This window comes from Grus americana, chromosome 14 (assembly GCF_028858705.1).
Source record: "Grus americana isolate bGruAme1 chromosome 14, bGruAme1.mat, whole genome shotgun sequence".
Taxonomy (NCBI): Eukaryota; Metazoa; Chordata; class Aves; order Gruiformes; family Gruidae; genus Grus; species Grus americana.
The window spans coordinates 4413998-4558176 of record NC_072865.1 but is presented as its reverse complement, the minus strand read 5'-3'; the positions used below and the strand labels follow the sequence as shown (position 1 = coordinate 4558176).

At 41.5% G+C, this 144179-nt stretch overlaps 2 protein-coding genes and 1 long non-coding RNA gene across 3 annotated transcripts; 1 reads left to right on the top strand and 2 right to left on the bottom strand.

Annotated features, from left to right (window-relative positions):
- The first annotated feature begins 35686 nt into the window (after positions 1-35686).
- Positions 35687-113782, top strand: TRPC7 (transient receptor potential cation channel subfamily C member 7). Its single transcript, XM_054841660.1, has 13 exons — positions 35687-35913; positions 43321-44098; positions 66939-67121; positions 82471-82635; positions 88512-88728; positions 94100-94333; positions 96237-96501; positions 102534-102729; positions 105512-105733; positions 108365-108445; positions 111187-111240; positions 112562-112637; positions 113384-113782. Coding segments are annotated over exons 1-13 (2616 nt in total). The 5' UTR covers positions 35687-35911; the 3' UTR covers positions 113527-113782.
- A 355-nt stretch (positions 113783-114137) lies between these two features.
- On the bottom strand, positions 114138-119690 carry LOC129212700 (uncharacterized). The gene is made up of 4 exons (XR_008579264.1): positions 119069-119690; positions 115573-115722; positions 115065-115102; positions 114138-114551 (listed from the first exon to the last, which is right to left on the bottom strand). It is a non-coding gene; the product is annotated as an uncharacterized LOC129212700 (long non-coding RNA).
- Positions 119691-133227: 13537 nt separating this feature from the next.
- LOC129212698 (uncharacterized) lies at positions 133228-135171 on the bottom strand. The gene is made up of 2 exons (XM_054841661.1): positions 134784-135171; positions 133228-133860 (listed from the first exon to the last, which is right to left on the bottom strand). Exons 1-2 carry the CDS (start codon positions 135131-135133, stop codon positions 133563-133565), a joined length of 648 nt encoding a protein of 215 aa, XP_054697636.1. The 5' UTR covers positions 135134-135171; the 3' UTR covers positions 133228-133562.
- Between the last annotated feature and the right edge of the window lie 9008 nt (positions 135172-144179).

Sequence of the window (144179 nt, the reverse complement as noted above, 5' to 3'; positions counted from 1 at the left end):
CGTTGAAGTACATTCCCATACAATATTAATATTATTTTTTTTATACTGTGGGTGAAGTAAAACAAAAGTAGAATTACTTAATTAAGCATTAATAGAATTAACTCGTAAAGCTGTATTTATCTCCTTGTAGAAGTGGAGGTATTTCCAGTGCCCATGATCTGTTCAATAACAGTTGCAAAATTCAGATTAATATTCAGGTTGTATTCACACGTTCATGCAGATCAAGACTGTTTGGAGTAGATGCCGTTTCAGGGCTGTTTGTTACATCTGGTACGGAGTTTAACACCACCTAAGTGAAACGCCTTATTACCTTTTCTTACACGAACAGTCCCCATCGGTCTCACTGGGATTGCTTACAAAACCCCCAGTATCCCTGGCATTGCACACCCAGCCCATCCCTACAAGGGACTTTGATACACATCCGACCCGTACGCAGGCAATTCTCAAAATTTAATTTGTATTGTATTTGTCTTTGTTTATTGGTGCTGATACAACCGAAGCCAAATTAAAATTTGAAGCGGAATTTCCATGAATGGAATGTGCTCGATTGGTTCACAGGAAGGGGAAGAGAAGTGCAAGTAGAAAACCTGTAAAAGAGAATCAGAAAAACAATACTGAACATCCAGTGTAACGATGGGGCAACGTGGTCAACTGGAGGGTGTCCCTGCTCGCAGCAGGGGGTTGGAACGAGATGATCTGTAAGGTCCCTTCCAACCCAACCCATTCTATGATTCTGTGATGTCAAATGAGCACTGGCTATTAAACACCGTAATACAAAATCCCACTTCGTTCATACAAAAAGTAGAGCTGAATGGGGAAAGATAATAAAAAGGTAAAATATAAAGCATTCTTTTCTTGCATAGTTTTGCTACACACTGTGAACACTCATTCTCAGTCTATCTATATTTATTGATTTAATTCAAATAGTAAAAATCTCACAGATTATGGACAATATTATTGCATTTATGCAGTGTTATGTCGTCTGGGGTTAGATGCCTAAATTTATTAGGATGTGAAGCAATTCGTTCTGCTATACTAGGGAAAGTAATTTATACAAGCAGTGCCTAAACCTCCTCTCATACAAATTGGAGACAATATTCTCCTTGGCTTCAATGCCGGAAGGAACAAACCTTTACAATGTTATGCCTCTGGAGAGCATAGACATTTCTGGAAAACCTTTCATTTTTCTATGCAAGGGGGTAAATGAGGAACAGAAAGACTATGTTCAAGCTTAAATGAAAAACCAGTAGAGAAATATCAATTCAGTTGTCTAACTAGCGGATAGTATTTCTTCCAAACAATCGGTAAGCAGAACAAATGGAATAAAAGCTGAATAAATAAAGTTTGTATAGAAAAAAAATCTCTATGACTGCATCATACAATATTGAAGATTCACTTTGAAAAGCAGCTCTGTGGGGAAATAAATGTATACTAAAGTAAGCCAGTGAAAGTTTGACTGAATACAAAGTACTGTTTATCTTATGCCATTACAGACTAAAGAGAGCGTCCGTAGCCCCCTCCCTGTCCTTACTTCACATGCCCGTGTTGCATCTTGAGAGCATTAACACCAGAGGTGTCAGCTCACCTGGACTGGAACTGGACAAGCCTCACCTGGGGAAAACCTCTGCCATGGTGTTTCCCACCAGGAAATGTGCAGCTTATGAGTGACCGGGCTGTGATTTATCAGCGGCTTGCATCTTTCGGTAAAAATCCTAAAAAGCAAACCAACTTCAAGGGAGGGATGTACAAGCCTTGAGTAAGAGCCCAGGATCATTGCACTGAGCACAGGTTAGTCTCTTCTGAACCTGCCTGGTGTTACAACCATTGTGAAAACGGATGGTGTTTCTATTTTCGTTCCTTTGTTGCAGTTTGGTAAATCTATTAGTCTTGGCTGTGTTCAGCGTTAGCATAAAATTCCAGAGGAAATACTTGTTTTAATGCTAGACCTTTCCCTACAGCTGTCCATTTTTGGTCTATCTGGACTGTGAAAATGGCTTGCCTCCTTCAAAAGCTCAGGAGATACATTTCAGGTCTTAAGGGCTTTGCTGGAATGGACCTGGAGGGAATGAGCTTTATAGTGGCAAACCTTAACCAAACAACTAAAGAAGGTCTTTCCTGCAAACGACGTTATTTGTCCAGTAACAGACAAAACCAGTTTCACTACATTATTTGCTTGTTGCCTGAATTTAGATGAGGAAAAAAAGTTGCTTTCCAGCATTGTGGAATTACAATAACTTAATATATTCCTTCACCAGAATGGCATATATTCTCTCATCCTGCAATTAATCTTGTAAAAGAGCAAACAATGACATAGAATTAATCAACCACTGTGACAAAAAGATTGTGATGGAAAGATGAACCCAGCTAAAATTAATTTTTTGAGCGACAGCTTGAAGCTTAAACAAGTGGAAAACATGGTGCAAATTGTACCTAGCTTCAAGAAAAGGATTTAATGAGAAATGCAATGGCACGGCAATACTAATCAGTTATAAAAACATGATCCACCTTGAACCACTGAGTGAACATCCTTTCCCATTCCTGCCTTTTCCCTTTTCTTGTACAACACACCGGAGGGAAGCAGAGACTGTGCTGCGACAGTCACCCAGAGCAAGCTGCAGAGCTGAAGCGCCGGTGCGTTTGAGGGAGCAGATGTGTGGATTTGTGCTCACGTGCAAATGACTGAGGCAATGGCCTTTGGCAAAGGCTGTATGATTACTGAAAATAGAAAGCAATTGAACTTTCCATGTATGCTCTGTTCCTTACTAGACGTAAGATAAATGGAAAGTGTGCTGTGAGCTACCTTTATGTCTCTCGTGCACTGACGCCTGTCAGGTAAGGAGAGAAGTCCTGGGATCCTCGCGCAGGCATCATTCTGCAGCTGCAGACAGGACAAGCATCAGGGAAATCACATGAATGTCAGCTGGCGTTCAGACCCTTAAGTCTTAGTTCCTGGCTGTAACACAGCAGACACCATCACCTCCTTATATTTAGGGATGTTCAGCTTTGTATCTTTTGTTTCTTTGGGGGTTTTTTGGTTTTTTAGGCTTGGGGGTTTTTTGAGAGCTGAGAATTCTTCTGTGTTCCTTATTTCCTTGAACTTTCAGAGATAATCAGGTAACCTTTCCCAAAAAATGCATGCTTTCCAGTCTTGCCAGAGTTGATGGAAGTCAAGAGCGGCCTGATTACTCCTCCCACAGATTGCTGGCTGAAGGGAAATTAACCCTCCCCTGTTGCAGCTGAATTTCATCTCGAATAACAAAAGGGGTGGGTAGATCCCAGCTATTTCTCATGTTCTGCACGACTATTGCTTAGCTCTTCTTACCTCTGCTAGTACTTTCTCAGTAACTGAGAAACTGCTGGTTTCATAGTGATAAAATTGTATTCTTACTTTTCTTTGCAACTGTTTTGAAAATATCAGTGTGAGGTTTTTTTCTTCCCAAGTTAAACAGCTTGATGGAGGTGTACAAGTATGCAGTTTTGTTCAAGGTAACTTCCTAACTTTCCGTTTTTAAGGTTAAAAAGGCTAATTCACTTAGTCTTCCTTTTGTTGCTTCTGTTTTTCACAAGTGAAAATGTAAACCTACTAGATGATTATGTAGTTGTAGTGATGATAACAACAGGATTTCTCTTGGTTTTCAAGCCTATGTCAGGATTTGCAACATCTTGTTTTTAAACAACAAAAACAGTCCCACAAACTTCCTGGCAGTAAACTGTCGTCTTTATCTAAGTTTTGTGTATGGTAGATTTATTCTTTGAAAGAATCCTTGGAAATAGTACTATGAAACAGAATAGTCTTAAAACTCTGTAGGAATAATGAAGTACTTTACTGTGAAATATGATTGATTGGCTCAAAGAAGGCTTGCTGTCTGTCTTGCTGGCTCAGATGGAAGGTGTATCCTTAGCTGATTAATGGTTGTGTATTTTTCTATGATTCCTCAGAATGGCTAAAAATGGACCTTTGTATGGAGGTGAGGATGATGCTTGAGATGTGAGATACATATTAACAGTGAATGTATTGAAACTCAGTCTCTCTTTTTTTTTTTCTTTCCTGTTCCAAGTCTGATGGGCTGTAAAAAATGGAGATTATTTAGTAGGTAACAATCCAAAATGTGACTTAGAGTGATAGGGCTGACTCGCCTGCAATGCCATACTTAAGCTATTGAGATTTTACTGACCTCAAAAGAGGTCCCTCTGGGGTACTGTTAGCAGAACAGGGTTTGTAATCAGCTCTGTGCCTCCGCAGCTTACTGCCTTCACTTCCTGACATATTCTTGCTTCTACCGCATCTTTGCAGCCTTTTTGAGTGATGCTTCATATCTACAATTAAGTGACAAAATCTATCCCTTACCCACCTAAGGTGAGATGAGCCATTACAAGATAATTTCTAAACATATGTGTCATCATTGTGCTATATTCAGCTTTTGATTATTAAATCCAGAAATTTGGGAGAAAATGAGATATAGCTAATCACTGTCCTCCTCCCTTCCCTCCCAAATGTTAGTTTCTTTATTTTAATAAAAGCTATTGTAATCATATGGAAAAAATGTTTGTCATAACAACACATATACTATGGCTGTGGAGCATGTCATGTAAGACTTCCTTTCTCTATCTGACAGCTATTATTGTTTCACTTCAGGTCTCCTCTACCCCAAGCTAGTTCATTCCAATTACCTCAAATGTTGACTGTAGGTCATGTTTTCTACGCCTACGGTCATCCACCATTTTCACTTTAAAGAATTGAGAGAGATGAAACAGTAAGTTGCAATCAACTGAGACTCATACTCTAACTCCTAGTTAAAGCTGGTAAAATGAAATGGTTCCTTCTTGTGTTTGCCAAGGAATATTCTAGTTAATACATCGGAATATGCTGTTATTCTTTTTCTACGCTGGCATGTGTATGATATGAGCCAGATTCTTACCTTATCTGTTACTTCAGAAATTTCACAAAATGGGTATCTTCTCCCGTTCTTCTCTATTCCCAGAGTTCATGTACCGAAACTCTGAGAAGAGCGTGACCTCAATCTAACATACATAAGTTTGCTTATATTTTGACAGAATTAAAATGCTTTTTTATTTTCACTCTTATTTTGTTTTTATATATATTCTGTTAGTATTCTTATTTTAGTTGTACTGCTTAGACTATGACAGCATAAGGAAAGCATTTTTATTAAGACACAGGAACCTTCTTTTTTTTTTTTAATTGATTGTAATTGCAGAAAAATGCACTCGATTGGATGCGGTTCTTCATAATCAAGGCTGCTTCTAGACTCTCTCACCATAAATAACCTGGTCTGCGAGCTGCAGTAACTCATCTTTCTCCCCCATGTCTCTCCCAGGTTGAACAGCTGTACAGTGACATCTGCAGCTAAGCTCATCACAATTTGCACCAAGGTTGAACAGTAGCAAAGTTGGGAGAAAGCTGAACTTTTCAGTCTCTATCATATACTGTAAACCATAATTCAGGAGAGCCTGTGGGATGACAATAAGAAATATCTATGAAATTAAAATTACGGTGAGGATAGTTGTAAAGATTTCAGCTTAAAAACAAAAAAAATCCAGCAGAAGTAATTTAAAGAACTTCTGGAATTGAGAAGAAATTTTAGGGTGACTAAAATTTGAGTTGAATTTCCACATTCAAGCTTCTCTCTTGTTTGCAAAATCACTTTGCAGCACAAAAGATCAAGAGATGTGATTATGATCTTCCTGTTGATTCTACCTCTTGTCTATCTCTTCCTTCTACTGAATTTTGCTCCCATGATTTATTTTTGTAAGTAAAAAGATGTCATCAATTAAAAATTCTTATCTTTGTTGGTCATTTCTGCAGGCACCTCACAGAATTATACTTCACATTTACTTAGAAGCTTTAATTTTTCAGACCTTTCTAGAATTCATCAATAGGCAGATGGAAGCGTGAACGCAGTGTTTGGGCTCCCAGCTCAGGACAGCCATTGTAAAGGTATCCCATTCTTCTGAAAATGCTGAGGGTTACCAGCTGGCTCAGGAATGACTGCTGTCTTCTAGATAGTCCTCACAGTGCCAGCTCTGGTAGCACCCTTGGCAGTAAGCAGCTGGAGGAAAGGATGATCAGAACAAGATGACAAGCTGACTTTGGAGAAAAAACTTTTATCAGTGTTGACTGACCATAATCCACAAAACCTCAGGAAAACATGCAGCTGTAGATCCCCTGTCACTTCAGCAGTGTCAGTAGGTTGGAAGGAAGGAGAGGGAGAAAGGAGGACTGGAAAACCCCCGAGGAGCATGAGAAACATCTGCGGCTCTTGTCCCTTGTGGCCCTGGCATATGGACTCTCCTGAGCACTGGACTTTCTGGTCTGCATTTCAACACGTGTTTGAGACCTCTGGGGGCTCCCTTACTTCGATGTGCTGCAGACACCCAGCTGCACGTGTCTTCCACAACAGATGTGCTCTCCAGATGTCCCCAAACTTAAATAGAAGTATATGTGGAGCAGCAGCCAGCTACACTCAGCTCCAGAGGAAGAGGATGTTGATAAAAAGAAGACAGTGCTCCAGGAGCTTGTCCAGATATTGGCTTCAACTCACTGTTCTCCTGCTGTCATTGAGGCAGGCTGGAAGGTCCTGCACTGACAGAGGGGAGACTTTTCCCCACAGTGTCCATGAGATCCTAAACACACCCTGTACGTTGGTCACCACTGAGATACATTAGTGCAACAGAGCGTTGGAGGTCTCACATCTGACAGGTAGGTTGACAGGACAGTGATTGAACACCACATAATGCTGTTCTTCAGTCCTTTTTGATTCCCCCCAAAAACTATTTTTTGAGGAAAACTTTCTGGGGGTTAATTATATATGGAATGGAAAGAAAAATCCAAGGTAGTTTTACCTCCTAAAATAAAGAAACTCCATGGCAAGCTTTGTTCTGAATCTGTCGTGAAGCCAGCCAAACACAAGTTTATTATTAAAAAGCAAACACAGCTTGTACAGCAGTCAGTGCAAGGGTCAGCAAACCAGCGAAGCAGCTCCCCAGGCAGCCTACGGCAGGCCCTTCGTTGTGTGTGCGATGTGAGTGTGCTGCTGCTGCACCGCACCCAAAGTCGTCTTAAGTGACATTTCCAGAGTCCCTTACCCAGCCCGTCAGTAGCGATGCCTCCTGACCAAGGCTCACTTCTCTGGGCTACTTTTCACCTCTTTCTTGTCTCCTTCACTCAGTACCTCTCCGCCCACCCTAGTCTAGGAGGGTATGGTAATGGCTTCTGTGTGTAGGATAGAAACATTTTGTGGATGAGAGTAGGTGAGTAGAGGAACCAGAATGATAATTAATGGAGTTCTCAGTTGTCTTTCAAATGCCTTACTTCTGTATAATTAAGAACTTTATCTGGCTGCCTTTTTTCATATCTGTATTATTGTTGAGATTGATATGACTACTGATATGAGTAAGAATAAAAACATTATAATACCTTTCAGGAGCACATTTTGGTGCTACTGGAGGTCTGTAGTGTATAGCTGTAGAACTCTGCTGAGTGGTGCTGGCTGCATATTTAGTGTGTTTGGTGGGGTTTGGAGATTTTGGGTAACAATATGTTCATAGTTGGTGAACAATACTGCAGAATAATTTTAAAAAAAAAAAAAAAAAAAACCAGCCAACACCCTCAGCCCACCAAAAGCTCCAAAACCACACCAACCAAAACCCAAAGAGCTGGCATACGTTCTTTCTCTTAAGGCAAGGAACGCAGTTGTGCATAACTTTTTTATATTTGCCATGCGATCGTAGGTGCTGACATTTTGGAGTAGTTAGCTATTTTTCTCTGTGTAGACTTCACTAATTAGCTGAGTATGAAAGTATCCCTTGGCAAAACCCCATATGAATCTAATACATCACTTAAATTTCACCAATACCTGATTTTGTGAACTTACCTGTTTTTTATGTGTGTGCTGGCCTTTGTATTAGGGGGGAGGAGCAGAAAATTTCTCATGGGCCTAGAAATTGTTCTTGGTGTTAGACCAACAAATTCCTGTATCTATTACTGAATAAATAAGGCAGCATTCTAGAAATAATAGATGCTAGTTCTAGTCATATATTTATTTTTGTTGTCCTTTTCTCTCTCCCCCCCCCCCCTTTTTTTTCGTAAGAACAAGTAAACTTGATTGTATTCACAGTAATAGAAGAAAGAGAAGAGAAAAAACACCGCACAACTGGCACAGCTTGCACTCCCACAATTCAGAATGTCAGCACTACAAACTGAGGATGGTGAAGCAAGGAGCTGGGCGATTTTTTTATTTTTTTTTAGTATTTTTTTTAGGATGTAATTTTGTGTGAGATGACCTACATTCCTGCTGTGTCTAAATGCATCAATAGTTAAAACAAAAATACAAAGAAAATATGGTTCTAGCCTAGAAATAGTTTAGTGGAGTCACTTTGGCTTATGATTGCTGCTTTATTTTTCATTGTTGCAAGTCCCCATCAGCCAATCTGGCCATTCCTTCTGCTGGACTGTTTTTCATGTCAATCATCTGCCAGCAGTAGCAGACTCTCATTTTAAACAGAGGGTCTTTTGTTATCAGAAATCAACTTTATCTTCAAAACAGTTATCTTTTAAATTACCATCATGGAAAGGATGGGGAGGAGAAGGTTTATTTTCCAATTTTTCTCCAAGAGCTTGCCTTTTATGCACAAAGCCTCTGGAAGGAAAGGCATCGTTAACGCAGCATCAAAGAATCCAAAGAAAGAATAACCTTTTCTCAAAGCGAGGGTAGCTATTTAATGAGCAATTCGCTTAATTTTTTAGCCACCTTCTCCTTTCAGATGAAAAGCAATAGAAATACGTGTCAGAGAAACCAATCTGGCGAAATCTCTGTCCAATAGGCAGAGTCTGATAGAAAGAGATGGCAGTACAAAGGGCTGAGAAAAGCAGCTCTTCTTTCTTTTTCTCTCTTTTGTTGCGAGCACAAAGATAAGTGCATGGCAATCAGATGATTTTAATGAACAATCCAGTTGTTTGGCCCGGATGGTATAATTCCAGATGCAATCTGTAGAAGCTGTTGGAATATGAACTGGTTCCTCTCTAAATTTCCCCTCCTCTCGCAGGAGCAGACTGCCAGCTGCAAGGCAGCCCTATTGCAGCGGATCTGGCTTCTTGAGAGGGTGCAGGCAAACGTGCGAGAGACCAGTTGCAAGAAAAAATGTTTTTGAGTGCTTTTGCCTCCATGCACCTTGCAGGGGTTCAGTTTTATAACAGTGTACAGGACCTGTCTGGTTTTGAGTGAGAAGTTCTGTCTTCACTGACTATAACATCTGTGGAGATCATAAAAATCCCCAAGCTTTGGAGCTAAAAACTCTGTGTGCAATCAAAATCATATATGAATACAGAGGCATAAAGTAATCTTTTTTTGTTACACTTATTAGCTTGTTTTGCAAATGTCTGTGTGGCAGACATGCTGTAGAAGTGGGAGACAGATAGAAGTCCACTGGTAGGACTAATTGAGCATGATGCTACAAAGAGATTCAGGTGATAAGTACACAGAAAATCTTCAGTTCAAGGAAACTCTCTAGTAGTAAAATGGTCGGAGAAGTCATGTGAAAAGCCTGTGTTTACCAAACACATTAAAAGACCTCTTAAAATTCCAGGCAAGTTTTGAGCAAGCCAGGATTTGTGGACAGCATTTGCCACTAATCACTGTCCTCTTTCTCCCAACTTCTCCTTGTTACTAAAACCTTTTTTATGATATATTTGAAAAATCAGGCCTCAAGCTGTATTTTGCCCCAAGAGTGGCTGCCTTTCTCTTCTTTCCATCTCTTTAAAATCCAAACAAGCATGTGCAAAACCTGAACATTACATTTATGTAATCAATATTTTCTCAAAAGCAAAGTATGAAAAATAAGTCTCTGTATGTAGAGAAGTTGAGAGGACTTCAGCGTATGAAGAACATCTATTTTGTTGACAGTAATTATAATGTTCCTTTTTTTTCTCCTAATGGTCCTATTACTTGTATTATTACTTCTTCTCTTATGAAATGAATTATGTCCCTGGAGCTTGTGAAGAAATTCAGACCTACTAACTAGACCTGGGGAGGTGAAGCAAGAATCTTATTCATCTCTTGAAACAGCTCATAGCAAAGTATGGAAATAATAACTAGTTGGAAAATTAAAGTGATTTCCACAGTTAGTATTTTGTGTGTACCTTTGACTGTAACTACTAAGGGCTTATCTTGGGCTCTAATGGGAAATTTATAGTTGTATTCCTGAATCCAAAAGATTAAATATAGGCATTAGAAGTTGCCTGGATGATTGTGCTTAATGCACTTCTACTGAAAAAGCCGTGTTTTCAGCGCTCAGTTTCAGTAACTTAGTACTGAGGGAGTCTTTGGACCTTCCTATGAAGAGCGCTCTAAACTTTTTAAGGTGCTGGGCTTCTCAGCCTCACAGCTGGATGTACTGAGCTATTGGATTTCGAAAGAATTGGCATCTCTGTGTATGTGTGCTACCTACAACTGCAATGCCATGACTTAGCTCTGCAGCCTGTACCTGCTGGTGACAAGAGCATCCCATGGGTCTGCAGAGATGGGAAATCTGAGGAGGTTTTAGGAAGGGACTCCTAGGATATTGTTTCTTATCCTTATTCTTAAGTTCAGCTTATTCTTTTGGGGATACCTATTTGCCTGTCTCTTTTCAGCCAGAGTTCTTGTTTGACTGTTTTTCTTCACTGTGAATCTTAAACACAGCATAGGACAGCATATGTGGATTTCAGTTCTTTGCCTTTAAAGATACACCCTTAGACTTCCAGCTCGTAAACTCTAGGAATAGATGTGTTACATTTTATTGATACAGCAATCAGATGTAATTAAAAAATACAAGTCATGAATAAAAACGTAACTTGAGCAAAATCTAGAATTAAAATACATATTTTATCTATTTTTCAGCTAGCATTCTTATCTAAATGATAATGCTTTGTCTGATTTGAAATGTTAATTGTGTACTATAGGTAAAGGATCAAGGGAAACTGTATGTGCATGAAATTGTTGCTTTGCCGATGATGCATGACCTGCATTTCCCAGCTGTGTGACAAAGCAGCCCATGGATTTGAGACGAGACCTCCTTGTACAAGAGCAATTCTTACCCCTCATCTCTGAACTAGACCGTGTTCTCCCACCCTCCATCTCTTCTGTTTTCAACCCAAGCAAATGCATTTTTCTTTCCGATGATAAAACCCAGCCATATGTAATATAAATTATTTCGCAATTTCTCTTGTGTTTTTCTTATCCTGCTTCTGTAGATAGAAATAAGAAATGGTGTCTGGATGTGTTAGTGTCAGAGAACAGAAAAGGGACCAGGGTAGGGCTGTCTTTGCCTTCCTGGAAGAAGCGCAGAAGGGTTCCCAGAAGGTGCAGTCAGACACAAGTAAACCCCTCTGAAAGGCACCGATTTGCTGATTTGCTGCTAACTGTAGCCTGACTGGGGTACTTCTGCAGAGTTTTCCTATGCTCTGTTAGGAAAGAAAAAGAGCAATTAACCAGCTTAATTTTCCCATTCTTGGGTACGGGTCAACTTTCTGTCTACCAGTGTACTAGTTCAAACGTGCAGTGTGTTGCTTTGATCAGGAAAATACATTTCTAGTCAGTGTTTCAGGAACCTAACCTAGAATTTATTTTCAATTTCTGTTATTTTTAATTTACAGAAGCTGACTTTAGTTTGTATACATAAAAACCAAACGTATGGTTAACTTCTGTTTTCTTGTTCTTTCATTGTCCCATTCTCCTGTTCTCTCCTCTCCAGTTCCGTGGTCCTTTCTCCCTACTTACGCAGGGAATTTTGCAAAACTATTCGAACTATCTAGGACATATAACACTATCGCCTACAAGCCATTCCAATGATGTCCTTCTCTTAATGTAAAACAATGTGTGTGTGTGTCTGTCCCAAAAAAACCTCACCAAGCTTTGCAGCGAGGATCTCATGGTGTGAGAGAAGTGATAAGAAATGGAGAGTAACTTCTTCACAGCTTTTTTCTTTTCTTTTTTTTTTTTTTTACTATGAACTCTTTGCCTCTGGCTTAAGAAGAGTTTCTGTGTCTACCTTAGCACGCAGCGAGGTCTACAAGGGCAGATCAGTATAGTGAAGCAGTTCTTGCTGAGGACTCATGCCAGGCATTTCAAGATGTTCAGTAGCTGAAAGCTTTGGTGTCCTTGAGAAGAACCAGCCCGGTTGGCTATGAAAAACTCTGCTAACGTGCAGGTTGTGTGTAAAGTTTGAGTCTTACTTCTGCCTTTGCCAGAGTCGGGTTGTGACTTTGAGAGTGTCTTTTTGTCCTGTTAGTCAAGCATCAAAAATACTTCAGGTAGTATGTTCTACTAATACAATAATTATTCCTTAAAGAGAGAGGGATGCGCGTGACATCTTCAACACTCAGAAGCGCATTTAAAGGTGAGGGCTGCATGATGCTGTGGTGTTCTCGCATTTGTCATATAGAGCTGTTCTAATATATACATTTATGAAATAGTTTGGATGAGTCAGTCTTACATTTGTCTCACAGGGACTTGGATTTTTTTTTTTTTGGATCTTGACACTGTCACTCAGCAATATATTTTTATAGTGAGGGTTTCAATTTCTATTTTAAGCCAGATTTAATTTCCTTCTTGGCTATATTTAAAGGGAATCTATTACTACAGTCCATTTCCCCAGAGTAACTTGATGGATATAGCTTTTGTAACATTGCATAATTTAGAAATATTTTCTCTTTATTACTTGGTGTAGCTCTTTTATTTATTAATTTGTGTTGAGGAGAATAAAAACTTTGGATCTGATTCACTTGCAAGTAATTTACTGTGAGATGTTTTGCTTTATTGGATTCAGAGTTAGCTTCCAACTGGCAAGGGAGAGAATTAACAATTTAAGGAGAAACATGTGTTTTGGCTTTGCATAAATATATTTATGTTTTTACTTGGCTCCTAATTTCAGCTTCAGCTCTCGCTGTTTCTTTTGTATGACAACTAGAGCAGTCTTATCAGAATTTCTTCTGTATTAAAGGGGTAAGCAAATGTTGGTGTATTTCTAAAACTTAAAGGCTCCCTAAAAAGGGCAATCGGGCTAGCTTTAATCCAAATACAAGCAATAGCCTTGTAGCAGATCTCTGAGGTCATCTGAGACACCTCGAGAGAATTTGAGACATTGCCTTTGCTGCTTCTGATTCCCAGCATTACAGCAGAACAGAGACAAGACACAGCCCCGCACTTTACATTAGGTCAACTAACTTTGCACAGAGACCAAGTCCTTCTGAAAGTAAGAGCTATAATGCTGATATTGTTTATCCTATTCAAATATCTTTAAATATCTGGATGTCTAAGTGATCCTGTTTCTTCCTGCCTGGAGTCCCAGCAGTGGGCTGGCAGAGGTAGCCAGCAGCAGCTCTTGTCTTTCATCCCTCTACCAGAGATTCCATCAGGGCTTGGCTCTTGCACTGACAACTGTTCCTCCTGAGCACTTTGCAAGACATTTTACTGAGCCAAATGTTGAGGATAGATACTTGGAACAGGATCCCCTGGATTACCAAGGTCTGGAGCCACAAGTCCCTTAATTTTCCACAGTCTTAACCAAGTACATTGCTTTGGCCAAAGTCCTCAGGCTCCTGCTGCCAAACAGGTGCCCCTCTTCCCATGGTACGAGGATTTGGGCAGGTGTGTGGTGCCAGCTCTGCAAGGCACCATCACTGCCCTCATCCCAAAGAGGAACGGGGCTCCAGACTCCTCTGCTCTCTGGTCAAGAGCTGTAGGACCTGCCGGTTGACTCCGTGTTGCTGCTCCCCTGGGCAGCAGATAGTGCTTGTGGGAGGCACGGATCCTTGCTGCCACCTGCTTCTTCAACCTTCCTGCAGTGATGGACCCTGAACTGAAGTTCAAAGTGAAGCCTGACTTTAAGTCAAGAGGAGTCTGTTGCTGACTTGATTAGAACTTGGACTTAGTTCTTTTTTATGGAGCCAATGGATAGCTGACCAACACATGCTAACAAGTTTAAGTCTTTTTTTTCTTTGGAAAAACTGGTGCAGGGATGGTTAACTTCCAGTTTGAGAGCGCTGGGTTGCAAAGTCAAGCAGTGTTTAGTAAATGCCTTAAGGCAGTGCCATATTCTGTGCAAGCCCTGAAATCCAGCCTTTGAACAAGGTCCCTGCCTCCGTTCGTATACAGCTTGAATAGTAATTAAGGCAGAAAGTTTTAAAAAAAAGGTTTTCTCTCAGGGTTCGGTGATTGGGAGTGGAGCCCCAAAAGGGTGTTTCTGTCGCTGGCTGTGTCGGTGTCTCTGATGCTGGGAGGAGTGAGGAAACGTCTGGGCCTGGCGAGGCTGAAGTGAGATTGCCGGAACAGCTTCATTTAAACTCTTTTGTGTGTCTGTCTTTATATATAGTTTTTCTGTATGCAATTTCCTATATTGGTTTATAATAAGGAACAGTTTTCATGTCTGCTGCACTACAAACTCCTCCATCTATCAGTGACTCATCTGGCAGTGCAGCACAAAGAAAGAGCCTGGATTAAAAATGCTTTCATGTATGGAGCCGACAGAGATGTGTCAATGTTTGAAACTTTCCCCCCAGGAGAGACTCTTTCTCTGGCTGCCACTGGCTTACATTGTCATTCCTAATCTTTTAAGACTCAGAAAAAACTAAAGAAAATTAAAGCTTTTTTAGCATAACAGGAATGAAGCAAAGTTTACTGGGTTGGGTTTTTTGTTTGGGTTTTTTTTTTTTCCAAAACCTGTCGCATAGCCTGTTCCCACGTGGCTGCTGGGTTCTCCTGCTCTCCGTAAACAATGTGGACTGCACTTGTAGTTTGATTCATTTCCACAACCTCACTTGTGGCTGTTATCTGTCTCACAAGGAAAAGCCATCAATTCTGACGTGTTTAATTTACTTTTATTGGACTGCAATAGTAGAAATGGATGCTTATGTGTGGATTTGATTATACAGAAAATTAATCTTTTTTTTTACGCTTTCGATAAATATGAATGGTTGCCCAATACTTCTCATCTTATTGCTGCTTCTTTCAGGCTCAGTCAGGATCCCTTTGAAATTAGTTTAATTTTGCTATTTATCTCAAGGTGACAGGTAAGCATGAAAGTCCTTCTATTTTTTTTAATTTATTTTTTTATTAGTCTGCTTAAGGACGGTGAGTATCAGGCGTGTATCTAGCACAAAACCCACAATCTCACAAATAATTTCTTACATAGTAAAATCCTATTGTGTACATCTGATTACCATGAAAATCAAAACTCTGCTGTTAGAACCTTTCACAGTTCACTTTTCAGCTTAAAATAATATACTTGGTGTGTACGAACGCTTGCTCCTTAAGTATTATTAAATTGTCTCTTGAAAACTTCTTTCCGCTGATGGCCAGGTTAAGACACACATAAATAATAGCAAAAGATCAGTAAATAATATTATTAAAGTAGAAGGTAACTGGTTGCTCTGCAAACAAACCTTTTACACTTCCTGCTAAGTGACAGTAATTATAGAGCATGTCTTACAGAATCTCACCCGCTGCGTACAACAGGACAATTCTTAATACCCTGTATCAGATGCGGACATTTCTATTTGCAAGGGGACGGCTGCCACTCAGCTCTAGTCTAGTGAAACCATGACCAGAAAAAACTAAATTGCAAAGTGGGTAATGCATTTAAAAGGGGGAAAAAAAAAAAGCATAGAGGCCATAAACATTTGTGGTTTTTCCTTTTTTTCCTGTAGTTGCTCTGTAAAGGATAGCCAAGGTTACACAAAGACTTTCTAGAAACTTTGTTTTAGCGCAGGAAATACCACTGGTTTTGCATTGTAATTTATTCTGGTTATTGTGACAGCGTGAGGATCCTGTAGTTCCACTGCATGGCAGCGTACCTCTGGCAAGCATTAAATGCCGCTGTTGCAGCCTCTAAATCTACAGGGTGCTTTTCTTGGTGTATTTATCTCCATGACTAGACTGACACACGCCAGACGCTGTGTTTGGGGCATTCTCCTGCTGTCACTGAAGTGAACAGCGAAATGAATATTCCCCACGTTTTGCAGAGAACGGGTGGGAGGCAAGAATAGCATAAATGACACATTGGGTCTATTAAAGCAGAGGCTGATGTCGGTGGCAAACTGTAGTTAAATGCTGTCAGGGAGAAGCTTTGGAAATTACTGTCAGATGTTGGTCTCGTTTGCCATGCTGAGAAGTCCTGTGGATGGTGAATTTTGGGCTAGGATTCAGCAGGAATTGGGCTGCTTGATTTTTTAATGTCTTCAGAGAGACACCCAGTAATCAGGAAAGTACCGTAATGATCACGTAGCCTTGTGACACAAAGGTGTCATCTTCTGTCTGCCATCCGGCCAGAGCCTGGAGGATCTCAGCTCACAGAAGAAGGGGGAAGCTGTGAGAGAACCTCTTACTAAACGCCAAACTTCTTATGGAGATCCATCAGTTTTGACATGACTTCCCTTGGAAAGCTTCTCAAAGCAAGGAGATGTGGCTAAAAGTTGCCTGCAATAGTCCATTTAAGGTGTGAGAGGTTCAGATGCTTGGGGCTGGATTTGTGACCTGATGGACTACTGGCCTTCACCCCTTTCCTCAGCAGCCCACGCAAATACCAGCCGGGCATGGGTCTAACAGGAGATTCCTCTCCTCAGAAGCTCACGGGGACAGTGATTGGGGATGCTGTATGTCTGCAGCAAGGAGCCGGGGGTGACGGGAAATTATCCTTGGTCATTTGTGCAAAAGCCGGGGAGATTCCTGATCTTTCTATCCTGTTTTTCACTTCCCTTCTGCAAGAAAAGTTTTAATAAGGTAACTTTTTAAGTCTGTGAGAGAAATTAAATAACACTAGAAAAGATGTAGAAGTCAGCCCTTCCTAAAGCTTTAGATATGCTACCTGCTATTAACTTGGTAAAACATCACTGTACCAAAAAAACCCCAACTCCAAAACCCAAAAAACCCCCAAACAATAAACCCCCCCCCAAAACAACAAAAAAACCCCCACACCAAAAATGTTAGTTCAAAAATTGCTATGGTCTTTTTTTTTTTTTTTTTTTTTAAAAAAGGCATAAAACTGCAGTGGAGCATTCTTTTGAACATTCCCGTTGCCCTAGTGGTGCTCAACGTGATGGGGAAATTGGTTGAAAGGAAATGAAATGCTAATTACTCCTAAAAATGGCAGTGTCTGTGCCATCTGCATAACCTAACCTGTATGGCTGTCAATAAAATGTCAAACCTCTACACGGGCAAGTCTAGTATTAATGAAAATAAACTTGCCTTAAAATTGTAAATAGAGAAAAAGTCTTTTAGTTCTGAACAGTAATGACATCTTGGAGCAGCTGATACGTTTGCTCCAGTGGGGCAGGCACTGCTTAAATAAGATTGGGAAAGAAAAAAACTTTATTAGTCGCTAAGAAGCAGGTATTGCACTGAAAACTGTTCTGGACTTGTCTAATTTCCTCTTACATAAAGGGTATTGTCAATTGTAGGTAATCCTTGGTAAATACGTATTTATCTCGTTTGCTTCTTATGTATGGCAGCAGGGAAATCCCCGTCCCCCCGCAGCGGCTCCTGCTCGGTGTGTCATTTCCACAGGCGCAGTCCTTCTGTGTCGGTAGGTTAGCTGTGACTGCCTGCGGGTCACCTGGCTGCCGTGGGGTACGTTCCTGATCCGTAAAAGCACAAGTCCTCACGCGCAACTTCACAGCATGATGCGTTTGTCTGGCTCGTACGAAGGCTCGTTATGCTGGAGCAGAGCGCGGTTCGGCTGCTCTTGTGGCATTAGCGGTCCCAGCAGCTCTTTTTATACCTGTCCTGGGCTGCCAGTGTCACCAGCCCCCACCCCTGACACGGCCACTGCCAGCGTTCTGCATGCAGTGACGCGCCATGACATCACCAGAGCTGGTGCCCTTTGTTAGGGTTGCATCATTGTGACATAGCTCTTCTCTTCCACAATTCGAAAGAGAAGAAACAATTAAGTAACAATACAAACCCCAAGCAATAATTCCTTAAAAAAATTTTAAAAAAAAAGGCCCAAAACATACCAACAAAAGAAAATCCCACCAGCTGGTAATGCTGGGGAGGGAAATTAAGTGGTTGTAGCAGCATTTTTAAAAAAACAGCAGCTCGGCAAAGGTTAAAATAGAATTCAAAGCAGCAGGTCCTACCCAATGCCCAATTTTAAAGATGTGCATGGTACTCGTTACTGAGATTTGCGTGTTTGAAAACTAAATTCTGGAAGAAAAATGCTTGTCAAGTTGACTGAAGGTAATATTTCACACCTTTGGAATTAAAGACATGTCCAATGCCAAACCTTCATCTGTGAGGGGCTGGCAATACATGAGGAAATGCTGCTTTTACTGTGAGGGTGGCTGAGCACAGGTTGCCCAGAGAAGGTGTGAAGTCTCCATCCTTGGAGATATTAACAGCTGCCTGGACGTGGTCCTGGGCAACTGGCTGTAGGTGGCCCTGCTTGGGTAGGAGGTTGGAGTATATGACCTCCAGATGTCCCTTCCAATTTCAATCAGTCTTTGATTCTGTGAAGTCAAAAAATGTGACCTAAAATGAACAGAGCAATCCTTGTAAAAATTTCTTTCACTAATTGCATAGTTATTGTGACTAGTTTCTCTTGTCTTTGTGTCTTCTCTCTTTTTTTTTTTTTTTTTTTTTTTGTTCAGCCAAGAAATTCCTTTGCTTTTAATCTAGGCTGGTGCTGAACTATTTATGCGAGTTTTTTTGCCCTGAGCTGCCTCAGGGGTTTTCATACCTGGAGCCAGCTTGTTTCTGTCCTCACCGTAACTCTGCCTGACTCGTACGCTTCCGAGTGCCTCCGGAGCAGACCGTGGGATAGCGTGTCCTAGAAAAAAAAACCCTCTTGCCACTGTAATCACAGTTTAAGAGGAATATGCATTTCATATTCCTTCCAATCTCTGCATGTTTTGAAAGGGATATTTTAAAAGGGACATTTTGGTTTGCTGTTGTTGGGTTTTTTTTCCCCCCTTCTTTTAGTTTCAAGCACCATTAAGAAGCCTCCTGCAGTTTTGCCTTTTCTCCCTGTGTAGATGCTGCTGTTGGTTTATAGGAATTATTGTGTCCTCCTATGATCTATGTATTATCTTTTGAAACATGATTGGGAAACTGCAGGCTGTATTTTTTCCTTTAAAGCACTTAATTTTTTCCCTTAAGGAACAGGAATCCATTGACTTGCATGTAACACTCTAAATCTCTCTTTTAATAGGCATGCTGCTTTCTCTTTCGTTAGATAACTACTTCACCTTGTCCAAAATACCCGTGTTTCAATATGAAAAAGCCAAATTCATTTGGAGCATTTGCTTGCTCCTGTATGCAGACATCTTGTGTAGCTTCTCCAGACTGCTTTCCTCTGCTTCAATTATTTTGCATAGACAGAAATTCACTAGCAGCACTTAAGTTCAAAACAAAATAAGCTCTAGGAGGGAACAGTTTTCTCTTTCTTAGGCAACACATAATTATCCACTCCTCATTTCATAGGAAATTTATTTTCCCATTAGGCTTACAAGGGGCTGCAGCTGTATCTTTCCCTTCAATTTCCCAAAAATACTTCAGTGTTGGATTTGATTTCTGGTCATTTTAGCAAACCAATGTAAAGAAAGAAAAAAAATCAGCAAGTTGCCATATCTGGAAACTGCATCCCTCTATTTATCCCTGTACATAGGGACAGCCCCAGTGTAGAGCAGACCTGAACTTTGGATGTACCTATAACCCACCTCCTCATCTTCCGAAGCATCTTCGTAGGGTCAGTTAGTCTACTGGCGTAGACTCTCCATTCTGCTTACCATAGTTGAAGAGCTCGTTCTCCACCCAACGCAGCGGGTACTGAAGTACATTGATTTTGGCCTCAGGAAGCGAGAGATTGTAGTGGTGATGTTTTGGATTCCCCTTGCTGCGTAACAAGACGAAGCACACGGACAAGCTGCTAGGGAGGTTGCATGTTTACTCAGGATTTCTGCTTAGAGACAGGAGCTGGCTTTGCAGCTACCTTTACGCTAACAGACTCAAATTTAAGGCAACAAGGATTTTGCCAACACTGCAAAATCATTTCCCTTTGAATCCCATTTATTTTTGGTTTTGACATACTGAAACAATGTTGTACTCTCTGTATTTTTATAAGGAAAAATTACTCTTTTGTTGGTTGTATTTTAGTTGTTGTGGTTTTTTTTTTTTTTCCCTGCAGCCTGAACAGAATAATTTGAAGGATTTACTTTGAACAAAACCATGAAATCTTCCTTGTTTAATTCCCTTTTCAAAGTGAGTAGGGGCAAAAGATTCTCCATCTTCTCACAGTTAAAGCAGCAGACTGGAGAAGCAGATAGCACACTCACTTTCTAAATACTGAAAGAAATGTGAAAGTATAAAGCTGCCACAGTGACCTCTGTTTGTACAAATTACTCAAGTTTGGTTTAGGTAAAAAAACAATGCCTTTTCCTGAAAGTAAACCATTTTGAAAAGGTGGCGTGTTTCCTTGATGTGAGCTTGAGCAGGGCTCTCAGTGCTACCTTCTAAAGCTTGCCATGGAGGCCTGTTAGCAGAGGAAGCATTAGACTCTTTGAATATGGTTAGCCTCTTTCAAAATAAGCATGAAAAAAAAAATTACAAAAATTTGCACTGGTCAGAAATGTGAATCAAAACCATAAATCTGTCTCCAGTTATCAGCTCAGCATCTTTATGAGAAAAAGGTGGACAGCAAAGCTTCAGGAGGAGCATCATTCACCCTGTCTCAAGGTGTCATGGATAATCAGCCTCAAGGGAAGCCCTGTAAACTCAGTGGTCTTTCTAGCTACTGGGTTTAGGTTTATTTTAGACCTTTGGTCATATCCTGGTGCCACTGAGTCAGAGATACTGCTAAATAGTCCCCTGAGCTTCCTATGTACTGCAATAGATGGACAAACCCACACGTTATCCCTTGAGTATTCTCTTAAAATTCTGAACTGGTGGAGGAAATAATGTTAGATATCCATTAAAACTTTGAAAAAGAAAGATTTCTCTCTTCTCCCATTATCACCTTGATAAATCTCTTTAAGATGCACCTTCTTGCCCTTCCAAGTTTCTCAGAAGAACAGTAAAAGACAAATGGCTTTCATGAATCATCCCTTATTGACAGGACTGTCTATCTGGGTTTTGGGGAGATAAGTCTTTTTATCTGGCTTTCAAAATTGGTTGTGGTCTGATTGCATATAGCAAAAATTTACAGAATATTCTTTTTCTACTGCTTTAAGATGCACATATACAAACAAATAAAGCTAATAATATAAATATGATTTACTTAATGCTATAACTTACAAATCTTGGCCACAGACTTTGTCTTAATACCATGAAGCTTCTCCTAAAGGCTGGGATGAGTCCCAGTTGCCTCATCCAAATTACACCACTGATGAAATCAGCCTTTTTGCAGTGATGTTGCTGACATGGTTGGTATGGTCCAGGTCTATGAGGATGCCTCCAAGAACAAGACAGGTCCATTTTGTTTCCTCCAGAAAGCATTAGCTTTGTTTGCACACTGGCCGTGTTAGAGTGTGCTAATCTGAAAGCTGTGTTATACCGCCAGGTTAATCTGTGCCACCCCCATAATGCTCCGTTATTTTGTGTTTGTGAGAAGATTTAAAAAAAAAAAATAATAATCTGGCTTCATTTGAAACTTTACTGATTCTCAGGGATTTTGTCACAAAACTTCTATAAATTCCAGCAAAAGCACAAACAATCTTTGTGAAGATGGGGAAAATCTGACCTGCCTGTTTGTTTAAATGATCTTTGGAAGGAGGACTTATTCTGGTCACCACCATGAAATCATGATAATAGATAAACCAGAAGCAACCGTCTTATTTATTGAGCAATGCAAACCCATAGTCTATTGCTAACCACAAGTGCGGAATCCACGGTAATTGGATTTGGGTAATTTTTTCTGGAAATAATTTTGCACAGCAGAGATCTAGCCAGGCAGTTGCTTTGCAAAATACTGACTTGTCACTGGTTGGGTTAAAAGGAGAGTTAGAATAACAAGGTTTTCTGCTCATATAGTTAGATGGGTCTCACTTTTCTTGAAAACTGAGACAGCAGTTTTTCTGGCTGAGCTTGAAATAAGAGCTTAAAAGTGATGGGTTGTTGACTGTTGGTTTTAACAAGAAGGACTGAAAGCAGTTTGAGGTTTAAAGTTCAATATCAGGACAGAGAAAGATTTAGGGTGAGATTATGATTACTACATTTCAGGGAAAGGCTTCTAAACTGATCTGAAGTTCTGGAACAAAAGCTGTGGCAAAAAGGAGCTGTCAGGCTCGATTTGGGTCAAGATGACGATAGGATGGGTAGACTGTGAATTATCTTGTGCTTTTTTGAAAGAAATTTGGAATCGATCCAAACCCCCTAAATATACATCTTGTGAATAAATTTGTTTCTGATTAATATTAGGCAGTTGTTAACTCTCCAGATTCAGGAACATTTTCCTGGATGGAAGCATGCAGGACAATCATCCCGTGGCATGTGTTCAGGTTGAGCATCATTTATTAGGGGTTTAGATAACTTATAAATAGTAGCTTGAGTCTCTAAAGGTGGGAGTTGTCCTTTCAGACTCAGATGTCTATAACTATACCTGAAACTAATGTAGGCATTGATTTCTTGTCAGGAGGAGAATAGGTATGCTGAGAACAGATTAGAGTCATCTAAGCAAAGCATATCTCACCCCAGGAGTGCTTGTTTCTTTCCTTTGACAGCAAAGAGAGACTCTATGTCCAGTTAAGATTGTCATTACATCCTCTGCTCTGTAAAACCCTGAAGTTAGGCAAGACGAATCCCACCCCTAAAAGACATAGAAAGAAGGTAGATATCTGGTGTAGCAGCAGGCTTCTCCTGCAAAGCTCAAAGTGATTTGTGAGGGATCAGTGGAAGCTCCTTCCACTAGGTGGAAAAGACAGAAGGAAGGTTGACCTGCCCCGGGTGAATGATGGCTGGGTAATTCCTGGAGGATCTCAGTTAATGAAGTTGCAGCTTAATTAAACCTCATCATTCATAGTTTGTCTTGCTTGCTTGTCTTGAACAGTAAATAGAGGAGGGAGGCACACAGTACAAACTCTGACAGGTAAGTGGCACCAATGAGTGTGAACTGTGCAACAGTGCGTCAGTGGGAGTGTGGCATCAATGAGTGGGAACAGGGTCAGCAGTGAGGTCGGGCTGGGGAGGAAAGGGGGATCCTTACCATGGCTGTTCTCTCCAAGGAACAGGCACGAGCTGGTCAGCAGAGCACATTTGTAAGTACGAAGGAAAAGGCCAAAACCTGCTCTAAAATGTGATGCGAAGGTTTTTGAAAAGAATACGTAACGTAAGGATGCTCCCAGGCTAGCATAATGAGACAGGTTTGGGTAAAGTGATGCGAGGAGTATGTGTGCCACCATAAATTTCACTCTTTGGGTTCATTGCTTTAATTAGTGGAGAAATTAAAACCTGGGGTTTAATGAGAACGTTCATATACAGTCAAAACAATGCAGGTTAGAGGAGCATAAACCAAACTGGCTAAAAGCAATGACTGAAATTTAAAAAATTGTCTTTTCAAAAGTTTGCACCTGCAAACCAATGCATACGTTGTCAGACTGTCAACTGCCTGACCTATGTTTGAGTAAAAGGAATCTTCTTTCATTATTTCCTTCTCTTACCACATATGTGTCAGTCCTCTAACCTAGTGTGTAGTTCTGGCCCTGTTTGAAGAATAAATAGTATATCTGATCTCTGAGTCGCAGCTGAACAGCGTAAGAAAGGAAAATAAGTAGGGACAGAGAGAACCTGCTTTTCACCACTGTTTCAATGATTGCTTTTTTCCCCCTCCAAATAAAAGTCTAGTTAAAAAAGAAAAAAAAAAGTTTTCCTATCTATGTCTTTAGCTGGTACCATCCCTTTCTGAAGGGCAGGGAAGGCTATGTGTAGCAGAGATCTTAAATGTCTGCAGATGTGTTCCGGAAAGAATTACTGTTTGGGGCTCTGTGTGTAATATTTCATACTGCCTTATGCTCGGCATGCAGTACACTTTACTAATGATGCTTGAAATGTTATTTTTTTTTGGTGTGGTAGTCAATCCTATTTTGCTCAAAATATTTGCATATTTTTCACCTATCCGCAATGGAGACAAAGTTACTCAAGCTCAGTCATCTCATGCAGGATTTTTAAATGTCACAGTTGATTATTACATAAACAGAGTATAAGCATGAAGTATTTGTCATACCAGTTAGGTTGTGACAAAAGATATGACATGAAATCCAAAATGTGAAAGGCCAGAGAGATTTCCCGATCCTTCAGCATTGTTTGAAGGTATGCAATGTTTTTACCATTCTCTTGTGATAATGTAGCGTGAATGGTGTATCTGTTGTTCATAAATCTGATTTTCTTGCATCCATCCTTGCAAAGTAGGAGCATGTCAAATATAACTTTAAGTGAATTACAGCTGTACCTGACACGGTGGAATGAAAGACCTATTTTCCCTGACTCTCAAAGGTGACAGTATTGACATTTTGGTTTTATCATGAAACAAAGCATGCAGTTTCAAGGATGCTGAAATGCTGCTGCCTTTAAAATAAAGCACATTTCAAATGCTCTGAGGGAGCCATTCAAAAACTCATTTTCCAGAATAGTAAACAGCAAGAAATATGTGCTTGAGGCACACAAAGAAAAAAAAAAAAAAAGTACATCAGGATAGTAAATGCGACAGAGTAGTAACTCATTTGAAGTCAATTGACATGCACGCTGATTTCTGCAATGCCTGCCCTGGCCTAGCAGTGTTAGATGGATTACATTGGTCCCCTGTTGAACTGAGGTTGAGGGAATTTGCACGGTATTTAACCTCTTCAGCCCCAGGTTGCTAAGTGCATGCTAAATAGCTGTTTTGTCTTTGATTTGCTTGGGTACACAGCAAGAACCCCAGTGATGCCGATGTGTGGCTGATTGCTAATGATCACAGCTTTTTAGAAGTGTAAAAATTCTCACCTAATCTTCCTGAGTAGAGGTGTGCAACGTGGTTTCTGAATTGTTATGTTGTGGTAGAGTTAAATAACTCCCTGTGCTGAATCTGATGCTTCCCATCCTTGACAGTATCCTGTAGCATACGGGACTCGCGCTTCGTGTTCATCCTGCGCGTTGCCTGTGCTGAATCCGTGATGAACCCACGAATGACGAGAGAGAAATAGAGATGGTAACGTCAGTACTGCAGGGCATGGCAGCGCCGGGTACAGTCCCGCTTCGCAGTGGACAGAGGGAAGATGCTCTGATTAAGGTTGCAACTTCTTAATCCAAATATCGAAACTCATTGTGAGCTTAAAACTTCTAGCTCTGAGCTCACCTCGTTTAGCAGGGGCTGCATTGAGAGTGATAAGAGAGATCTTATATAATTTAAGTATTGGTGCACAGTACAAAAGATGAGGTAAAGGAAGAGAAAGAGCTGTATTCCTTTCTCGAGTCTCTCTTATCCAAGACTGAGGAAGCAAAGGCAGCAGCCAAATTAGAAATCGGTGCTTAAGAAAGGCAGGTAATTGACTGCTAGCCTTCAAAAAGAGATCTGAAGTGAATTTATTATCTGCAGTATTTCACTTACAGCATATAATAGAATTTAATGTTGGAAGACAGGTATCATGTATCTAATACTGATAACTATTTAAATTAGTCTGCAGATTAATGTTTATGTAGTACCTTCCTTGTGTGAGTGTTTTTCACACAGATATGAGGTTATCTTACTGGACAAATAAACTTATCCTTGGAAGAAAAATAGATTTAGAATTAGGAAATACACCCAGAAAAATCTCTATGTAAAGTGTGTCTCAGGCTGACATTTTATCACTGAAAGTAAGGACTTTGTTAGGCACATCTGAAACTCACAGTCTAGCTGTCATGACATGGATATTCTTTATTAAAGTGTTTCAGAAGGCCTAGCAATTGTCTATTTTCTGCAAACATTTCCTGACCATTGGCAAAAGACGCCTGAACACTTACCCTTTAGAGGATAACTGTTGCATGAAATAAATCCTCGGCCTTTGAGTCATCCTAAATACATTTCAACATTTCTGATTCTTTTCTAACAGTGACACATTTGACTTAAGTATTTCAGATGTTTCGAGATTGTTTTTCAACAAGAGTGATATCCTTAGCCCCCTTTTCACTGCCCCCTGATACATTCATAAGTGAAGGTTTGCAGAAGGAAACACTCTTTGTTCGCTCCATAATAACACAGATTATCTGAATTTTCTCAAGTTTTGGTAAATATTCATTCAGTTTGTTCTGGGATTTGTTTCAGGTTCTGCCCTCAATAACAGATACAGACTATTAATTCCTTTTTAGCACTAATGTGTGGGCAAGCTGGTAGCGTTGGTGACAAAGTGAACTGCTCTCTTTGTAGTGAGGATGTTTGGAGGGCTTGGAGCCTTCCTCTAAATTTTATTTTTCTATTTACTAAGAGCAAGAAATTTCCCAGTTTTGCTAGGATTCAACCACAGGCAGGTTCCCCTTTGGCACGTATGGTCACTACGAATATGGTCATTTTATGCGAGTATCAAATTGGGGGACACTTAAAAATACTCTTGAGAGCTTGGGGGTTTTGAGATTCTAGTACACCAGTCACATTTCATAGCACAACTATGATGACATTAACACAGACTTTGCTAAAAGAAGCTAAGTCACACACACAAAAAAAGATTTTTTTTTTGGTCTTTGAGCTACAAAAGCTGACAAGGATGCCAATGAGAAATTCTGTTATAACTTCCAAGGGAAGCTGATGAAGCTGCTGCAGGCTGGTGATGCTTTTCTTGAATGCTGTGAGAACAGTGGACATGTGTGAACCTGACAAAGCCAACAGAGAAGGACACTGAGAGAGTGTCACCAGAAGGGCTGTGTTGTTTCATATTTTCTTTCTTCATCTTTTCTTCCATACTGCAAATGCAGAATAAGATGAGGGATCCAAAAATCCGAGATGCATGCTGAACATGATACAAAGTTATATGGAAAAGCCCTTTTGTGGATTTTATTTTAAGGAAAGACAAATTATTAGAGATGAAAGCATTTGGGTTGACAGATCAAAGACAGAAGGAACGAATTAAATAAATACAGTGCCTGAAGCCTGTTGACTTCATTCAACATACTGTGGACAAGGAATTTACTAGTGGTTTTGTGAACTGAGCTGGCATCTTTGCTAATTTTCTCTTTTGTTCCATCAATGAGTAGCTATGTTATGTCAAACACTTCAGAAAATCATGGGATTTCTCCAGGCTAAATTTGATGCGCTTAATAAATCTTTCTGTTATCAGCTTTCAGTGGTGGATCTGCCTACCCAAGATCTGAATCTTTTTACCTCCTCCTGTTGACTCTAGAGGCTGCTGAGGGGGAATTTAGTCTCCTGTATGAAATAGTTAGTTATTCTGGGACTTGTTTCCTTCAGATAAAGAGATTGATGTGTGTATGAGCTGATCCTTCATCACTGTCTTCAAGCCCAAAAAGGCCGTTCTGTGGCCTTGCTCTCAAATACTGCTGATCACACTGTGCTGTTTCCCAGAGTAACTGCTTTTGGCAGGTTACTGACAGGCCTGGAAAAGTTTCCAACAACTTTCTTGTTCCTGAAATATCTTAAATGGTTATTTCTGATTTTTTTTTTTAAATTTTATTTTTAGATTAAAAGGTTCTTTAAGTACTGCTGGAAAGTTCACCTTCAGCTAGCGTGCTTTAGCTGATAACTCTGAGAGCACTGGCATCACATCAGCATCCGTAAGTGGATGTGCGTTAGACAAGCTTGGTCTGGTGATAACACTGTTTACAATAACGCTTCAGGGAGGAAGAAAGGCCAAAATCAAGTCAGATTCAGAAGCATATTTTCAGATGTTGTCTTTCAGGCCCAGGACACAAAGTAGGATGCTTTAGGTAGGTAACTACCAAAGTTCAGAGCATTGGTGCTGAAGTGTACTAACCCAGCTGTCACCAATACAGTCTGAACTCTCTGTATTTGCACGTACTGAAGTGAAAATTTAATGGAAAACCTGATTTCAAGGGCTAAGCTTTTCCATTTTGTAGCTTGGGGCATTATCTAAGGCTCTTCTGAATTGGAGTAAGATTGAATGAAGCAGATCGTCATCTGTCCTACATTGTGTGTGGTTTTCAGTGCACAACCGTTTAGGTGGAAAATCTTCTTTTAGACAAACACAGTTAATCTTGGTTCTGTTCCTTGGCTTCTTCAAATGCTTGAAAAAATTGAAAAGCTATCCCAAAATGTTATCTAATTTTCCCCATGAAAGAGAGGAATTATGAAGTATAGCTGTCTCTGGGCACTCAGGACCTTGTCTCTGCACAAGAGGCTGATCAGGACCATCCCGGCCGTAAGAAGGACATGTATCCTTTTGCTCTTCAGCCTTGGTGATGGTCCCTGTGGGAGTTCTTAATTATCCTACAGCAGTGAGCAACTCCAGATTACCCCTGATGAAAAGCTGGGGAGGAGAAAAACAGCTTTGATATCATGCCTGTTTAACCTCTGATTGTTTCGGATACCTATAGGATAGGCATGGCACGAAAATACAAAAAATAGTGTTTTGCAAGGGCTAGGAACAGTGCATATTTCTGGGGGGTTGAAAAGTCAAAGGACATTTTTGTGCTCAAAATGTGAACCAGAACTGAAAACTTAGTGTCGACAGATTTTCCATAGAGTAGCCATTTCTTTAAAACATATTTAAGTATTTGTTTTAAAAATGTATTACAACATTGGTATTTGTGTTTTTCGACTTGAAAATAATGTCATGTTTAGAGTGCACTCTAGAATCAGATAGTGAAAGCAGGTATAAAGTATCTTCCTATTACAGAAGGAAAAGTGTCTCTTTTGACCTGCAATTAATGGCATGTAAAAAATCAGTAGTGATTTTGCAGTTCTCTAGTTTTGTAAGAAAAGAAATTCTTGGAAAAAGAGATTTTTCCCACTATGCTCTTATTTTTACATAGACTATCTAGTTTTATTTTATGTCTTTTCTTCCACTCAAATATTCTGTATATAGAGACTTTTTTTTTTTACTCCAAACTACAGAAAACATATTCTTTTTCAGGGCTCTTATTTCAGCTGTTCACCGTGTGCATTGGTTCTCTTGAAAATGAAGCAGTAATAAACTTTATGTTCATTTTTTTGTATGTACAATGTTTTAGGGAAGAGTCCTATCAATAATCTTGTCCATGGGAATACTTGCACTGAAATAAAAATATAGAAAAATCACATGATTACTGTGAATTCTCTCTGTAGTAATCACACGATCATACGTAATTTTGTATCTTGTGAAGTTCTTTTCCCACGGGTGGTTATTTCATTTCACAGAGTAGAGGAAGATTTGGCATTAACAGATGTAAAAGTTCTTGACTATGCAATTAGAATAAAATCCTTTTTCCTTGAAATTATGCCAATTTACAATACTGTGAACAGAGGAACAAAAAAATTAACAGAATACTATAAAAAACCTGAGAGGGAAATAAACTAACGAAACACATAATTAACTGTACCTGGGCACAAAATAAATATTTTTTTATATTCGAGACAGATATTATCCTCTTGCTACTCAGTTTCTGTATCTTCCATAGGAAAAAATTTGCTTGACTAAAACCTTCCAGATTTGTCCTGTTATATGGTACTTCTGGAGGGAGTAATATTTAATTGAGATATAAGTAATTCTAACTGAGATATAAGTAATTCAGGATGTATCAGGAGAAATGTTAAAATTGGACATCATTGTGAGAGTAAGACATATGCTCTGACTTTTAAATGCAATTAGAGTGGCATCCAGAAAGAGAAGGTATCGGGGGGAAAACGGCCATGGAGTTTGTAACCAAACATATTTGGGAAGCGTGCAGCAAGTGTTGCATAAAATCTGATTAAAAGAGGCAGCAGAGGGAAAGGATTCAGAAGGGAAATGGGAAGAGTGCAAGGCTAAATTAATATATGCCCAAGTGTAAGAATGACCATCTGGCAACTCATCCCTAACCTGTACCCTCAGGAGAAAGGAAGCAATGGTTTAGATGAAGAAAACTAATCAAACACTTAACAAATAGAAATAGGATAAAGAAAATTAGAAAGGTTCTAGAAAGCTTTGGTAAAGCTTGGGAAGAAGCAATGAAACTGGAGGAGAACAGCAAGGCCATTGTACAGGGTAAGGGTTGATAAGGTGTTTGTAAGCGTGTAGCCTCTCACAGGCTTCGGTCCAGAAATCTGTAACAGAGCTGCAGGGCAATCTCTCCAGCTGCTGTTGTATGAGAAGAAAATGAAGGAAAAGGTCTGGTACAGTATTGTTTCCAGACCAAAGAACTGATGTCAGTACGGAGGAAAGCTCCCTTCCTCATATTTGTGGTAGTCACACGGGTGCATCTGTGTGGCTTTGAACATGAGTTCGAAGTGGTATGGTGGATGAGTACGGGTTTGAGCGGGCGCTTAAAGTTAAGCATCCATTCGGTTGTGTTGAACGAGAGTCTAAGCAAACATGGAGAAATTGAAACTTTTTTTTTTCGTAAAGTGACATCTAAGGTTTGCAGCGTTTCAGCACCATACTGTTTTGTGGCAAACAGCAGCAAAAACTCAAATATGTGCATGTGCACTTCTATAAGTGGTGAAGGATGTACAGCAGGTAATGTTTCACGCATACAATAGGGTCACTGTTGTTAAAATAAGCATCAAATAAATACAGGTACAATGCTCTCTGTAGCCGTATTGACCAAGATATGTATAGAAATATCACTGCCTATGATATGACCTTGACAAAACCTAGTCATAAATTTTAGAAGGAAATGAGTCAGTAATACAAGGAAGGGCACAGGTTATGTTTATTAAAAGAAAGGAATAAAACCTTTCCAGCTTAAATTTCCCTAACTTTTGAACTTGTGTGTGTGTATAAACATGTAACTTTATATATATAACTTGGGTCTAGAATGGGAATGAGGTTCTATCAGAAATTAAACACATTTATTTGTATTCCAGAGTTTCTCCTGATTCAAATGTTAACTATCCAATTTATTAAGAGAAGACTTCTTTTTTGACATATAAGGATCATTTACTTTTAATGGGAAAAAATTGCACCAGATCTGATTATCATATAAATTGTTCTTGAAATAAAATCAGTTAAAAGAAATAGGCAGTTGTCTGAACAATCCTATTGCTGGTAGTATCTTAAATCAACCCATCACTTTTGTTCCCCTGCTGCTTCTCTTACCTGAAGGATACCACTTACTTATGATCAAATTTATCTTTGTTGGGGGCAGATTGCTGCTAGTTTTAGTAAAGTTATCCTGAAGTAGTTAGGTCAGTAAGAGAAGTAGTTAAAAGAGAAAAAAATGTCACTGAGGTGAATAAAACTATCTTAAATATAATGGTTCCCAGCTAGACAGAGAGTAATCAAAATGTATTCCACTTATTTTGTTTTCTAATGTGAGGACACTTTGGCATTTATTTCACATGGAAGGATATTAGATGAGATTGTACAGCCAACGGGGTTACTATTCATAGATACCCTTGTAAGCTGCCGGTCATCACCACCAATAGCTCTGGAGCATGGAAAATTCAGGAGACAGTAAAAGTAATATAAAGATGTAAAGGGACATTTTGTCTTTTGTCCCTGGGTCAAAGCTGGTTCAGGTGGGTATCATTCCAGACATAATCAGAAGTACACGCTATATGTGTTGCTATCTTCTGGAGATTTTAAAGGTTATGCAAGATAGGCACATGTGCTAATATCTAGTTATAAGTAGTGGGACATTGGCACAGCTAGTTCTATGTGAGCTTGGTAGGAAATGGTACATGCTTTTGATTGCCCACATCTTTCACAAGTTATAAGTGCTGGCCAGTTTCAGCCCTTCCTCCTTCTCCACCTTTCTTGAGTTGGCTTCTCCAAAAGCACAGCACAACTCTGCTGCTTTTCTCCTGATCCTTTGGTTGTCATTTCAGTTCTTGGGAACAGGAGCAGGGAGCAGTGCAAAAAGGGAAAAAAAGATGGAACCCTACCAAGCTTGCTCGTACTGTTAATGCTTTTGCTTTATTGTTTATATTTTAGCTGAGAAATTTAGTTTGAAGAGTTGATGTTTAACACATGCGTGAGTTTCGAGGAAGGATCAAGTCAAGGTTATCAGTGACTAAATGAAATGGTAGTGTCTGGACAAAAGGGTTTTGTAATGAAAAAATATTTATCAATGGAAGCAAAAATTTTCCTGACTAATCGTTGCTGAACTTCCACTCGTGTTCTGAGGTGTTCTGGTTGTGACAGCAGTAAGGGGGTTGAACAGTAGAAATGATTGAGACGACAAAGAGGACTCTGTTGAGTAACTGGAGAATTAACTACTCTGAAAATGAATCAGAAGTTTAATACTATAATTTCTGAATCTTTCTGTTCCATTTCATTTAAGCTTTTCCCAAAAAAATCTTTCCTCAGTCTTTTTGGTGGCATAGGGATAACTGTCTGAAACATCAGACCTGAGCAAACAAAAGTAGAAGTTTACATTCATTTTTAAGGCCTTCCCATGCAATTCTTTCTGCAATATGTCTGGGAATACAATAATATTTGAGGATAAAGGATGCTGAGTTCAGTAAGAACTCAAAAGCTTTCAAAACTACAGACCTTGAGAGGAATTTGAAGTCTCTATATTTCATTCATTCAATGTCACGACATAACTATACAATTCCACAACTTCTAAAATTGCTTATTTTTTTTTCCATATTTTTGTTCCTGCAGAGAAATGTGTGCTTGCTTGCTTTTGTTTCATTTTAGAGATACAGGTGATATGAAGCAAATAACAACTCAACTCTTTCATGTAAGAGTTGTTCTTGCCCCCAGTTTAGGTAAGGGCATTTTGGTACAGTGTACAACAATGCAAATAGTTGATGACGTGCAGGAAAAAAAAACTTCTGCTGTAATTTGTTAGTCAATAAGACTTTAGTCAGAAGGTTTTTGTGTAATATTAGAAATAGATTTCTCAGCACACTCTTTTCATGTGAAACTGTTGCAATAGCAAAATGCAAAGCTAATCAAGTTGAAAGGCAACTTGTAGAAGTTCAGAACCTTGTGATAAATGCCTTTTAAAAGAGCCAGGTGTAAGATTTCTTGGTTCTGTAGCTGTGGGTTTCCACTAATTCTGAGGATGTGCCTTACCAGAAACCTACAACAGTAGTTTGAATATTTTTAATGTGCATGATAATAACAGACTATATACTTCCTCAGTCCCCCTTTTCCCTCCTACTTTTTTTGCTTCACATGTGTTAATCTGACATAATTAATTGCAATTGGGAGTGCTGTCAGTATTTTATCAGTTGCAAATTTGTGGAGTGGGTAAGCTGTTGATTATTAAGATTATTAAGAAGGTCCTCCTGATGACTCTGAGTGCTAGACATTGCTGGGGCTTGAGTATTTTTTTAATTTTATTTTTTTTTAGAAAAAGTTTTGTGCATGAAAATATAAGTGGTGAATATTTTCCAGTGGAGTTAGAACTAAGATGGATCAGGAGACATAATTGCAGCTGTACAGACACATGGAACAGTAATGCAGTATATTGATTCCATACCTAAATTTTTTTCCAGGCTCTATATGGGAGAAAGATTACCTATGTTTAATCAAATCAATCACATGTTCAAACCTAAAATGAATATTTTTCAGATAACCTGGCAATGCTGTCTATGAATAAAATAAATGAAAAAATGTTGGTTTTGTCTAATCTCCACTTCACATTTACCTAATTAAAAAAAGTGAATAAATTGACCTTTTGCAAGTATTCCCAAGCCTTAGAAAGGAAATGTAAATAAATACTTTTAATTCAAAAGCCTGTAAACATATTTGATTTTTAATTAGTTTGTTTTGCTGACAGATGTCACCATCGAACAGCAGAAAATAAAACCCTGAAGGGAGAAGGGCCAGACAAATACCAAGATACTTGGAGCGATATTTTTTTGTTTAGAGAAAAAGTTGTCCCAAAGCAAAAGAGAGGGGTTGCTCTTAACCTCAAGCTGTGTTAGCTACCTGGAGCAGAGATTTGTGTCTGTACAGCAATATATCATTTCAAGTTTGTTTCAACAGCATAAGTGAGTATATAGCTGTGGAGTTTTGCTTTTGTTGTTTTTTCTTTTTTTTTTTTTCTTTTTCCCCTATTTCCTTTTCACAGGTTGTCTTTGCCACAGAATGCTGTTCTCCCCTGCAGCTGGTAACATCTACATCCTTCTCATATGTTTACCTATCTGGGCCCTCCTGACTTTCTCAGTGAACTCCAAGAAGCCGTAAATGCAGGCAAAAATAAAGCAGTTAGTGCATTTTAGAGAGCAGGAGGTATCAGCACAGGAAGACAGTGTTGAAACAGAGTGCAGTGAATCCTGCAGGTATGGGTGTCTCCCACAATAGTTAGAGGTTAATACATTCTCCCCCTTATTCAAGCCATAAACTCTCTTAGCAGGAAAAGGCTCCCCCTCCTCACAACTGCGAGTACAGCTCAGGCTGGTGAAGGTAGCTTAGCTGCCTGGGGGTGTGGGATGAAAGCCCTGCACCAGCTGTCTTTAACGGTTTCTAAACAGCATGGTCTGGGATGCTGTTATAGTGCCACTACAGAAGTCACACCAAGCTGTCAGTGGTCCCTGCTAAAATGGTCAGTGCCTGCACCCATCATTTCCCTCAGATGTTTCCATCAAATAACACCTTCAGCTGAGCTGATTACACAGATCTGAGACTGAAAATTGGTGAAAAATCTCCTCTTAATGCCCAGTGCTGTGAAGGGGTGGAAGAGGGAGAACTTGGGGGCAAATCAGCATCCTGCCATCCTGTTGTGTGCACTGCTCAGAACACCCTGTACTGCCTCCCACCATCACCTCTTCAAGCAGACAGTTTCCTCCAGACTCAAACTCTTGGAGACACACCAGGTGAGGCAGGATGGTGTTATTTGGTAACTGCAATGGGGTGTGTAATGTGGCAGGGATCCTGGCATCCGGGTAAGGAGGAGCGGGTGGGCAGGGGAGTTTCATGGGTGGGTAAGGACAAGGAAGGTCATGGACTTGGAGAGCCCTGTGTGGCTGGAGCTGTGTGGGAGGTAGCGTGTGTGTGTCTCCCGGGAAGAACAACCTGCTCTTACCGCTCAGGATAGAGTGCAGAAGGGTGCACCGGTGCTTTCGGGTGCAGTTTGAAGTTGGTGTTCTGGCGGCCCTTCTCTGCCAAGCAAGAGAGGGGATTGATTGCACTGACTGACTATTTTGCGTGTTGGTTTCATTTCCCCCCCTCCACTCCCGCCACACACACACACCCCCTTCTCGGCCACCCCCTAAGAGACAAGCTCTCCTAGGGAAGGCAGAAAACTATCTCAACCTGGGCACGGCAGACGGGGAGAAGCAGCACTAACCACTCCCAGCGGAGGGGCGGCACAGCCGGATGAGGCAGACGTGAGGCGTGTGAGGGGAAGAGCCCCCGACAGAGCCCCTCACCCCGCTAGGCGGCCTGCAGGCAGCCCTGCCCTCTCCAGGAAGGCTCTCTCGCCACGCCTGCTCTGGGGAAGCCCTTGGGAGGGCGCAGGGGCACTGGCCCAGCTCCGGCCGAGAAGGGGGCGCGCCGAAAAAAACCCTATCAAATCCACACCTAGAGGAGGACAACGGCGTGGGAAGAGGGGGGAGGGAGGGAAGACGGGGAGGACAACGCAACTCACATGCCAACCTCGCAGCAGGCTCTTTCTCCAGGAAGCGAATCCCCGGCGCTCCCGGGGAGCTCTGCCCCAGCGCCGCGGAGGGGATAAGGATGAAGCGCCGCCTCGACCGCGCCGGCAGCGGCTGCAGCACCGCGGACAGCGCTCGCCCCGTCCGGCCACGCTGAGCGGCGTTTCAGCACCGGGGACAGCAGCACTTCGTCCCAGCGGACAGCGCCATGGGGGGCAGCGCCGCGCAGCGCCCCGCGCCTCTAGAGTGAAGCGGACCCGGCCCCGACGCGCACATGTAAGCTGCTGCCCCTGCGGGGAGCGGCGGGCAGCCGCGGGGCTCTGCCTCTTCCAGAGCCGGCTCTCCTTTCAGCTCCTCTGAGAAGCGCCCTGGCTCTAATGCCAGTCCCTAGTCGTGACCTGGGAAGTTTTCTTGGGGTTAGAGGTGTCTCGGTGCGACTCGGTCTCCTGCAAGCCTGAGTATGGGCTAGCGTGAGTGAGGTGGGTGGCTGCGTGTGAAATTGGTTTGGCGTTCTACCCTTGGAATTTGTGCAAACGTGCTTGGTCTCAGTGTAACTCGAAGGGCTTGTTTGTCTACTGGCCACATGGTTTGGAGCCACGCTGTTGTTTTCTCTTGTAGCTGGGTGAATTTTCTAAAGGTTTATTTTTGCTTGAAACAGTGTGGTCAAGGCAAAATGAGGAAAAATGAGAGGTCTAAATACAGGACACTGTATCATGCCTGTTGCGGCTTGCTGGGTCTAACAGTTGTCAGGAGTCCTTCTCTCCACGTTTTTTCTTGTTTTGAAATGACTATGAAGTGAGCAATGAAAAGGGGGCAGCAATAGGGAAAAATTAAATACAGCCAGAACCGAGATTACCAGTTCTTTTCAAAGCTTTTTCTTCTCTTTTTAATAGAACTGTTTGTTGAAAATCAGCGTTACACTGCCCCCTGCTTGCACAATTAGAAATATTTTTCGTTGCTCTCGTCAGTAGTAAAAACTTATGAATGAACAGGTATTCCTCTGTTGTGTTCTCAGCATGATCTGAGCCTGAGTTTTGAAGTGTTTCAACAGTGAGGGTGAATTATTCCTATTTCCAAAAACAGATTTAAAAAAAAAAAAAAAAAGACTGATTCTTGTTTTGGTAGTTCATTTGGTGTCCAGACATGTTAATGAATAGACAACGGTAGAGAATGTCAAAGCAGTCTTGATTTTGATATGTCTCACGTGTGTTCTAGGATATTGTTGTAATAATCAGTCATCTTCAGAAACATATATTAAGGAAAAGCAAGGAAAGAAGGAAAAAAACCCTCAGTACATATATTCTAAAACAAGAAGAAATTGAATACAAGAACTGAGGTGATTATTTTACAGTCTCTCCTGCTGTAAAAGTCTTGTATTGGTGCATGACATTGCTTTGGAATGGGAAAGAAAATGCTAATGCTTAGGTTATACGAAGGGGGAGGGTGAGACAACTGAGAAGCAGTGCATGGGGTTTTGTGAAAGATAGCTGGTAGAAAGCCAAATTCCATTTCCTTTTTTTTTTTTTTCCCTCAAACCACAGGGCAGAGCTGCCTCCTTTCTAACAGAGATCACGCATGATGTGAAAATTTATATCCTGGTAAAGATTTGGTGGTCTATCCTCAATGTTTTTGGGTTATTGGCCTCAGACCTTGTACTTCATGAGAAGAAGATGATGGGAGTGTTAGTGTGTATCATTCATCAGCATCCCTTAATGACATGAGAGGCCTGGTTTGTCGTCTTGAATGTATCTCACCCTGCCATATCTTAGAAGGATTTGAAAAGGTGTGGTTTGCTGACTGCACCTGTACTACCACAAGGAGAGAGGTCTGTTTTCAAACTTTGACCTTGAAATATCATTTTCTTTTATCTATATGAGCAGTGGTGGAGAGGGGATATTGCTTCCTGCAGCTGCTTTGTAGAACTACTTTGCAAGTGAACGAATATCTGCCTGAATAGAGCTAAAAAATTATATTGATTGTCCCTGGATATGCATGCAACTTTTCAGGTAGAAGAAGGACCGTGTTGCTAACAGTACTGAATTCGCGTTTTGGACGTCCTAAGATTAAATAAAATGGCACTTAACATTTCAAAGCATAGAAATCTTTGGAATAAGCTGCTGTTAATCAAAAACAACCGCCCCAAATGATATCGAGACTGTATACGTAGTAAGTCAGCAGTGTGAGGAAAAGGATACTTAAAACTTTTGCCTTAAAGGATAGCATCTTGATTTAAGGTAAGATTTAGAAGGCTATTTAAGATATTGGAGACAAGGCTCCAGAGAGCTCTAGTAATATATGCCTATGCAGCATTTGGAATGTCAGAGTAGCCTATTGCATACAGGATAACAAATGTGTGCAGTTTGTGCTCCTGATCTGAAGTCTGGAGTCTGCTACAAAATACGTTGCAAATTTTTAAACTAAAAGATGCAACATCCTACTATTTTTGCTCTGAACAGTTTGACTTACTCTTTTGATAGGATTCATTTCTATATCAATTTGTGTCTGCTCATAGAACTTAATTTCTTTAATTCATGTTTATAGCATGGCTTGGATGATCAGGTTTTCTGTGTTGGAAGCAAAGGTCAATAGAGGAAAATGGTCCATTTGTTGTATAAAAGCTGTGGCAATTCCAAAGAGGCCTCAGGGAGTCTGCAGCCCTGATTCTTTTTAGAAATATTGGTGTAAGTGGAAAGAAAAATAATAAGTAAAGTGTCAATCTGACAGTTTCTGAGGCTCTGCAGGAACCAGGGTAATGCTTTCAAAATGGCTTTCAGAAACTTAAATTTTCTTTTCAACAAGAGAGAGTCAATGTCTCATCAAAGCCTACTCTGATGGTTGCTTTACCTGATGTGAGGCATAGTACAGGTTACTTATCCTAAGTTTCTTCTGTAGTTTCTGGACAAAGGAGGCCATTGAAAGGGCACAGGGAGACTCCTGCCAACCTCTCTGCACTGACTGAAAGCAAACCCAAAGAGCAGTCAGAGACTGTAAGTTCTTAAAGCTACCTTTGTAAATGCCCTGCTTAATTTTTAGGCTTTAAGAAAAATAAAGGGTGACACCACCTGAGAAATCTAGAATTGTCACAGTACCTGATACCCATTGATTTCTATACCTATTCAGATGTTTTAAAAACACAGACAGATGCTATTCAGCCTGTCCTACATGCTTTTAAAGTTCTGGTTCAAAGCCATGTGTGAAAACTCCAATTTAGCCTCTTAAGGCATTTAGGCCTTTGAAAATTTTCTCCAATCTTTAGCTCTAGGTGGTAGCCCTGCCCCTCTGTAGGTTCTTGCGTGGGACCAGAGAGGCAGCAGAAGGTCCTGCGTGACATAGTCTGGAGCACTTCGGAAAGGAGGATCAAGGAGGAAGTATGTTTGCTGGGTAGGCTCAATATGAAGCAGGCCAGTTTCCTTCCAGTGTCTACCTTGTTCTACATCTCTGGTACTCCGACTAGTTAAGAGTGTGGTTGCAAAACCAGAGAGCTTCAGCTTTGACAGTGTTTTCAGTGACACCACTGTAAGAACAAATTTCATGTTACGCCACGTTTCCATTTTAGATGTTGAGTGTCTCAGTGCCTGGTACCGTCAGTGCAAGTTGCAAGGACCTACTCTAAGCCACTTTAATTAGAAGCTGAGATGCTCCCAGAGGATGATTTGCTAAGAGCTAAATCACCTTTCAGAAACTGCTATTCTTCTCTGCTCACCACAGGAGTCCAGACATCTTATGGCTCCCTCAGCTGTGTAAAGCTGGATGCACTTTGCTGCAAACAGCACTTAGGCCCTGAAATTTTTGGTTTTCTTTTCCCAGAACATTTTCTCTCCAACAACACTGCATATGTTGGCATCCTTTCCTAGAAAAACACAATATTTAATTGCAGTGCCTGATGAGTTTGATCACTAGCTGTCTCAATAAAATATGCAAATACAGAGTCATTTCAATGCAAAGCACCTTTAAACAAAAATGGTAAGATAAATGCAATCAAGTTACAATTACTCTTTTTAAGAGGGCACATTACACACGCTCAGTAAATATGATTAGTTCTAAAACTGCCTGTGCATAACTGAAAAGCAGAATAGAAAAAGTTACAGTCATGACATTACAGTAGGGTTCAGTCTTCAAGATCTTCAGCTACTGCATCTATTACTCTTTGCACTACCACTTCTCTATCACGATTCAGTGCTCAGGTCAAACATAATTATAACTTTCTTTTCAGAACAGAAGTCGATAGCTGAGCATTTCTCATGAAATTATTCAAAGTTAAAAGTATAATTTTTTATTCATCTCCTGTTCTCTGTAAAGATGATAAAGCGCGATAGCTGAGATATTGATCTTCCCTGCTCATGAGCAAGACTGGGGGTCATAATTCATCTGAGGTGAAGCCCTCTGAATTACGGTGCTCTTAGCCTTACCTGCAGGCAGGAGATCAATTCCATGCTGCAGGCATCCCTGCAGAACATTTATTGTAAGATAAATGTTGAATAGTGATTATCTTTTCAGAGGACAGGTATGCTTTTCCGTTTCCTCTTTTTCTGATGCAGTTTCTGTTGTTAGAAACAGCGTCTGAGTCCAGTGCTCTCTCTGAATTGAAGAAAGTGAAATGAAGGTCCTTCTCTTGGCATGTTATTGCAGGTACAACAAACCGGTGTGGATTAGCTCTAGGCCAAACTCTAACCTCCTTTCTCAGGCAAAAATCTTAGAACTGGACCAATGGTAATGTTTTATGTAGTTTTATGTTTACTTTGAGAGTGATTATAAGGTTATCTGTCCCACCTATCTGGGCTCTCCTTTAGAGGCAATAACATACCAAGAGAGAAAAGTTTTCTAAGAAAAAAACCAACAAAGTATCAAGAATTAAAGTGGATATCAGACAAAATATCTAATAGATTCCTCACTGCTGGAAATTATCCATATTTCTGAGTTGCTTCCGGTACTGACCATTAAATATATCAACAAATACAAGGATGCCAAATATCTTACCATACGTGGTTTTTTGAACATCAGAAAAGCCCAGTGGAATTCCTCCAGCTTGAAGCAGCTATTGCAATTAACTGCCCTAAAATATTTAGGCATGCGCAATCCTGTCACACTCATGGGTCATCACTGAGCAGCAAGAGGAGCTGGATTGGTTTCCACTTGATCCCAGCAGCAGTTGTTTAAGCCATCACCAGCTCATCCTTTCAAGTTGCTTAACATCTTAAGAGGTTTAATTTAACATCGAGGAAATCCCAAGACTGCAAATGTGTGAAGTGCTTTCTGGTACTATAAGTCCCCATTTTAACAAAGTCACAGTTCAGAAGTGTTTATTTGTACGTATAGTCCTTACTTGAACTCAGTATGACTTTAGCGCAGGTTAAAAGTTAGATGCTGTCCTGAACAGCTAAGGTCATGAGCTTCAGTTTAGATAAGCACTTTTGCATACGGTTAAATATTTCATTTCAGCACGTTAGTCCTCGTGGTCTCACTGGGACTGCTTCTGAGATGAACGCTAATTGTTGGGGACAACACAGTGTGCGTGTGTGTGTGTGTGCACGCATGCACATAGGTGTGTGCAAAATTTAGACTCCAGGGAAATCAATGGAACTCGTGCTGTTAACTTCAAAGGGGGCCCAGGCATTTTGCTGCTTTAGAGACGTCTGTCTCCCCGTCAGTGTTGGATATGTTAACGGTATATTTTTTTAGCTGTTGTTATTTTCTCCTATAGAAAACTTCATGCAATATTGGGAATTAATTTACTTAACCATATCTCCGTCATCATTCTTATGTCCCTCATCTCTGTATTTCTTCAACTTGTAACCACACTGGAAGGGATTAGTTTTAAGATTCCTATAGCACTTTATCTCTCAATAGAGCATGGGATATGTTCTGTTTCTTCCAGCATTTATTAAGTTGTTATACTGATGCATCAAAGCTTAAGGGGAGAGGTACTTAATTATGAACATCTCTTTCAACTGTGTATGGTCATAAAATTGCTTTCTTAGGATTTGTTTAAATTTTAATGTAGCTGCTAAAAATTTGCTTTAAAAATTGTTTGAAACTCTTCAGTACTAGCTTTCTGTTCTAAATCAGTAAAAAAGTGATGAATTAAAATGACAGATACATATGTGTATATTAGTTCCCTAAGAACAGGTACCTGGAGAATTTCTGTGTCCTGGCACTTCAGGTATTTTTGGTTTCTGATACCCTTTGTTTTCCTAGGTTTTTGCTTGATTCCACTACTCTTTTCTTATGTAATATTGAAGGCAATGTATCTACTCCACTTTGTTTCCTGGCACGTTTCCCTCTTGTCATTCATGACAGCACTTTCAAACTCCAGTAGTATTTTTTCAGAACTTTTCATTGAATGAAGGTCAAAACTGACTTGGAGAACAGATGGAGTGTCGAAGGATGAACCTTTGCCACCCACTGACCATTAACACCTGCTTATTTGTTACATCTGCCCACTGCAGCTTAGAGCCTCCTGAAAATTTTACCCGAGTGATTTCAGACTGGCTATCAGACTGAGTGCAAATGCTTTTTGTGAAAGAGGTGTTGTTTTTACCTTTTTACTCAGGCTGCACATTCTGTGGGCTTAGGATAACAATTAAGTCCACGTGCTTAGACTCTAAAAGAGGGACTATGATTTTGTTGAGATGCTACTGTAATAAAATTACAGAAAGAAGAGCAACATCGACATGGCACTGAATGCAAAGTATGACTGTTTTAACACACAGATAGATTTAGGATTTCAGTTAATTTCATATAACATTGTGTTTACTCCCCCTTGAGCCTGGTTGCACATAGCATAGTTTTCTTTGGGGGTTCCAGTGAAGGTAGAATGAGAATAGTTTGTCTCCATCCCGCCAACTCCAAGTGAAGGCACCTCAGCCACATAATCAGTGGGAAACTAATGATCATTTCTGATCTGCACTGTGTTCTTGTCTTTCTACAGTAGCTCTCTGAAGGATACTTACTGGGGAGTGATGTGACACTAAATCAGGAGTATTTCTGTGTTTTTCACTGGCCCCTGGATTTGGAGTAGCTGTCAATTGTATTTCAGAGAGAAAATTAGACAGTCATTCATTAAACTGCTCTAGATCAAGAAACAGAAAAATGGTATTATGTAGCATGAAAAAAGCAGTGAATGAAAAGGTGGTTTACTTGTACCAGCTGAATCTTAGCAGAATATGCAATATATTTATCCTCATTACTGTGTGTTTAAAATTAGAAGCATGTGTTTTAACTCCATGGAAGATAGTTTATTGGCCTGATCCAAGATCTATTGACATGGGGAGTCCTGCTAACTTTTTAAGGACTCATCCCCTCAAGGATAAAACTCAAGAAGAGTAATTTGGAGAAATATTATGTTGTGGATATCATTCCTAAATACTGTGTAATGAAGTTCTAAACAATAAAAATGGAAAACAATGTATTCATGCATTATTTTTTTAAAATATTTCTCCAGTTAAGAATGTGCTCTGTATCCTTGTTGACATCCAGAAGGGTGTACAAGTCAGAAGAGAACTTGTCTGTTCTGAAAACTAATCTTTATTCCACATGTATCCTAAAGAACTTTGAACAACTGGTCCCGACCATAAAAAGCTAGCAAGATCTGATCATAATGACACATTTCTAACCTTATTTCAGGTTATGTGATATTATGAGACTCTGAGAATATAACCAACTTTCCTTTCCGGTTTTCTGCAGGTTGAGAAACAGCAATTATAAAAACATGCATCGAAGGCACACAACCCTTCGGGAGAAGGGCCGGAGGCAGGCCATCCGGGGCCCAGCCTACATGTTCAATGAGAAAGGGACCAGCCTGACTGCAGAAGAGGAACGTTTTCTCGATTCTGCAGAATATGGCAACATTCCCGTTGTGCGAAAAATGCTGGAGGAATCCAAAACCTTGAACTTTAATTGTGTCGATTATATGGGACAAAATGCCCTTCAGTTAGCTGTAGGGAATGAGCATCTGGAAGTGACGGAGCTCCTCCTCAAAAAGGAGAATCTGGCTCGAGTTGGAGATGCACTTTTATTAGCCATCAGTAAAGGATACGTGCGCATTGTAGAAGCAATATTGAACCATCCAGCCTTTGCACAAGGACAGCGTCTCACACTCAGCCCCCTTGAGCAGGAACTGAGAGATGATGATTTTTATGCTTACGATGAAGATGGCACTCGGTTCTCCCATGACATTACCCCTATCATACTTGCTGCCCACTGCCAGGAGTATGAAATTGTTCACATCTTACTTCTAAAAGGCGCGCGGATTGAAAGGCCACATGACTATTTTTGCAAGTGCAATGAATGTATTGAGAAGCAGAGGAAAGATTCCTTTAGTCACTCTCGATCGAGAATGAATGCCTACAAAGGATTAGCCAGTGCTGCTTATTTGTCTCTTTCCAGTGAAGACCCTGTCCTTACCGCGTTAGAGCTAAGCAATGAATTGGCCAGACTAGCCAACATTGAAACTGAATTTAAGGTAACTTACCACTGTGCCTTTTCCCTTGGGCTGAATGCGTTCAGGGTACTGTGTGTTTTACATGTTTGATCAAGTCTTGGTTTGCCGTTTCAGGGGGTGGGGGAGGAAACAGAAGCCACAGAAACTGCCAGATGTGTTAACTACACGTAGATTCAGATCACTGTGCGTTCTCCAGTTAATAAGTATTTGGGACTGATTATCACATATTATAGCAGAGACATCCTTACTCGGAGTTTTTATGTTGCACACTGTGATTACTTAGAATCTTTAGTTTGCGGCAGGAATAAAAATTAGAATATTACAAAAATAGAGACTCATTTTTTGTAAGAAAGGTAAGTCTCTTTAATTGAGCAATCTAGTCTGGAGGCAGAGCTCTAGAAGCTGGTTTAATGGCTTAAGAATCCAGTGCATCTAGTTCTGTTACAATGATAAAAGGTATATATTAAGTAATTTTGGTTCTCTGTAAAATACTTTAAATTGCATTGCATCTTAATGGTTTGGTACTGCATCTATATATGATGAATTTCATAAAAAAGCAGGAGAGAAATGATCAAGACGTCATTGTGAGGTTTATCATCATGCCAAACATAACAGTGGAACTTGCAGAACTCTCTTATAAGTTATTCAAGATTGCGATTATCATAATGAGTTTGTAAATGTCCAATGTCATTTGCATTATTTCTCTCAGTCATTTCCATGACATAAATAGCATTGTCTCCCTTTCTAAAATAAATTAGTCATGACAAAACTCATTTTCACTGGCTCAGTCATCAACATAAGACTATTTTCTAACTTATTACTATTGCGCAGATCAGTGACACTGGGGTAATAAAATCTATGTTGTGAGTAAACTGGGGTAGGATGCCTGCCAGGAATCCATTATTTTTAATTTACAAAACTATTCAAGTGTTAAAGCATCCATTTCAGGATTTGTAGCTCTATGATCTCCAATTTCAAAGTGAGAAGAAAGCACGTTCTCAGGCTGTTGCCTTTGAAACTCTGTAGTAAGTCTCTAACAGGAAAAAACACCCAAACCACAGAGCTCTTTTGGCAATAAAATTAGGGCAAAATCTTGTAAGCTCTTTTTACCCCTGTGAATCAGAATTGCGAGGACACAATAATTTAAAAGGGAGTTTTTACTTGTATGACGTTCAGTCCTAGCGAAGCATCCTCGTTGGGTTCAGTGAATGTGGCTGCTCGAGTGAGGCTTACTCCAGTGTGAAAGCACAGTGTGCTCACACCCACAGTTAACAACATTAATATCTCATTAATGTTCCAGCTTCTTTTCAGTAGAAAAATACATATTGTGTGGAGCACGAGCAGCCTCGGTATTGCATGCCTGTCAGTTCTGATAAGTGTCTTGCTGCAGAAAAGTAAATCTGTTTCTGCGAGAATGCCTCCTTTTGTTCATGGAGGTGCCAACGTGGTCTAGACTGGCACTGACAGGTACATGAATCTTCCAGGAGCAAACAAGCAATCAAATGTTAAATAGTCTCATGGTGGTTGTATCTCCCCAGCATTGGCAAATAGATGTGAGTAAATCAATACCGGAAAAACCATTAGAAACCCTTTGCCCAGTTTCTGTATTTCCAGGAAGGCTTTCCCATTTCATTGCCTTATTGGAAGGTTCTGTACACCACACATCAGCATATGTTGGTGAAGTACCTCAGGAGTACCCATGCCACCAGCTTACTTCAACGTTGTCACATTCCTTTAGTATATTAATGCTTCCAGAAATAAGAAACTTCTCAAGATTATAATGTATTCTCACTGTAGAAAAAAAAATCAGATGTATGTATTTATGCAAAAATATTTATTCTTATTAACATAATCAGTGTGGTGTAGAATAGGGTATTAATAAAACAGTAGGGTTTGGGGTTTTTTTCACAGAACATGACATTTTGAGAATTCACTTGTAGAAAAGAACGCGATTGCTGAAAATGTATTTAAGAAGCCCACAAATGATGAAAATTTATGAACTCAGACAAGCTCCAGAGGAGGGTTTTTTGTGCATGAAATAATACTTTCCTAGAATTTTTAATTTTTATTGCTAAAGTTCTGTAATTACAATTGGTACTCAACAGATTTATAAAATTATCACTTGGGATTATTTCAGAATAGTTATTTATATGCAATCTTAGCAATACAGTTTTCAGGAGGTACAAAAAGTCCTTGAAACCGAAGGACAAGAACAAGATTTAATAATGTAGGTGGACAAATAGTAATTAAGTAACCTCTGAAGAAACTCCTAGCATGAGCTAATTAAAATATAAATGCAATGCCTCTCACCTGCTGCTTGCTGCCCTAAGTCTCTTATGCAATAGCACCATTTAGCACATCAGCCTGAGGAGCCAGTACATGCGCTATGTTTTTAGAGAACATGAAATTTTTTAGGTGAGTTGCCTCTTTGTACAGATATGAACAGTGAACCAAAACAGCTACGTGAACACTTTAAAGCAGAAAAGTTGCATTAGCTGTGGTTGGCCACAGTTTGAGAGAGGCTCCAGTAAAGATTACTAGGTGAAAATCATTTTATCCATTCTTTTTTACAGCAGCAGCAGCTGAATAGATTGTTCTCTCCCTAAATTGCTAAGATTCAGTCATACACTGCAGTTCTCATGAAATGTCTTTGCATAAGCATCGCACATCACAAAGTAGTACGGGAGTGTTATTGAGGAGAAAATGGGAGTCTGGACGCGTGCCAGATCACACTGCTGGCCTTTAGCAGCCTTTCTGTTGACCAATCAATAGGTCTTTAATAGCAAGAGTAGATGTTGTGGCTATCAGTCTGGTATGGATATATTGCCCTATTGAACTCCTTTCCTGATGTGTTGATTTATGCTCAAAAGCAAGGTCAAGACAGTCAGCTACTATGTGGCTTCCCACATGCTGAAAAGAATAAGAACAGTGGAGACTTGGAGCTGGAAGAAAGAGGGAAGCTGTCGGAGTCAGTCGATGCCGATGGTTTTACTGGAGCAGATACTTTGTTGGGGTGAATCAGTGCTTTTTCGCTGAAGCTTAGATGGGGCTACAGAAGATAAGGAGCCGTCACAGTATTTAGAACAAATGTATAGTTTGGATCAATGTTGCTGTGCCATTATTTCTAGCAAATGTCGGCTTTTGCAATGCTTTTTGAAGAGGAGGGGAAAAAAGTGGAATAATGTTACATTCACATAGAAGTAATTTCGGCTTTTCCTTAAATTCTCTAGTGCCAAAATCTTGCAAAAAAGTTTTCTTATGAATGGGAGAAAACAAATTGCTTTGAAAGATGTGGTCCACGAGTCTAGAAATAAGTACTCCCCCTTCCCCAAAATAAGATGAAAAATATTGAACCGGTTGTTTCTACTGAAAATACTAGCAATGGGATTGCACTGAATGCCCTGCCAATTAGCCTAGAAATGGGGTGGGTAGGAAACCCCTCAGAGGTGGATTCTTGAAATTTCAGAAGAGAGAGAAGTAAATGTCAGCATCACTGTGTATGTTTGCAGGTCTTGATGCAATGATACCCTTCCGTAGTGGAGGCAGCCCAAGCTGTAAAAAAACAAAAAAAAAGGCTTAATTCAGTGCTTTGACATTTCTATATATCTCGTTTGAAAGATTGGAATTAAGAACCAGTTCATGACTTTCTCGTTCTTTACAGTTTTCATTCTGTGTTTTTTAAAAAAAAAAAAAAAAAATCAACATCCACCAGAGCAAGGGCAATACAGATTGGGGGCCTAACTTAGTCTGCTGGATTAGGCCCTTGGTCTGTAGTGCCTTTGGAAAGAAAGAGAGGGGAGTCTTCCTCCCTGTGTGGACTAGAGAGTTCCTAGCAACCATGCTTCTGCAGACTGTAGGCACAACTGACTGGGAAACTAGTTTATTTCAATTAAAAATTAAAAGTAAAATTAAAACGGAAATATAGGACACAGTTAATGTACTTTGTAGTTTTTCATGAAGTGTGGAAAACAGCCATTAGGCCTATGATTAAAATATGAAGCTGTTTTGAGGGAGAAAACGTATAACGTCAGCCTAGCAGAGCTAGGATCCCTCTAGTCCAAACAGGGAGGAAGGCTCCCCTCTCTTTCTCTCTCTTTTACTCAAATTGAAAAAAAAATCCGTGTACACTCCCATTTCTTTCAAAGTTGGCAGATCCTGGGCCCGAGTCATAAAGCAAATAATCCTTCTCTCTTCTACCAGTGAATACTGTTTGGTTTACTTATGTAAGTAAGCTTGATGTCACTTCCAGTATGAATAAAATAGCCAGGATTTGTCCATATGAACAAGTCATCACCCATGAGACAGGCTGATGAGAATTGCTCTCCTCTTTGGTCCAAACAAAGTGATCTTCCCCGTGTCACCTTGATGTGAAACCATATGCAGATGTCTTCACAGCTACCAGCTGTCCACAGCCTGGTGACTCATTTCTAAGACTGGAATATTAAAAAGCAGAGTCAACGGAACAATTCTTATAGGTCCACCAAGCCCCTTAGGAGATTACATTTCTAGCAAACAGTCTGCAGGAAATGCCCTTGCAACTGTCTTTAACAGCAGTATTAGGCTCGATATTACTATCCACGTCCTGGAAACAGTGAGTGAAACACAGAGTAATTGCTCTGTTTACTTTTTTTAAAGCTGTGACTGTGCAATCCTGTTTCTGGTGAGATCCCACTCGACACCCAGGTCTGTTTCACAGCCTTGCATGCTCGCAAATTAGACTACATGCTTGTGTGTGTCGGGAAATGTCCTTGTGATGAAGACAATCAGCCAATTCATTCCATTTAGCAATCCAGACAAATTAAATTATAGAATTGCAAAAGAGGCTATGAAAAGACCTCACCAACCATAAGTGGTAAATAAGATCTCAGCTCCTGTTGATTAAAATGTAACTGAAGGCGTGATCAAAACCACCACCTGGAAGATATGTGGTACGTGGTCTTTGCTTATCGATCTTACCAACATTGTCAGTTCATTTACTACAGCGTACTACCTTTTGTTTCTGAATTATATGCCTCTTGCTGTCACTTTTCTTTTAACGGTTGTCCTTTCTCTAAAAAACTTTGGGATCCAAAAGCAGACCCTAGCTGTGAGCCTGCTCTTGTGTGCAGGTGAGCATCGTGTCCAGGCTCAGCTGGCTGACGGACTGCAACTGGCTGCTACGCTATTTGTGGGGAGCGATGGCTTGTGTGGCAGCAAATCAAGTGTGTAGATGCCTACAGAGATGTGCCCGCTAGGAACTGCTTGTTGTTTCATTGGGGCTGCAGTAATGTAAAACAGCTGAGGCTCAAATCTCTCAATTCTCATGGTGCTGAAAGAAAGAGTGACAAAACAGTCCTGGAGACTCAACGACTTGTATCTGTTAGGGATGATCTGGTATTCCTACAGCACAGCTCTTGCTCCAGTAAGTCAGTCTCACCTTTTTTCTACCTAAATATAAATTGTTAACTTCACAGGATATGCTTCACCTAAACTTCTTAAGAGAAATGACTTTGTAGATTTTCTCAATATTTCTGGCTTTATCTCTGCAAATGAGAAATTGGGACCAGATCCTGCACTTTGAGGATGACACTGTACTTCCGTTGCAAAGTAGTAAGCACTGACGTATCTGGTTATATCTTGCTGAAAAGCTGCAGCTTTTTAGGGTTTGTGGCTCTGCAGCATTGAAGGCGACTCCCAATCTCTTCATTTCTCAGGCCATCTACAAGTCATGGGCATTGCTGAAGATAAATATGTTGGAGATTGCAAACTACTTCATTTCCCAATATTGATTGTAAACTTGGGGAAATTTGACTTATTGAAAGAAGTCTAACTCTTCAAATACAAAATAAATAGGGGGGGTATTCTTTAATTTGTAAGAAAATAAGAGAGGTTGATAATAAATATAGAGAAAATAAGATACAAAAATTATGTGAAGGTCTAGAAAAACTTGGAAAGAAGTTGTACTCTGCAGTCCTGACTGGGAAACATTTTAGCATGAAAAATACGTGCTGCATGAGTTAAAAAAAATTATTATTGGACTATTGCTGTGAGTGATGTGATGAAAAAAATAGGAAAGTGCAGAAAACATTGGGAAGCAAAATAGTAGGCAGGGGAAATATTTTGTGAGAATGGAGGATAGCAGCGGACTTGGAAAGAGAAAAATTCTTGAAAACCATCGGGCTGTAAATGAGCAAGGCTGCACCTAGAAACTCTGGGTCCTGCCCAAACTGAACAAACTCTTAGAGTTGTTTGCTCTCAGGACTGACTGACTGGAGACAGCCCTCAAAACTCATCTCCCACTAAAAAATGATTGTCATGGGAACTTCCCTTATTAGCCTCATGAACACTCTTGTAAATCAATCAATTTTTCTGCTCCAACCCATTCTTCCTTAAGTGATCCTTTTATTCCTTCATAATCTCTCACCCCAACACACTCTCTGGCAGACATCTTGCCTCTGCTAGGTTTGGGAACACCTTTTGTGACTCATATTTATTATTTCAGCAAGATGCTCTTTGAGGCTTTAGTGGTTTTTATCTGGCCTTTCTTTAAGTTTTCATTAATTTTCCAGAATATCTGTTCTTTTCTATTTTTTTTTCTTCCAGATAGGACCTGTATTTTTTAAAGAGATATCTTTTTACTTGTGCAACTTCCTTTTTTTATATTGTTTCACTTTTCTGGGTTTTAGGAAGAGAAAACAGAAGGGACCTTCAGAAATCTAGCCTGGTAGGCAAAATATATTCGCCTCTTTTTATACTGTTTTTACTTTCTCCTGAACAAGTATCATCAATCTTACCTAGTTCCTGTTCTGAAAATTAAGCATCACCACTATAGATACGTTTGAGCACATGAACAGTCACTATTCCCAAGCGATCGTCTCTCACCCCAGGTCCCGTACACGGTTGTGAACCAACTGCTATTTCTCCTCCTGTGACTTTTCCAACAACCCCCTCCAAAAAGCGGCTGCTTGGGAGTGAAAACCACCTCTTCTCGTTGCATCCCTTTCCTCTGCTACCTCTTCTGTCTCTCATTGCTAAATTTCTAATTGAGAGAGCAGGCCACTGGGTTATTCAGCTTTATCCCAAATTAATGCCTGCTGACACTGGGCTTTGATGCGGCTGGGCCAGAACATCCCTTTCAGACCCTTTTCGCGTTGCAGTCTATGTTCTAATTAGCTTGTTCTTTGCTTCTCCTGTTGGCTCTATGCTACTTCAGTACCTTTGGCTTCTCTAAGGGAAATCCCTGCTGCCTTTGAAGCCATCTTGATATTCAAAGTCCGAAGGATGACTCACGTTTTGATTTTTTAACTAAATATGCACGATACCTGAGAAAGAACAAAAATACATACGCTGCTAAATGCATTTACACTGCTAGTGCACAATCAAGAGAGTTGTGCACTTCTGTAGAAATTATGAAAACTGCTATTTCTAAAGACATGCTAGTAAATCTATAATTTTTTTCAAGGTTGTTTTTTTTTTCTATATGAACTTTTCCAGGTCAGTCTTTAATGAGAACATTATTTTTTCTTAGAGATGGGGTCAGCAATGTGGTTTTTTAGCCTTAAGAAAGAACTGTTTGTTCTTTTTTTGTTTCCCTCTCACCTAAAACACAATTTTCTCTACTGCCTCAAAAACATGTGTGTTTAAAAGCTACAATTCTTTTTTTTCCCAATTTTCACTTGTGCAAAGCAAACGCATAAGCTGATACAACCAATTACCCAACTCATAATATAGGAAAGAATCAAGTCCCAGAAAACCAGGAAAACAAATTTCCTATTATCAAAATTTTAACTTATTGTTGGAACAAATGAGGTATTAAAATAAGAGAGGAAATTGAAAATGATGATGGAAATAGCCTAGGAGAAGGAGAATATATTTAAGCTTTGTAGTGAAATTTGTGTTTAACTCACTGAGTGGGACTCATTCTGTACATGAGGAACATTCATTCCCCGTGCCGTTCTTTTTCAGAGGCAAATCCACTAATAATAGATGCTACATTGGGTTTGTCTTGAGAGCTAAATTAATTAGTTGCAGATATGTTTTGCATGGATGTGCAGCAGAGACTGTGGAAAATGGATGTAGAGAACCCTCCTGACCCTAAAAAACCCCAAATTTGTGACTCTTGTATTGTTCTCTTTAAATATTTATAATTTAAGAAATATCCTCTATATTTTGAGGACTGTTATTGTAAGTGCTCTTTCTATGTCTGTTCTGTGATTAAATAATTTTCTGCCTGGCACATTGCCCAAAGAAAATGGTATTAAAATGTTGCATGAGAAGAAAATCTCCAAAGCTTTTCAGAGTGGTTTAGAACCGATGCCAAAGCTGTGATGCCTGGAGCTGTCTTGAAAAAAATATATATTTGTATCTGCAAATGTGCAGGTATGTTAACATCTGTCTATGTCTATTCACAGTAAAGCAGAGCAGTAGATGATGTGATTCATACTGAAGGGTGTAACTCAGCCATCTACAACCGACATCTGCACCTGGAAAAGATAACACCATTATTCATGAAAGTTGTAACTCTAGTGACAGCACTAGCCACCGAGCAGTCGCATAAAATTTGGATCCTGGCCACTGCCTACAAGGTCATTTAACCCTGCCATGGTTTAACCCCAGCCGGTAACTAAGGCTTCACGCAGTCGTTCTCCCCCAGCAGGAAGGGGTGAGAGAATTGGAAGGGTAAAAGTGAGAAAACTTGTGGGTTGAGATAGGTAAAGCATAATAGGTATAACAATAGATAATATGTAAAGCAAAAGTCACGCACACGAGCAAAGCAAAGCAAGGAATTCCTTCACCACCTCCCATGGGCAGGCAGGTGTTCAGCCATCCCCAGGAAAGCAGGGCTCCATCACCCATAACAGTTACTTGGGAAGACAAACGCCATCACTCCAGACATTCCCCCCCGCCTTCCTTCTTCTTCCCCCAGCTTTATCCACTGAGCACGACGCCATATGGTACGGAATATCCCTGTGGTCAGTTGGGGTCAGCTGTCCCAGCTGTGTCCCCTCCCAACTCCTCGTGCACCCCCAGCTACTCGCTGGTGGGGTGGGGTGAGGAGCAGCAAAGGCCTTGGCTCTGTGTAAGCACTGCTCAGCAGGAACGAAACCATCCCTGTGTTATCAACACTGCGTTCAGCACAAATCCAAAACATAGCCCCCCACCAGCTACTGTGAAGAAAATTAGCCCTACCCCAGCCAAAACCAGCACAAACCTACTTTATGGATAATTGAGTTATATTGTTGTTAAAATCTCCTAGCTAACTTTGTTCAAAAAAGAAGAAAACTTCTTTAAAAGTTGTCAAAATACTTTCTGCAGGAAAATGTTCTCTTCACTTTCCCAGAGGAACAAGCCCCTGTCTCTCTTTTGAAAGAGTGGAGAGGAAAAAAGATTCTTTCAATGCATCAAATTAGAGACAATGCATCAGCGTAAGAAAATTTAATATTTTAATTAATGCCTAAAGGGGTTTGTTCCCTTCAAAAAATTGTTTGGAGGAAACTTTTGGCATTTGGAGATGGTAAGACAGAAGCAATCCTGGAAATATGTGAATCTTCCAGAGAGTACAGCTGGGTTACTTTTGTGTCCCGTGATACTACTGCAAATGAGACTCTTGGCAATGCCAGTTTGCACAGCACCAGTGCAGCGTTTATTACCCTTTACAGCTCCTTGGGAAGTAATTTCTAGTCCTACTCAGTTAAGGATGAACAGCATTGCAACTGTGGCACTTAGAGCTTAGTGTTTCCAGTTTGATTGCACATAACGGCCTAATACTAGAGCACGATTGCGGTTTTGGTGAGCAGCAATCATGATTGTAAAAATATAAAATAACATGGAATCCCCTTATAATCATTAAAGAGAAACAACAGATGAATTCACGAGCTGGGTGGGAAGGGGAGAGGAATGAAAATGGTTCACGTAAAGCAACACAGCGGCTCCCTCACCACTGTCAAGCATTTCAGAAGCATTTTCATGTAGATAAGTTTTAAGTTGAACAATATGACATTAAGCCAGATAGAAAGATAAGTGCAAAATCTGGAACCTGTTGGAACTGAGCATATTTCAGCTGCTTTAAGGTCACTTTGCTCCTGGGATTTCAGTGGTTCCTTACAAATAAGCAGCCCATCCTCCATCAAGAGTGCATGTCTGTCAAGCTGCAAAATCCCTGTTAATGGGCACGTTTTTAAGGGACCTAAAGGGCAGGAGTTGGTAAGGGTGGTGAGCAGAGCTAACTCCCTTACGCATAAATTGTCCTGGGAGGAATCTGTAGCAAAAGAGGGGGAAACCCAGCAATATTAATTAATGCCAGAAACGTCTGATATTAAATTTCTAAATCTGAAGCTGTGACACTCCAGTAAAGGGTTTGCACCAGGGCTGTCAGCACGCTTTCTCTCTGCATAAATGGCTGGTGACTTATTTTTCTTCCTCTTGTGGCCTGCTGTAGTGATTATATTAAGTCCAGATTTTCCATATAGTTCTTAAACCCTGGATATGATGGAGGAATTTAGAAATTAATTTTTGCTATGTAAAGTGACTTTTAGAAATCATCTTAACTGCCAAGGCCTAATGGTAACTAATTTTACTGAACTATGATTTTCAGGGAATACATTTGCGTGTGTGACGTCTTACATAGACTAACTTGGAGCATATTGGATATATTTAGAAGAAAGAGGTTTAGAGTTGAGATGTCTCCTTTTCATCCTTGAACCTGAACTTTTGATAGTGAATACAAAGGGAGAGTCATTTACCTTTGATATAGGCAATCTCTGAATATTTTGTAGTCAGCGTGAAGCATGATAAGGCTTGTGACATGTTAATCAGGAATTTAAAGTGTTTTCACAATGTGGAAGAAAAAAAACAACTGATGGTTTAAGTTAATTTGATGTGTGTGGAAGGGATTTGTATGAAGGCAAGGTTAAATACAGGTTTACATTAAGTTAAAGTTACTGTGATATAAAAGCAAGTGCAATAATGTTAAATTAAAGTAATATAGTGCCCACGTGTGCTGTGGAATCATATACACCATAGATTGCTGAGAAAAGGCCAGCAGTTAGCTGGTGTGAAGATTTAAGTGGCATTTAATTGGCTTTTGGGAGCTCTTTTAGCGAGAGTGATGCTGTGATACCTGCTCCACACCCTGTTTCTGCTTCTCAGAGACAAGGAGTCAAGACAATAGTTTGGTTTTAGAGATGACTCTGATTTTAGGAATGAAGATGATTTGTTTGCATTGTGCTAGTCTTTTGTGTGCAAGCCCTACTCCTCTACAACAGCTTTTTGAGTACAGATGCTTAGAAGGATGAATCTAACAGTTACAATGACTGTCACAAACCAGCAGACAGGCAACGAATAGTTTAGAAATACTTTCAAAATTTATTTAAGCATAAAAAATTCAGCTTACCACAATGCTATTACTTTCACATTTTGTATGTTATAATAGCTTTAATGTGGGAGAAAAGGCACGGTATTTGGCAAAATCATAGCTCATTTGACCATCATATTTTCTTTGGATTTGTTGAAACCATGATTTCATCCTCAACCTTTGAAAGAAATTTATAAAGTGAAGCTGGTGGACTAACTGGTGGGCCTGATCCAATCTGACCACTGCTCATGGGTTCCTCTCTTTAAACAAATGAGAAATAACGGATGGCACCTTGGATTAAGAGATCCATCACAGCAGTTGTGTCAGTAGGTAGGATTTATGCTCTACCAGAACCTTTTCCAACGATCTGGGCTGTCCCATAGAAATTTGCCTTTGTCTCACCAGTCTCTAAGCAATTAAAGGGAGACAAACTCCTCCATGCTGCCTCTCGCCGTTCTGCCGGCTGCCCGGCCCGGGTGCCAGGGGACTTTCTGGTCGTGCAGGCAGATGGAGGCTGCTGCGGCAGAGCTGAACCGCCCAGGACTGTGCTCAGCCATGGCCCTCGCTGCCATTTTGGAGAGGAGCGGCTGGCGTTTCTCTGCCAGCTGCTAGTAGCACTGTGATAAATAGGGGAAGCGATTTGGCCAGTTGCCTGTGTTTAGTTAACCGTGACTGAGTGTTTTCCTTTCTTACCCACTGAACGTGCAAGACAAAATAAGTCCTGGTATTCAAAGTGGTGCACCTACTCGATGGTACTGCAGAGAGGGCTCCTGCCACCTGCAGCTGGCTTGTTGAAAGGAAAGATGTGTTGGCCTTTTCCACCCTCGTCACTGGATCCTCTGCAACGAGTACAGAGCTTGTGTGAGTTGGAGCTTGCCCTTACTAGCACACTCACTGTTCATCTTAGAGAGTTTTCTCAGAGCGCTGATAGAAAACGACATAGTAATACAAATGGTACCAAGAGGGGGTACCGTACTCTAGAGTGCCAAAGACAAAGACATTTTTCAGAAAGACAAAATCAAATTATTGGTGAGAAAACTAGACAGAAATAATGCTATCAGTATTACAATATCAATCCAATACAATATTGGTAAGCTTTGTGTTTAATTAGTAACACCAAATGCCCAAGCATTCAGCTAATACCAGCACTGGTTTTTAGGGAATAGTTAGGAGCCGGATGGTTTATTATGAGCAAGATGACTGGTTTCCAAAGGCTGCTGCTCATTATTCGCGTTGGGCAAGGATATCTACTGGAACTACAAATGAACATAATTAGGACTATTGCTCTGAATAGAATAATAATACTAGATCAGCAGATGGGAGAATGGAGTCAGGTACGTTTATCCAAGGCACTGTAGGGAATTAATATCATATTAATGAATGTAAACGAAGTAACACATTCTGAGGATCTCAAGTCCAACATTAAAGAGGATGCAGATGGGAAGTGATTTAGTTTATTCCTCATTGTGTTGTTAATTGTTGTTATTGTAGATAATTATAATGAACTCATCCTCACTGCATCTAGGCAGACTATGCACTGGATTGTGGATAAACAGGAATGATATACAAACAATTTTACATCGCCACAAAATGGTATTAGGTACTTTAGCGTCTATGGTTTTTTGGCATTTACATGATCAAAAATGGCATTCTCCTGGAATATAATTTGTTGCAGGGAACTTTACACCAGTGCAGTGTGGAAATTGCTCATTGCCAAGTGTGTCATTTCATTGTCACTAGCCAAGTCCCAGGATTTAGACTCATTTCAGGACAGAGAAATATAATTATACGCTTTTTATATTCATATCTCTGCTTAAGAAAGTGCTGCAGCATCACTTCTAAGTCTGCTTTTCTTAGAGAGAGGGTGATGTCCATATGGTCAAGAGAGCTCTCTGCCAGGACTCTGCAGCTGGGAACACATTTTTCTGAAGTGCTTGGTTGCTGCTTAGGTGCTGTGGGGACCAGAATTTCATCCACTCTGATGCTTGTGACTAGTTTTCCAAGGAGCTGTCGTTGCTGGACATTGGGAACTGTGGTCGTTGGCTGTTTGAGATCTGGAAGACATATGGTTATTTTAGTTATTGATGTAAGTTGCATCATGGCTCTCAGTTAAGCCAGCATTCGTTTGCAGGCTGGATTTAAACGAGTCTTTCTCCTGATATGCAGGTGCAGTTTGCAGCCAAATTTTCCATGAGAGATGGGACTCATAGCGCCTCTGAACACATATATATGTTCCTTAAGCAAACTGAAAGTGCCAAATTTAACTCAGCTTAGGGGATAAATGTAGCTGTGTTAAGCAAACAATTGCTTTAAATTTAATTCCATTATTTTGTCCCTGTTTTTCCCATCTGCTGTTCAGGAAACATAGGGGTTTCAAGCAGCAGACCTGAAAAGAGCCACACAGTTGAAGGAGAGCAGCTAATGCATTTAGCTCAAGGAAACTATCTATTCAGTCTCAAATTGTATAGGAAATGTGGCTCTTCCCCAGCGGGGCTTGTAACAGACAGATCAGGAAGGTAAGAAACATGGGAAAATGCCAGAGAGAAAAAGTATGGTTGGCATGTGAAATGAGGAGCTTGGTCCAGAGGTAAATTTTGTGCTTTAATACATCTGTCACATCAGAGCTGCAGGCTTGCTGTGCGTTGTCTTGTGTGTGAGGACTCTGTTGAAAGCAGAATAGGTGACAAACAAAAGAAATTAACCTCAACACCGCATTGGACTCCTGCTCTTGTGAAATGCATCTGGGGATAAAAGAGGAATTCCTTCTGCATGATGATAAAAGTAAGGTTGAGATAAAGGTTCCTCTGATGCAAGGGGGCATCTGTGGTTTTAAAAATATGAAAAGCTGTTTCTCAGTGTCATGTTCCCACACAAGGAGCAAGCAAATATTTGAAAATAATGGAGAGGGACTGGGAGTCCTGGACTGCATCATCGTGAGCTTGATTTTTGCCGCTGATGTTAACAGATCCTAAACTCTTCTTCACCAAGAGAATTAGCAGAGTATTATTTTGAAATGGGTAGTTTGTATTTAATAAAGAGAAGCTGTTGACAGAACACAGGGAGACAGACCTTCTCCTTCACTGAATGTGTGTATTCCCTGCATTTTGCATGCCAAAGCGTTTAGTTAATACCTCCGTACTGCCTGTCCTGATTATGTGACATCCAGGGACTCGATAGTTTATCTTCTGAAAACAGGTGTTTCAGCATAAACATTCACATGAGCTTGGGAAAATCTGCAAGAAGGTAAAAAACCACCTTTTAATTAGTTGAGAAATCAAAAGCATGTGGCTTACTTGTGACGTGGATTTGAAAACCAGCTGAGATGATATGAAAGTACATCAAACATCAAATGCCATCTTATGCTGAAAAGCTGCTATGCCAACCTTGACATATTAAATATTCCAATTTCAAAAATTTGTCAACCAACATGATTTCTGTTCTAAGTGCATTTAAATATCTTCAGAGGTTTGGAATAGGATGTTAGCTCTACACTGAATAGCACTGATGTTTCTGCACACATGCGTGCTACAGAGATGCTCAGGAGTGGTACTTGCCAGGAAGAAGGTGACATCGTGGGAAAGGAGAGGAGGACATGAAGGTGTTCTTATGGCAACTTCTCAGATACATATTAAAAAAAAAAAGACTGTACTCTCTTCAGGGTGAGAACTTTAAATAAGTCCAGTAATCCACTAATTTCAGTGTACAGAGAGTTCACAGGTACAGGAAACTTATTTTAAATTTCAGATAGAAAAAAAATTCAATGTAAGTAATAAAAAAAGTTGAGAGTGGACTGATCCTGAAATTTCTCATGCTAGGGAATCTAAAACATTGGCTAAAGAGTCAGGAGTTGTGTTCAGTTTCAGTCCTCAGCTTTTTCCTAGGATTATGTGAATGGATTCCTGGCTTTACTGCCCCAAATAACAATCCATTGATTTTAGATTAAAAAAGAAAAAACAAAAAAACAAAAAAACAAAACCCAAAAAACCCCAGCATTTTAAAGAATTTTTTTTTAATGTTTCAAGGGAATATCAAACTGAAGTATTTTGCATTTTCAGATGTTTTTATTGATGGAAAGAGCTTGCAAAATTTATTCATTGGTTTTGGTCCCACAGAAGCTGTGTTTATCACAAAAATGAACAATTTCCCAGATGCAATTATTGGTAGAGTTGGTAGATACATAACAGCTAGAGTGCAAAAGAGTAGAAACAAAACAGGGAGGTTCAAACCTATCCTTTCTGCTGCTTTTGACAGTTCCTACTTTAAAGCTCTTAGAATGTTGTTCTGAAGGTTATACGTATACCTGGACTGGTGAAGGATGCTTTAAAGCACTGTAACAAATTTTAAGGGATTTTCTGAGTCCACCACAGAAATCACTAACACCATCTTGGCTAGCTTCTTTAATGATTTGATATACCTACCAGTCAATAGGTAAAGGTGAAATCCCAAGTCCGTGGTTCGACTGATTTCTCACTGCTCTATCCCTTTGTTGAAGGGATATGCTGTCTCAGAGATCAGCTTCTGTGGTGCGTATGAAGTGGTGAGAGGAATTGCAGCTAGAAAGCCTAACCTACTGAGGAGAAAAAAGGAGACACCAAAAAAATTTTCTTATGGTAAATCAGTCAATCCAGCTGCCACTGAAATCCTTGTAATGATGCAAGGGATGTTATTTTCATGGCTCATTGGAAACCACACAATTTTTGGTGCTCACTCAAAGCATACTGTTGTTTTCCAGACTTTTTTGGCCAAAAATAATGTCAACACAGACAGCACTGTCTGCTTTGTCCTTGGGCTCTTTCATTGGAGACATCTCTTGGTGTCTCCCAATACTCCCCCACAGGATTTAAAACCACCCGTTGCCTGGAGGCCCTGCCCCTCTGCACCACCATGCTGCAGCCCGGCACTCTCCAGAGACCAAACTGTTGCCGTGTTTATCTCGGCTCCATTTAGAAACATCCAAATTGCTTGGAAAGCAAGAGAGACACACTTTTGAAATGTCAAACTCTTGTATTTGAACAGATTGCTTATTATATTATGCTCACTGGGGGTGAAGAAGTCAAGGTCTGGATCACTGAAAAGACGAACCAGCAACATCTGTTGCTACCTCCAGACATACTTAGCAAGATGCACCTGAGTAGTGAAATGTTTTAAATGAGGACTTGGCTTTATTTCCAGAAATATGCCCACTGAACATGACACAGTACACCCAAAGCTCAAAAAAATCCCTGATGTGCTGCCACTTACGAAGCAAGAGAACATAAACCAACTGGATGTTGTGCTTTCTGGAAAATTAACTGTACAGCCTTGGCACAGTCTATGCGTGTAGGCATTTAATCTGGAAACAAAAGAAAGACTCTCGGCTGTATTCAAACGTGTCAGCAGTTATGTGAACAGTTGACAGAGCTCTTTGGAAGGGGTGTTCAGTGCACTTCAGATGATAACATGGTTACATGAGCAGGATCAGTGCAGGGCCCTTTTGCGACATATCTTCTCATCGCCTTCCCTCCCACGCATCTTGTGATTTTTTCCATTTCTAAACATATGGCCAGTCACGGACAGTGTAAATACCTAGAAGGAAATTTGTCCAACAGCTTTCAAACTGGCTTGTGCATATTTCATATGAAATCTAATTGGTAAATATTTATAAGCACTTTGAATATTTGATGTGATGGTTTATTTAAAAATTTTGTTTCACATCTAGTACGCAATATTACGGGCTTCCTGCCCTCCCTCTCTTCTCTCACCTTTGTTTTTTTTTCTACAAGCGTTTTTTAATTGGGGGAGTTTTCTGTTTGTTTTTACAGAATTACTTCTCTGTTTTATTTCTTTTCTGCTATTTCTCCTCAAAATGATAATCTAAGCAATGCAGTACTTCTCTCCATGATATATATGTATGTGTGATGTAGATTAAATACGAAGATCCAAGAGCTTCAAGGAAACATAAAGAGAGGCTCTGTGCAGCGTGCCTACAGCTTTCATTTGCACAGCAAATTTAATGCTACCCAGAAATGCCAGATTTACTGCCGAGTACACAGCTCCTGCGTTGCTCACAGACAGGAGGTGGGCTCCAGCAGATTTGTGCCATGCAGTCCATCTATGAACGCACCGAGAGCACGCAGAGTTTTCTGGTACTATCATAGCCCCGGTCACAGATGCTGGACGTTCATGTCCATTCGTTCCAGAAGTCTTGGATTTGGGTGGAAACCCTCAAATTCCAGTGGAGCAGATTTATAAGAGACAAAAGAGAAATGGTGGCTGAAATATATAGCCATCATCCTGTGTCTGCTCCCCCGTCCTCCTTTTATTTGGCAAAATATATGTGTATTCATAAGCAGCATTAGGCTCCATTTTTTTCTAGAAAAAGGTCTGTAGATTAAATCATTCTGAGATAGATATGTGGTTATATATTCAAAGGGAAACTCCTCTGTGATACTAGCTTTTCTGATCACAAGTCTGACCCTGAAGCTGTAGTATAGGCTGACAGAACAATCAGTTGTACACAGGAGAGCAGTAAAAACAGTGAATCTTGGAATTCTCTCTGGTTGGAATATCTATCACTGGGTTGTGATTCCTGTCCTGCTCTTTATGGATGTCATTTGGAAGCAATTATTAGAGTAGATTTAATTATATGTCCTAAATGGTGACATATGGAGTGATTTTCATGAATAGTGCACTTGTACAGGTTGTTCTGTATTCGTGTGCCATGCATGGTCCTGTGGGTCTGTGGCCCCTTTTCCAGTAACAGCTGTGCAGTGAATAATCTACGATTACAACAAAAAACCTGCAGCTTGATTGACAAACTCACCCCACTTTGTAAGTCCTGAAGCTCAAAAGGAGATTGCTTCAGTGCCTCACCGAAACACGGGCTTGCAAGTATTTCATTGGCATCAGCAGGACTTAAACATAAACCCAAGTGTGTTCCTGAATTCGGGACTGGGAAGGAAGAAGGCTCAGAAGCGATTTGAGCTGGAGGCTGTTTGTAATTGCGTATAAAATGGTTTGATCCTCTTATTTTCTGAGCCATTGGCCCCACTTCAGGTTCTGGTGAAAGCTTGTCTGCACTGAGGCGTTCAGCAAAGCTCAGAGCTGCTCACTGCATGTTGCAGCATCGAGGCCAGACTTCTCCACGTGCCGTCCCAGATGCACCTGCAGTGCTGGCATTTCAGAGGCAGGCTCCCATGGATGAAGAAGTTCGTTTTCAATCCTTTACTGTGATTGCTTTTGAAATAGTTATTTTTTTCATTAACTAGCTAAGATAGGTTGCTGGGTCTTACTTTTTCTCATTTCATTTAACTTTTTACTCAGACTATATCCCTCTGACATGAAATAGCTCTTTTCTGAAGAAATCTGGGTGGTTTTGAACAGATGTGGAGACATGACAGAGTTCATTTAGAACATAATCAACAGATAATAATAGGGTACTCAGAGAAATTGCAGTGAATGACAAGTACCATCAGCCTTTTCAAAACAGCAAAATTAGACATTTTTAACTCCACATGCACAACAGTGTTAGAAAAAGCAGGAAATGACTAATTTGGAATCCTTTTATTATGTTCTAGTTTTTAAAAAATGATATTGTAACATTCTCAAGCATTATCCTGATCCTTCTCTGCTTGCTGTCTCTGTAGGAAATAAAATACCGTTCTGTGTGTTATTTGAGGCAGACTGGCTCTCTTGTGTAGTTAGTTGTATCCTTCATCTTCCTCCCTGAGGCCTGAGAGTGCTCAGCTTGTCAGGATGAGGCCCCAGTATCCCTCATGTATGATTTGCAGGTTTCATTACTGTAAAGATCCATCTGTTTTATGAAGCTCATACTCCTCAGACTTCTATAATGTGATAGCTAATGGGAGTGCTCAGGAAGGTTTGGGTTATTGTCATTGTGTCTTTCTGCAACACAGCCGAGAGGACTGAGCTGGATTTCGTGTCTCCAGCCATGAGCTTCTTGTTGCGGTTGGAGGGAGGACCCCTGCTCGCAGCCCACCGCCTGGCCAGGCTTGCAGCCGGGGTGGTTCCCCCCAGAAATGCATTTAGACTGGGAGGACCACGCAGTGCCTGGTCTGGGGGTTGAGCCCGGCTGGCGGAGGCAGCGGTGGAGTGGGGACTGGCTCTTTGCACCCCAAGGCACAGTGGCAGTCTGCTCCTCTGTCTCCTGGCAGAGTCACCAGGAGTCCTCAGGGCTCTGATCTTCAAAAAACTGGGTGTAACAAAAAATAACTGGAAATGTGTTCTGGTTCTCCTTCACCTCTTCCTCCTGACTCCTGCACCCCTGGCTGACCCTCACCCTGGGGCTGCAGCCATCTGTCCTACACAAAAGCGAGCCCCACCGCTGTCACAGCGCTCCTTCGTGCGGGGTGTGCAGGATCTCAGATGCTTCCAAATGTGTGAAATGGGCAATTTATACAGCACTGGCACACGCACCAATATAGCTTACGTGCTGCTTGTAAATCTTCTTGGCTTCCTTTTACCGTGTGTCATGACTTGCAATTCGGTATTTTATATGCAGGTAGGTCATTTCTGCATGCATCATCAAAGCTACACTGTGCAAGCCAGGGTCAGGAGAAGCTTGGCTGTCAGTCTCCTGCTAATCTCAGTTTTTAGTAAAGATACCTTCAACAGCCTGTGCTTGTAAAGGGAAAGACACTGACACGAGGAGAGTCACCGAATGGCTGTGCTCTCCCCCTCAGACTGAATAGGATTTTCTATGCTGACTGTGAACATCAAGGAAGCCAGAGCAAAGATGACAAATGCTTTTCTAAAAGGGATCGTCAGAAGACACAGCAGGTTATGTGATTATTGAGGCTTGTCTTAACACATGAGCAATGTCTCCTGAGAGCATAAAGCTGCTCTCCTGCCTGGCTGCAGATTGGCTGGAAGGCATTTTATTATTTTATTTTATTTTATTTTATTTTATTTTATTTTATTTTATTTTATTTTATTTTTTATACAGCCTGTATCTTGGGTAGATTGCGTTCCTGCTTGTGCCTACTTACAAATTGGAGTAAATAATTTTGAACAGAAAAATCATTCATAGTCTCTGCAAATGTACAGAATCAGTAAAAACATTAGGCTTGAGATGTGAATAAAGTTGGGTCTTGATGGCGTTTGCCAGCTGGAAGCCTGCCATTTACAGTTGCTTTAGAAGTATTTTCCTAGTTGCTAACTAAACTGTTTTCCTTAAAGAAAGCAGAAGAGGAAAAATAATCTGAGCTAATACATACTAGTTGTTCAGATGGTGTGGAAATGGTGATGAGAATTACCTAAAATGTACTGGCTAAGAGAAAAGCTTGTGAACTTTGCAAACAGTATGTAGAGAATGGTATTAAACCTTAGTTAAAATTCTCACCCTGTTTTGTGGGGGGTTTTTTTTGTTTTTTTGTTTTTTTTTTTTAAACCTGCTGGGCTAATTATGTGTCTCCATTACCTGTGGCAACTAGGTATTTCATTCCCAGCCTACATCTATTCTCAGCTCTATCTATATTTGCTGTCCTTCACAAATCCTGCAGTTATTTCCAGGCTGATATTCTTGTCTGGGTATCTATTCTCTCGGTAAACAGACAAGCTTTCTATTTACTGAAATTCATCTTGGTATGGTGAAGATTAAAGCACAGAATTGATTAGAGAGGAGTGCTTTGAATGCATAAAGTACAATCTGTCTTTCATTTACATTTCAGACCTTACTTCACCCCATATTTGATAACATTCACTCTACAAACCCTATCTCTACCAAACACTTAGGTACAAGATTTAGATGCAACTGTACAATCATTTTCTGCCTGAACTTTAAGGACATCTTAAATCTAAGTGCACTAAACTGGCATGTTTACAGAAGTCTCGGTGCCCCAGTTTCTGCAATGGGACGTGCACCTGCTCTACCAGAGATAAACACCTGCTTGCTGTTATAGTATGTCTCTTTTTAATGAAGATTTGAAGTTCTTGCCGATCTGCATTTGTGAACACCCCAATCAGGACATGCAGTCTGATTGCAGCACTCAAGGAGGAAAAGGAAAACTCGGATTTCAACTTTTTTGATATATAAGACTATGTAAACATAGAAGTTCCACCTTACAGAAGGTCTCACCACTAAAATTCAGACTATTCCCCAGCTCTCCTCCTCAACCCTTTCTCCTCAACACCTGTCAGAAATGGCATCTCCCCGTTTCTGCGAGAACGCTCTAGTCCCCGCCCTGAAGGGCTTTCTGGTTCCCTGCGACTATTGATTTTTCTGTGCTGAGTGGAACAGCTCTTCCTAGCCCTCAGCATACAGAACAGCATAGCAAGCAAAGTTGGGACACACGCTAGAAGCAACTTCAAACCTATGACAAAGCCATTAAACCAATTTCTTTAAAAAATATTCATTATCAAGAAAAGTATTCATTATCAAGAGCGTCTCAGTTCTGAAGGGCAAAAACTGTCCAAAGAAGTTTAACCACCTGTAATAACACCATTTTTTTAGACAGTGCTGTTCTACTTAACTAATGAATGTTTGCACAGTGCTTTGAGATCTTTGCCTGACAAGGAAAGCTAATATGTTGCTATGTGTAAATGTTAGAATTAATAATTTAGAAAATACAGGAGTACAAAGCCAGGTTACTCTTATCATTTCATCAAAGACAGGTTTAACTATCTTCTTTTTTTGGCTGCTTGCTTAATTAGATAAGCTGCTGAATTTAATTAACTCATCAAACCTAATTTGAGAAGATCTCTCAAGTCACTAAGAGCTCGTCTTATGCTTATTATTTCTATTTGTTGCATCGAGTCTTTCATATCACCATTTTGTTAGGATATTAATGGTAGCCTTAATTGTGTTCTAATTTACTGCATTTACTCAGATGGTGGCGTTTTCCTCATTTTTTAAGTGTCAGCATGTGAAAATCAATCACAATTTAATTTAAGGCAGGGAAATTGCTCTTCTAGCTCTCTATCAAGTCAGCTACATACTATCTCTTTTCCTGTAAGTATAATTTGGGTTTGCAAGGTGAAATTGTTTCATAGGAAATCATGTTGAGTTTCTGAAGTCCCGTTTCATAACGCTTCTCCAAAGTGTTATGACAAAAATTATCCTCTGGATGTTCTTTTGGGACTGTTTAACCAGATTGTTAGGTAATAAATTGGAAGCTGAAGTTGGTATTACAACTATATAATTCATTTGAACGCATCTGTGGGTGATGCTACAGCTTGTCACACCAGACTGAAACTCCTTGAAAGATAAGCCATAGGGAGGAGAGGTTAAGTGATTGCTTAAAATCAGAATTTCCCTATAAATGATTTACTTGTTGTTCTGTAAAGCATGTTCTATTGTAATATAAACTCTGTTGCTGATTAAACATTGCTAATTAATTCTGGAGTAGTTAAGGGATATTTGTGGAAAGCTAGCTATCTCCTGGGTGAAATCAAGTGCTTTCTTACTACTTCAGCCAGTAGTTTTGCAGAAGTACCCTTGCTCACAATTGCTCTCGCTTGCTATTTTTGTTTGTTTGATGTGTGCTTTGAAGTGCACAATTAAATATCTCATGTTTCTCTGTTTTCCACTAGAACGACTATAGGAAGCTATCTATGCAATGCAAGGACTTTGTTGTGGGGGTGCTGGACCTGTGCAGAGACACTGAAGAAGTAGAGGCGATTCTCAACGGAGACGTGAATATACATCTGTGCCCAGACCACCACCGGCCAAGTCTGAGCAGGATTAAACTTGCTATTAAATATGAGGTCAAAAAGGTAAGCTATTTCTTTGGGTTCGTGGTGGATACATCTTCACATCTAAATTATACTTCCTTGATGTCACTTGGAAAATAATAAATCATATAGAGTGGCATAGAATCATAGAGTGGTTTGGATTGAAAGGGACCTTAAAACCCATCCAGTTCCAACCCCCTGCCATGGGCAGGGACACCCTCCACTAGACCAGGCTGCCCAAAGCCCCATCCAACCTGGCCTTGAACACTGCCAGGGATCCAGGGGCAGCCACAGCTTCTCTGGGCAACCTGTGCCAGGGCCTCACCACACTCCCAGGGAAGAATTTCTTCCTAATATCTAATCCAAATCTACCCTTTTTCAGATTAAAGCCATTACCCCTTGTCCTGTCACTACCTACCCTTGTAAAAAGTCCATCTCCAGCTTTCAAACAAAAGATTTCAGTGGAACCAGGAACTGCAGCATTTTATGGCATGATTTGCATTTTCTCACATACTTTAGTGCGAAGAAGAGTATTTGCAAGGGATGCATTACAGCAGGTATGGAATTTACTTTCAAGTGATAGATGTGAATGTACAGATGGCACAAGGGACTGCCCGTAGTGCACAGTGCTTCTTATGCAGGTCATGGCTCTGGATCTGTGAAGACTTCAGCAGCGAACAAAAGTTGTTACCATACCAAACTCAGAATTTTCCTTCCTTTACTGTGATTTACATGAAGGTAAGGGATAAACCCAGCAGATACTGTGGCGACTTTGGCCACAAATTATAAAAGCAGAGATTTTAATCCAGCTCCTCACCATTGCCCAAACATCTGTCTGTCCTTCAGACTGTATCCTCTGCTTAGACTGAGGAAACAGTTGGACTCTGCAACCTGATTGAAGTCAGCAGACCAAGTCTCAGACCAGCTCTCAAATGCTCCCTGACCATTCAGCTCTGATTCACATCTCATTTTAGTCTCAAAGGCTAATTCTAACCATCAAAAATGTTACCTTTTCTGTAATGTTACAGAAAGAACACATGCAAAAAGTAGCAATTTTGTCATAGTCAAGACTCTACTGCAGTGTGCTGGAAAGTGGAATTTAAATTTGAAACGAAAAGAAGTTTTGTAATTTTTATTCAGAATTAGCTCAAAACCTCAAAAAACAAGTAGATAAACATTGATAAAAAGTGATAGATTCCCAGCTTCCACTCTCCTAAACTCCAGATCCATAGTCTAAGAGTTCAGATTTCCATCAAATCCACAAAACAGAAGGCAAATGTATATTTTAAGGAAAAACATGAAGACTGAATGACTTTTAGAAGTATTTTAAACAAACATTCATCTTTACGGAAGTATGTTCTGTGAATGGAAAATTTGATTCTGGCAAATCCTAGGTCTGGGTGGTCCCAATTAATTGCTCCTACAATATGCATTGATGGAAACTGGGCTCCTGCTACGGGACTTGGAGAGTGTTCCAAATTTTCAAGCTAACATCTGCTCTCTCTCTCCCCTCCCAAACCTACCACCTGCTTCAGTTTGCCTCTTGACTGTGTTGCTATGCTGGCCAGAGAAGGTCTTTTCCTGTTATGAAAGCCATTAATTAAAGAGAATCTTAGAACTCTTATTTGAAATTAATTGCTTTCATGCAGGAGCACGTGTTACGGAGCCAAATATTTCCTCCTAGGATGTTGTGTCTCTGTATCATTCCATCACCAAAACATCTCAGTTCACTCTTAGATGACTTTCAACAAGCTGGGTCAAGTTTAGTTATTGAAGCTGTTGCTTTGGTAACAGGAGGCCGAACTTGCTCTGGTGCTCATTCAGAAAATGAACTCATCCAAACATACCTCATCAAGACATAATCCCCAGTGACCTATGGTCTGAGAATTATCATAAAGTTGGTTCATGCATTCCTTTTTGATGCATGAAGTCTTCTGCATTATTTTGCTTCTTTATTCTTCTAAATATTTGTGTCATCCTTTAGATACCAAGATCATTAGTTAGAGCTGAATTGCTGTTAGTTATTGTGCTGCTTTGAGCGTATTCATCCTTAGTTGGTTTCAGAGGAACATTTCCTCCATTTCTTACATTTTATATATGTGTGCCTTTTCCTAATGTATGAATGCTGACCTAAAGCATTTGTGGTAAGTGATATACAGTTAGTCTTTTTGCTTATAAATATCTTCCTATGCCCAGGAAAGCTGAGCATCCTTTCTGGGTCCCAGCAACCTGTTGCTCATAGTTAAATAACTGTTAAAAAACTGTTAAACTAATTACAGAACATGAACATGACCATTTGTCAAGCTCATGTTGACTCTCAGGTTAGCAGTTTTCAGAATATTCTTTTCAGCAGGCAGTATATGTCTACGTGTAAAATGAGTATTTAACTGCTAACTCGAAAGTAAGATGGTTTCATTTGTGGGAGGCAGAGACACATTCAGATAAATGGCTTTGGTTATTGGCAGTGACTTATGGTAATACACTGATATTTATCACACTTGCTGAACAAAGAGATTGTGTTATGGTAACACAGTAATGATTTCCTTAAGAGGCAATAGATTTCAGGTACAAGTTTTTACTCAGCTGAGAGATATTTAGGCTTAAGTACACAAGCCCTGTGCTTTGAAATCTATTTTCATTTTAAGAAAATCCCATAATAGAGAGGGGTGGGTGAGATGGAGGGTGAATTATTATACATATGTAATAAATCAAATCCTGGACAGATTCTGTAAATTTCAAGTCACTTTTTCAAAGCTAATGCAATGACTCATAGGCGTAAGCGAGATCGCGTGTGGCCCTCCAAGCGTGAAAGGCAGATGGAGGCAGGGGCACCAAGTGACTTCCCACCCAAACCCCATGCCTTGGTCTGACAGTGCTGCCTGCCCGGGCCAAGTCCGGGTGCTGAGACGTGGGTGGCTCTAACTCACCCAGAAACAGTCCCAGGGACGTGGGGACCTTTCCAGGTTTTTAACTGCACTCTAGAACTGGAATGACACAGAAATAGCTGTGTTTGCCTTTTTTTTTTTCTTCTTTTTTTTTTTTTTGTTTCCTAGAAGTTTAGTGGGCAGGGTAGGATTGATGAAGGGACTACAGCTGTTCCTGCCATCCCTGCTACCAAAACCTGCTCATCTTTATTACTAGCATCAATATTTAGATGGTCAATTTTTTATTATCTAGCTTGGCAAGCTCTAGATGAGCCAAAGAAATAAAGATGAGCTTATTTAAATGAGTATAGAGCTCCTGAAGTATTTTATATTCATTCTTTCCCTTGAACAGCAAGAAGAGTTTTAGACAAGACAACTTCCGGGACTTCATAATGGTCTGAGAAAAGAGGTGTTGGTTGTGGGGTTTTTTTATAAATTAAGTTAGTATCCAGACTAAATCTGAAATTTTAAGAAATGTATCCTCCAAAAAAGCAGTTTCACCATTCAACTGAAAGGATGCAGTTTTATTGATTGTTACCTTTTTTCCTAATTTACAAAATTTGAGATGAATCTTGGAAAGTTACTCAAGAAAGCATAAAAAGCTCCAGACATCACTTGTCTGTCTCTCTCTCTCCCCCCCCCCCCCCCCCCCCCCCCCCCCGCCCTTTTTCTGCAAAGCATGCTACTAGCACATATGAGATGCTGGCAAAAAACAAGTTTTAAGGCTCTAATATAATTAAAGGACTTTCTATAGAAAGTCACTGAGGAATTAAGAAACTCTGCTTGTACGTATTTCACAGCAAAGAGAAAGCTAAAATTACAGTAGTTTACAAAGTTGTCTTTAAAAACGGCACATTATTCTAATTCTTTACACTTCCTGAAAGAACTAAATGATCACTCTCTGCCCCAGGATTCTTGGAAAACTGCACGTAAATGTCCTCCATTCAAGTTTTCCAGAGTCATTTCTCCCTTCTAATTAGTTGTCTTATTGACTCATGATTCCTTGAAAATTATTACAATGGGTACAGTTTGTCAAGAACAAAACAAACAATCTGCAAACATTCAAACATTTCTTGAACCCTGTATTCTTTCCAAGAAATGGACTTCTAGCCCATGTTATGGGTATGTTGCAAATTTGCCATTGCCCTGATATTATTTAGCTATGCTTTTGCACTTACATACTCCAGTCAAGAACTGATTTCTTTCTCCTCCAGCTGTGCAGGGCCTCAGATGAAGGGAGGAGAAAGGTTGGGTGCAGGAAGAACAACAGAGCACCCTGCTGATGCTGTAGTGAGGTTGTTCAGGTGTTTTCTTTGGATATTGTAGGAGAAGGCTGGGGAACCATCGCAGTGTGAGAGCAAACACCGTGGTGGAGTCCAGCAGCTACTCATGGAAATGGCAAAATTTAAAGCAGCGTTAAGGTGAAACAGAAATTATTTAGGTTGGGTGTTTCTGGTGGGTTATAGCCAAAAGTCGCTTGAGTTGCTAAATTGGAGTTCTGGTCCAAAGGAAAGAAGATAAAACTGATCTTGAGCTTCTTGAGCCAAGGATAGTCTTAGCCGTTCTTCATGCAGGCTTACAACATCTAAGTGAGAGTTTACTTCATGTTCTTGATTGAAAACTGCAGAATCATGTTTTTTCTTTCCTTGCAACAATTAAACAATTTTGTTTTCAATCAGGTACTGGAAATATAAGGGTAGCGCAGGTTTTCTCTGTGCGTGAACTCATTTCTTATTAAGCCATGGTGTGATTTCTACCTGTGAGAGGCATAGGCACGGAGGCTGGGACAGCTCTGTCTTGGACTCTTCCCTTGGACAGCCAATAGTGAGAAAATGCAGGTTTTGATGTACCACAACAAAACCATTTTACCAGTGTATATTGGCTTTACAGAGCCCTTCCTACTTTCTGTTCTCATTTTTGTCTGTACTGCTGTGTTCCTTTCTTGTCATCCTTTAATGCTGGCAGGGGGCTTATATGTTGACATTTACCTTTGGGTCTAAAGCTGTTGCATCTCTGTAGGAGGTGACATTCATTCTCCTTCCTTCCCAATGTCAGAATTATTGTTGCTGTATTCTTTTAATTGCAAATGTTGAGTGCCCACCTCTGTTTCCGCAGCAGCTCAGTTCATTGCCATCACAAAGCCAGAGTACCTTTCTCTTTCACGAGTTTTAATTTAATTAACAGTAAGACACACCAATTGGGTTTGAAAAAAAAAAATTAATAAGAATTAAACAGAACACCAGATGGCTGTGTAAATCCTATTTAATAGAGAGCTGGAACAGGAACTTTTCTCATAACTGTGTTATTAATAATTAACATACGGAGGATGCTCTGAACAGAATACTCATGGCTGCATTAGATTATAATTTTTCACCGCATTGGTCACGCGACTCAGATACTCAAGGGCATGAGAAGTCCCAGCTCTTGTCAACTGCTGCAACAACCTGTGCTCCCCATTCACTCGCTCAGAGGATGCGGTTTTACTCTGCACAGTATCTTGTGCACAAAATGCCTTCCAGGGTCCTTCTCACCATTGAATGGGGCCCCACCTGCAGCATTTCCACCCCGCATGAGAGCTAGAGAAGGTTAATCCCCGAATGGGCAAAAGAACCAGCCCTGATCTGCTGAGGAGACCCTCAAAATGTGCAGTAACAGACACTGCCCCAAACGCAGGCTGGGGCAGAGCTCAGCTAGCACATCCTTAGGAAGGTTAACGGAAAAGCTTGGTGTTTGCAAGAGAATCACAAGAAAATAAGCTGGAGAACAGAGGGCAGGAGAAGCCCAGGGATGACAAAAAGTTCTGAAACTCCTCCCTTTGGAGAGCAAGGAGCATATCTGTGCCAGGTGCCATGGCGGGTGGCTACGGCTCTGCGAGCTCTGTGTGCTCTCAATTTGCAGTTACCCTGGAAATCCCTGCAATGCCGTGCCCTGGGGAGGGACCGCTGCGGGGCGAAGGCAGAGAGGGCACCCTGGGGCACACCACCCACCGCCTCACACGCAGCCTGGGCATTAGCATTAACACAAATGGAAAACTACATTTTGGTAACCCAAATTAAATGTTTCGGCTCCAAAGCTTTCAGAGCTGTCTAGGTCACAGAAAATCTCTCTTGAGGCTGTTTGTCCTTCTTTGGAAGAAAATGAAATTTAGGAAGGTGCCACAGGACAAACACTGATCTTTCTGTACCCCAATGGTTGTAACATGCACAGATATAGCTTAAAGAAGGACAAGATCATGTTTTACCCTCTAAATGTGAAGCCTCAAGGAGGAGAATGCCTCAAGAAAAAAGGCTTTTGGGAAGTTGGCTTCTTTTGTTTGTTTCTGTAATCCCTGGTTAATTTTTTTTCCCCCACTCTTTAGCTTCAGGCATTTTTAACTGAGGTCTTGTGGACTCCTTGATGGCTTGGACTGTGGTGGTGGGAAGAAAAGTGTCTCTTGTCTCCATCACTGGAGAACAGTTTATACTGTACAAATGTAATTTAATTTCTATATGAACAGTAGAAACACCTTGGTCATTCTGGACTTTTAAGCTTATCCAAGTAATTTTTCTTTTTATATTTTTAATTGCATATTACAGACATTTTGACAGAGACTGGAAAGGGAAAGAGTTACTTCCTTTCCTCACAGAAAGTGTTTCTATGTCTCTGAGTATTTCATTAGCAAGGTTCCTTCCTCCCACTAAAATCTGTGGTTCTGATGATTTCCTTTTGCCCAGATGTTTTAATTTCTTTTCTTTTCCAAGATGAATCTCATTTTGTTATTTCCTGCCCATACATCCATCCTCTCAAGGCTTGAATGAATCATTTCTTCATCCTGAGTAGTGTCTGCAATATTCCCAATTTACTGTAATATGCAGATTTAATTATTTTCATTTGCAAAGTGCCATAGGGTCTTAGAAGGGATGACAAGAGAGCATGGGAACACATCGAATCCATTGCATGGGTGCCCATCACAAATGAAAGGACTTAAAATTACCTTTATTAATAATAAAATTCCCTCAGAAAAAAAGCATTTAATATGGCCTGCTATAAACCTCACCTTAGTTGCCCGCAATTTTGGCTTCATCTATCTCCCCGTAGGCAGTAGACCTGCTAATGTGCATTTTGGATGGAAAGCCACATGGGGATGAGTACAGCCCTTCAAAAAAAACTAATAAGAGTCAGTATTTCAAGTTACTGAGGGAATTTTCTTAAATGGTGTTCAAATTTGGGTGTCTGCGTGGGTACTGACTCCGGGTGCAGCTCTTCTATGCGGGCTTCTTGTCAGACGCCTGTAGATGTCCACATGTGAGTATGTTTTTGGGACTCTCTACCTCATGGTGAAAGTCTCATCCTATGAAGGAGTACTTCTCTCCATCAGCTCTGTTGGGCATGAAGCCATCTATACCAGAGGCATCTGAGTTCGAGCATCAGCCCAGCCTTTCCTCACCTGGTAGCCAAGGGAAAATACTTTACTGATTCTCCTGGGGGAGGAAGAGGCTATAGCATTTTAAATTTCTCCTTCTGTGCTCATTGTGGTTGGGTTTTTTTTTTTTTTTTTTTATAGATACCAAAGGGAGCTTGTTGTTTGGTAGCTTTTTATTGTGGCATGTTCTCAGATGAATAATTAAAGAATAAAGATTTCCAAGTGGTTTTGATTCTGCACAGATATGAAAACCCTGGAATATCAGAGGCTGGGACTTCCAATTCATTGGCTTATTTTCAGATAAATAATTCAGTTATAAGATTTATTCATACATGTAAAAAGAGGAGAAACCAGACATTAGCCCACTAGAATATGAAACTGAAGTTTGCCCAAGAGCCAACCACCTTATTCACTATGCTATAGAAGAGTGCTTAGCACCAGAAAATAGCCTCTAACCTTGTCTCAGAGAAGTTAAATTATAAAGAAACTTTAGGCAGAACAAGGTTTAAACTGAACCAATTAAAGAATTTGTGTAAACTCTACATTTTCTAGTTATACACCTCCAGTATATCACTTAATTTTATGTAACATGAACTGAAAATATACCAGAACAACAAAAAATCCCCCTCCATTCCTTCCACTTCTAAGAGGATTATTAATTTTGTGTTTTCACTCAGCACTGGGGAGCATTTCTGCCAATAGGCGAATTGCATTTGAAATGGTCCTGGCAGTTTTATTTACCCCGTTACTTTTATTTTCTATTAGGCTAATTTGTTTTTATTGGGTTTTATTTTGTGCCTGTTCACCATTCTTGTGCCTGGTCAAATCCTATTTCCATCCACGTTGCTCATTCGAATGGGACCACGCCATCTCCTTTACAGAGCTGCGCCGCACATAATTGGGGCAATTATGCAAGCATTGGGATGCTGGGATGACCTTTACTGCCTTGGTTCCCTCTTCTTGTCACCTTGCAAAGTGAGATCCCTGTCCTTTCCATGTACTCACTGATTTAGAAGAGAGCAGATCTATCCCAAACAACACGTTTGCTTTTACAGAGCAGACTGAGTCACAGGAAAGAGATGGGGTTGTAAGCTGTAGCTATGCTAAGGTTTTAAGTGTTCAAAATCAGAATTTTGGATTAGATAACTCGGGTCAACCAGCAAGTGGATCCAGATATTGGATTTCCATAAAACTGGGGAATATGTGAGTATCTTGGGATTTGGTGCAAACGAGTGTTTCCCCACTGCCAAATGGCTCTAAGAAAGATACTTTGGTTCACAAAGGTGCATGTGAAAGGTTTTACAAAAGGTGCAATTTGTTACTAAAACTATAATAAATACTTCTGAGTTTATGCCTTTAAAGTAGCTCAGAGACTGAGGTTGCACAGTTTGTTGTTTGGGGGTTTTTTTCCTGGTAATTCCAGCTCATCTGGACTCTGCCTACAAATATAAACCTTTTCCCTTTGCCATCAAGTTTATAAATGCTGATGTTAGGCTCCAGATATCAGGTCTGAATATTCACCAAGGCTGTCATAAAGCTCATCTACAGGATGAGCAAGAACCTCATGAATATGTGCGTGATGCCATTAGACAGTCAAATGAACCCAGGGACGGAGGGAAAGCTGCAGAAATCCTCAGGGCAGGAACGTTTCCTTGCTTCGTGTTCTCTGTGTGTGCCTGCAGCAACTGCAGTATCTCAGAGGACCTTTTCTCAGGTAGTGTTTATTTTTATGGTATGGTCAGGTCCCATTGAAACAAGTCTAGATCAGTTGAATTTTCTTTCATCCACGTTGGGTTTGAAATTCTTTTTCGCTTCTGGATGAAGGAATTCGGACCTGCTGATTTACTCTCCCTTGTAACGTTACTCTGATGCAAAGTGTTTTAAAAACTGGGCCTGTGTCCATGGATAGAATTTAACTATAATTAGAGCAGGTCTCTTTTGTGAAAAGGTCATGGTCTCACAGCATGTATATTTGGATTGGAACTTTACTTATTATTTTTAATTCATAAATGATAGGGCAAGTAGTTTTCTATTTCTTTCTACAGTTTTACTTGCACCCCTTATCAGGCACAACAGCAAACAGTCAGCCAAGTTCCAGCCATATTTACCCTCTGACAACCTCATTTGTCACAGTTTAATAGCACAAGCACTTGCTAGAGGCAGATTTTTTTCGGCACTCCAGATCATAAAATAAATGTATTATATCCCATCTGCTTCTGTTAAGGTGTCTCAGAATAGTTTCTTTAAAACAAAAGGCTCTTTGTTCACCTGGAGGCTCACAGAGCAGAGTACAAGGTGAAGACAGGACAAGGCATGTGCATATATTGCCCTTTTCCTGCACTGCGTATTTCCTAGCAAGCTTCAGTAATTTCCATTGAGTTCTGTCGCCTCCTGCTCTGCATCGGGGGAAACGACCCTGCAAGTAGGTGGGTCTTTCACCAGATCAAAACTGTTCTGACATTTTTCAAGGTTTGGGGTTTTTTTTCCCCCTAAAAAAGTCTGTTTCAGTTCAAGCAAAATATTTTATTTAGTATAAATTCAGATTCTTTGTTTAGGCTTTGAGACTTAAAAAAGCTTAAAATATCAAAGAAATCTTCAAAAATGAGAAGTGGTTTAAAAGAAAAGTAATTATGTTTTAGTTTAATATTTTCATTGCCTTTTTATTCTGTTATATGCATGTGTTTACCCCTTACCCGATACTCTTTGGTGAAATGGCAATACAATTTTTACCCTTCAGGGAACAGCAGTAATGTCCTGCTTCCACCCTTCCCCAAATTTCTTCCACCCCTGCCAATGTTTGCTGGTACTCCCAGAGCATCTTCAGCAACCCTCTGAAAAAGGATTATTTCATATCGCCTCTGATGAGGGTTTCGCTGGGAGAAGCGGAGAGGGGCAAGCCCAGCTTTCCATCCCTCCCCGCCTCTGGTTTTGCTCAAGCACAGCACCGCTGCCGAGCAAATACCAACTCCAGACCAGGGCTGGCTTTGGTCCTGCTGGAAACACCAGCACGGAGAGCTCAGCTCAGGCTGTTTGTGAGGTGCGTCATGTCATCTCCTTAAAACCAGGTACGTACATTCATCTTTTCAGAGCACACAATGTGCGTGGTTCAGATCCCACCTGGTTTTTCCTACGTGTTGCTCCCTGCAGGAGCTCTGCTCCAGTGCTCCCTGGTGACATCCCCAGGAAAATGGGAGAAGCCACCTGAGCCCCCTTCATTTTCCCTTGTAATCCAGCAATCGGCACGGCATGACGATTGACTCACATGAGTCATCAAAACAGTTTTGGCTTTTTTGCTAGGATCTCCAGCATTTCAAGCATTTCACGCCCAACCAGGGGCTCCTGTGAGCAGGCGCTGCAGCTTAAAACACGTTAATCAATATAGGCTTGCAGAAGCAATGAGCTACATCAAAAGACAAATGTTTGATAATGAACCCAGAAAGGTTGTTTGAAGGGCATGAACGCAGCTACGTGATGGAAAGAAAAATGGCTCATCCCTGCCCCTGCCAGTGTCGCTTGACATTACCAATGTTCTCCTGAAAATCTATTTATGCAGCTCCTTTTCTAGCTCTCACTCACTGATTAAACACACCACTTCTCACTTGAATTGCAACTTTTGTCTGCTGAGGTTTGCCAGTGTTTGCTATAAGGCTTACAGCGAAGGGACGAGCTGGAGAGGACACGACAGGAGTACCTCTGCGAAAGCAGGAAAGTTAAAGTCACAAGTTGGTGTTGTTAGTTCTGACGTGCAGGTTTTTAAAGTGTTATCACTGGTTCACTGATGAATTTTTCCTACCTACATCAGCCCCTGGCTGTTTAGCGTAGGGTGCACTAGCAAAGCAAGATGATCCTGTCAGAGCGGTTAATTCTTTTGCATCGATGGTAGATTTCTGGACTCATAAGGGAATTAGAATTATTTCAGTAATAAAAAAGGTACTGGGATTTTTCTGCACAATTAATTTTGATCATCTGAGGCTGACCTCTGCCTTTTTCTTGTCTTGCCTTAAGTTTCCTTATTTCCGCTGACAGCATTTTTCTGTCCAAGATAGATATCTTTTCTTTTTTCCCTTTTATTTTTTTTCCCCTGCTTGATATCTGAGCATTGTCTGACACTCTCAAGAATTTCCTGGATTTTTGTCACCTGTAGCTAATCTGTTATGTGCCACAGGATTGAGAGAGAGGCCTTTCGGGTAGGGACCATGGGGTGTTTTGTATAGGGGATTTAAAGAGTGCCTAACCACTGACAGCTTAGGTAACTGCAGTGCTAATGCTGAACAGCACCGGTAACGGGGGTTCTCGTCACAGAGTCTTTCTCTGCCCGATATAATAGGAAATAAAAAATGAAAGTCTCTCTATTGCAGTGTTTTCTATCAGAAGTAACTTCCTATACAGTTATAGAGCTATAAATGTACTTTATTGTCTGCGTAGTGAAACTCATGCATTTTTGAACAAGTATACTGAGGAAAAAAATCTCACTCTGTCATGAGAGTTGTAAAGTGCTTTCCCACAATGCATATATATGATAAGCTATGAGAAAGAGCTGTCATACATCAAATTAGATAGCAATGTGGAAAAGTTATCGTTCAATGTGGTATCCACAGTGATCTCTAAAACATTCTCTTTATTTCTATGTGTAAAACTGTTCCTTTGGGCCCTTTGAATTCCCACTGAAGGCTTTGACAGATTTTTTCCATATTCTAGACAAATATTCATCTCATTTAATCCCCTGCAGCATAGGACAGTGGCTTTTGGAGGTGTCAATACTTTCCCGTGCCTTTCAGTGGCTCGCAAAAACACCGTTTTGGCAGCTTCATTATTTGAGCTGGCTCTTCAGATTGATGTGTGATTTTATTATTATTTTCTTAGCCTTCTTTTTTACTTAAAAAACTGTGTAACTGATAGGCTGGAGGGAAGTGCATTTTTCTTCCTAAATCACAGAGGCTTGCGTGGTATAAGGAAAAACCATCGCCATCTACTGGGGTCCCTGTGCCATGGGACCAGAAAAGCTGCCACTGCGGTTTCTGAACGCAGAAGCATTGGGAAAACCTTTTCCTTGAGCTCCCAGATCCTTTCCAAAGGCTTTGTGCCTTTCTCTTCTTCTGGGAGGCAGCACAGGAGCAGCCACAGTTTGCCCCTAAAAGCTTCCTCACCTCATTTTCCAGTACTGAAGAAAGGGAAATAGCATTTAATAGGAACTTTGAAAAAGCATTGCAGAATTTAGGCCTCTGAAATTCAATATACATCACCATTTTTCACTACATTTTGAAGCATTCTGCCTTGAAGCCTTGAAGCTTTTGTCTCGAACTAAGCAAAGCATTAGTGTAATCTTTAACTTGGTGTCAGTGCCCATTCCCAGAGAAGAAAGTTAAATGGCTCTGTAACGCCTCTGATGAGATCTAAGATCAATTTTTGAAATTTTCATAGAGCGAGGGTTGGATTTGTCCAAGGGTCACTGCGTATTTCATTAATATCTGGTGGAGCAAACACAATGAAAAACTGCACTGCCTGCTGTAAGCAAATAACAGATCAAAACTCGTTCATGCTCTTATCTTTCTTATCCTGATCCTATTTTTCCCTCATTTTTGTAATAATCAGAGTAAGATGAACACCATCAAGGCTCTACAGCATGCTGCCAATCTTTATTGCCTTGTACAAAATAAATTGTTCCAATGAACTGGGTTTTATGGCAATTCCTTCTCAATTTTCCTATATTTGTATTTTCATTGTAGCTGTTCCCAGACAGAGTGAAACAATGAACAGATTAAAATGTCTGATGAATTCTCTGAAATGCCAACCAGCAAAAGTCTTTGACTGTCTCATTGCCAAGGACAACTGAATTTCTTTGTCTGAATCAATTCTCATAATGCGGTGAACAATTACAAGAGCAGGAGGAAGCCTGGCTATTGCTTTGGCTTTGCATCTCAGAAGTCTGCACATCTCCCAGTGTAATTTTCCTTTCCACGAGTTGCTACAATTGCTGTTGAATTCATCATAGCTGAAAATAAAATTTACAACGGGAATCAATTCTCTGCCTAACTTCCTTCCACTTCCGTTTGGCAGAAAGATATAAGCCTTAGCAGCATTAGCACAAACGTAAACACTGAGCATTAGGACGTGCCTCCTTGCAATACTGCTGTCATCATCTTAACCTTAAACTTTAAATGCTCAGAATGACTAGGGCTGATGATTTCTAGATTACCTTTTTGGAAAGCTTTCTTTTTTTGAAAGCAGCTTAAAAGGAACCATATTAAAATGTTAATATTTCCAGGAAAAAATTCTAAAGACAAAAGAGGGCAGAAGTACCTATCAAAGTTCTTCACTCTGATTTACTCAGTGAAAGGGGTAAAGTCTTATTTTCTACTTTTTGGGAAATGCAGTCCCCAAAGCCTGATTCATCTGAAGAAGCACATGTTAAATAGCTGCTAATGTGCTGTTAAAGAAGGAAATGTGCTATTCTACAGCAATCCTAATTACTGTGCAACTGTATTTCATTCTGCACTAGTAATGAACTGATCATTTAAACTCACAGTAACGATTTTGTTATTGTGCAAACATCTAGAAAAGAGTCCATTAAATTCCTGGTTTGATCATTGTTTCATAGATAGTAAAGATGAAAGCACAGTTAGAGTTTTCTCTTCAGTCCCAATAAAACTACAGACTGAAATCCCCACAGCTGAAAGGGCTGAAGCAGGGTGACAAGGCAGCTGCCAGGCACAGTCCGTATCCACCCTGCAGGACATGGTCCGTGTCCACCCTGCCAGGCACGGTCCATATCCACCCTGCAGGACATGGTCCGTGTCCACCCTGCAGGACATGGTCCATGTCCACCCTGCCAGGTACAGTCTGTATCCACCCTGCAGGACATGGTCCGTGTCCACCCTGCAGGACATGGTCCGTGTCCACCCTGCAGGACATGGTCTGTGTCCACCCGGCCAGGCAGGGGCAACAGCAGCCATGCAGCCCCCTAGTAGCCTCCGCTTTCTTCCTCTTTTTGTCTCTCTACACCCTTCATCCTCCCCCTCACCTCCAGAAAGTTCTGCCTTTTGAAATAGTGGCGGGTTTTACATTTCCCTCCTAAGAACATTTATTCACCCACAAAACTCATAAATGAAACACTCGGTTCTGCTAATGCAATCAGCTGCATTAGCAACATATTTATTTTTCATCTCTTCTTTTATTATTTTGCCTTTTAATTACCTTTCTTTGTGATTAAAGATAGTCAGATTCTAAATTCAATCACCCTGAAGAACAATATCAAATAAAGAAATTTAATCTTTTATTATAAAACTCTTTCATGGGATCCAATGGTGCTGTAATTTTACCATTAAGAAATCGCCCTTTTCAGTTGTCTGCTGCTTGCCTTTTCTTTTTTCTCCAAACAATAAACTAAAGAAGAGTCTCAGTTACAGGATACAAAACATGTACTTTCTGTACCAGAGCTTTTCCTTCTGCCTTTAAATTTGTCTTTTTGTCTGATCAGTAAAGAATGAGCTGTCATTTTTTGAAAGGTAATTTGAGATAAAGCATTTAAAGTAGCAAAATACCAGCCAGACCTCTTGTAGTTTGCAGAAGGAGAACCGTGCAGAATGGTTCACTTTGGGGCTGTGCGTAGTGCATCGAACAATGCAATATTGGTGCTGTGTCGAGCTACTATTTCAATGGACTATGTCTTTAGCAAGTTATCAGAGGGGTTTTTTTCAGCTTGACATCAAAGTGCCTCTCTGCGTCTTTTCTGAATCTCGATGTAGGCTGTTTCAGATGTAAATACTGACCCCACAGAGGCACTTTGCCAGTGCTGGCCACTGATGGATGTTGGGTTTTGGCCTAGACAGCCTGCTGTCTAACAAAACTTTAATGTAGAGAAGAAGAAGAAGTGAAACATGTTCTGCCAGTACCTGGGGATTTTGGGTACCTGGCTTGCGGTTTTCCATTTGTGACACCATAAGCTATGTCGGGCAACAAAGACGTGCCCTGTCTTGTTCCACTGGCAAGTTCAGCAGGTTATTCACTGAAATCTCATCCTCTTCAGACAATGCTACTGATACTTCTATTTCTGTTTCTCTTACAGTTTGTTGCTCACCCCAACTGCCAGCAGCAGTTGCTCACCATGTGGTATGAAAACCTCTCAGGCTTACGCCAGCAGTCTATAGCTGTGAAGTTCTTGGCTGTCTTTGGGGTCTCCATTGGCCTGCCGTTCCTTGCCATAGCCTACTGGATTGCTCCCTGCAGCAAGGTACAAACTCATTAAGGTGCATGTTTTTTATGGTCATTTCTATCCAGGGCCTGGAATGAAGTCACATACTTTTCCATAACGCCATTGGGAAGCGATTTATGCTGTCCTCTAAGATTGCCCCAGAGGAGAGCAAGCATGAGGTGTTGCTTGATATACACAAATGAAGTTGTTAGGTGTGGTTTGAGGTTCATCTTTACAGGTAATAAAGGTGGGGGAAGGAAACATTGAGTCAGTGGATGACAGGAAAAGAATAGGAACAAGAAATGGATAGGAAATAACAACATGGGAGTGGGGTGAAGAAAGAATAGAAGAACCGCCAAAATGGGGAATAACTAAATGAGATCTTTGTTGCCCTTTTAGTTAACTCTGATGTTTAAACTCTTGTTCCTTTTATGTACTTTTTGTTGGAGGTTCCTCCCTTCTTTTTTCTTTCCGATCCTGTATTTTCAGTTAGTGAGCATTATTATGGTACATATGCCTAAAAATCTGGCAAGCTCCAGGGGACTGCTTAGTGCTGCAGAGAAGACTAGACTTAATCATACAATATTTATGGTTTTGAGGGAAAAGATGATGAAACTTGGAAAACTGCCGTGTACCTAAATATGGCTGTGCTGTGTCTCACAGCATCAGATGGAGCAGGAGAGATTTGCCAAGACCTAGAGGTCAAAGGACCAGAGTCAACCATTAGCTTAGGTAAAAGCTTGAGCTGTCTGTGGTATGAAATCTGTAGTGAGGTTTCCATCCTGAAAGAGTCTGCTCAAGCGAGTGGAGATAAATAGGTGTGTGGCTGAGTGATAAATAGCTTTTTCACTACTCTTGCCACAGAAGAAAAGGGTGCAAGGAAGAAGATAATTTCACATTTAGCAATAGCCAGCAACATCATCCATTACAAGGTAGAGGTCTTCAGCAGAAGGCTTATCAGAGGTACTTAAATTTGCTAAAATGACCCTTGGCACTGGTAATTTATTCAGTTTTGAAAGCATCTTCTCCCATTTCCTTTAGAAGCCATTGAGGCTCTCTAAATTTGTCAAGCCCAAGACATTATAGATCCATGGATGGGTATTAAGGAAAGACTACAATTGGAAAAGATTTATGTTGGTGCAATCAGACAAACCTTTTGAAAACAGTCTTCCAGAATATCCGAGATAATAAAACATGTTTAACGCTTGGTGTCCTCCAAAATATTTCCGAGAAAAGCAATTTCTCTCAGAGTAATTGAGAATGTAACTTTATTTTCTCAAGGTTTGTATAAACACAAAACCCCACAGCTTTTATGAATACTGGGCAGGGCTGCAGAGTTACACACAGAGAAGTGCATGTGCAAGCTGGGCTGTGTTGTGGATGGTTTTGGTTAGGTCGTAGAGGAAATTCATGTGTGGAATTACCATGTTGATTCCATTATGTCAGAACTCAGTCAAGCGGGGATTTATGAAGCTGTTTAATTTCCTTCACCTCTGTTGAGTGTGCTGGAAGTTGGCACACCAGCCAACAGCAACATTTGTGGTGTATTCTCAGAATTACGGAGGTTGCATTTGAATATATAGCAATAGGTGGGGAGAACAATTAGACTAGAAATAATTGGAGAATTAAAATGAAAAGCATAAAAACTAAGGGGGGGAAACCAGGCAAAAAAATTCTAAATAAGTCAGTTTTACAGCAGAAATAAAAAATGAGAAAGTTATTTGGTTTTAATTCCTTGAGGTATGTGTATTAAAATTTAAAAAAAAAAAAAATTGACGGAGACAACTTTTCATCGACTGTGATTTTATTACACTTTTGTGCATTTTTACTGTTCAATGTCCCTTTCTTTTCACCCCACTCTAAACTGTGAAAAAGCATACGCAGCTGTCTATCATAAAGTCAAGTTGAAAGTTCTTTCAGGCAGGAATTGTCTTTTAATGCATGGGTTTGCATTGATCAGAACAATGTAGTCTTGATTTTTGATTGGGATCTGTGATAGAAATAACTGAATAATGAATGCATTTTTCCCCCATGAATTGGTACCTTACTCAAAATCGTCATTATTAGGTTCAAGGGCTGAGGGTTGATGCACGAGCCTTGTATCCTCTCATAGTGTTAATGCAGACAATTTTACATAGGCAGCATACCCACTGAAAGGATGGTGATGTTAAGAGAAGATTTGCGTGTGATGCTCTGAGCAGCCCAGTTTTGTCCTGGTCAGTTTTACAAGTGTTTTGTTTGGTCATGGAAACAATCCTGTGTTACACAACTGGGTAATGAAATAATTTTTCCATAGCTAAGATATTTAACTTAAATCAAATCAGGCATGAATTAAAAGACACATGAATGCCCAGGCATGAGTCAGGAACTCATTTCTGGGCTAAGACAGTGAGAAAAATGAAGGAAATTTCTGTAATGTGGAATACTGCTTGTAGGAGCTGTCCTGGTCAATGCTGTTGTATATCACATTCTTAAGACATATTGGTCAAATTCTGAAGTTTCACATAGAGTAATAGAGTAATTCATATCTCAAAATAATTCCTTCACTGGAACATATTAGCAAGGAATATATTTTCAAGCCTTTACTCCCTAAAATATTTTTTTTAAAAAATACAGAGCTTTGTGGAGTTAGAATATACCATACCAAATACTACCCTTGAAAATTTAGTAAATAGTATTAACTGGAGTTTGCAACTGAACTCTTAAGTCTTCTTTTACATTCAGTTGCACAGACCTGCCTTTCTTAAAACCAATTTTAGTGTCAGTTGTTCATTCACCTCTGGATGCACAATCTGTTGACAAGACCCGCGCAGTGTAAGCCTATCCTATCCTGAAATATCTGTGTTGACTCATCCATCTCATGGAGGCCATGACTCTGAAATCAACTGTTGCTTTATATGTTGGTGTCCTAAATTTGTTTCACTGGTGATCAAAAGAGAAGATAAGAGATAGAATGGAAAAATTGCACAGTCTGCTGCCCAAAAATATAATGACAAGAGCAAGCAGGACTGTTTGGACTGTCTGCAGAGCTTCAGGAAGGATTTTCTTTCTTCTCTGGTTGGTTGAAGTGCACATTCAAATATTACAACACTAAGAGAGATCATTTATACACAGCGCTCATTGCCTGGGTTGTTCTCTGGCTTTCATGTAGCCATGCTGGGGATTTATGGACCGTGGATCCCGCTGGGACAGACTCAGCATCGTTTAAGCGCTGGAACTTTAATGGATCACTCCACCTAAAGCTGTACCTGTACCTTTTTACTCTGGGTATTTTCCTCCCCAGTTAAGCTACATAAAATTTCTACAACAATATTCTTCATACTTCTGCTATGAGCATAGTACTGAAAATAGTAATGGCTTTTTTCTTTACGATGTTTCTATCTCTATTTGTTCCTGTCTCTTGGAGTAATGATGAATTTGCATTTGGAAAACTTTGTTTCAGTATCACATTTTATATTTTTTTTTCTTTTTGACATGTCTGCATGCTTCATTATTTTCCTATAATATGGATAGGATACTAAGTCATGGAATGAGCTATTCTCTTAAGAATGAACCTTTGTATTCACACACTGTCAGTGTTTCTGTCTTAACAGTGACAGCCAGGCACTTCCCTGCAATCCCAATTTGATGAAAGATGATATTTTGATTTAAAAAAGTAATTGAGAAATTGATACATCCAAGGAGTTTCACACCTTGAGCTTAACTGTATCATGTGCCTTGAAAAATATATCTTATTGTCATAAAGCATTAGGCTGATTAGAGGAATTGACGCTTCATTAATTTTTTACAGAATATTCTAGTAAACACTTTCACCTCCTGTAGCTCTTAGCTAAAAATCAGATTTCTGAGAAGATATGAAAAGCATCAGCTCAGGAAAAAAACTGTAAGCTTTCCACAGTACTAAAGGGGATAAAATACTGATGTAACACTGACTAAATGCAGACTTTTGTTAAATCAGTAGAGAACTAAGTGAAATTACCCACAGAATTCATTTGGTTCTGTAATACACAGGATTATTTCTCTGATAACCAAGGCTATGCTACTTTAATCTCAGGTCTCTTTGTTTTAAGTTTCTATAGACAGCAGAAAAAGCCTAATTGTTTGGAGGGAATTCATGACTCAATAGAAAGTATTTTTTTCTTTTAGTGAATTCAGAGTAGAAATGAGTCTTGTACAGACTACAAACGCACTTTCTTAAAACTTTGTTGGAAAGGCCCCATATGGACATAGCTGCTGTTACACTTTTCTCTTGCTCTCTGAGCTCTCTCAGATGTTTTCCTCGTATGACTTGTCTGAGATTATTACTGTATGGGGCTTTGTTCAAACATATCCCATAAACCCATCAGCTCTGTACTGGAAACAAAAATGCTGCTACAAAATGGAAATCTACCCAACACCAGCCGGAAAAAGCTGTTGAGAACTAACACAACAGCAAGGTTTACAGCAGAGGAGTGAACCAGCATCACAAGTGTTGAGACCGGTTTTAACACACTTCGTTTACTCCTACATCTGCCATAATATTCCTAGACAAGATTAAGGAAACCTGGTTCTTGCAATATCTACCGGCTTGAGCACAACCTTATTGACCTCAGAAAGAAGCAAGCATGTTAATAAGAGCTCAGGGACAAAGCAGATTTTTTTCATTTTCTTTACTGGGAAGTCTTTCTGGTATTTAGAAACGTGCAAATTTTCCAATAGGATTTACTATACTGCCAACTTCATAAAAGATTTATATGACAATTTAAAAATTCAGAGAAGAAAAAGAAATAAGAATCAGAATCGTAAGGCTTCCTTTAAATTTCTGCTAAACCTAAAGAGCCCTGCTTTTAAAATATTTCTTGCTCTGCAGTGATCAGAGATCTGGGCTCCTTTGAACAAAGCCACTATTGGAGATAAGTAAGAAAACAAGGAATTTCCTTTTTCAGTCCTATTTCCTATTTCCTATGAAGTTTTATGATCAAGTCAGTAGGTATTAAGAAAATTTTGAGGATACCTTGTCATCAAGGGAAATAAATCAATGAGTAATACACCGCAAAAAGAAAATCCCATTTGCTCTGAGGGGGTTTTGGAAAGGGCACATCCAGGATGGTACTTGCGTGGCTGTCTATTGCGTCCAATGCCACAGGCATTGGTTCTTGCACTCCTAAAAATGCTTCTACTCTGACATCTTTCTGAAGTAATGTTTTCTTAGATCACGGAAAATGTAAAATGAAAAAAGTGGTCTTTAACTTAATTAACAAACAAAGCTTTTCAAGAAGAATGGAACAAATATTAGCTATAGGAAAAAGATCTGCTGCTCCAATTCTTGGTTTAATGTCTTGAAATAAATCCTTGTGTTCTGGGGAGTGAATCTCCAGCTTTTGTAGTAATTATGAGAGAAGACTCTCATACCAAAGCATATTAAAAGCATTACTAAAGAATCTTTAAACAGAAGGCTATTTCCTACACATCATTAATGAACTAATAATTCACCATTAATAAAAGATTCTAATATATAACTATGATGTAAGGATGAGAAGTGGGCCCATCATTAGGATTTATATTGACACACGTGAGTACATTCATATAACACGTATACACACAAACATGTCTCATATAAATTTCATGTCTCTTCATTTTCCACTTACCATATGGCCAGGACAGCTAGATATTATATGTGGGTATAAAGGAGCAATATCCGATACTGCCATGCATAGAAAAATTATCCAAAGGGCATAATTTGAACTGTAGTGCATAATGTCTAGTAATAGCAAAGAACAACTTTAAAAATCTAAACACTGTTTAGTTCATGATCTAGAACTCATTTCTGAATCCTTTTCACCTTGAGCAAATTGGTCAAACTTTTATAGGGAAATAACTTCCAGGAGGTGGATGAGGGGGAAAATCTCTTATGTCTTGTGTATGTTTCATTGCAGCTGGGACGGACCCTCCGCAGTCCCTTCATGAAGTTTGTGGCACATGCGGTTTCTTTCACAATCTTCCTTGGACTGTTAGTAGTGAATGCTTCAGATCGATTTGAGGGAGTAAAAAATCTCCCCAACGAGACCATCACGGATCATCCAAAACAAATATTCAGAGTCAAAACAACTCAGTTCTCATGGACGGAATTGCTGATCATGAAGTGGGTGTTGGGTAAGGAAACCAAAATGTCTACAAGTCCTCCAGGGAAATTCGACATGACTAGAAATAGCATGATAGGCAGTGACAGGACAAAGGAAAAACAAACACCAACCAACAAAAAAAAAAACCAAACCAAACCACCAGCATGAGTCTAAATTAGAGGTTGATGGAAGTATTTTGATTAAAATGAGATCAAACGTGACTTTGATTTTGGTCACTGCTTTTCAAAATATTGAATGATGCTTAGCAAATTCTCATTTTCCTGATTTTTCTTTTTTCATGGTAAATACTATAGATGTCTGTTTGCCTCTGTTGGTTTAATCATCACATCTTAAAGATGGTAATTCAGTCATAGAAACTTATAGCTTCACTATAGGTCATTGCTCTATTTAAAGTGAGCAGAAAGAAGTGTGTCCACTGGGGCGTGGGTGACCACCAGCCCATTTTATGACCCTGTCAAGAGATCTTATTATAGTTCAGTGAACCTCAGTTTTTTCATCTACAGAATGGACATATTGTTATTTACTTTTTTGTAATGCACTCAGATCTAGTGATGAAAACTGCTAGGTAGTTATGAGTTGGATTTTATGAAATTCATATTATGAAATTTTTACTGGTGAGGCAATAGCACAGCACTCAAATCTTTTAAAAGAAATTGAGTTATCCAACAATTATAAAGTATGGATGCATATGGATGAACCTTTCAAGTGCAAAAGTATGTCATGTGCACAAGTTAAACTTCCAGGGAGTTTTAGGCAAATTCAGATGTATTACTTTTCCTATGGACACAATTTATTCCTGGCAGGTCAGCTATCTTGAACCACTAATCTAAACAAGCTCAGAAGGATTTATTGGGAAATTGAGCTTATCAACTCTGCAGAATCTTTGTCTACTTCTTCTGTACCTATTTTTACTCATCACCATGAATTTGATTCTTTTCTTACAGCAAATAATTCCACGGTTCCATAAGTACTGATGGCATTAAGCCCCCCTGAAAAATAGGATAGGGCTGCTCTATCTGATGACTTCCTGGCCACCATTTCTTTGTTCCCTGTCTCCGCAATAATCAGAATCCCATACAGGATATTAGGCTAGAAAAAAATGAATAGATGCCAGACTGGATAGAGTAGGTCTGTAAGATATATTTTTAAAATGATATTAAAGCAGTTGGACAAGATGATTAGATTTTAGACTAGGTATTCTTTTCTTATAGGCAGTAAGTATCTGTCTGCCTGGTGAGTTCCTGAGAGATGAAGAAGAAAATATTTCATTTAAAGCGAAGGTTTTCACTTTTCTGGGAGAAGAAAAGTGATTCATTGTAGAGTTCTGAATATAATGAGATTTTCTAATGACTGCCTACATCAGCACTGACAGTCTTCTCTGGCCATTTTACCTGTATGCCTACATAAAGCTTCAAATAATGTTTCAGCAATACAGAGGTGAAAGTTTGGTGCACGTGGCCTGCAGACAGCTGGCACGGGGGCTTGGGCACTTGCCGAGCCTCATACATGACCCTGAACTTTAAGAACTGCAAAAGCACAAAGGTTAGCAGACTGCCCAGCCTTTTTGAGCTGAAGTCTTACAGGTATTATAAATATGTATATGTAAGTAGAAATATAATTAATTAAAAGTAAATGCTATAGATAAATATCACAGGTAAATTTGCCAAGATGTGCTTTTCCAAAGAGGCAAAGGTAAGTAGACAGAAGCATATGTTGAAGTTTAATAAACCTAACTCTTGTGTACTAAATATACATAGCTATATTTAATCTTACTTGGCTACACCTTCGGTTGCTGTCTTCAGACTCAACAGTGTAGGTGTGCTACCTACATTTTGATTCGTAGTACAATCAGAAAGCGTAATTTTATTTATTCTCAGCTTGTAAATCCCTTCCTTCTGTTTCTGTTCTTTCTCTTTTCTCCATCATACTGTGGCAGCAATGATGAATCCTGATGACACATTGCTTGTTCCAACCATAGCAGACCATTTTTGACAAATTAGTTTACAGGTCCCTGATCTTGGTTCTTTTTTGGGGAGAAAATTGGCTGAGTTATCTGGCTGTCAACCATAAAATTATGACATGTGTTCAGAATAGCATTATTCGAGGATAATGTGCTACATTAGCATAGCATAGCGTGGCTGGGAGTGAGCACAACCTGTAACAGCACTCCCTGCAATTAATCTTGCTAGAGATATGAAAATTGAACCACGTGTATATATTTTAGGAGAAAATTACCAGCAGGAGAATTTCAGACTGGAGTTACTCAAAAAGATACCATTGCCATCTCTTGCTCCCAACTATTGGTAATGGAGGAGAGTAATGGAGTAAACTGAGCAGAGGCAATGACTTTCAGCCAGGCGAGCACTTCATCCTGCTCCAAAAATCCCTATCAGAGACTTTACTTTCCATTAGCCTGCACCTCTGAAATGGCTGTAGACCATCGCTGGATCAGCCAGGTAGTGTTGGTAGCCCATTTCATCCCTGTGAACAGCCGGATAATCAATAGCATTTTAAGTGGGAGAACACCTTTTTGGTCTGTCTCCTCTTTGTTATGATCGAGCATCCAAGGGCTGCAGATGATAAACCTGTCAGCACAGAGACATACCGCAATGCTCTGAAAGGAGAACTTGCCCCTTCCTACGCGAGGCACAGCAATTTCAGCTCGCGCATCTGCGACTCATGGTATGCCTTGGCTACCCTTCCCCCTGCCGCTGGGTCTTCCCATCTCTTGCCTTCAAGTGAGGAAGGCTCGGATTTTCCTCGTGGGCAATACGGACAAAAGCGTACACTGGAAGCAGGGAGGTTTCATTTAGGGAGATAAAATCCCCACTGCCAAAGCAGCTGAGGTAGCAGTTAAGCTCTGGGTAGAAGCAATCTGAGCACAATTTGCTCACTTAATCCAGGAGTCTTTGGTGGATCCAGGAAGGCTCAAAGGCAGTTCTCCAACATCAGCTGCTCGTGATTTATGTACCAGGCCAGTGGATATAAAAATCTGACAAACTGTTCCTTTTTGCTCACAGGTGGTGAACAGCACTTCTTGCACACTTCTGTGTTCCTTCCAGAAGGGCTGTGCCTGTACCTTAACTCTTCTTCCCCTGCTGAAACCAGAAATGCCCATCAAGGTGACATTTCTGGTTATCCCTGCTGTGGGACAACAGGCACAAGAGACCTGCAGAAGCTGGAGAGCAGAAGCTCCTCTTATCCTACCTCTCTGTGTGTCAAACTCAGGGGCCTCAGAAACACCATATTGAAATGCAATCACGTCCTGGCAAGCCTTCTCTACCCGAGTTGCCTTCCCTTGTTTCTGTTCTTACATCCCATCTTACGTCCCATCCCCTGAATTTTAGCTGATTCTTCTCTTCTCAGTGTCTTTACTCGAGGAGAAGCTTTGAATTACTCTCTCACAATGTATATACAATTACCCAGCAGTACTGACCGAATAATTACTGTAACTTTTCTACTTGTCCTGAATAGACATTTTTCCACATGTATGGATAAAAAATGATTGCCATACAGTTGGCAAAAAGAATGATCTAAATTATAGGCCAATAGTGTGATACTTTGACAGAGTGATTCTAATTTTAGTCAGTCTACTCACTTTTAGACATTTCTTACTTCATTCATCTGTGACTTAGGTATATTAAGTGACCAAGATTAGAAATTAATTTGGATGGGAGAGTTAATATTTAAACCAGAAAAGACATTTCTGGGCATCAGTGAACAAGTGCTTTGGTGGGCAGTGTTACCACACACGTGATACTTCCTGAAGTGCTTTAGTACCTTTATACGACATGCATGCGTAATGCTAACGTCGCCTATCTATCACTCCTGGGATACTTTTTTTTTAAGCTACAAATGTTTCTTTAAAATTTCATTCTCACTCCAGGACAGTTTCTGAGAAAACAATTCTTCCACCTTCTCCCTTAGGCTATTTATTAATCTTGTTTGTGGTGAGCGATGGCTTGGGATGAAGTTCCTGCTTTTAGTCGGCCAAGCACCTGTGGACTCAAGGAGAAAAGCTGGGAGTGCTCAGCACTCAGCAGACCTCAGGCTCTCTCCCAAGACACACTATACAGGGTATAACCTATCTCAGGGTATGGCTCCCAGGACCTGCCTGGAGATTCCAGGGCTATGGAGGTCACAGGCTAGCTGTGGCTTGGTCGCCGGTGGTATTGATAGCTTGGCTTTTCTTTTTCTCTCAAATCCTTCCCCATGAACAAGGACTGACAGTGGCAGTTCTTCACTCCTCCAGCCTCCGGCTAGATTCACACTGACTTGTTTCCTTCGTTATAACCCAGCTTTTGACTGCACCTCTCGGGACACCATGAGGAGTCTCTGCAGTAGCTGAGCAAACGCATTGACATGCCACACCACGAGAGCTTCCAGTAAAGAGGATGATGAAGAGTTCACAAAAAGGACAAGGTTGCAGGAGGCCACATGGAAATTGGCAGGCACTGCTCCTGCTTGATTAAACGTGAATTTTGCTGCTGCTATGGAAACAGGATTGGGTAGAGTGCAGGAAATATTTATCAGTGGGTTAAATATTCCAGTGTTTTAGCTATTCAGAAGCAAGATTTTGGCCCTGGAGCCCTGCTGTGATTGAAAATTGGGCAAGTTGGTGAATTTGACCTGAGCTCTTGGCTCCAGTTTGCCCATTGAAATCACCTGTCCTCCCCAGGAGAACATGGATGTCAAAACATTTCCATTTTCTAGATTTGGCATTTGGGTTTATCTGTAAGTCTATTGTCAGAGACATCCTAAATTCGGACTAAACTCAGGGTTTTCAAAATGGTAGGTCAGACTTTAATGTATGGAAATTCAATATTATTTAATATATAAAACTTTATGAAAAGTACGGCAAGGGCAGAACTTCTGTCTTACCTTTTGTCTCATCATACTGTATCTACTCCTGGGTCAGATTTCCTCTCACAAAGGCCTGTTTCTGTGCTCAAAAGAGAGAACCCATCCACTCGATTAGGGAAGGAGGAAAACATCACCAGAGCAAGCGATACCATCTTCAGTGGCACAGTTTAGCAAGGAGATTTGAGGGGCAAAAGAGAAAATCTGCAATTTTTCCAAATAGGTCAGCTGCAGGATTTTCTAGTGTTTTCAGTATTTCTGAACTGTGCTTTCTCTGACATCACCAGAAATCTACTTTACTATTGACTCATGCAGTGAAATTTTGAAATTTCTGCCTCATGCACAAAGGGTCATCCAAGCTTAAAGTTTTTAATAACTTTAATAAAAAAATTACACAAACCATTCTCTTGAGAAATTCAGTACAACTGAAGAGTTATTTGCTTCAGTCTTAGAAGCTGCTGTTAGCCAGGAAATGGGTCTGTCTGAATATAAAAGGCACCTTCTGTCCTTGGTTAAAACAGGCATGATATGGTCAGAGTGCAAGGAGATCTGGGAAGAGGGTCCACGCGAATACGTGGTGCATCTCTGGAACCTGCTGGATTTCGGGATGTTGTCCATCTTCGTGGCATCGTTCACCGCCAGATTCATGGCTTTTCTCAAAGCAACTGAAGCACAACAGTACGTAGATCAGTACGTTCAAGATGACGACCTCAATAATGCCACCCTTCCCCCTGAAGTTGCTTACTTTACTTATGGTAAGATGCTTTTTGCTATCTAACGCTTCTTGTTCTTTTAAGCTAATGTGTGACAGTGCTGAAAGCAGCTTTCTTTTTGTGATATTTATGTAAGGGTTTTTTTCTAATTAAACCAAATTATTCTTCCCAGATCTACCCATTCCAGCCACCTTCCTAAACAGTCAGAAAGGAATTGAGATCTGAGCCTCGTTCAGTCTCTGATCTTGTGCTAAAGGCTACATTCAGGTCAATCACATCCTGACAAAATAGCTTGAGCAACAAATAATCAGGAACTGAGAGTGAGCAGAATATAATTTAAATTACAGATGAATGAACCTGCTTGGTTTTCCAAATGCGAGAGGGGGAAGATGTGTGAACACACACAGGATCTGGGGCTGCACTTCTAACCCGTGGTGTGCTCTGCACCTCTGTCACGTCCAGCACCTGCATAATGGAAATACAAATACAACTTATACCCATAAGCTGCTGCTCCTCCAAGAGGAAAACCTTTATTTTGGAGAGCCTATATCATCTATAAGTGCTAAAATTTGGAAACATAAGCAGTAGCATAGCCTTGACAACCTTATTTTTGATGGCTGAAATGTTTTTTTCTATGATGTTGACAAATGAATAGAGCTTTACACCCCAGTGTGGGGACTGCGTTCATTGCATGCCTCTGCAAGCTTTAGACGTAACTCCGAGCAAAATCCGTGGGGATTTTTGGTCACAGAGGGGCTGCAGGAGCTAGACCGCTGGCCACAAAGGAGCGCCATTTGCTCCCTGGGGCTTTAAGGTCGTTATTCCAGCAATGTGCTTGGGCTGGAGAGGAAGATGTGGGGCACCATGCGGCACCAGAGACACATTCCCTGACCCCACACCAGGGTGCACAGCCACAGGCTTGCTGGCCGGTCCCTGAACTAGTCACAGCGGCTCAGCCTCTTGCTTGGTGTGTCCCCTCTGAAGGTAAGCTTCCCTCTCCCTGCACAGGCAAGCAAGAGGCCTCTGAGATGATGTTGTGGTTTTCCTGTCTCTGGTTTGCCACTGAGCCATTTAAAGTGAGTTCATGACACAAAGGTGCAAAGGGTCAGGAACAGAATGTCACAACCAGATCCTGAGAATTCCTCCATCTGCTGCTTTTCCTTTGGTTCAGAGTACTGAAAATAATGCCTAAGTGGACTGCCGTGTCCTTAAAGATGTCACATGTTTTAGCTCTGAGTCACAGCCTTTTCATCAAGAAGCTCAGCTGATGCAAGGACACTTATATGTTCAAATTTTCAGTAGATTAAATAAATGATGCATATCTGGTATCAACAAGAAGCTTTTTAAAGTAAAAGTATTAGAGTGACTAGACTGCAAGAATTGGTTTTAATTTAAAGATAACATGAAAATGATACGCTTGATGGTTAGATCTGCTTTATCTGAACAAATCCTAACTTTCTTATCTAATGGTAGGGATAGAGACCTCAGTCTCCCTGCTGCTTCCTTTGCAAATATTAACCCAGTGCCATGTATCCAAATCTCCACCCAAACTCCACTGTGTTGTAGTTTTGGTTGTCCATCTCAAGACCTTGAGAGAGAAAAAAGACCAAGAGGTGGAAAAGGCACAGCACAGTTGATGTTCAACTAGGAAATAGAAAATAGCAAATTTGTTTAAAGCCATGCTATTTATTTGCTGTGTGACTTTGGTAAATCCCAGTGACTTGTTCATTTCTCATTTTTACCACATGAAAAATACAACTAATTCTTCTCACCCATATGTGTACAGCACACTGAGGACTTCAGTGACCAGTTGTTCCAAACACTTTTTTTTTTTTTAAACTCCTGGCCAAAAGCAAGATTCAGTCTTGGAAAGAGGTCATTTATCATCATAACTTCCACCTAACACTTTTCACTACTAATACCTGTTGTACGTGTATTGTTTTAGCCAGGAACAAGTGGCTTCCCTCGGATCCTCAGATCATTTCAGAAGGACTGTATGCAATAGCTGTGGTACTCAGCTTCTCCCGCATTGCTTACATTCTTCCAGCCAACGAAAGCTTCGGCCCCCTGCAGATCTCTTTGGGGAGGACTGTGAAGGATATCTTCAAGTTCATGGTCATCTTCATCATGGTGTTCCTGGCCTTCATGATTGGAATGTTCAACCTTTACTCTTACTACCTTGGTGCAAAATACAACCCCGCGTTTACTACGTGAGTACCTATGGAAAAGCGTCTGCTTTTGCAGGGCTCAATCCATTCTGGTCCATTGCTCCTGCAAGGTCTACTCAGATAGTTTCTACTCCAGCTGTATGGGGAAGTCACAGTCAGATTTTGCTAAGGAAACTTGTACCACAACCTTCAGCCCTGGCAGCCAGGTCAAGGCCTGATCGTAGGGAGACATGTAGTTCAGGAATGGTTATTTCTGGAAACCAAAATAACTGATCGGGAAAATGTTTCGTGCAATGTTCAGTTTAATGTGTCAAGAGAAGCAGTGGAGAAGAGGTTAGATCTAAGATTATTGTTCTTAAAACTGCAGTCCAAAATGTATGTAAAATAGGAGGGTTTTACTTATGTGAGGTCTGTTTCAGGATACCGCCTGAGCGCAGCTGTGATTATTAGGTGCACATCTGCAGAGCCAGCTGCTAGTTGTGGTGCTCAAAAAAAGCCAAACAAACCGGGATGCCTCAGCTGTGTTTTTCAAATCCCGACTGGGAACTTCTCAGCAGAGGCCATGTGAAAGCTGCACAGAGCATCGTGCCAGGTTACCGACCGCGCGGGGCAGTGGGGCTGCCTGGGTCACGCACAGCCACCAGCGCTCGCAGCCCTGCAGAGGTGGCTGTGCCAGGGGACCTGTCTCTGCCTTGTCAGGGATGTCAGGAAGAGAAAGGGGTTGGCAAATGCTTCTGGAATGAGGCTGCTTTTGAAAAGGGAAAGCCTACAGCCCTTTGGAGGTAGGACAAAATGCAATCTTGATTCTCCGGGACCCCAGGAACGCAAGCCCCAACCCGGTGGGGGACAGCTGAGGTCCTGAAGGGGCTTTCAGAGGAGGGGGCAGACTGGTGCCCTGCTGTGTCTGAGGGACGTGTCCCGTGCATCCACAGGGAAGCCTCCTCCCTCGCACTGCAATGTGGCACCAGCGCAGCACAGCGGCAGTCAGCTTTGTGTCTCACAAAACCGCCACGTGCCTTAGGGACACGGTGGGGACTTTCCTTCCCACACACCTGTCTGTGAGGGAAGAGGAAAGCTTGGCATAATGTTTTCCCCTTGCTGTGATCTGACTTCCAGGCAACCACGCCACGCTTGTAATGCCCGAGCCCATGGCGTTTACCAGATGCAGAGCAGACAGCAGCTCTGGCATTTGATGCGTCATTTCTCTAACGTGTCGCACGGTGAGCTGGGGGCTTAGCCTGTAGCTGCTCTAGGAGAAATGACTTTTCCAGCATCGTTTCTGTCCTGCAAGGGGCTGTTTCCTTCCAAATGCACAGGAGCCAGTTTTACCACACCATCCTCTTGTGCGACATATATCTTGTAACATAATGTTTACTTTCTGTAATTGAGCCACATACGCCTTCTAGACCTCTCCTCTAACCTCAGGACGCATTTTAATGGAAGGATTTATGAGGCCAGATGCAATTACATTTATCTGTGCTTGGTAGTGAGGTAGAAGAAAATTGAGTGTGTGGGATGTGACTTGCTTCTTATTTGAAGAGAAGGAGATGCCCTTGAAGCACAATACTTAATGAGAATTTGAGTCCATACCATCCTTGATTGCCTGGTGGCACAGTAACCTTCAGTTATGGTATCCCCCAGGCACGTCACTGGAGCATGTCACTGACAAATTCCAGTCTCTGATGCAATGCTGTGCAGTAGCTCTCTCATTAGCACTCATTACCTAAGTGGATCTTTCAGTGGTTACCATCTTTTGATGGAAATAATGAGCAAACATAGACTAAAATGATGCTCACTGGAGTAAAGATTGCTTCAATGCCCGAGGGATATTTGGATTGGGGAGAGTGTTGTGAAAAGACGGTGCTCTTCCTCCTTAACTGCAGCCTGGTGACTACTTATCCTGGAGGGACTTCATGTTGTTATGAAGCAAATTTTCCATCAGCATAAATTTTCCTTTTAAGAATTTGGAAGAGATTTAAAATAGAGTTATTTTCTTCTGATTATTTAAACACACAGGACTGTCAAATGATGATCGGTGAAAATGAACCCTTTCATCATGTGAAACAAAGAGAATAGATTAACATTCATCCTGAAAATCCTTCTCAGACATCTCATTCGACAAGCTAGAAACCCTGAGGTATATGGTCTCAAACAATTTTAATAAACTGATGACAAGGTTATGTTGGCAGATGGGCAGCTACCAGCTCTAGCAACATTTCCTTCTCTAGGTTTCATGAGCTGCCTGTGGGCTTTGCTGAAGATGGTGGGCTCCTGCTGCCGTTAACTTATTCGTGAAAAGAAGGGAGATTTCAGTAATTAGAGCTGAATAAGGAACTGAACTGTTCATTCACTGAAAATTCGCTGGGGCAAAGAAGAATAACACCTACTTTTGTGTCCTCATAACCATTCTGTGACTTCAGAGACATCACTGAATGCATTTCCTGGTGGGCGTGTTTGTGAATTATACTGAGGATGGGTGAAATTTTACAGAAAACAAGTTTTATACTCAGAAAGGTGACTATATGACCCGATTCTCAGAGATCACTTGGCTAGTCATAACAGCAAAAGACCCATTGGATTTGTGCGCTAATTGATTGTGGCCAGTTTCAAAGGGCGTTGAATTGACAGCTCACTGGATAGCCCCCGTGAGAAACCTTAGACAAACAGCTACTCACTGAAATAACTTCAAATTACACATTTAAGAAAACCACAGCTTCCTAGGACAGTGCCTAGGCAGAAAAAAGAGCAGGCATTTGTCCAGATAACACTCAGAGGGAACTGCTAACTTAGTTCTGATAATAATAATCAGTGACTGTTTGGTGTAACTTAGCTTTCACCTTCCCTTGCGCTTTTGAAATCATGCTCGGTTTTGCTTGTGTTGCCACCTCAGTGGCCTCTGAACTGAGATATCATGCTAAGTTTCTGTCATTTCTTCCATTTCAATGTTCTGGATGCAAAAGAAATAAAGACGCAGTGGACTTCACACAGTTAAATGCAGACATTATTTAACTAACCATGGTATAGGTTCAGAATTTTTGTGAAGTTCTTTAATGTGAAAAGTAGACCATTTCCGTGACAGTTGCCACCGACCCCAGCTATGTTTATCTGTTTATTGTATGCTGTGTACAGAACACAGCTCTTGAAACAGCCTGTAATTAAGAACATGCTATGCAAACAAAATCGAAATGGAGGCAAGACTGATTGAGTTCATCTTGCTTTCCGCATCACAAATCAGGCTGAAGGCTGCAACGCGAGGTTTTCTGTCTCCTCCTCTCCAAAGGGAAATGTGACTCACTGTTCAGTGCCAATGTTACTTCAAGGCTTGAAGGCTTTTTTCTTCTCATTTTGCTTTGTCAAAATCTGATATTTTTGTAGATTGTATTGACTGCATTGCTTTTTTTTGGCAGTGTTAAACCTCAACCAATCAATTTAAGGAAATAACTCAGTCTGAAAGGATGCCGTAAGCTTTCTTAAGGAGGAGGACACAAGACTCACATGAAATCATAGCCTTGCCGTGATCTTTTTTGATGAACAGCACACTGCTGTTTACAAAAGCGAGGAAAATCTGCAACTACATGATAGCCTATGGTCTGTTTGCTTCCTTGATGCAAAATCTTTGTTTAACTTTCACAGGACTATGTGTGCTGAGACAAAAAAAATATCTCTGCTCTCTTCTCACTGCAAGTCGGCTCTACCACAGTAGAAAGAGTGCAGCGTACCCATCTCCACAAGGAGCATCAGTCAATCTGCCACTGCCAGATCCTCCTGCTGTCAGGATCTGTCAGTCTGGGCAGGACTCCTGACTTCCTCCATTCCTTCATTTGTCTGCCTTTGAGAAGGATAAAACACCCGCTGACCTTGCAGGAAGGGGGTAAATTGCTCAGCTGGCAACAATGAGACACATCAGTGTCTTGGAATCTTTGAGAACTTGGCTCCAAACATCCTCGGCTTGTGTTTTAGTGAAATGTTCTCAAAAAAAAAACCAAACCAAAAAACCCAACCAAAAAACCTCACACAAAAACCAACTGATGTTCCTTGTGACCTGTGCCAAATCTCGTGCAATTTGGCAGTAACTGAAAAGGGAGGGAGAAAGAGCCATCCAGCCTCTTTGGAGGGTAGGGATGGACTAGTACAAGGTCTCCTTAGAAATGCGTCCTCTTCAAGAGGGAGACATGCGTCTGCCTGGGGGCATTGCCAAGCACCGTTTTGGGGTGCTACAGGTCAGGTTCACCTCTCACACCACCCTTCCAGTCCCACCACCACGGCACTGGTCCCTCACCTGACCCTGGGAATCAGGACTATGGACACTTGCACCCTGGCCCTTGCCTGCCTCCTCTGCGGTGCTCAGGGCCGCTCAAAGACCTTAATTAACATTTGAAGGAGAATCTGGCACCACTCCAGAACAAAGGTTAATGCTTAAGCTCAGGAAAAGGAGCAGAGTTGACACGTCGTATTAAAATCTGCCGGCAGGGTGGAAAACTAAGGGAACCTTTCCAAATTAAAAAAGGAAGGTTAATAGCAGGGTGCAGCTGGGATCAAGGCTGGGGGTTATGGGTTTTATTAGTTTGATAAGTGACTTAGGTGGCAGGTTTCAAAGCCAGAGATTTTTGGTGTTATATGTGTTCTTTAAATGGAAAGTACGACATTTAATAGAATAAGCCCGACTGCTACCATAAAAGTGCAGGGTATCTGACACATTAATGCCAGCTACCCTTGGCTGCAGAGGAGGACAGGAGACAAAAGCAGAATGTTACAGGAGAGGAAATGTCCAGCAAGTGGAGAATTGATAACTCCATAAGTTATAATGGGAGATAAATACCAGTTTACTGTGGCAGAATGGAATTGCCCAGTGCTCTGCACTAGCCTTTCAGAGTTGAAATTAATTTATTTTGCTTTTATGCATGGTGTAATTGATACTGGAGTTGACGTAAAGCTTATTGTTCCCTTAGGATATGTTGTAGTTTGTGTCTATAATCTGTTTTTATGAATGGATTTAGCAGGATTAGGCTGTCACCCTAGTAAAAAAACATTCCATCAAAATAATTTGTAAATGGCATTGTTTTCTTAGAAGGCATTTACCTCCTGGCAGGCAGGGGGAGAGGGGAGGTAATTAACTGTTAACACGCTAAGGATTATTCAGTGAAGCCAAAATTGTTTCTAAATTAAAAATCAAGCAAACTGCTTCCAAAATGTACCATCGTCCCTCCTCCTTTCTTCCTTTTCAGCTGTGGCTGCTCCCCTTCTGCCTGCTGTGGCCTTGACTCCTCTGCGGCAGACTCTCCTTTTGACCTGTCAGTCCAGCCGCATCCTTTCCAGCCCCACTTCTCTTTGTCCTGGGCTTATTCCCCTTTTTTTCCCCTGTCCTTCAATGTTTTTATTTTCCTCTGGTTCCTTTCTACTTTCAAGCAAGGGTAATAATCAAATCAAAATGCCTCTCTGTAGCATTTTCTACCATTCCTTAATTTCAAATTTTTTCTACAAATGCTTGGGCATCTGACTTGTCTGCTCTCCCAAAGCAGGATGGGAAGAAAATCAGACTATGGGCTGACTATGTTTGCGCTGTGTGCTCGTTATTTTAAAGCTACTAATCAGAATTTTTCAGTCTCTCCTCCTGAGTAAAAAGTAATGCTTCTCTTCTGCCCTGGAAACCACATATAAGGAGGTCAAGCTATGTTCCTTCCTCCCTTTCCCAGATAATCTCTGCCTGTCTTCTCATGATGAGAAAAGGGTGAGGGAGTAGAAGGAAAATGCCCTGCGCAAAAGATTCAAACTGCAAGTTGCCCACAGAGAAGTCCTTAATAGGGACACAAAATCCACGTGACAAATAATGCACCTGGGAAGAACAGATGGAGCAAATAAGGGGACACAGTAACTTTATATTATTAATCAGACATTCTACTTCTTTATCAAATCAGGAAATATGATTTGCCACATCCCTGGGTGATGGATAATGGCTTACAATGACTGTGCCAAGGCACCATATTTATATTGGTGGATTGCCACTTTTATTATTAGCATTTGGCCTGGCTAACCTGGTGTCAACTCTGTAAAGTGATTGTTTGCTTTCTTTTTAGGGTAGAAGAAAGTTTTAAAACCTTATTCTGGTCAATATTTGGCTTATCTGAAGTGATATCCGTGGTGCTGAAGTACGATCATAAATTCATTGAGAATATTGGATATGTACTCTATGGAGTATATAACGTGACTATGGTGGTGGTGCTGCTTAATATGCTAATAGCCATGATCAACAACTCCTATCAGGAAATTGAGGTAAGATAAGAAATTAGATTACAAACTCAATGAACTTAATTATGACTGATAATGAAAATGTTAAAAAAAAAAACAAGGAGGCTGTGGCTTATTCTGTATGCAAGATTGCTGTTGGAACACAGATCTTGCACTTTGTAAGAGTTAAGGCTGTGCCTGTCCTCCCCAAATTAGGATTGAATTAATAATTAACAATGAATCATTTCTAGAACAACTTCCACTTCCTTGTTTTTAATGACCATTTGTGAGCAAACCCAATTTCCTTTACATGCATTTAATGAAAACTGTTTATGATTTTTTTTTTTTTACTACGTTGATTATAATTTATCCACGTTACCTTAGCTGCGTTGTTTGCTTATGATAGATTGAGTAATATTTCAGCTGGCTTTTTGCCCTGTTCTCTACTGCTTAAAAGCCCAAGCCCATCTAGGTCTGAAACTCATGTATGCATATTTAAAAATTCCATATTTTCCAAATATCAGCTATACAAGCTTGACCTAGATTTTTTTGAGGAGTGTCTAGGTCTGAAAAACATAAGTGCATCAACATTCACAAAAAGCCGCTTTTAAAGGATATGAACACAGCCCTCAAGGAATATGAATAGATGTCTGTAGAAAGATGTTTGCAGGGTTTACCTGACCTTGTTCAGTAGTATTGCTATTAGCAGGCTGGATTTTAAATGCTTTTGACATAAACAACTCCCTGCTAATGTACCTAAAGGCAGGAAAAAAAATATTATTTGGATAATGTTAATGCTGAGTCACCTGTTTCTTCTGATTTGTTAAATGTCAAGTTTCTGTAGTTGGGTTTGCATTAATTATTTGTTCTAATCTCCCCTCGGAACCTGGCGCTACAGAAGGCCAGAGCTGAAAATATTTTCTTACTGTAATGTCTGATTCATCCATGTACTGTAGTGCAAATATATATCTCTATCTTGTGCGTGCTGTAACTCAGTCTAAATGTCAGAAAGACCTTACATGTGTTCTCTGCCCCAGAAGCTTTCCTGCGTGCAGAAGGCAGAGTCATTTCCCCAAAGGTTTCTAATCACTTAAGATCAAGCATCTTCCTGAATCCTCTTCTACTGAAACCAGATTTACTTCTGAAGAGGGCTCAGCCTCTTACTGCATTTTCAAGTTTATTGTAGTAGGTAGAGATGCTCTTCAAAGTTTCCAAAGAAAAATCTCTAAAAATACCTGAATAGGTGGCCTATATTAACTTTCTAGTCTAAACTTTGTGATGACCATTTTCTTGGAAAAAAATGCTTTATCATCCTTCTTGATTGCATGGAAACTTTCAAAACTTTGTTAAAAGACTGCTTGTAACTATCAGCAAGCAAACCAAGTGTGAGCTATTTGGCCCAGATCCTCCTACCTGAGGACTGAGAAAAAATAGTAAAACTCATACTAGTTCCTTTCAACCCTCAGCAGCAGGGAGATCAAAGACAGAGTCATCCTACTCACTGCAGAGAAAGTCCCCTTTGCCAATGTGTTTATCTGATGACAGCAATGTCAATAACGACAGATGATGGTCATTACTTCGGAATTAAATTCCATTATGATCAGTGGGGACATGTTTTACTGTTAGCTGGAGTGACAAGATTATATACTCATGCTTTTCATAGAACATCTCTCTTCAGCTGCTTCTGGTTTTCTTCTGTTTATGCCTCAAGAATTAGAGTTTTATGCCAACTTCACATTTGTAGAAAGAAAAAAATCCTTTTGCCAGCCAAAAACCAGAGCTACTTCCATAGCAGCTCTTTAGCTGCTTAACAGAAAATCATTAAAAAGTTTACAAGTGATTTCCACTGTAATTCAGCTTCAGGCTTCAGTGAGGCGCAACCCCAGGCAACGAGAAAGCCAAACGGCAGAAGTGACTGCTGCTCCGCTGGCGAAGGCATATTGCCGTAACTGTGACAGAATTAATCTCGGTTGTGTTATGCCAGTTTTTGACCGGGTTTCAGAGGTACGGGGTAATCAGAGGTTATTAATTTCAGCAGAACACAGATGCACATGAGTACAGGGTGCTGGCAGACCCACGCTGCTGTTGATGCTGCTGGTCTCCATATAAACCACAATGAAAACAGCTGTAGAGCAGCTGTATCTCATCCTTTCTTTTGCCTGATAAATGGTCCTGATACATGGCCCTGACCATCCAGGAGATTCACGGACACTGAGTGATGGACTTTTTCTCCACCTTCATCAGTGGCAAGAGGTGAATAGTAAGAGAATTAAGGTGTATTGATCTGGGGATACACGATGGTGAATGCAAACAGGATCAATGAGGAAATCAGCTAATAATAGAAGAAATCGGTGACCTAGCCTCTTCCATCAGGGATTCCTGGCAAAATGCAGTGGTAACAGCTGGCCAATAAATAGCGTTGCACTTAATCAGAGACAGTCTTTGTTGTTGTGCACATAGCAGTTTCTTCTGCTTTCCATGATTCTGTATATGTTCCGACACATTCATTTATCAGCATAGCACAGGCACCAGATTGTTACTGAAAGACAGCCCCTTTGATATCCAAGGAAGTAGGAAATAGCCTAGTATTTGGAGGACTTATACTCTCTGTTTATCCATTGCTTTGTTGAAATTTTCCTTATTATGAGATCACCGCTGAGAAGCCTACAAAGACACATTGTGTGCAGGAGTCTTGGTCTGGCAAACAGAAATCTGATTCTAGTTAAACCCTACCTGTATGTTTGTCCTTGTCATAGCTAAATTCCTTCCGATTTACTAATTATGTATTTGGATGGTGGTGTTGTTTTTTTTCTCTTCCCTTCCCAAGGAGGATGCAGATGTGGAGTGGAAGTTTGCACGTGCCAAGCTCTGGCTATCCTACTTTGATGAAGGAAGGACTTTACCTGCTCCTTTTAATCTAGTGCCGAGCCCTAAATCATTTTATTATCTCATACTGAGAATAAAAATGTGCCTCATAAAACTCTGCAAATCTAAGGCCAAAAACTGTGAAAATGATCTCGAGATGGGGATGCTGAATTCCAAACAACGGGTATGTTGTATGTTCACTTTTCACCTTCTTTGTAGAAAGGATTCATGCCAGAGACCTTCTGGAGGGGGTTGCATGGTACACAGGTAGATCAGGGACAGCACAGCCTCATCACTGAGTATTAATTCTATTACATCACACCTAGAGGGTCCTCCCAGACTTGTGGCCTCATTGTACTAGACGCTGTCAGGACACAGGGAAAAGAGCAATTTTTATAAAGGCAGGCACTTTTATAAGGGAGTTTCCCAAGGCCAAATAAGCAAGGGCAAAGACCAAGGGCAGAAGTAGAGGCATAAACAGGATCCCAGCTTCTCTGGCTCCTCACCTACCCAGCAGGCCTTTATGCCTCTTCAAAACATCCACCTTCATTTAAGTGATTTCCAAATTAATTTTACTGTCATTGCAGCATTTTATGCCATTCCAGGTTTGGGAACAAGTTTCCAAGCAGGGCTTAACAACACTTCCTAAATGCCTAAAGCTATAATTAACAGCCTCTCTACTTACATCTGCCTGGTGATGTGTAGCCACTAATGGGTAGATCCTGCCTCAGCCACCGCACCTTGGGTCATTTGAAATAGAAAGTTGCTTTGGAAATACTGGCTAATTACTTGCTGCAATGCTGTGCAGCACATAAATTTATAACAAACACAGTCCCACTCACAGGGCAAGTCCACCTGCTTTAGATTGGAGAAGAAAATGCCCAAACCATTCACAGGAACTCAGCTACAGCTGCTCGGATGCTGTCATTAAATTCCGTGGATTCAAAGATGCAAGGAGGCAGCATTACTTAAAAGTGTCCTTAAAAGTTTATTTAATTTTCTCATCTCAAGCTGGGTTTGAAACAAGAGAACAACACTGGGAGCCCATTGCTGGGGGGAAGGAAAAGCCCTTTGAAATGCATTGTCTATTATTTCTTACAGTCACTGCAGGGGAGAGGCTGATGTGGCTCCTCGGCAGGCTTGGCCAGCCTTTCTAGGGCACCTGAGACATGGGCAGCCTACCCTCAGTTTTAAGCTTGCAGAAGGGAAGAAGTGTACTAAGAGACATCGAGGAGAAGGAAACGAAAGTTGGAGGAGGCTTTGTAGAGTTTGCCTTTGTAACGTGCAGCCTGCTTTTGGGCTTTGTCTGGATCTCTTGGCTCTCCTTGAAGGAGCAAGCAGCTGAGCAACACAACATCTCATGGTGAGCCATCCAGCTCCAGGCAAAGCCCACGGCCTTGGAGGAGATCATACTCCATGAATTTAAGAGCTGCTTAGGTCTGATCTTCATTCAGTCTCTGCCAGAGCCTAAATCAGAGGGAGAAGTATATCCATGGGGTCTCCTCCATGTTATCAATTAATCTACCCAACACAGCGAGCATTGCCAAGATAGACAAACATTTGGGGGCATTTTACTCTACAAATGCATTTAATGCTACTATTGATTACTGAAAGACTCACTAGAACAGTGGAGTCTTGAAATGAAAGAAATGCTTGTCCTTTAACTATCTCAAATAATGATTAAAACAGGTAATATTTTTAAAACATTATTTGAACCTAACCACATGAAACTTGCTTTGTTTGAAATTTGCTTTCTGCTTTAAAGCATAACCAAAGTAATAAAATTTTCTCTAAGCTTCTGCTTCCCCAGGTCACACGAGTTAAAATGCCTGGCTTACCCTTTTTCATGGAACTTATGCAAAATTCATAGTTTCCATGGCTTTGACATAAGCAATTAAGACTATCAGTCGTTTCTTGCTTGCCTATTGATTTTGTTCACAGATCATCTTCCAAACAGTCTCTGTAAGACCATGGCACACTTGATGAGTGAGAACTAAAAAAAAAAAAATTACATGATTACTTCAAACTTTTACTCCAATCACTATCATCATGCTGATTTAAAAAAAAAAAAAAAAAAAATAAAATCACCTATTTCTCAGGATCTCTGACCCAGTCAGGGAGAAAAACCCTTACCCAGGGCCTTCCCTATACATACACTTGCATGTAGGTGCAGAGGTCTATGATATAAATTAATTCCTTTGAATAAATGATTTCTTTCTCATTAGAACTTGGAGCAAAATGTTCAGAGGTGGAAAACAGAGTCAAAGAAATATCTCACAAATAGTATATGTAGTCTTCAGAAAAGTCTCCTTCAAAGCTTCTAGAATACAAAATTAGTAGCCAGGATGTCCACTGATAAAAAGTACTGCTCTATCTAAACAAAAAACCGCATATTTTTGTTGAGCTTAAAAAGTAGCAAATGGTACTACTGTTTTAAAAGGACTGATGAAAAACAATTCTGTTTCAGAATTTGCTTATTACCACATTGATTTGTTCTTTTTAAACAAGTATTTATTTTTCTTCCTTTCTTAAGTTGTGTTCAAAATTGATAATCACCAATCTATTTAAGATTAACATATTTTGTGCCTCTTAACACCTTCTTTTCTAAAACTTGTATGAGAATACCATTTTTGTCTAGACAATTTTGAATCTAACTTTTTTCAGTAATTTGTGGGGTTTGACCCTTTTCGGTGTTTCAAAAGTTTACTTTTTTAGACCTGGCTTTTATTCTACTATTTCTTACCATTTTTATAAAGCTCTGTTTAGTTTGGGGCTATCATTGATTTAATTGTATCATGATGTTTTATACTTTCAGAAAGTTCGTTTTCACTCTAGCACTCGAAATGCAGAAAATTTTTCCGGGAAGAATGCTTATAACAAGCCCACAAGATATCAGGTAATCACGGCATGAAAGCAGGAGCCAGGGAAGAGATCTGTCAGTGAACAGCTCTTCCCTGCAAGGGTCATGTTTGCTTTCTTCCAGTCGATGCCATCCTGTGATGTGCCAGGCTGTGGCTTAGCATGGACATGGGACTGGGCTGGGGCACCGCGGAGACAAACGCAGCCTATCACCCATGGAAATACACATGGTGTTAGCGTTTGCCATGCTAATTAATTCCACTGCAGGATATTTAATTTAATACAAGAAATATGATTCAAGCTTTAGCCCTCCAGTCTTGCATTGACAGCATTTCATTTGTCATGACACAGCATCACCTCTCCAGCCTTCGCATTAACATTTGCACGCGCTTTCTCTGGCAGCGACTTGTCCTACCAAGCTAAATCTGCAATGTGGTACCGTTCAAAAATACCTGTGGCTGCAGCGGTGGCACGGGGTCCCCCAGCCATCGCAGGAACTAACGCAACTGTCTGTCTCAGCTGGAGCGTTCGTGCCAGCGGATGTGTTATTTCTTGTGCAAACATGTGTAGGACGGTAACGCAATACGCAAAATCTGCCCCACAGTATTTTTTCCTTATTTTTTAACATAAAATGAAAAGGAATCTGATGGCAAGTGATATGTCTGGAGGAACCGACATTAAAGACAGTTGAGGAAAGTAATAGTTAAATTGGATAAAATGCACAATGGGAATTCTAGAATTGGTTTGTCTTGTGTTGGCACAACATCCAGCACAATGGGCTCCTAGGCTGTACGGCAGACCAGTAATAAATTTAGTGGTTTTAAAACTTTTCCAGGCTTTTGTGCCAGGATAGAAGGCGTGTCTAAAAATCTAAATTAGACATGGGATACGTACATTCTGGCATCTGGACTTAGTTGGCTTGATACTATCAAAGGCGAAGGGAAGAGATGATTGTGTCCTGCTCCAACTGGCATTTCAGCTTTTCTGACATTTTTCCCGTCCATTCAAACCCACAGGTAATGGGAAAATGCAGCAGCCTCTGCCGGACTCATTCTCTTCCTGTAGCTATTATTTCTAAATGAGACCACCTAATGTTTGTGGTAAAGTAGACCCTTATTTCCAAGGTTGAAAAAGCCAAAGGCAGCTGTGAAAAATAGATAGGAAAAGATAACTACCTGTTATTTTACTTTAATAATGCTCTTACTAGGCTTGTCTTCAAATGATCCTAGAAAGTTTCAGTTGCTGCAGGAAGAAATTGCCTGAATAATAAACATAGAGTGTAATAGTGTTGATTACCTAAATATAAAGAAGAACAAACAGTTTGATAATCTGACCAGCAAGTTTTCTTCTACAACTGGGAAAACCTTTGAAGCAGTAGCTTCTTGCTGAATTGTTTTCTTCAGTGGTATTTATCAAGTGACGTATCTGCAGTCTGTGTACTTGGAGTGCATGCACATGCATAATAGTGCTCTCGAGGGATAACAAAAATATGCAGCACCTAAACATGCAATTTGAAAAGCAGGAAGAATAAGTCAACACACAGCTGCCGTCATCTGGGAATAAACTAGTCCAGGCAAAATGATGCCTTTATCAAACCCTCTTGAGCTGAGACTTTAAGATGGAGCATCGCTAAAACGCTGTGCGAAGCTCACAAGCTTTTTCCCATTTTCAGCACTGCAATCTGTCATGTTATCGTCAATGGCTTCAGGAAAGGATTTGTCAGGAAAAAAATAAAAGGAATAGTTTGTACTTTTAAAAGCTCAGAGGCGTATTTCTTTACTGTTTGAAGAGACAAAATAGCAAAGAGGTGAGAAATGAGCAAATTCCTTCGCTCGCTTCACTCTCAAGTGCTTCTACCAGAAACTGAGCCCCAAATCTCATGAGTCCTGTTGCAGTGCCTTGGCCATGAATCTGTCCTTTTCTTCTCATTTGCCTCTGTACTAGAAGGCCTAGAAGGTGTTCACTGATGGCAAATGCAGAGCTTGAAGGCTGTGCCAATAAATACATTAAAAATATTGAATTGAGTACAGAGTTATAATTTACAAATGCCTGACCTGTTCCTAGAACCTATCATCTTAAGACCATTTTAAGACCAACACTCAGTAGTTAAGTGTTGCATAGTATAAAAGATCTCTAAGACCTGAAGAATTTCAATGAACCTTTAGAGAATGAGGGAACAGTACTTTATAGAAACCAGATGTATTTGAATTGTTTCAAGTTTAGCATTCATTACCAAGAGGCTGCCTGTAACTTTTGTTCAGCACGTCCCTGCAGTAACCAGGGTTATTTTGCCAAGAGGCGATTTCACTGATTACTGCTAAAAAGAGCAGTACTGGGGAGAAGGGGAGGAGCAAAGCTTAGAAGCCACAGTGCAATATTGATGCAAAAATTAATTACTTTCCTAATGATACTGGCAGAAATATCTGAGTGACTAAGTAGACTCTTGTTAAAAAGTGGTCACATTTTTAATATTTAGTTTCTGTAGACAAATCTGTGTTTGATAGACTAGGCAGCCTTAAGCTTGTGACTTCTATCACACATAGTGGCTAAGATAGGATAGCGTTTGAGTAGTGTCCATCAAAAATACAAGCTGTATGGAAACTAAAGTAGATAGCTGTTATGTTATCATATTTTTCCAGGTAATAAGAGCATTCACTGTGTGCTGATTCTTTGTTTTAGTCTAAATTTCCTCTGTCATCTGTTCTGAAAAAATAATTTCTTTTTGGATCCAGGATTTCCCTACTTTCCCCAAACATTACTTCATTTATGTTTTCTCAGGTGACAACCCTACCTCCCTCTGGATTCTACTACCTTGGCCATCTTCAACACACCGTACGTGCGCTGTGCCTCATCTCTGTTGCCTTAATGACTCACCCGGTTAGCCAGATGCCTCTTTGACACAAGGACAGTCTTAGACATCCCATATTCCATGACTGCATGACACATATAAATGACTGGAGCCTTCTTTGATGTTCACATGCCTTTTGCACGGCTATAATACATATTTGGCTACTAAGAAAAAAAGAGCAGGTGTACTGATTTCTTCATTCATGTTTCACACTCTTTGCAGCGTTTTTCAGTGATGCTCCAAGCGGAGACATGTGATTGCTCTGTGATTAGGTCACCCTGTGTTGGGAGAGGCTTTTCCCTTAACAGTGCCATCTGGTCAATGAAAGACATTTGTGTATCTGTTCTTGGATGCTTACTGAGCTCTCTGTTTGCAGAGGATGCACCTAAATCATTGTTTCTGACAGAGCAATCCTTTTTATGTTTATCGTAGTTGAGAATTATTTTCCCCCATTGATGATGGGGGAAAAGCATCGATGATGATATCTTTTCTGTAGAGGAGAACTAGCAATGACACGGCCTTCAGCTGTAACCCAATGTGTAGCCCAAGACTGCCAAAGTTACTTTCCTTCTAGTTAAATGTAACTTACGCATTTTTGGAACAGTATCACATTGCAAACTCGTATCCACAGCCATCTTCTACTATTTCCATATACACTGTTCCTTACTATCATCTCCCATTTTATAAGTCTACATAGCTCTACTTTTTCCCTGCGCTTGCCCCTTAAAATCTGCCATTTCCCTAAGAAACTTCTCTCACTTCAGCCAAGTTCTCCACTTCTGTTCAAACTGTCTTTTCTCTGTCCTTCACTAAATTTATTTTCTCTCCTAAACCCCCAATTTCAAAGCAAACAGAGTCTTTCTATTATCCTTGGGTCAGACGTTTAGTTCATCATCATGAATGAGTTTGCTAACACTTATTAACCACTTATTTCTTCCTGTAAAGTATTTTTTATTGATATATTCAACAGCAACATGGATCCCATTTCTTAGCTTGCTGTTGGATCATCTGTGTTTTCCTTCTGTCTGTGGGACATACTCTACCGTCATGTGCATCCCACAAAATACCCCAAAGTGCCTCATACGTGGGCTCATTTTGGAATGGCTGTCAATCAACTATCGTAGTACAAAGTTCATAATATAAAGTAGAGAATAAATGGTAAATCAATAAAAGATTCCCTTTGCATCCTCTGAAGCCAGGTTTTATCCATAGTGAACACAGCTGTTTGAATTGCTCATACGTGTCTAGAATTAAGGCAATGTGAATAAGCTCATGTTAAGGTAAGTGTTTCTGTTCTCTTTTCAGAAAATAATGAAACGTCTGATTAAGCGGTATGTACTGAAGGCTCAGGTTGACCGAGAAAATGATGAGGTCAATGAAGGTAAGTGGATTTTTATAATTGACACAGATTGGAACATGTAATGTTATTGCTATTGATATGGCCAATAAGAGGGTTGTGCTTAGATAACATCCTCTGTAGAGAGAGAGCACGCTCACGCTTGCACTAAGGTGAGCAGTGGTGACTCTGAGCCACATTTATGCTCTTGAAATTCTGGGTCCTTAATTTTCCTTAGCAGAACATATATATCATAGGGTCTGTCTTTACATAACCCTGCTCTGCCCTATAGTTCTACCTCTCCTTACTTTAAAATACCCACGATATTGCCAACACCTAACCTTGTCTTGGGGTCTAAGCAAAGCAATTTCTGAGTGTACTACCCATGCCTGTCACAAGAACTTTTTTTGAACTGGATAAGGATTTGTAAGGCCATAGTATCACGTAGGATTTACATGCAGATGGAAAAGAACCTCCTTCTAACACCTCTTAACTGCTCCCCTCCTGCAAATGCCCAGTGTAAGTGGAGATCACTATGTGGAGAGAGAAAAGACTTGAGAAAAAAAGATGGCCTTTTGTACATACTTGCTATTGCTGTCAGTACCACAACTGCAAGTACAGGTTATTTCTCATAAGTCAAATATTAAGTGCAAAAATGCAGGGACATCATATGGACCTGCAGGCACATTCACAACCAAGGACACTGATATTAATGCTTTCTCAGGTCTTAAAACCATAGAGAATAATTATTTGGTTCAATGTTGCTAACAAGAACATTTTTCTCCTTTTAGGAGAGCTTAAAGAAATTAAGCAAGATATTTCTAGTCTCCGCTATGAACTCTTAGAGGAAAAGTCACAAGCTACTGGTGAGCTGGCAAGACTAATACAGCAGCTGAGCGACAAATTTGGGAAGAACTTAAATAAAGACATTTGATGGTGAGCACAGAGAAAGGCAACCAGTTTTCTAAACATTATTCAGCCTCAACCAGCATCTTAGGAGGGCAAAAACCATGCAAAAGATGGGTACCGCACCCTCAACTTTTGCTAACTAGCAAGTATTGGTAGGAGCACTTTGCATTACTCCTGTGCTTGGTGAGTTACCAGTTAAATCTTTTATGATACAGAAGTGACTTACTGGTAAAAATATATGCCCTTTGACATCAGAAATAGATGCACCATAGGAAAGGCACTTCTAGTTAAGGGCAAAAAACCCCAGATCTTCACCCATTTGATTCCAGTGAAGACAATGCGACTGTGCTCATTTATACTGACTGGGACTGTACTGAGCAGAATTGGGTGAAGTCTGAAGGCAAAATGTGCCAAGCATATTCCTTGAAAAATTTTAAAAGATTCCTATCCTTGGGTGTGTACTCTCCTTTTATGTTTACACGGGCATCTATGAAGATAACTTTGAACAGCACTGTGGTTAATGAGTTAAGAAGCAAATGAGAAATCATCTGCTGAAATGACCGAGGCAAAGTATGGCAGGTAGAGGTCATCTACCTTTTAGACTGGAGGACAGCGTTGGAAAAAATGGACCAAGCTTGTTGGGTAAAGCATCCTTTCACCCCTCTGCTGATAAAGTGATTCCCAGCCAAAAACTCCTCTCCGCCTTTTCCAGCTGTATTAGCTAGTCCACTAATGGCTACGGTCTCTTTGTTACACACCTAGCCTCTCTTTGATCCTTACACGATCCCAGCTTCGACAACAGTGTACTGAAATATTCATAATGATGTGAAACGCACTTCCCAGGAATACCCAGAAATAACATATACTGTGGTAATGTGTTCAGTTCAAGGAACAACGTTAATCCAGCGACAGCGATGCAACTGAGCTCAGCTTTTGGATTCCAGAGGTCAAACAGCAAGCCATAGGGAGAGATAAATCACAAAGAACACAGCCCAGTAGTTTCAAACCTTTAAATCAATACAAAAAAGCTTCAATTCCACTGCGAACATTCTGGGGGAAAAAAAAAAAAAAAAAAAAAAAAGGAAAAATCATTGTAGAGATTATTGGTTTATGTGTTTGGCTCTTACAGAGGACGAGGAAAGGATTAAAACTGTTTCAAAGGCTGCAGTAACCCAAGTACTTGGATTGCACTTTTACGACTGGAAAGTGATGAGTCTGGGCAACACAACAGCAAACTTGGATTGCTTGGCGTTTTACATTTAGCTACATGATTTCAACTACGTAAAGCACACCTTACGACTTGGGAACCACTGAACTGTACTGTTTGTTTACAAGAGACACCTATAACATGAACATTACATTTAGGTATCAGCTAAGAAAAACAAGCAGAACCAGAAGGTGACCTGTGATCAGTTCTTAAGTGCCAGATGAGAACACAGATAGCCTAATAGAATAATAGTTATATTTGTAAAAAAAAAAAAAAAAAAGAAAAAAGAAAATGAAATTAAAAAGTGTACTGTACGTAGATCTGTTTAGAGAAAAAGCAAAATACTGTATTTTTACCTTTAATAAGATTATCTTGTATACTGTAATATTTTTACCTAAAAGGGGGGGAAAAAATAAAATTACCTCATAATATTTTGTTGTACATTGAGTGAAATGTTTGCCTGATCTTTTGACTATCCGGTACATGGACATTTTTTTGCTTTGTGTGAACAATGAAATCATTATATGAAACAATTTTGCCATAGGAATTCCGAAGCCCCGAAAGAATCCAAAAGCAAAACTTAAACTACAATACATTTAAAAGGAATAAAACTAAGAAATCAAAGGTTCTGTGACCAACTATAGTCTGCAAAATTCACTCCTTGTTTGTGGTGTTTAATTTGCAATTACTCTATCCTTATTAATGTGCTTGTAAAACTACATTCTAAGAACCAAAATTAATCTCAGCTGGCTTCAGACAAGCATAGTGCTGGTACTGAGTGTGCAAGCAAAAATGAAATGAGAAACACTGAATTTAGAGGCTTTAGCTGGTAAGATATTTGCCCCTGGATTACCCCACCTGTACCTTACAGCGCTCCAGTGCAGGGTAGCGTTTACCATAGCTGTTGTTTGCAAATGTGGGAAATCTGATAGCTCTTGCAACGTAGCGTCCTTGATGAAACACTTAAATGTCGACGTTCAGCAGAGAGTATCAAACGCCAGTGTAAGACAGACACTGCAAGTAATAATATTTGCAAGAATAACTCATCGCTCTGGGCTGTCTTCCGCTACTTAAACCAGAAACTGTTGCTGATTTCACATATTCAGTTTTCCCCATGAGAAGAGGGAATATCTGCCATGGTAATACTGCTTTTTTTCCACCCGTTTTTCCAGTCACCGTGTAAAACTTTTCTCAGTTTTGAAAAACCAGCTCTGTTGCCCCGGTACTGTCTTAAAAATGTATTTCATTACAGCTCTATACCTGGCTCCCAATCAAAGCATTGCTTTACCCTTCCCATTCAGTGTTTTAGCATCCCTTAGGAATTTAAGCAGAATTATTCCAGGTAGAACATATAATAACCACCACAATTTCCATTTCTTATGGTATCGCATGTCACGGCGGATGAGAAAGTTAAGTGGAAACTCTATGATACGCTTTCATTTTGTATATTTAGATACAGCTCAACAAAGGGCCTGTCCTAAAGTCCAGCAACGCCAACAGGCATGTTCTCCTACTGCTGATTATTGCAGCCAACTCCTGTTCTGGGTAACACAAATAACCCCGCACTGTGAATAGCTCGTTGAATTATGTGTGCCCAGGCGGAGGAATAGCCGTGCCCCGTCAGCTGCTGCTGCTGCCCTTACAGCACCTGCGTAAGTGAAGCAGTGCAGTCCTGCCACAGGTAGTCAGCATGCTGCTCTGCGTTCAGGTATCTGCTATGAAAGAGCACAATATTTTCTAGGACTTCGAAAGGAGACTGAAAGATGTATTAAAAATACTGTTAAAAAAAAAAAATCTACTTCCTCCCCTTTTGCATTTACATTCCAGGGACTAGGAAGGCACTGAGGTTTCTTATATAAATATTCATGACAAGCAAAATCCCACTTCGTCAGAGCACTTCTCATCTGGTCCCAGGGACACACACAAGGAAGATGCACACTACGTATTAATGTGCTATCAGCAGAAACGATGTTAAATTCATAGTTTATTCTCTAAGCCCTGTTTATAAGAAATTAAAATTAAGAAGCCTTACTAAAAGATCCCTGAGAGAACTTAGAGAGTTTGAAGAGGAAAAACGAAAATAGCTGGGTCCCAGATGAGATTAGACCTGAGACGTGCAGGTCTCCTGTCCCATGTCCCATCACCTCATGGCAGGCCAGTGTCACATCAGCCCACCTGCTGGGTTAGATTTGATCCAGTCTGTAACAGTTCTTATTTTGGGCTTTGAAATATAGGATTCAATATTCCTTGGACAAATTCATACTGTGAAAGAATGGAACTTTGCCCAAACTCTTTGTAGACACAGAATTATGAGTTTTTATGGGAAACATGTTAGAGAAAGATGAAACTAACCTGAACTCTTCCACACAAGGGTGAATATTCTGCAAGAGATGGTCCTAATTCTGCAAATCCCGCAGGCCGATCAAACTAGAATTTAAACAGACACCCTAAGGAAGATCAGAACAAAGCCATTAACTAGCCAATATTGATTTGCTGACTGCCCAAGTCTTCAGACAATTGTTTCACACCTGGCAAAGACCAAACCAGTCAGCTGCTGCTAACAGAAAGGGAGCAAACAGCAGAAACCATTAACGTGCCTTTAAATAGCTGAACTGCAAGGTTTTAAGCCAGGAACCCCTGCTGAGCAGAGGTGCAAATCCTGCCACAAAGGAGCTGCCCCAGGGCACCTGGCATCATGTCACTGCTTGCAGCAGCATGGGATGGGCTTTGCAGCCCACGGGGTGGAGGTGATGTTTCATACACAGCTTTGCTCTCACCGCTGGACTAATTCTGCCTGAAACTTTACAGGTAATGACTAACGACTACTGTCCCCAGTTCCCACAAAACATGGTTTAAAGGTAAATAAAAAGCGAGAATGGTGTCATGAATAATGGCTTAGAAGACCGCCTGCATCCTGACCAGAGCTCACAGCACATTAAATTGTCAGAGCTAGGCTTTTTTTTTCTTAATTAATCTACATGAGAAAAGCATTTCCAGCAGGCCAAAAGAAATTGCCCTAATTAAAAGATATAAGAGATTAAGGATCACTCATGAAGGACAAGCCAGGCAGGACACAGTCCATCACCACAAACGCAGGAGACCTGAGCAGCGTGGACAGGGTTTTAACCCCATCTCCTGCAGACAGCGGATCTCTGCCCACACCCGGGGCCAGGTCTGCGCCGCATCCCTGGGCTGCAGGTGGGGAGGCAGCAGGCAGCATCAGTCCTGCTTCGTGGGCAGCACCGTGCCGCAGAGCACCTCTGCTGCCTCATGCCCCAAGCAGGAGCGTGGCATTTGCCTCCCTCCCTAACCAACCAGTGGGGAAATGATAGTTGTGACTTCACAGCCAAGGCTACCAGGACTGTCCTGCAAGATGGCTTTCAGATGGGGACAATAGATGTTTCCTCTGTCCAGACATTATAAATGCTTTCTCTGTGACCCAGCCTGACCCCTAAAAGCAGCTCTGCCCTTGCTTTGGCCAGAAAACTCTCCCCACTACAGAGGCAGAGATGCTACAGTCAGTAGGTCCCATCGTTCCCTTCTTCACCCACTTGGTTCATGCCCCTCATTTTACCTTGCCAGTGATGGGGCTGCAAACCCTGCAGGTGGGAGACCTGGTGCTGGACACCAGCCTGCACAAAAACTAAGGCCTTAAGGAACTAACTTACATTTTGAGTAAAAAAGGATAGAGAGGGCACAGGAGAAATAGCCCTACCTTCCAGTGAGGGAAGGGAGGCACAGAGAAATTCAGGGATTTGCCTCAATGAGCTGGAAGCCAGGGGCCAAAAATGGGACTGTGGCTCTGAATCTTATTTGGGGCTATATATATCCATTACCTTCACCCTCTCTTGGTCCCTGTTCTGCATCTTTGTAGGGCGCGTACTCTAGTGTGAGAGGTAAGATCTGCCAATGCCCGATGCGAGCAGCGCCAAGAGCAACAATGGGAAAAAAGAATCATTGCCTCGCTTATCATATATCATTTTGGGAAGTGATTCCCTCAATCTCTGGGAGGTTTTAATGGCTCCATACCAATAATGAGATCAGTCTTCACTGTAGTTGAATTTAAATAAAGCCAAATAGAAAGGGGGATAATAACCAAAGGGGCAAAATAACTAAACTGGTTCTGGAATTTGTAGTGCCTTCAATAGCAAGCAAAAGGGCACTCGCTTAAGGTCATTTGAGACAGATATTTCACACAAACCTGCAGTGTGGTAAAGGGGATTTGGAAGGGCTTAAAAGGTTAATGAATAGCTAACGAGCTTGTTTAATATATAACTAATGTTTACTATAATACAGACTAATATTTAATTCCCTTACTAATGATTAATTATTCTGCTGCAAGGGTTTAATTAGGGCTTACACAGCAGGAGTGCAGGGGGATCTGGTGCTGAGATGAATTTCCATGCCGCAGTCGCTGGCCCTGACTCCGGGCTCTGCTCCGGCAGCCACCCCTGCGGCAGGCACAGCTTTAGGTGTCACAGCATGCACCGATGTCGAGGACACAGGAGACTGATGGCTGAGATCTTCCTTAGGATGAAGGTCGTTCTCTTGTACATCCAAATGGGTGGCACACAGACTCCATAGCAAGTTGCTTTTGAAAACAAATAAATCCCCAAAGGAAACCTCTCCCTGTACCCCGGCGGCTGACAGCATCGTGCACTGCACCCGTGCCCTCCCATCGGAGCAGGTCTCCCAGTCTCATTATCCTGGTATGCAGCATCACTTCTGATTGCAAGAACTCTGAAACAGGGATTATGATAACTCATTCCAATGTTTTCATTTCAAAATGAGAGCTTCCACCAATTTTAAAAGCTGATTTTATGCAAAAATATTTTCTGTAAAAAAATGTGCTTCGGGCCAAATCTCCATGATGATTCCCAAACACAGAAGTGCACTCAGCCTATGAAGAAAGTTGTTGGGCACATACATTTAGAATCAACACTGAATGACCTGCAGCCAGCCAGGACAGACACATTTCTTCAGCAAGCTACTACTCGCAAGACCATGCTCATCTTCCCAGCTCTGCATTTGCAGCCAGCCAAGTGAGCTCACAGCTTAGTGACTTTTATTTTGGTTTTTTTTTCCCCAAAATCCACAGTGGCACCATATTCATGTCACAGCTCTTAGGACCATCAAATAAACCTGAAGCCGGTTGAAGTAACACTTAGGCAAGCCTCTCGCTAGAGAGAAGCCACCAATTTTATTTCGGGGCAGTCACTAAGCACATCCAAGAGCAGTTACTCCAGCTTGTGGCTTTCTGGCAGTTCCTGATTTCTGCAAAGCAACGTTACTGAGATTGAAGTACAAAGGTGAGCAAATAACAGATACCTCATCAGAAGCAATACTCACTGCAGAGTAAGACACAACTTGAGGGAGACTTTTGTTCTTATTAAACACATTTAACCATATGTTGCGTACCTAATAACACCTGCCGCAGTCCCTGCTGCCATCTAGGCATGACACATTTTTCATGGTGCTCCACAGTCACTGCTTGTGCTGTGATAGGTATCGTCACGGGAAACCCGCTACGGGTGCGTGACGGCAGGGGTAGCTCATTGCAGGCACAGGAGCTGCAGAGAGGAACGAGGTCCTGGAGCAAACCAGCCACCGCATTTCTGCAGGGGAGGACGGAGGAGATGATGTTATGGACCTGAACCACAAACGTTCAGCAGGTTTTGCTTTCAGAGCAGGGGAGGGAGAGCAGGAGTCTGCAGGCAGGAGGGCTGGGGAATAAGGGCAGGAGATTTGTGCCCACAGCAAAATGTACATCACCTGCGGCGTACCTCACCTGGCTGTGCCTGATCACCCTAAATTATAGCCCCTGTGCTCTGGGGTTTACTTTTTTTTTTTTTAACTTTTGAAAAAATATTGTGGAGTTCACATTCTTCAGCCATCCTACGGGGAAAACGAGGAGGAGGGAAAGGTGCAACTTGAAGTACAATGAAATGAGAGGAAAAAGTGTTACAGGGGGATGTCAGCAGGCATAAATTAAAATAATAGCCTTCCTCGACTGGAGTTAAAGCCAAACAGTGTGACCTGCAGTCTCTGAACACCTCTCCCCAAGCTGTCCAGACACACTGGCTGGCTCAGGGATAGTTCAAGGATTTAAATGTGGCATGTACATACCTATAGATTCTGCTAAAAAGCAATCCTGAACCTAGGTGCTGGGTATAGCTCAGAGAGAGCATCATAATGTAAAAGGAATAATTGTGCCTGGTTATGTCAATTAATGCCAGAGCCTGCAATAACCCCACAATCCCTAAGACCCCCAAGTAGTCTGGCGCTCTGAGAGGAGAGCAACTATTTATTTTCCATTGTTTCAGGAGGGTTTTTCCTGGCTTTTGCCTATAAAAGTTCAAACCTCCTGTCCCTGCAGAGACCTGCAAGGTGTTTCCCTATATATTCTTCACACTACGGAGTAAAAGCCAGGGGTGTCTCGTAGGGATTTCAGTGGGCAAGCCTGTTCCCAAGGGAAAAACAGACCGAAGCATCCCCAAACTCGCACACAAACTCGAGTGGGTGCTGGAGGAGGGAGGAGGGCTCTGCCCGTGGCTGCCGGTGCGGTGGGAGCCGGCAGGCTGTGCTCACGAACAAGCAATCCGCAGCTCTCGCATGCTCTGAAGTAAAACCGAAGCTACAGGAGGGGGAAGGAAGGAAAAAAAAAAAAAATTTAAAAAAAATCTCCTCTTTCTGCAGGGTTTTTCTTCAGGTCATTATAGCAACCTGCCTACATGCTTTAACAATGCATAAAGCCACAAGAATCTGGTGCTCATTAAACTGTGTTATTAAACCAAATAAATGTTGAACTGCTGTTTTCTTGTTAGAAAGACAATATTTCTTCAGCTGACTTTGATGCACTCAGATAGGTTTTCTTCTTTGTACTGTCTGACTCTTTTTTTGTGTAAATGTGTACCTTGCTCCCAGGGGACCACATCTTTCAGTATCTCGCACTCAGTCACACCTGCACAAAATAAAGATAAAAAGCTCCGTAAGCAAAATTTTCCCTTCAGCTGAATTTTGTGTTTAGGACCTACTGTGGCCACATCACCACCTGCTGCTTCCCCAAAGTGGAGATTCAGCTATTTATATTTATTTAAAAAAATAAAAATTAAAAAAAAAAGATTAGGTTCTCCTCCAACCCAAACCTAAGCCAAAACCAAACTGCTTTAAACTTGAAAACAAAGCCTTGTTTCTGCTATCATCTCACATAATAAGAAGGGCTTTTATCCATCATTCAAATTTTAGTAGTATTAGTAACAAAATGTGGAAAATACCTAGATCTGAGGTACCAAGACACTTGTGATAGCAAAGTAAGCGACAGCTCTTTTCAAATCCTAGTAGGGAATCCCTCCAGCGTGCGTCCTTCTTGGAGCTGGGGTTTAGCCTTTAGCCTTTACTCTTTCTAGGCACAAAGTCTGTTCTTGATTAAAGACAACACTTCAGTCCCAACCTAAACTTCCATAAGTGTGGTACTTCATTTCCTGCTATTCTTGCAGCAGTGAGACAGAAACCTTTGCGTTACGACAGCTTAAACCAACGAACTTGATGCTCCCAGATGCAATTAAGAGACAGGCAAAAGCTGAAGAGTCAAGTGCACCTCTCCTGTGCCGAAGCCAGTGCAACCTCATGGCTGGCATTTAGGTCTCCAGTGATACCAAGATGCACTGTCAGTAATAAGGGACTCCTCTGAGGGCTGGATGAAAGACAGGAGTGATGCAGAATTAGTGGGATGACACATCCACCACATTCTTCAATTTTAATTGGGGTTTCACAGTTAAAAGAAAGCTGAGTTGTCCCAGATAAGGAAGTTCAACTGTTTCTTGACAAAAGAATAAAGCGAAGACACACAAAAAGCATGCTGTAACTGAGTTAGTGAATATCAGAAAACCCAAAACTAGTCTATCAACAGCTCTGTGCGTCAGCTCCACTCCCTCACGTGCCACAGCCCTTCTGCTCTCCAGCACTAGAATTGCAGGGACCTGGAGCCACCCCCACGCCACGGGCACAACCCTGTATCGGTGACATACACAGCATAAACCACAGCCTGCATCTTGTTCAGGCAGAGGACTGCGGTTCCCAAACATATTGTTATCATCTAAGTCAACCCTCTAAGCCAACCAATTCCAGCAACTCGCTTTGAAAATACCACCCACGTTCTATAAAAATTCAGATTTGAGATGCAGCCCACAGAGATTAATGAGGGTTTGAATTTATTCCTCAAGAGCTTCTAATAGTTTTATTTTTCTGCTATACCACTATAATCTTCCTATACGTGAAGGTTGCTCACATACTTCCAGCTAGGGAAAGGGCTTGATTTCACAGCTAATAAAACTTACATTCGGGAAAATGAATAAATAAAGCAATTGCTGTTACTCAGGCTGTATTTTACCACAAAGGTAAATTGGTGCGTAGTGGACGAACTGATGGGTGGGTGATATTTTTCTCAGTTGAAGCTTCCGCGATGCGCAGGCGGGCCCCGTGCAAGGCACGCGGCAGAGCAGCACGGGTGCACAGCCCTCCCGTCCCCGGCACTTTGCAGCAGGCTCCATAAAGTTGTACGCTATGGAGGGGGTTCCCTGCAGAAAGCTTTTTGCTCGAGGTTTGAGAAGCGAGGTCAGGAAACATAAAGCAGTGGCGGTAGCCAACAAGACCCTTCCAGCATTCCGCAGCTGGACAGACCTCGTGCCGATGCCTCGCCACTCAGGCAGTAAACGTTGCTGAAAGCCATCCCACTGAGCGTGCCCATTAAAAGCAATCAAGCACACTTCTATGCTTACCAGGCACTTCAGTACGAGTGCTAAAGCATGTTAGTTTGGGCAGAGCAGGCTGGAAAACATCTCTGTGAATTTATATTTTACTCTGTTGTACTACGGACATAGGCAAGCTCTAGCAGAGGACCAGGAATTTGCCTTCCTCTGATAATTTCATTTTTTCCAAGTTTGAATTGGACATGCTGGGAGAAAGGAGGGGAAAGAACCCCAGTATTGCCTGAAAAGCCAAACAACCTTGTTCTCACAAAGATAAGAAAATCTGTCTGTCCTCTGCACTTCCTCTCAAAAAGAAAAGAGAGAGCATTTACCTTCACTTAGCACTGAATATCTCCTGTTATACCTTTCTGAGTTATTCCAGTACCTATAAAGCTGTAGGAGAGAAAAGACATTCTTCCTCTCTATACATGTTAGAGGTTAGACACCCTTAAATAGCTCTCAGGACTGTTCCATAGACCAGGACCAGAATGACAGTGCGAACCATCGCTGTCTGACACTTGTGTTATTCCTGCTTCAGCGTGTGCATCTGTTTGAGTTGCATTGTGCATAATTCAGCTCAATTGTACACATTTCTTGGTTAATGCACTCAAAATAAGCATTACTCAGCTTGATGACTAGGTCTTCGCTTACAGCCATCTGGATGGTTTATTTTAGAAAGTGATTTGGAAGAATAGTGCTTTATTCATAATTATTACGAGGGCTCCGCGAGAACACGAGGGCTGCAGGGATCCAGCTCCTTGGCTTGTCTTTCTCTCCTTAGCCTCCAGCTCCAGGTTTGCTTTAGCAGTTCCCACATTTTTTGAAGGAGGAAGACAGCATTTATCACTAACCACAGCACACTCTCATCATCAGACTTTGAACAGCAACACCGTAAAGGCCACCTGGCTCCAGAGATGATTCACCATAAACCCACCTACGGAGAGTCACCTCTTACACACCACCAGCACGTGTCAGCCTGCACGGAGCTGCAGCCAGATAGCACAATTATGCTTAATATTGATGCCAATTAATGTCCAAATGACTCACTCAGACCTTTTCTGGAAGTGCCACCTTTCGGTGTACCGCTTGCTGCGGCTGGAGCTGTGCCTGGCAATGGCAGGCTCGGGATGCCACCACCATGGGTCTGAGAGGCTGCAGACCTCCTGCAATGCAAAAAGGGAGAGGCACTGTAAATTTAGGAGGGGTTCTTATGTATCTCAGCCAAGCCTTACGGTACCTAAATGATTTACTGCTCATTTGCTGCATTATTTATTGTGTCCCTTTTGCCCGCACGTGCAAGGAACGTGAGCTAGTGGCTCTGCCACATATTTCATATATCATCCTAGCTTAAATGATTTCTTCCAATTTTCCTCCAAAGGACAGATTACCATGCTATTTTCAAGGTAAATATGTTTTCCCTTGGGTGAAGAGGTTCCTGTGGGTGAAAAGGTCTCAGTCAACCTCTGGAGAGGGCAGGAACATGCCCAGTAGCCATGGCGAAATGAGCTGAAATTATCACAAAAGGTCACTGAAAGAGTTTTTATCACAAACACGGTGCTGGTCACTGTGAACGAGCAGCTCTCTTGCTAACCACAGGGTACTACACGCCCAGAGGGCAACCACAGGGTATTTACGTGGCCCGGAGGGAATTGCTGGACCCTCCTGCAGTGGTTTTCTCCTTGGAAGAGGCCACGGGGACTGTGGAGCATTTCCCTTCTCTGAACCACTGAAGGTTTTGGGGACTGGCTTTGCTTTCCTGCGCTGGCTCCTGCTGTGTGGGGCAAAGCCTCTGCACTGCTCGTTTCCCCCGAGCCAACGCTGCCTGTTTAGAAAATGTTTCCATCTGTAATTACTGCACAATGGGACGAAGCGAGGGCGCTTTGATCACGTATTCATTATATCTCCCCTGCTTTGAAGATAACTCTGCAGAGTGACAGCATCTGTTTTAATCCCCAGGTGGTGCCAATAAATACAGGAACTGGTAGTTTAATACAAAGCTATCTGTGGTCTCATATTCCTGTAATAGCTAATAATAGAACAAAACTACAAAATATAGCAATGATCCCGCAGCTGCAAACTACCCATTAAACCAACACAAGACGTGTAAAGGATGGCTGTTAGCACCCTCAAAGCCAGTGAATCATCCAATGCCCTCCCATCTGCACAAAGGATTGCACATTTCATTTATTTCTCCAATACCTGTCAGAGCAGAAAAAGAAGTGCATTTTTAAAAGGGTATCAAAAATCATCGCTGTCAGGACCAGGATGGAAGCTCTTAAATTGTCAGATTTCACAGCAGAGACTGCATCATGACACTTCTGCAGGTCTTTCATAATCCTGCCATGTCAGAAAGTTATAGGGCTGCTTGCAATTTGATCTGTAAAGGAATTGCTAGTTGGGAAAAATAAGCAAGGCCACCCATTATATTTCAGAAAGAACAAAACAAATCAAAAATATAACAAGACAGAGGATAGATTTGGCTTGCTGAAACAGATGGATATGCCCTCAACTACATTGCAAGCATCGGGAAGACACACCAGCTTCTTTCCCACTGTGGATTTTAATAAGAGAAACAGAAGCAAATAAGGAGGGCTGATAGCGTGAGTCTGCAAAGGCGTCTGTAATCTCTAGTGAGGCGGTTTTTGCCTATAGTTCTCGCTGTGTGGTCTCCAGGGATGTGTTCTTAGCCGGCATTAATTGGCATGGAAAATCAATGCAGCCATGTGTATGAGCTGAGGTTGTTGTCTGGGTCTTTCTTTTCCTTCCCCTTCGCTTGCATAGGGGTGTCGTATACTGACAAATTGCTTCTTGGGATGATCTGTGCTAACTCCACAGTCCCTCCAGTAAACTAATTTTTCTTTCATCCCCTCCGGTGCAGAGGCTTATGAAGGCAGTTGTGATTCCTGGATCTCTGCCTTTGGCTACACCTGTGATTAATACCATTCCCGGAGTCTTACAGACAGGATTTTAAGAATATGGTGGGAGAAAACTTGAATTTGCCGGGCCCCAGGAATCTGAAGTGTTGTGAGTGACACATCTTTCCTGAGTGGCATTAGATTATGTTCATTGATTCGTTATTTTATCCAGACTTTGTATTTCAAACAACAATCCTTTAGGGGTCCCTTGTATCCATTTTTTTGTTAAACATGGAGAAACACACTCGTGGTTTTTTGCTGCTCTTTCTCTTGACACTCCATCCCTTTTTGTCTCTACCTTCCTGCTTATTCTTCTCTTATTTAAACCTGAGAAGTTTGCTTTATTTATTTATTTATTTATTTATTTATTTATTTCTACTCACTATTTCACTTCTTCCTTTCCGGTGTTTGCATTTCTCTGGTGCTGGAGTGAGCATCCCAGAGAGGGCAGGGCTGAGGTCACGCTGTCCCGGCAGAGCGGTCCCCTCCTGCAGGACCTGCAGGACTGAGTACCGTTCCTTGCTTTTTACCGGACATCTATTAAAGGCTGAAATAACAAATGTGACCCTCAGTCATGCTGGTGTGTAACACACATATTCAAAAAAAAACAGCTGGGGGAGTGAGGCTGGTAGGAGACATGGGCAGAGGAAAGCAGGCAGCAAGTCCCAGTGCGGCTCAGCCAAGGGCCAGACCCCCGTCAGCTCAGCCTGTCCCAGCCGTGTGCTCCTCAACAGCGAGCTACCACACCTTCTTCTGGAAAACACAGCAGTGCAATGAGCACAGAGTTAGAATATCCCTTGCAGAAATCATTTTGCTGTCTGTATTCTGCAGGACTGTCTGTGGAGAGCTGACTATTACCACTGCAGGATAAAAGGGAAGACAGACAGCTACCAAGAACAAATGGGCATCCAGCAGCAGACATCAGATACATCTCCTAGAAGGCATATTACGTAGATCCCAGCAAATCTGCAGCATAAATCAGAATTGTGACCATCCTGTACGTGGTTAAGAGGGGGCTACATTGACCTCTATCTTTGCTCTCAGTGGTTTCTCCAGGCCAGTGTCAGAGGGATTTTCCTGACAGTAGCAGGAGCGGATTGGATCCCACAGTTCAGATGAACAATATAAAGAGGGAAACAATAAAATCGTTGTATGGATTGCACTTACAGGGGAGTAAGAGCAGTAATGGTGGTGTAGCCAGGATGGTGCAACTCCACAAACAAGAGTTTGTAAGTGTCCCGAGGAAGGGACTTTCTACTCAAAACCTTGTGTTTTCCCAGAATTATCATCCGGTCTAGTGAAATTTGGTATCAGTCGTGGACAACACTTGACGCCAGCTTAAGCGAGTGTTAATCCTCAGCTCTTGTCATGTGAAGAGTTGTCCTCGCTGGACGCTGCTGCAGGCACGGGGCGAGGAGGAACACGTCCAGCCTTGGCTCTCTGACACTGCAAAACAAAGGACAAAATGAATCTGACTTAATGACACTATCCAAAGAGAAAGTGCTCATGTCTCTGAGGATTTAAATTATTCTATCAGACATTGCTCCTGGCATGAACTGTTGGCATGGAGACTGATGTGAAAAGTAATACAACATAAATAAAATATTAATGACATAGGAGAAACCAGCCGTGATTTAAAGGGATACTGAGCTGCCAACCGAGCTACAGTTTGGAGTTCATCCTGCAAACAACAGGGAAAACTCTGATTAAAGCTCTAAAGGGCAATGGGGAACAGTCCCATTCTGCCAAAGTCTTCTGGCCATCAAAAACATCCAGAAAAGTCTGGTTTGGCAGAGGGATGATGTGAAGAGCTTCCTAAAAAAATGCTTTTCCTTTTTCCTAAACAGAAATGAAAAGAAGGCTCCTGCATCACGAGCCGCAGGGCCAGGTCAGCAGGCTGTGGCACATGGCTTAGCAGTGCACCAGATGCATCACAGCACGCACCGAGAGCAGAATAATGCTGTCACAGCTCTTGCCTCACAGTCTTTACAAGAAAACCAATACCCAGAGGGGAGGAGACAGGACGTTGCTGAGGTGGGGTGCCGAGAGCCGGGAAGTATTGCTGATTTTATTAGCATGGACATAGACTGAGAGATTCGGGCTCAAATCCCTGTTTCAAGAAGAAAAGTGTTCCGACAGGTTCATCTAAGCAAGAGACTAACCCCAGATTAGCAAAAGCAGTGTTAGGGTGTTCACTGGAGGGAGGAAAAGGCAGCGTGAAAAATATATCCCGGTCTCGCACACCCTGAGCAATCACCTTTCCCAGTAGAAATGTGGCTTTTAGTGGTGCACTCCCAGTTTGAGAAAATTTTTCACCTGCAAAGCTATTGCAATTCCCAACAATCCCTAATTCTGAATTCTCACACTAAATTATATTTGAAGTCACACACTTCTGAAGCATGCAATGATAATTAGCATTTAGCACAACCTAGAGCATGATGGAAAATACTGTGAAATCTGATTCTTATGTGAGATTTTCACAGGCTCAGATAATTGCAAAGCTGTTGATAAACTGTTGGAGAGAGTCAGCAGAGGGGCAGAAATGATGAGAACAGTTCCTGAGCTGGTGTAACCAACACAGAGCTCAGAGTCAGACCGACTTTATTGAAACAGCTGGCCTCAGTGGATCTACATCATTGGACATGGAGGCAGAATTTCATCCCAAAATAGCACATTTCTTATTAATGTCTAAAAGAATGGGAATTAAGTCCTTTCTACTCACATCCCTTTTCTCTTTGCAAGGCTTTGTGAGCTGCATCCCTTACTCCAGCTCCTCTTACTGGTTGTGTGTAAACAATATGAAAAAACAAATACTTTTTCTGAAGCCTGATAATTTGTCATTTACATAAATCATAAAAATTTCTCTCGCGTGAATTGGAAGAGGAGGACTGAGTGGTTTGGGAGTAAAGTAAGTCTATCTGGACTAAATATGTGAGAGAGAGCAGGAGATGAAAGACTCCCAGATACAATTCAAAGTATTAGTCATAATTTAAAAGCCCTGTCTCCAGGAGATAAAATCGTCCCAAGTAACTACTATAAATGCTGAATTTCTGAGACAGAACTTACAGCACTTCTTATTGAACACTCTGTGCATCACAGAGCAACATCACAAAGCGCTACTGGAGGAGGACATTATGTGGGGTGACAATGGAAACCGAAGCATAATCACTGGCGATTTGCGTACTGTCATTAACTTGCTATTCAAAATGAACCAGAGACAACTGAGAGAATCACATCCTCCAGAGCCACAGGGCAACTAATTCAAGGGCCTTTTTCTGTTTGCAGGTGCAGATAAATCAACTGTGTATTTGTGCACGTGCAATATTTGTCACAGTGCCTTGTGCACACACTTGTGTAACTGTATCTAAACTATTTTAAGCATAATCTCATTCTAGAAAGCTTACACAGGCAAAGAAATCACTAGCAATTATTATTATTATTATCATTATAATATTGAGACAATATACATGGAACAAACTAAGTTCACATTTCTATCAGTTATTCAGTGAATGAGAGCCAATGTTTGGGCTGTCCACAGCTGTATCAGTTTATTACGCACTATCTAGAAGGCTGCATGAGGTGCTTATTGACTCATGGGGATGTGGGGAAATACAGAGAATGGTGTGGAAGTACTCATTAAAGTGTTTAGCACATGCACCTATTGTGCTTGTTTTCCTTCTATTGTCTCTTGGGCAAGTCAGGAGGCTGGGCCGTTCTCCGAGAGAGGATGTCTGAAGTCAACATCAAAAATATTTTCCTGGGAAGTGGATGCTGCATTTATAAACAAAAGTGCTCTCAGTCAGAGGCCAAGTGTCCTCATTGCCTGGTTAACGTCACCTCTGCACCTTCCACCGTCCCTCTGAATTCTTCCCACAGAGTATAAGCCTCCTGCCTTACTTGCTGTGGATGAGCATCTGCAAAGGGCTTTGCTTCGCAGTAGCGATGCTGAATATGTATTCCTCTATACCTTCTCCATGTAACTCCCCTCTAAGGACTCTCTATTTTAGACTGAAACTGTCTTTATTCAAAAATAACTACTCTGCAATTCTCACGTCATTGCAGAAGAAAAAGACAAAGAAAACCAGGATGTCTTATTCAGAGCACCTGTCACTGTAAAACAAAACAAAACAAAAAACCCAAAAAACCCCCACAAATCACAGAAAAAACCCAACCCAAAAAGTAATAAAGAAAAATTGTCCAATGAAAACAAATACCCACTCGTGGTGCCCATGACCCCTAGCCTGACCACGCTTCTAAAAAAACGGTCCTTATCTCCCGGTGCCATGCACTCCCCTCTTCCGCAGGGTCCCTACGATCTTCCTTCTCCCTGTGCCCCTTGCCTGCTCACAGGCAGGGCAGTTCCCTGCACTGTAAGCTCCTGTGAATCCTAACGAACGTGCTGGCTTTGGCTGGGGTAGGGCTAATTTTCTTCACAGTAGCTGGTGGGGGGCTATGTTTTGGATTTGTGCTGAACGCAGTGTTGATAACACAGGGATGGTTTCGTTCCTGCTGAGCAGTGCTTACACAGAGCCAAGGCCTTTGCTGCTCCTCACCCCACCCCACCAGCGAGTAGCTGGGGGTGCACGAGGAGTTGGGAGGGGACACAGCTGGGACAGCTGACCCCAACTGACCACAGGGATATTCCGTACCATATGGCGTCGTGCCCTGCAATGAAGCCAGGGTGGAGGTTGCGGGGGGGGGGCGGGCTGCTGCTCGGAGACTGACTGAGCATCAGTCCCTTGGTGGCGAGCAATTGTTTTGATTTGCATCACTTGTCTTTCCTGGGGTTTATTTATCTCTGTTTGTTATTTTCCTTTTCTATTATTGTTATAATAATATTTCAATTCTTAAGCTGTTTTTATCTCAGCCCACGAGTTTCCTCACTTTTACCCTTCCAATCCTCTCCCCCCATCCTGCTGAGGGGGAGCGAGCGAGTGGCTGCGTGATGCTTAGCTGCTGGCTGGGGTTAAACCACAACACTACCCACTTGAGACACTAATCCCACTCAGATCAGTCCTGTTGTTGTTGTTATCATGCTATCATGTTGCAGTATATTTCCATTACTATAGCTTCAGATGTTACTTTATTCTCATTAAGTGCTAGCAAGCTCATTTGTGAAGGCACATGCAATTAGGTAAATAATTATAAACACATTTATAATAATTCACCTAGGATGCAGAGCATTAGGCTGCTCAGGAAAAGCTCATTTCCAGGCAGGTGGGTCTCCACAGCACTGGTGCCTTCTCACTGTGGAAGGCAAAGGTGATTAGAGATGGATACCTGGGAGGAATGATCCCAGCTGTACTCCCAGCCTGACACGTTTTCCTCCAACTTCACTGCACGCTGAAGACAGCCAGCACAGAGGGCAGTCCCTCACCGCTGACCTTGGGGACTCGTACGGCCCCGTGATGTATTGTTCTGGAGCGTGGCCCCAGAGGAGTGTATTTTCCTAGCTACCATCTGCTGCACTGGGCAGAGCATCAACAGCATCCATTGGAGGAGCTGTCGACGAAAATCACGTACATGGCAGCGCTAAAACGTAATGTTAGCACCGGAAGAGAAAAGCAGCAAATATTCAGCTTTGAACAGCAAGGCACGAGTGTGTGAGAAGTGCAAATGAGCGGTCTCAGCAGCATCTCCTATTTTTCTCAACTGCTTTGTAACATCACACAAAAGCAAGATCTTTCAGCAGCACCACCAGAAACTACTCCCTAAGCTGCCTGCTGAGCAAACCTGAGACACTCACCAGCCCCGGGAAACCCCCAGGAGTCAGCTGCCGTCTGCTTCCCAAACAGCATCATGTACCGCTCTCTTCAGGAACTGCAGTAGTGTGCCATTTTTAAACCATGGCTTAAACACCTTAAAAGCACCCACGTTTCATCAGACTTCTCCACAGGAGACCTGCCTGGAGGAATTTAGAAGTTATTTGCATCCCTCCTTCCACCCCAGCCCTAGGGCTGTCTGCTGTCACCTGGAGGTGCAGCCACCGCCAGCGTGTCTCCCGTGCCCTCGTGCTAGCTCAGTCACTAATGGTACCAATGAAGGTTGCCAGCCGATTTTGTGCAGAAGTAGTAGCCCTTGTGTAGTTTCTGTCAGCTTTGGCTATGACAGAAGTTATCATCAGCTGAGCAGTCATAGCAAGCACCAGGTGGGGATGGTTTCTGCAGCTGTTTCAGGGAGATCACAGCAGACCTCCTGGCTGTGCCCTCTAAATGTTTCTCTCACTGAACATCCAAAAGCTGAAGGGCTCAGACACATTCTTTGCCCCTCATTTCATCTCAGCTGACCCAATAATATACAAAGGGAACCCATTTGCCTTTTGAATGCCAGATTTTGCAACCATGGCGGTGCACACATGTGTTTCCTTTCCCCCTTCTCAGGGAAACAAATCAAAATACAAAACCTTAAGAAGAAAAGTTTGCGTGCTCAGCGCATCTGGCAGTCAGCACGCAGTATCAGCTGCGAAGGACTCAGCAGGAGTGTCCAAAAGTGCCTAATACAAATTCACTACCAGGGACTGACAGCTTCAAAGATTCATGCATGTTAATGTCCTCGGCTGAATTGCTATAGGCTTGGCTCAGCTTTTAAGACTTGCTATAAGCTGCCAAACAACCCTGCCTGATTAGTTAGAGTCATTCCAGCGCAACTTTTTGAGTCAGAAGAATTTAGGCTTTCTATTGCACAAAATGATAGTTCTGCTTTGTACAAATAACGCTTGTAGGCAAGGAAAAGTCAGAACCTGAGATGAACCTGACTGGATTTTTCACCTCATGCACCCTCTGAGCTACACAGGTTTGTTTTCTTTAATGAGAAAACGCTAATACTTTATAGATACAAGCTTCTCCACAGCAGAACAAAATGTTCACATCTTTAATTAAACAGGCTCATGTAGCCTGTGGCTCACTTCGGATGTTCATCTCGCTGATGATTACCACCCTAGGCTTTTCACACACCATTTCTCCAGGTGATTGCAGCCTATTTTCTAAAGGAAATGTAAAAGTCTCCTTGAGACATGCAACAAAATTCCTCCAGGTAAATAGGAAAAAACTTCCCAAACTGCTCTGTGACTGCTCTCCAGTGAAAGCTGTGCCTTTCCTTCCGTGCTGGTCTGTTTGCATCGCAGCAACAGAGCTGCTCTTCACAGAAACTGCTCTTGTCTTGCAGTGTTTCGCTCTCCCACATCCAGTTTCTCTTAGTGTGTATTTCCCTGCCACGGATGCAAGGCGGCAGACGTGCGGGTACCCGGGCAGGCAGAGCGGACGCTGCGCTTCATCCCCCAGCCCACCGGCGCGAGTGAGCGGCTTGGCTCCAGTGCCACTGCGACTCGCCTGCAGGCTTTGAGCCCGGCACTTTTGACAGTGAAAGGTAAAGACGACGGCTCTTCATGCACTGCCTTAGTCATCACGGCAGAATTCATTTCCGTCTCCGTGTACCCACCAGGAATAGCTACAGGAACATACTGGCAGCATCCTGTTGTTTCTGAAAGAGAACTGCCCCACAAGAGCTTTCACATGTTACCTCACTCCTTTGCTATCCAAAGCATCCGTCTGTCCTTGCTGGCTGGGAGAAGCTTTCTGGACACAGAGAAGGGCCCTGGGCTGTCCTGGTGGCAGCGGGGGCACAGTGCTCAGCCACGCTTACTCTGCTCCTCGCAGATCGCCAGGCACATCGCTGGCTTTCAAACCACCGTGTTTTACAGGAGGTGCGCGTGCGGGTTCAGAGAGGACGCCCAGCTCCGGCACAGGGTGACCATGGGGATCCTGCTCTCCCCACCGCCTGTCCCACTGGCAGTAACCTGCTCTGCTGTGGCAGCTCCTTTCTCACCGCACAGCCCTCAAACTTGCAAAAGCCCACAGACAAATGCAATTCGATAACGAGGAGCTTAAATGCACTAACGCACGCTTCAGTGCAGACGCTGCTGTCGCTAATAGAGGCAGATGCTCCATTTCTGTAGAGGCAGTTTCCTCGGTAACTGATGCCAACACGGGGCCTCATCCTGCACGGTGCTGACTGCTCAATGGGAGCAGAGAACCACGTAGGAGGTGCTGAGCGTCTTTCCATAAACGCCCTATTAAAAATAGGCAGTGTCTGTAGCTGTTTCAAAAGTGGATTTTGATTTCCCTGTAGTGTGAAATAGTTACAGGAAGGAGGAAAACATTCCCCCATCGACGGGACATTTGAACAAATGCTCTGATATGAGACTAGTCAGTAGTTTGCAGCACACAAGCAATGTCATGCCTTTAATCTCACATTTCAATATATCATGGTGACTCTTTGCTGCTGTTGGCCATTAGCTTCAACTTCAAAGAGTAGAAACCCCACAGGAGTTAAATAATATTAAGGAATTTATCTGGGCATTTATCGAATGGCACGTGGGCCACACAGCTCAGGCTCTCCCTGTGTCCATACTCACCTGGGGATCCCTGAGGGCTTTTCTGCAGCAGTGGAAAACTGTGGAAACTCATTCTGTTGTGACATGGATACGTTCACAACATGGGATCCCCTGGGCGCAGAGGTCCCGGGGGTCACAGGAACAAGAATGAGCAGGTGGAAGTTGGAAGGTGTGAAACATCCTGCCATTCCGGGGCTGTGGTTCCCAAACCCAAATCTGCACCTGGTGACAGGATCTCCAGCCATCCGACCACCGCAGCCGCCTGAGCGTGCTGAGCCCCGCTGTTCGCACATTTTCCACCCGCCCCAGGGAGGAGGCAGCTGCACACAGTGCCCCAGGCTGGCAGCCGCAGCCTGCACCCCGTGGGTCATGCAACGCACGGTCCTGTGCCCGTCAGATTACCTGGAATATCCTGCTCTGGGTTAGCCCAGCGCTCCGGAGGCAGCCGAGGTTGAGGAAATCACGGCTCACGCCCCATCCTTGACTGGCCCCCCAGCCAGCAGCAGGCACAAAGGTTGCAGGAGTCTGAGACACATTCAGAAAATCACACGAGACGTGGAGCCTTCGACAAAGAGGGGTTGTTTCTCTAACTACTCGAGCGTACTATACCTGCTACTTTTCCTCCCATCATGGTCCAAGGGGCATGCATCCAGTTAAGCTCTTAACAACTGTTCTCAACTCCTATTTAGTTTTGAAGGCTGCTGTTCCTATTCACAGCCACTCGGATGCTGAAAAGCTCTCCTAATTTTCCAGTAGTACCAAATCATCTGAAAAAAAGATTTTATCTCTGCCTATAGACCTTGCACTGCCTAGTCTTGAAGGCACTTGACAGGTTATTGGACAATATAAAATCCAAAATTATTACATCAGCCCTTAATCCTGTTTGAATGGTAGATTCTCCCCTGATTTCTATAGATGTAGCATCAAGCAATAAGAAAAATTGTGATTTTACTGAGTTGCTTTTTTTTTTCTTCTCTCTATAGACATAGTGTGAAGAGCTGTGACATTTTCCTCCCTCTGCCCTCCGATCTGCCTGACGCCTCCCATAAAGAAGCAGCCTCTCTTTATCCTGCTGGGAACTAAACAGAGAGCAGAAAGTATGGCTAAATGCATGCTTGCCTCTCCTGCAGCCGTGGGAGAAGACACAAGGTCCCTGCAGGACAAACAGCCACCATGAAAGCTCATCTGCTTGGCAAGGGAAGCCCCCGAGGGCTGTGGGTTTGGGCTCAGAGCACTCCCCTGATGTCGTGTCCCCCCCTGTACTTTATGGACAGCTGTTTTACTGTTAACTGTATTCACCGTGCAGGTACCGAGGAGTTCCTCCCAGTTCCCAGAGGAAAGATGTGCTTACCCCGCAGTATCGACAGCCGCAGTGGGAGAAGAGCAGCGCGTGCTGTGGGCCCTGGGCTCTTCGTGTGTGCTCAGCACCTACAGCAGTTGGCCAGTTTGCTGGCCAGGCAGAAGTCTCCAAGCCTGTACCTCAGCTGGCTGCCTCCCGTGTTGAGTGGCAAGAGACCTGGGAGGAGATGTTACCTGTAAAGTCTCTACCTGCAGTCCTGGGGCAAATGCTGCTGGGGATGCAGCAGACAGCGAGGGCCATGGGACACCTGACCACAACCAGAGATGGAGGAGACCTCCAGGGGTCATGCCCCCCATCTCCACCCCAAAGAGCAACAACCACACCAACGTCACTCCTGGCAAACGCTTCTCCAGCCTACCCTTAGCGATCCCAGCAACAATGTCTCCAGACCCACTCCCCAGGTTCGCAGCTATGCCGTTACCCCCGCCAGTCACTCAGCTGTCTTTTGCCACCCTCCCTCCCAATCAATCACGTCTTGTCGTCTTCATTTTTGTTCAGCTCCTTTTTCTGTTCTCTCCCTGCGTGTTCTTTCTCTAATTCCTGACATTGATTTGTTTCTCTTCCAGCTTTGAGACTCATCTGAGCTTTTCAACACCTTTTGTTCCTCCTCATCCTTCTCTTCCTTTCCCCCCTCCCAGATCCTCCGCGTGTCGGTCTCAAGCACAGACCAGGCTGCGGAAGGCAATCAGCTCTGAAAGCCTTTCCGAACTGTATTTTTCTTCTTGGAAAGAATCCCAAAAACAAATAATAAATGTTTATTTTAATTAGTGAGAGGCCACTGGCCTAGTATTACGATCACCTTCTGCTGACAGGATGCACTTAACTGACTGCTGATTTGCTCACTCAACGGGGCTGCTGGATTCTTTTTTAATTCCAGCCGAGAAAAAAAGTCGCACAACAGACTTGGCTCTGCACATAAAGAGCACCCATAATTATGGCAGCACATCTGTAGTTAAGGTTGAGCCAGTCTGCTTCTGCAACCTGTGATTTTCCAGGCTTCTAACCCGGCAATAATAGGACCTGCTGAATCAAAATTTCTGCTTTTTGCTCCTCAGCGAGTCTCTCTCCTCTGCAGCAGCACTCCAGAGATGCAAGAATGCACTTTTAAGCCAAATGAACTGGCAATTAAGGTAACTTCCCGCCCATCGTGTTAGTCTTCCCATCAGAGAGCTGCAGTGAAGCAGGGAGCTTGACCCCCCTGCCCTGTGTGCAGGCACATCGCTGGGACTTACGGAAGTCCCTCCCCAGGCTCTATGGCTGGGTCTGTCTCACACTTCCTCAACAGACAAAAATAAAATATGACCCAACCTGAAGTTTCTCGGAATCTCTGGGGCAGGACAACTCACTTGTTTCATCTTTACAAGCACCTTCTCTTAGCACCAGTGATACCTTGGTTTCCCCATGGAGGCTTTTAGACTGCTTGGGAGGGGATGTTTACCATCGCCATGCAGCATGCCCATTGTTGACCTCTGCCATGTCACGTTACCTGTGCCTTTGTGTCCTCCTAGCAGTGGGTAGGAGAGGCGCTGAGCAAGTTCCTGGAGTTCATCAGGAGACATCCACCCAGCCCTTCAACGTCTCTATCTCTGAGGGGATCGGGGAAACAGCAGTATTCATTGACTTCATCTGATCCAAGAGGAGACACGGCCCTGAGCTTGGGAAAGCAGATAGACTTGCTTCGCTGCAAGGCATCATGTGCTGCAGCTGCCAAAATCCCCCCAGGAAGATGACCCCTGGAGACTCACCTTTAAGCCCGGCATAGCCCAGACCTGGGGAGGTGCTGGGGTGAGTGCTGGTAACGAGGCCAACCTTGCCCCAGACAGTGGGGGCTCGTCTGTTCCTTGCAGCCACCTCTGGGATGAACCCAGCAAACGAGCTGGGTTGCTTTGTGATTCGTCGCACAACCTGCACCGTGTTGCCCCAGGTAGTCATCCTGGCTGAAACACCTCCAAATGATACCCCTCAGAAGAGTTTTTCCAGACGGTGTTTGCAATACGCCCATTTATAAAACAGGTGATGCTGCTTTGGGTGGAACTGCCGCAAGCTTGCATCATGCTCCAGCAAATCTGCTCAAAGGTAGAAAAGTTTCTAACCTGCCTACTAAATTGTTGAAGGCAGACTTAAATAATTTTTTTTTTCTTTCTAAGTTTCTTTTAAATGGCAAGCTCCTTGTCTGCTGGATTGAAGGCTGATACTTCTCCTTGTTTAAGGGAAGAAGCCTGGATCTGAGACATCAGTCAGCATTTTGCTGGCTGACACATCCCTATGGACTGAGACAGGCTCACTTGCTAAAGTCCTACTGCCACACGATAGCAGAAATGTTTTGTTTGTTGTTCAGAAACTACATCTGAGTAACGAGGCTACAGAAGGAGAGCAAGGGTCTTTAGTAGAATAATGATTTTAAAATATACGCAGGTTTGTCACAATGGGCTGTTCTCAAAATCAATATGATGGCACCAAGTGCCAAATTTCTAGTAAAAATTAAACCTTTAGATCAGACCCCAGTAATGTCCCATCCATTTGCTGGGGAAACCTGACAGCCAGCTAATGCGTCAATAATTGCACATTCAAAAGAAACGGGCACCGTTTGTCACTCTCAAGCATCAACAGGGAAAAGTTTGTAGCCACTCTGCTACGTGCCCCCAGAATGAGGAGGATGCCCGAGAGCTACGCTTGCAGCTTGCCTTTCTCCCAGCCAGTCACCAGGTAACGTCTGGGAGCCAGCAACCGTCAGGCTGGAACCTCTGCTTCTGACAAGCTGCTCGGCAAAGGTCAGCCACTTAGCGATGAAGCCATATACGTCAACGGCACAAAGAGAATACAAACGACAGGCAGTTCTGGGAAACAGCAGTCCCTGTGCTGCACATGCCACAGTATCTGTCAGCAACGGCCCCTATTTTTAATTTGCCCCTTGCCCCCAGTGAAGAGAATCAGAATAAATCAGGGACCCAAGACGGGAAGTCATCTGCCCACGTTTCTTCTGCTCCATATCAGACCAGAACCGCATCTGAGGCTTTCTAGGAAAAGGTTCAGACCTGAATTCACTCACTTCATGTGCCACATCAAACAGCGAGCACTCATCCTGGCGTGCTCCTAACGCCACCCTGACTGCACGGGCTGAGCTGCCACCTCATGCTGCACAAAGGGACACGCACCCAGGGCTGCACCCTTCCTTCTCCGTGCTGGTGTCTCTGATGCATGATTTCAGTCACTTTTTGTCCATCGTTTGTCAGGCAGAGAGCATCTCTTCATTTCTCCTGAGCCAGAGGAAATCCTTGTAGAAGCAAGTGCCATGATGCCACATTCCCAAAGATGCCACACTGTCCCACAGGCATGGTGCCACGTGTCATCTTGCAGTGGGTACAGCTGTGATGGCTCTGACAGACCTGTGAAGATCTTAGCTGGATCCAGCATCACACCATGAATTATATTTATCCTTATAAACATGTGTGTGTGTATAGATATACACACACAAAACCACACATATACACACACACATATTATACAAAAAATACAGATATATTGTATCAAATAAATGATAGCAATGGACCTGAGGATGCATTACTGATTACCTGGAATAATGAAAGAAGGTGGCAATTTATTTTTTCCTACAGAAGAAGGGTATTTAACAAAATTACAATTTAAACATTATTTATAGGGTAACCTTGGCTCCAAAACCTCTTACAGCGGAAATAAATTGGGGCTCATCCATCATGAGCAAATGCTGCTGCTCCAGTCTCCTCCGGCGGCAGTTTCATACCAGAGTAGGCAATTTCCCAGGATTTCACCAAGCACCTGGAGCTGATCCGATCTCGGCTGCCTTGGGCCACGCTCGGCTGCACGGTTAATGCACCCTGCCCGCACGAGCGGTCCCGATGAAGTCAGCACAACATTAAGGTAATCTGGAGCTTCCTGGTTCAGATAATCAAAGTCAGATCCCCAGGGCTCGTCTCCACTGAGAAATCAGTGCAAAACATCCAGGATGTGAACTGTCAGTGCCACAAGCATTTGCATTAAGTCCTCCTGCTCCCCACTAAAATTAATTTCTCCCAGTTCAGCCTAACCCAGTTCCCAAATTGAACTGAGCTCAGCGACACAAAGGTAATTTCGGAGAGGAGTGAAGGTGTTGTGGTGGAAATTAGTGCAAATAGCTGCAACTCAGCAGTATTGGCTCTTTCAGACATTCCAGATGGGTCTTTGGACATATTTCCATTTGAGAGTCATCTTCCCTCACTTCCTACCCACTATCTTATTTTAAGTAATGAATCACATGTTTTACTTTTTTCCTCCTTTTCCCTTATGAAGCTGAAGATGCAGATCAAGCTTTTCTAGTCCTTCAAAGCTACTTCTGCAACATCAGCAGCAAATAACCTCTACTGCTATTAAACATTATTTTATCACTGCTACGTGTCATTTGTCATAGAGAAATGACACTTTTCTGATTTCTTAAAATATTCCCCATGGTGACAGACCTTGGTTTTCCTCTAATTAGCTAACTTACTTCTGATATTGAGAAATAAGGGAAATATTCCACCCTGAAATTTCAGGATTAACTGGAGGTCGCATCCAGGATGTCTGTGAACCTCCTAAACCATGAAGGAGGTGAGAAGACTGCGTACGGCATTGGATCTTTTTTTTGTTTGTCAGAGAAAGATGATTTTATATGTTCTTTTATAACAGAACATGAGACTTTGGAAATTATTTCTGTGTGAAAAATGACAAGGAAAAGCAAAGCAGCAAACAAAACTGCCCCGGAGCTGATGGCATGTCACCATGCAGCATGCACGATGTCCTTCAGCTGACAGCAGTTTCATTAGCGGCCGAGCACGCTACATTTGCTCCAAGGTGCCTAAAACACGCCAGACTGACAGCTCTTCGGTTGCTTTATTGGGCCTGTTAGAGATAGTAGCAGGGAACCAATTAGCAGTCAGAATAGTTAAGTTGTATGTGACGGTGTGGACAAACACCCCAAAGCGACTCTCAGCCCACTGCAGAGGCTCGAGCAGCGGTTCGGCACCCTGAGGCTGCAGGCGGTTTAGGCAAGGAGTCAGAGAAAAGGATAAACAAGGACAATTTGGGCAAATTGCGCAAGAAGTTGCTCCATCATGCAGATGGAGCCGTTAAATCTGGTCTATCCCACAGAGGAGGGATTTGCCGTGGGGCAGCTCGACCCTCTCCCAGCTGCTAGGAGCCACGTTACCCCCTGCCCCCAACCCTCACATTTGTTAAATCGCATCACTGGTGTGAAAAACCTTTGGGGACTTGGAGGGAGAGAGTTTTCTGGGTCAATCCTGTCAGTCAAGTGCCTTTTACAGGCAGAAAATTAATTTCCAGCATAAAAGCTGAAAAATATGGAAACTCAAGAGGAAACAGAAGGTAGGAAATCTAGGAAAATAATTGCCCACTTGGCCAGATTGCTTTGCAAGCTCATTCAGACCCTAAGCAAGTATCCAAGACTTTTCTCTTGTAACCGGTAAAATAATCAATACCTACCCATTTGTGAAGTTTAGTAAAAAAAAATGAATTGGTGAATATTTATAGCAAAAGCCACGGCACATTAGGTATTCCAAAGGACTTATGTAAGCGCCACTTCCTTTAATACAGCTTTAGAGGAAACGCTTTAAGAAGCTTTATCAGCATAAAACATATTTTGAAATTCATGAAATTTAATAATTGGCATAGCAAAGTCAAAGCCATCTAAGTGGAATGACTTAACCCTGCTAGACAGTATTTTTCACTAACTATAATGGTTAATCTGTCAGTTGAGAGAGGAAAATTCTCTTCTATTGTCAAATGCAATGAAACAAAGGAGGAAACGTCTCCAGCTGATGGGGACTTTATAGTAATAAATGGAATATGGGAAGTTCTATAGAATAAGGCCCATTCTTCAAAGTAAAACCAGTTAAACCCAAGTAATTTCAGGAAAATGAGTCAGGGCAATTTCCTTGTGCCTGAACTAAGCGCTGAGTTTCAGTCTGGCCTCAGCCTCTTCCTCCTCAGTGGGCATTTTCTTTGGATCAGACCCTGTGAGGTTGGCATGAATTTCCCAGCAAAAAGTCCTTTACTCTGAAATATTTGCACTGTTTTCACACCCATTCAGTGATTGACTCCAACAAATATGTTAGCATACAAACGGCAGAGCCTAAGGCTTGGATTTTCCTCCAGGAAGCTGTAGCAGGTAGTCCCTGCAGGGGCCAGGGCAGCAGAGTCCCGTGCTGCTACGCATTCCTGAATTTGCTCAATTAAATGTATGAATTAAACATAAATTTACATATGGAGAAGTGTGACAAGGCCTTGTGCAGTTTAACTTATTGAGCTTTGCATCTTACCCTGCCATTCTTGCAAAGAGTACCCAAACCCCATTTACCACAGTAGATGAATTTGGAAGAAAATTCCTCTCTCTTGAGTCTCAGGATAATTTTGTGCTTTACAGAGTTGTTTGGGGTAGTTAAGGGCACCTCAGGCTTGGGGTGCATCCTTCTGCAGCTACGAGCCAGCTCCTTCATGGAGAATTCACTTTCCTGCAATCATCAAATACATCTCTAATAACGACTAGCAAATGATGATCCCTGCCACCGAAACGGAACAATTTTTGCTTAAAACCAACTAAATGTCTTCAAGCTTTCTCCTACTAAGGGCTGCAAACAAAAGTCTCTTATTTCTCCTGAATTCAGTTAACCTCTCTGTGGCTAGTTTCCTGCACGTTCTCCATTCTTTGCTGAAATTCTTTGCCAAGACCAGGGACACTGCTTACCCTGATATATTAAATGGGTCCTTCTTGGTTCCCTATTTAGAGAAATCCACAAGTGCCAGGGGCGAGTACCCTGGGACGGGATGGGATGGGCTGACCGCAGCCTCCTCCTGGCCATCGCTTCTTGCTGACTTCTGCTCCTCCCTTAATCTCACACTGCCATTGTGTTATACAGACTTCTCGGAGCTGTTTCAAAGGAGATCATTTTGGATTACAAGCCTTTGCCTGAATCCTTCCCTTTTCTGGCATTTATCACCTGCTGAATTTTTGGGATCTTCATTGGAAGAAGCCAACATGTCAAAGCAAGAGTGGTTGCCAAGGCTTGTTGGGTTTGAAATGAAAGCCACAAATACCACCAAACCACGTAGGATTTGGCTCTGAGTTAGAGCAGATGAAGTTTTGTAGCCTACTAAAATCTAAGATCAAATGAAATCTCCAGCCTCTCTACACAACTAAAATGAATCATCCCCCTCAACAAATTGAAACCGCTATACCTCCCAAGGTTCTCTTTGTAATCTACTCAGCCAACAGTCATTTCTACTTTATATAATTTGCTTTTGTTACAAAACTATGAATTCTGAAGCACACGCTGTCCACCTGTCACTGTCTTCCACAGCCTCCAATATAGAACTGATGATGCAATTTTTCATAGAAACACTTCTTACTCTTCATCATGAACTCCTTGGGGCAAGGAATGATTTTTTTTTTCTCTTTTTGCGTGTTGTGCCTGACACAGCAGGGGCCAGATTTGCATTAAGAAGCGTATAATAGGATCTACAGCATAATACGGTATAATGAGTGATAACAAGCAGAGTGCTAAATGATGTCATTTAGTGCATACCATCCCTGTGGTTCCCTACCATCAGCTTTTTATTGACCAGGCTTGTCCTCATAGTTTCTTACAGATCTAAAAGTTTTCTCTGTCATTACACCTGTCTGGGTGTCTATTTAATGTTTTTTTGCTGCAGCTCCTTTTCTTCTGTCCCCCTTTTTCAGACTGCTCCAGGATGTTGGGGATTACGTTCCTGTGTATCCCTTTCTTATTTTTTTTTCTTTTCTTTTTAAATTTCCTTCACTGCTTCACTTCCCAGCTTTGTAAGCAATGCGGGCAAGTCAAGTGCTTCTGCAGGCCAGCACATGATTGGCCCCAAAACCAGAGGTGAACCTCTCAACACTCCTTCTGCTCCCTCCAGCGTTTAAGAATCTAAAACCAAACACTTTGCAGAGCACATCACTGCCAACTCTTCCTCAACTCTCCTCAGCATCTACTCAGGCTCCATTTGCAATTCTCCTTCCAGACCAAAAC

What these genes read in the sequence shown, in the direction of transcription:
- TRPC7 (XM_054841660.1), top strand. An exon ending in TGCTGAATTCCAAACAACGG is followed by an intron (nt 105,734 to 108,364) that starts GTATGTTGTATG and finishes TTATACTTTCAG; the next exon opens with AAAGTTCGTTTTCACTCTAG. An exon ending in TTGGCCATCTTCAACACACC is followed by an intron (nt 111,241 to 112,561) that starts GTACGTGCGCTG and finishes TTCTCTTTTCAG; the next exon opens with AAAATAATGAAACGTCTGAT.
- LOC129212698 (XM_054841661.1), bottom strand. Translation starts at nt 135,133, where the DNA reads ATGACCCACGGGGTGCAGGCTGCGGCTGCCAGCCTGGGGCACTGTGTG. An exon ending in AAGCCCTCAGGGATCCCCAG is followed by an intron (nt 133,861 to 134,783) that starts GTGAGTATGGAC and finishes CTTGTGGGGCAG; the next exon opens with TTCTCTTTCAGAAACAACAG.